The sequence below is a fragment of the Spea bombifrons genome, chromosome 9, assembly GCF_027358695.1.
Source record: "Spea bombifrons isolate aSpeBom1 chromosome 9, aSpeBom1.2.pri, whole genome shotgun sequence".
NCBI lineage: Eukaryota > Metazoa > Chordata > Amphibia > Anura > Pelobatidae > Spea > Spea bombifrons.
The window spans coordinates 33247617-33374701 of NC_071095.1; the positions used below are offsets into that span (position 1 = coordinate 33247617).

Here is a 127085-nt window from a genome sequence, read left to right on the forward strand (position 1 = left end):
GAAGGTGGAAAAAAGGGGTCGCTGGAAGAAAGGGGGCATATGAGAGTAGAGAAGTAGAGTTCTTAAGCAAGAGCGAGGGCAGAGTTGTAGGTGCGAAGCATGAATTTTTTCGCCGGATTTCTGAAGTAGCGTTCAGCCGTGCAGCAGCGCTGAAGAAAGCGTATGATTTTGGTATGCCATGGTTGGCGTTTCAGTTGTCGGGAGAATTGTGAACAATAGTCTAGGCATAAACTGACCAGAGATCTGTAAAGTGGCATAACCAACACTAATAAATCTAGTTACACAAACCGGCACTTTTCTTGCCTTTTCTGAGGCTTTTTTGCACTGCTTGTATACTTTAAGTCACCAGAAATAATTACTCTTATGTCCCTCTCTTCTGTTGTCACTGAGAGAAAATAGTGTTCCCAATGCTATATTCTGCATTGAGACTTTTACATGCCAAGTGCATTATTTTACATTTATCAGCATTAAACTACAGCTGCCATACACTCGACCATTCTTCTAATTTACATTTGCAATTTAGCTACTTCCATCAGGAATGTCTACCCTATTGCAGACGTATGTATCATCTGCAAAAGACCTTCCTTACCATTGAGACTTTTTGTAATTTCGCTATTAAAAATAAGTATGGGTCCCAATACTGATCCCCAAGATAACCCACTAATAACCAGACTTTCATCTGAATGTATACCATTAACTACAACCTTCTAATTGCTGTCCTCAACCATTGCCTAATCCATTCACCTTTTTAACATCCAAACACTGCAATTAATTTATGTCTAATATGAGGGACCATGTCAAAAGCTTTATATCCATTGCAAAAAATGTTAAGCCATTGCGACGGATAATGGATTTAATGCTATCCAGGTGGGGATGATATATGTGATGGAACCCTCCATCACTGGAGCCACTGGAGAGGCCTGACATCAATCCTCCTCCCTATTGACTATGGGCCCTGACTTTGTAAAGACTTCTGATGCCCCTCCATCTAAATTTACTTATTCCATACCCCCAATAAGTACACACACATGACTTTGGTGAAAATTATGCTTTTATTCAGCTTTGGATAAATTCAGTCATGGTTATCAAATTAAAATTCCCAACTCAGATGACCACATTGTTAAATTCCAGTGCAATTGATACAACTATCAGAAACTTGATAAAGAGTGACAGACTGTCAATAACCATAGCACCGTTTAAAAAACACATACCAGACAGTACCAGCTGGTATGGACATAACCCGGCTAGCCCACTGAAGAGACTACCGGTATCCAAAAGCACAACACCCAAACATCCGTATCTAAATCACCAGAGCATAATTCCAGGAAGTGTTTTTCTGTACTTCCTACTTTATTCACACCATGAATGCAACCATACCTCTGACGGGTTGCATTATTACTGTCCCCCCAACATTTCCAGCTCCCTCTCAATGACCGATTAAACTGCAAACATCCAGACATCCAACTCTACTTCAGACAAATGGTCCCTCCTAAATAATCCTGAGGAGTCACCCTCCGGATCCCTATGTCTAACAATCAACCTCCCTTGAAAAGCTTCAAAACATGAAATGTATGCTCACCAGGATACAGGAACAGGAACGGAGTCATGTGATGCGATGTACATTCACAGACTCCACTGGGTTCCTGTGTCGCCTCGATGGATCAAGAGACGCTGCTGAGTAACACAGGTAAGCAGCCGGTCCCCTTTCCGGTAAAAAATGTAAAAAAAAAAAAATCTACCACCACTGTATAAGACGCACCCAGTTTTAAGACCCCACATTTTTCTAAAAAAGGTGCGTCTTATTCATGGGGAAATACGGTAATTATTGATTTGGTACATGCACACATGACATGAATCAGCTGGGCTGATACATGTTTGTCAGCTGCTCATAGCTTCAAATTAACTTGAAATGTTATATGTTTTTACTTTGCTGTATAAATGGTTTCCTTATATAAGATTGTTTTATGGAATTTGTAAGTGACTAAATATAATAATTAATGTGATATCATATTTAAAAAATGTTTTGCAATATTAGTTTTCTAGCTTTTTCCCAGATACAAGCATATTTTTAACAGTCTGCTGGTCAGAGTTCAGTGTTTTCCCTTAAATTCTCATGGGCTTATTTTCAGTTCTCATGTTGTATCTGTTCATGGCATATAATGGGATATGGAAGGAATGCAGAAATGAACTGTGATATGTAAGTATTTCATGTGACTATTCCTAAATGTTTAACCAAATAGAAGAAATTGATACAACTAAATTAAAAGGCCTTTCAACATTATGTCATATTGACAGTTGGAATCTCACATTAAAACATTCAGTCAATTTAGGATAGTGTGCTTCTTACGCCCAAGTGTTAAACATAAAAGAAAATGGCACCTTACAAATTCCAAATGTACAACTCCATATGAATCTATATATAAAAAAAATATTTCAGTTTGTTGAGCAGTCCACTACTCAACAGTTTTGCATGGAAATGAGACCCTTGGGGTAGAATGGTTAATAAATAATAAATATGTATTTGTTTAAAATATATATATAAAAAAATGTCTCCAATATGAGTGCTTTCATAGAACTGCAGACTTGCATAAAAAATATATATGTTGCATACCTGCTCGAGAAAGGGGGAGACCCCCCTTCTCCTCTCAGCCCCCGCTACAGCAACCGCCATGGAGAAGGCCGTGGAGGGAGACCTTCCTTCACCTAGAAACCACTCCAGCAGCAGCAAGTACGGAGAAAAGGAGACCCTCATCCACTTCATGACTGCCACAGCAGCCCCCACGGAGAAGGGGGAAAACCTCCCTTCACCTCTCAGCTGCCTCCAGCAGGACAGCCACGCAGGAGAGGTTTTGCGAGAAATTCAGATACAGGATACACAACATCATAATCTGAAAGAGTCCAGAAACTACTTACAGATACCCTCAATCTTCCTACACATTATACAGGAGACAGCATGTATGAATGAGCATGCGTGATTGAGGGAATGAATCTGTGAATGAATGAGTATATGAATCAGCGTGTGTGTGTGTGACAGCATGGATGCGTACGTGGGGTCGCATGGCAAGGGTGGCTGTAAGTGACGTAAGGGTGGCTGTAAGTAACAATATTAATTAATATGATTGTTAACAGCAATCACACTCCTATCATGCTTATGGTTGTCTACCAGTACATGCTGGAATCTGGGTATGCCTGAGATTGCTGTTATATATATATAAACATTGTTATTTAATTTTTTTGTACAATTTTGGTGTGTTACTTACTTTTATTAGTACAGTGTGGTTATTTGTTTTATTTTTAAATGTGTGGGGGGTCATTTTTGGTTTCGGCTAAGTGAACCCTGAATTTTCGGTTTCGGTCCAGAACTTTCATTTCCGTGCATCCCTAGAATAAATAGAACTATTTCATTTTTACTTATCCAGAATCCTGAATCTGTAGTCACTTCAGAGGATAAAACTTGGAATTGTTTCTGATGAAGGATGATGCTCTGGTAAGGTCATACCTAGATGACCAGATGAGAAAGGTACAAGCTGTTGTCCTGCCATATAATTTGCCTTTACCGGACCACTGGAAGCAACAAACATACAGAGAAAATGTGTCATGTTTCTCTGGGACATTGTTATTTTGTTGACTTTCAAGGTGTACGAATCTGGCCAAAACCTGAAATAAAGGCTGATCAATGTCCTCATCCAGGCACTACACAGGACAATGTATCCTATCTTTTTAACACCACAATAAGTGATATGAATAATCTTTACTTATTTGACAATTTTGTAAGCTTTATCTACATTCCCATAATATTACATTACATAAATTAAGGTGGGTAAAGGGGATGGAAAACTCTTCCACTTAAAATTAAGGGGGTAGTAGAAGCATTATTAAACAATCATATACAGACACCAGACAAGCCAGAAGGCTTCTTTTTCCCTCAGAAATCTCATGGTGCTGTCACAACCACAAGGGATTCTGAGTAGGCGCATGCAAATAAGGTCAACAATAATAACTTTATCCACTTTATGCATGGATCCCTTGAAAGTAATTGCCCACTGTACAAGACAGCCTTTAGACAAAACTCGTGAAGAGGTGCAGTAGCCAGATCATAGAGGCATATAGTATTTTTAACCCCTTCAATCCCCTATAGACGTACCGGGACGTCCAAAAAACGCCTATTAAGAAACCCCTATGGACATCCCGGTACGTCCAGCCCTTCGTGCAGCGTCCCTGACACATCCCTGCACTGTCAGCCTGGACTCCCCACTGACAGCAGAAGCCGGCATTGCCGGCTTTCTGCTGTGCGATCTCCTGTAACAGCTTCCGGCATGAAAGCCGGTAAGCTGTTACACTGTAAACTGCCCAATCGCGCGATCGGGCATTCCCTTCCGGGTTGCGTCACTGCTGACGTAACCCGGAAGGTCATCGGAGGACAGGATATCCTGCCCTCCGATGAGGCACAGAGACGCTGCGATCTCTATGCAGGTCTGTGAGGACCTGCATAGAGATCACAGTGTGATCGGTGCAGGGGGATCACGGGGAGGGGAGTGAGAAACCATGTCTCTCACTCCCCCTCCCGTCCTGAAAGAGAAAAGCTGGGGGAAAAAATTAATTCATTTAAAAAATAATATTAAATAAATCATTAAAATAATAATATAAATAATACTAAAAAAAATTATAATGTGAGCTGTGATGTCATTGTGACATCACTGGCATGTTCAGGAGGTCCCTAGGAGGACCTCTAACCATTTCTGTGTAAAAATAATATATATAAAATACAAAAAAAATTAAAATAAAAAAATATATATAAAAAAAGATAATAAAAAAAATATTAAAAAACCTTACTTCTCATTGCCCTAGCATAACATCTAGCCAGTATAACTCTCCTGCCCCCGCTCACAACCCCCAAACCCGTTAAGCCATAGGCATAAAAATTATACAAAATTGTACACCTTATAGTATGCTCCCTGGTGCTGAGAAAGTCTGGAAAATCTATATAAATTAGGTATTTCTGAAATCAGGACACCTGAATTGATAAACTTGGAGGGGATTTTCCATCACTTTACCTAATTTTGTGAGGATTCAGATGGAAAATGTAAAAAAAAATTAGTTTATTTTTCTAATCTTCGCTAGTTTTTACTAAATTTCTCATTCTAAATTCTCAGCTAATCATCCAACTATGGTATCAAACGAAAGCTCTATCTCTCCTTGAAAAAACAATATATAGTTTACATGGGTACACTATTCACAGGAAGAATAATAGCTAAACCAGCACACCCCTCCGGGCTTTGAGGTACCAAAAACCCCTGGGATTGAAGGGGTTAATGGGCTCTACTGTGTCAAACTATTTGTTTACCTTCAGATAAGAGGTTCACAATGGAATCAAGGAAATCTTGATCTTTTTGTTGCATTATACGAACTACTGGTATATTGAAATATATCTAAAATGGTCTTAATTTACTTGTGTAAAATATATATATAAATATAGACAACGATTTGTGGTTGCTATGCTTTTGTAAGATGAGAAATATGCATGTGCAATAATTTCCATTCAGAAATGTCTGTGTACCCACAGTGTGCTTTAGTTCACATAGGATTTTCTTTTTTCTATACATGGCAGACATAAAAAATAGTTTTAGACTAAGAGGTTTTGAGTTTTGAATTTCCCCTTTAGCATTTATAATCTTAACAAAATAAATGTGAAGGCTGAGGTGAAAAAACATACAATGTGTTTGCAGTACCCTCTACAGCCTTTATTGTGAAATTATCAGTTTAACTAATTTTAGCTGTTTTGATGGCAATCCACATTGAGCTTTTGAAATTATATTTTAAAAAATTGTGCTATTATAAATTAGTGTACCTTTTCAGTACTACCATTAGCATCAACAGTAGTATTTCATGAATATGTTCTGCTGTTGTGTACTTTTGGTACCGCAACAACTCTTGAGGTTATCGCATGAGTAATACACATATACACTTATTTTAAAACTTAAACCTTCTTTATTAATCAGAGAAACGTGAAAAAACCTAAAAACCTCACGTGCTGTGTGTTAAAGTGAATGAATAATAAAGGTGAAGACTAATATTATTTCCCAAATAGGACCGCAGCTACCCACAAAAAGACACTCTTCCTCAAAGTGTAGAAATACAAGCAAACAAAAAAGAAGTATGGGGCGCAGATACGTATAAGGGAAAAAACAACTGAAGTAAAATATAATAATATCTTTAATAATCAATATGTGCATATAAAACAAACTAAAAAAGTGCAATATTTGGGCAAAGAGTCAATTTGACCAACAAAATGCACTTACATTTAGTCCATGCACCCAAAGTGCATAATGCGTATGTATGGAAAAAAAACAAACCACCGATTGTGGAATATAAACAAAGTTCAGATAAGTCCTTCCAGATCCTTCCAAACGCGTTTTGCCGACTTGGCTTCTTCAGTAGAAGTATAAGTCAGACTTACCGGACTGAGTATACTTCTACTGAAGAAGTCGGCGAAACGCGTTTGGAAGGATCTGGAAGGACTTATCTGAACTTTGTTTATATTCCACAATCGGTGGGGTTTTTTTTTTCCATACATACGCATTATGCACTTTGGGTGCATGGACTAAATGTAAGTGCATTTTGTTGGTTCAATTGACTCTTTACCCAAATATTGCACTTTTTTAGTTTGTTTTATATGCACATATTGATTATTAAAGATATTATTATATTTTACTTCAGTGGTTTTTTCCCTTATACGTATCTGCGCCCCATACTTCTATTCTTTATTAATCAGTCAGCTATGGATGAATATGTCCATGGTGCAGACCGTTTATGTATCCATTTGCAGTTACTATTTCCTTAACATTCCATGGCTAATTATAATAAAACTTTAAAAACATGATTTGCTTTGCTTTAAGTTGCAATACAAAACACACACCCCTCCATGGAACCCAAATTCATTAGCATTAACCATTACAACCATAAGACCAAATGGCTGGTATTTGCATATAAACCATATAATCCCTGCTGGTGCACCAGAGCACGACAGCCAAATACATTAGAATCACCAAGGTTAAAATCGCTGCATAACAATTAGCACCAGTGGCGTCGCTACAGGGGGGCAAGGGGGGCATTTGGAATAAAGTCGCAATGCGTCTACCTCTACCTCCGTCGCGGTGCCGGCATTTCAACCTGAGCGGCGAAAAAAGACGTCATATTTCGGCACTCAGCGGTGAAGCAGCGGCCACCTCAGCAGAGAACGAAGACAGAAGCCTCGTGCTCCCGTCGCTGGAACTAAAGGTGAGACAACTACAAAGGGGGAGGGTAGATAGTGTGTAGGGAGAGGGGTTAGAAAGTGATAAGGGAGGGAGATGGGGTTACAAAGTGATAAGGCAGGGGCGTCCAACATGCGGCCCGCGGGCCAAATGCGGCCCGCGAGACCTCGAGCTGCGGCCCGCGTAAGATCAGCAGCCAGGGCAACCGATCTTACGCAGGCCGCACCTCGAGCATGTACTGGCTGACTTGGCATGATAGGAGTGTGATTGCTAACAGCAATCAAAGTCCCATCATGCCTAGGTTCCAGCACTTACACATCCAACCAGTAAATGCTGGAACCTAGGCATGATGGGACTTTGATTGCTGTTAGCAATCACACTCCTATCATGCCAAGTCAGCCAGTGCATGCTGAAACCTAGCTAGCTGCCCCCCTTGTGTATTGATGCTGCCAGCAGTATGGGGTCTACACATCACTTACAGCCACCCTGTACCAGCATGTAGTGGCTGACTTGGCATGATAGGAGTATGATTGCTAACAGCAACCACAGCAAGCACAGTCCCATCATGCCTAGGTACCAGCATTTACTGGTTGCCTGAGTATGATAGGAGTGTGATTGCTGTGTGGGCAGTGTGGACGGCAGGGCTGGCTTTGGGGTGTGCAACCTGTGATCTATGCGTGTAATTTAGGGGGTTTTAAATATACCTTTTAATGACGTGTTTTTATGTGAATTCCAATTGATCTATACCTGCAAAGCTGGGTTTGTGTGTTATTCTGTAGATCCATATCTGCTATGCTATGTTTCCATACATTATTTATGTATACCTGCAAATACAGGGTTAATATGTCTTATTCAGTTGATTAATACCTGCAATACTGTTTCCATGTATTTATTTGATCTATACCTGCGATGCTACGTTTCCTATACTATTGTATACCTGCAAATACAGGATTTGTATGTCTGATTCTGTTTATTTGAGATCACAAGTGAATTTCAGTTGATCTATACATGCAAAGCTTGGTTTGTGTGTTAATGTGTTGATCTATACCTGCTATCGGCAACTGGGGCTAATGTTAATATATATGGGCAGCAGGGGCATCAATACACAAGGGGCAAAAACACTAAGGGGGGTATAAACGACAATGCAGTGTGAAAAATCCATTCTGATGTAGACGTCTGTGACGTAGATTGTGTCGTGCTGTTTGTGTGTTTTGGTAATCAGTGTAGCAGAGCCTGTCCTTGGGTGTGTGTGTATAAGTGTTGGTGTGGCAGAGCCTGTCCTGGTGTGTGTTTGGGTGTTGGTGTGGCAGAGCCTGTCCTGGTGTGTGTTCGGTTGTCAGTGTGGTAGAGCCTGTCCTAGGGTGTGTGTTTGGGTGTCTGTGTGGCAGAGCCTGTTCTGGTGTGTGTGTGTTTGGTTGTCGGTGTGGCAGAGCCTGTCCTGGTGTGTGTGTTTGGTTGTCAGTGTGTCAGAGCCTGTCCTAGGGTGTGTGTTTGGGTGTCAGTGTGTCAGAGCCTGTCCTGGTGTCTGTGTGTGTTTGATTGTCGGTGTGGCAGAGCCTGTCCTGGTGTGTGTGTCTGGGTGTTGGTGTGACAGAGCCTGTCCTGGTGTGTGTGTCTGGGTGTCGGTGTGACAGAGCCTGTCCTGGTGTGTGTGTGTGTGTCTGTGTGACAGAGCCTGTCCTGGTGTGTGTGTCTGGGTGTCGGTGTGACAGAGCCTGTCCTGGTGTGTGTGTGTGTGGCAGAGCCTGTCCTGGTGTGAGTGTGTGTGTTTGGCTGTCGGTGTGGCAGAGCCTGTCCTAGTGTGTGTGTCTGGGTGTCGGTGTGACAGAGCCTGTGTTGGTGTGTGTGTTTGGTCATCTGTTTCCTGGTACTTAACTTACAGTAGGAATTATTTAATTTATATTTATCCAGAGATAAAATGCCCTCTTGAAGTTGTAGTGACTTCAGGGGACAAAACATTCAAGGCCATTTAGTGGAAAAGTTATTTATTGTGTTATAATATTTATTTCAAGGATTAGTCGCACTCAATTGTGGCTTCATATTATATTTTGTATAGCATATGTGCAACTGCAGAAAAAAAATTGTATTCACCAACATCCCCCGGTTCCAACAAGGCCTCACATGCATGGTTCATGCATTTTTTGAGGAAGCCATGAGACCATAACTGGAACATGCGCAAATTTTCAGAAATTGGTTTACTGGGCCCATATCCCATTTGGGAACAGTAAACAAGTCAAGGTGTTCAACTAGGGTAGTTTTGACAGTTTTCAGCCAGCCATTTCTTCACCGATGTCTGATTGGGGAAAAGTTAGTATATTAAGAAGAAAGATTAAGAAAAAATGAAATTATTTTTTGTAACTGGCAACTGTATGAAATGCAGTTGCCAATGCACAGACCGGGCTTATCAGGGCAACCAGAACAGTAAAATACTGTGTCCTTCCTTTGGCATTACACACCCTGCACCGTTTCTGTGTTTTAGATTTTTTGGAGGTTGGAGGAAATTTGAAAGGAAAATGTTCTTCCTGAATTATCAGAGACACTGAAGGGCCTTGTTCAGCTGGAGCCAAGATTTCTCAGAGTAACATAAACTGAAAAGATAAAAAAAATGTGTTTTTTTGGGCAGGGTGTATTTTTAAAAAAATTAAGAAGGCATTGTGAGTTGCAATCTGCATTATTATACCCCCTATTTGCCACTTTGCCTCCTTGATATGCCTTGTACCCCCCTATCTCCCACTCTGCCCCCCAGATATGCCTTATACCCCCCCCATTTACCGATGCATCCCTAGACTTGTCCCCTGTGCTCCAGACTTCCTGGCATCAAGTGGGGGCAACCGGTGGACGTCTGCACGATGCGCATAGACAACCTCCGCTGCTGCTGCCCGGTACTTCTGCTGGGGCTTCTATGGTGGAAGGTCATGTCACGACGGCATTTGCTCTGAAAAACCTTGTCTTATAATCAAGTAAATATGGTATTCATGAAAGCCACAACTGTGTTTACACTAAAATCAAAACTTTTAATAACATGTTCGCAAATAACAATAAACTGGGAACATTCGACTCAGGATTTTTTTAATCACAAATTAAAGGTTTTTACCCATATTAAAATGCAGTACTCAATCAATATAAAATTCTTCCTATGTAAGCAGGATCTGTGACGGTATGTGCTCTCAATCCCTATCATGCTTTTGTAACAGAGAGCTCAGAATATCAAATAACACTAGGGAGCATGTGGTTTACTAAAAATGTAAAAGCTGGAGTAAAAACACATTTTGCTGTGTGTACAGGGATATGCTTACTTTCATATTGGGTAACAGAAAATAAAAAACATGACCTGTTTTTTAAACAGTCAAAGATTTCAACTATGATTTATAACTGGTGTTTTATGAATACTATTCACCTAATCAGTAATTTACCAGCAAGATACATAATAATTAAAATCTTAAACATAGCACTTATTTTTAGTTCCAGTCATTTAACAATGTCTACAATATACAGAAAAGAAATATCAGAAAACAGACATATTAACTGTTAAACTTAGAACTGGTAATCAAACCTACATTATCTCTAAGTAATGGTTTAGTGAAATCTAGGAACAACATGAACATTGTGAGTAACAGAAAAAGTGATCTCTTGAAACTGCAGGAAATATCTGCTACTTCTCAAGGCTGAGCTTTACCCTCCGGATCTTTGTCATAGATATAGCTTCCAACACATCCTGTGTTAACACCTGCAATATATAAATACATACAGAAATTACTATAATTTTATGAAATGTGTTTAAAAGTACTCAAAGGAAAATATTTCTTATCAACAGTGAATATGAAAAGACATCTTCCATGATGGACATAAGCTGTGTTGTCCGTAGCAACTATTATTGGGACAACAAATAAATATACCATGTACAGCATCTGAATCAGCCAATGTGAATGTGATAATGGGGCACAGAAAAGCCTTGCTAAATATGTAAATCACAGGTTTTATTTTTTATCTCACCCTTTCCCTTTATTGTAACGTTTCTGCAACTTACACAAGGCTTAAATGTAATATAAAAGAAGAAAAACATCACTGTGTCGAAAAAAGTGCTCAAAAAACCCAAGAAACATTGTCAGATGCTCCCTAAAACTGGGACTGAGGGTTTTGAAAACACACCAGTATTAAACAGTACAAGGGGGTAATTTGCACTTAGCTTGGACATACAGGCGAATTTTGAGCTGGGTTGAATCTTACTGACATCTCCTTAGTAAGTGAGGAGTTACAAGCAAAGAAGGAGGGTAAAGTATAAATCCTTGTAATTCCATATATCTATATATATCTATATATATATATATATATATATATAATCTGTCGCCAGGACCCCGAATGCTGAACAGTATGCTGTCTCCCGGGTGCTCGGGTTCGACATATTGCAGACCAGGTAGACAGATTGTTGGGAGGGGCTGGAGATGATCCAGCGGTCGTAGTACATTTCTAGTAGAAATGACAAAGTTAAAGGCTGGTGGTGGTAGTGGTGGGGGGGCTTTTTAGGGCACTAGGTCAGAAACTTAGGAAAGGACCTCCAAGGTAATATTCTCTGGAATATTACCTGTACCACATGCTACATCAGTGAGACAGTGGGAGCTTAGGGAGATCAATGCGTGGCTAAGAGTGTGGTGTAAGAAAGAGGGATTTGGGTTTTGGAGCACTGCGCAGACTTTGCAGTGCAGGAATGGACTGTACCTCAATGAAGAGAGGGCTGCAGTTCTTAGGGGAGAGGATGGCAGAGGAACCAAGGATCTTTTAAACTAGGTTATGGGGGAGGATAAAGATAGAATTGAAGGGCTAGCTAGAGTAGACTGGGAAGGTGTTCTAACTATGGGAAAAGGGGGTGAGAGCAGTGGTGGGGTTAGCATAGACAATATGGAGCTACATAGTACAAAACCTGCAGTCATTAAGTATTTGTCAACTGATGAACCAAAAATGGGTAGTAATCTTAAACGTCATAGAGGTTTCTTTCCTGTTAGTCCTGAGCCAATGGGGAGTAACAGACCATACATAAAATCCCCTCCCAAAATGCAGGTACCCAAAATCTGTGTCCGAACCCCACAGTCTTTAGAGTCTCTGGTAATTAGGAAAATGTGGCAGGGGGGAAAAGTAGTCCCAACGAACCCCTTGTACCCATCTCCCCAAAAACCGAACCCATTCCGAGGCCAGGGTCCTTTAATCTGTAGGGAGGAGGCTAGCCCCAAGGCCCCTCCAGGAGCCCAGGGCACAGAGGCTTACAGCACTACTCTCTTTCAAACACAAATAATAAACCTACATAATCAATATAGGGTGAGCAGTTTAATATAAGGTGATCCCAACACCAACAAAAAATTGAATCAACTGACTCTGACATGAGAGTATACAAATACACAGACTGATGCCAGCGCTATTCATATACACACTGACTGACACTACAGTATGCACTCTTATATATACATACATTATATGGACAAAAGTATAGAGACACCTGGACATTACACCAACAGGTACTTTGATGACATTGCATTCTGGGGCACTGGGGGCACAGTCATGCTTGAATAGAAAAGGGCCTTCCCCAAACTGTTATTATTTTGGATAATGACATTTTGTCTTGGTATGCTGAAGCATTAAGATTTTCCTTCACTAGGCTTAGCTTAAACTCTGTTTTCAATAATTAAGAGGATACGGAGTGAAAGCACAACCAACAGCAATTTGATCAAGCAAAACTTTAATATAGAACTCTCACTACAGCAGGTGGAAAATAGCTGTGTATGCAAACTTATATGTATGTATATATGTGTGCGTAAAACGAGTAAATCAATCAATATCACAGCAATCAATGCTATAGTGTCAAATGTCAACACAGTAATACATCACCAAGCCAAGTAGTTATCACTCCTCAAGCTTATTAACTCACAACTCAGCAGAGACTGGGAAACCCCTCAGAACAGTCTTTTCGAAGAGCCACTTGTCTTGGAAGCAAGGATCCCTGGATCGGTCCTGGGCTGCCTGTGCACGTTCTTGCAAACACCGCAGGTGATGTTCCAAAGTTTGTGATTGCGGCCTTGGGTTTTTATAGCCGTTGTAGGGACTTTCCAGAATCTTCCAGGGACAAGTGTCTTTACGTCATGTTATCTCTAGGTGGCATCGTTTGCGCCATTTCTTTGCAGCTGAAGAAGTACCTAAACTAAATGTGTCCTGCATTTTGGCGCCCAGCCTGGGCAAGCATTACTTATTCTACAGTGAGTTTTATTAGATTTCTTTTCATTGTTCATTGATTATTATTTCTTTGATTATTATTGTATGTCTTTTTGTATATTTTTAGTTTGAAATGTATTTTTAATATCTTTCTTGCTTAATGTTTGTTTACTTTTCTTTTAATAAATTATATATTTTTATATTAACACTTTGCCGGAGCGCTGTCTTCGAGTTATACTTTTTGTAACCATAGGTCTTCCCTTGTCAAGAGGGATTCCACATCTCTCCAAGGATTAGCTGCTCTGTTCACAAACACTTAAACATTGAATATTATTTATTCCTTTCACTCTTTTTCTACCGACAATGATAAGATCGAATTATCACTTGATTTTTCTATAAATAGGGTAGTCTCCCTTCTTCTTTTCACTTAATACACATTATATTCACTTAATACACATTTATTATATTTAATATATATATATATTGTGGTAAAGTGTATGGGAGAGTGGTTGATGGGATATATATCTCACCTGGTTACCTCAGCCAGGCATGGTAGCAAACCCAGGTGCTCTCAGGTGAGGCTTCCTAAGCTCGTTACTGGGGAGGAAGCCTTAAAAGAGAGGGCTGTTAGGTTTGCAGAGAGAGGGAGAAACTGAATGAAGGAGCAGCTACAGCCAGCGCTGCAGCCCACCAGGTATGAAGCTTTACCCCATGCAAAACCTGTTACTTTGCGCCAGACCTTAGGCTGCTAGAGAGGTATCCTGCTGTTTAGTTAGAGCCGGACAGGCTTATAGTTTGTTTTGTTTACAAGGTGCTCTGTGACTACAACGTCTAAATAAACACGCTTTTACGTTGGAAACCTGTGTGAAACTGTCATTGCCGCCCCATGCGTAAGCTGTCCCCTACAATTGGTGGAGAATGCGGGCACAGTTGTGCTAGGAGCAACGGCAGGACAAAACACAGCATCTGAATTTTGTGGACATTTAAAGGGCCGGAAGCATATGTCCTGAGTGAAGGCTGCAGCACTGTAAGGCCCATCCGGCACAATGGAGAAAGTGATAAAGCAGCTGATACAGGCTAACCTGAGACATGAGCAGGCCTTGGAACAGCAACGGAAGTTTCATGCAGAGGCTTTTCACGCCCAGCAACATGCGCAACAGCAGACTATGGCCCAACAACAGGAAACGAATCGCCTGTTAATGGAGCAGATTGCTGCGCTCAGAGAGACTGTTGTGGCTCAACCCCAACAAGTGGAGGCAAGCCCCCTTGAGACTGTTAACGTGAGGAGGGCCGTTCAGCGGGGCTTACAAAAGATGACACCTGCCGACGACGTTGAGGCCTACCTCACCGTATTTGAGAGAGTGGCGGAGAGAGAGAGACTGCCAGTTGCAGAGTGGGCAGAAGTGATTGCACCCTTCCTGACTGGTGAACCGCAAAAGGCCTACTATGACCTCGGGGAGCAGGATGTCCGGGACTTTACAAAACTAAAAATGGAGATCCTTGCTCGCCTGGGTGTTACGCCCGCTGTTCGGGCCAAGAGAGTCCACTGTTGGAAATACACCATGGACAAGCCTACCAGGTCCCAGATGTATGATCTGATTCATCTTGTACGCAAGTGGCTGGAACCAGAATCCACTACACCAGCCCAGATTGTGGAAAAGGTGGTAGTGGACCACTACCTCCGCGCCCTCCCGGCGGAGCTACAACGGTGGGTTGGGCATGGAGACCCCAGAACTGCTGAGCAGCTGGTCAACATGGTGGAAAGGTTCATAGCAACCGAGGACTTCCTCCGTGAGGTCCCTGCGGCACCAACACCTTCCAAGACTGTCAGACCCGCGACATCTTTGGGTAAGAGAGTTCCAGCTGGAGGTGTATGGAAAAATGTGAGAGAGAGCAGGGCTCTAGAGTTTGGGCAAGGGCAAAAGACTGATCCTGAACCCCTGGGACCCCACAATCCTAGAAAGGGCTCTCTACTAAGGAGGCCAGGGACCCCCCAGTGCTGGAGGTGCCATGAGTGGGGACACATAGCCGCCTATTGCCCTCTTAACTCAGAGCCCATGGTGTGTGACGCTAGTCGGCGTCAGTCCCTATTTGCAGAACCTGTTTGTGCAGCCATTCCAGAGTCAGAGACTGAGCCACATTTTTGTATGGTGACAATAAATGACTGCTCCGTGAAGGCACTTTTGGACTCGGGTAGCCTGGTGACTTTGGTTCGGGCCGGCCTTGTGGCTATGGACTACGTGCCGAACAAGCACATAAGAGTGCTATGCATCCACGGGGATATTGTCGCTTACCCTGTGGCCCCCATTAAGTTGGTGACCCCATCTGGAACTGTGACCTACGAAGTCGGAGTGGTAAAAAGACTTATGCATCCGGTTATATTAGGCCGCGATTTCCCATTGTTCTGGGAGTTGTGGAAAAGGGGGAACGTTTCTGCAGCGGGGGAACAAACTCCGGCAGAGTCTGTACCCTTCCCTGTAAATAATGGGTCATGTGAGACGGCCATTGGAAACAATGATACCAGTAAGGGGCATGATGAAAAGGATGTAGGCCCACCTGAAATGTATAGTGAAGATTCTTTCCCCTTGCAGGTGTTAGCTGGGGAGGAAGAAGAAGAAACTTCCCTACCCGGCCAACAGGTCTTAGATTTAGAAATGTCTCGGGGTAACTTCGGGACCGAGCAAGTGAGAGACCCCACTCTGGGAACTGCACGGGCAAATGTCACCGTAGTAAATGGGGTACCACAGGAACCCGAAGCTGACCAGAAATTTCCACATTTTGCCATGAATGGGGATCTAGTGTACCGGGTCACCAAAGTTAACACGGAAATTGTGGAACAGCTTCTGGTGCCGAAACCATACCGACACCTGGTGCTGGACATAGCTCATAACCATGTGTTTGGGGGGCACTTGGGGACTAATAAAACGCAAGAGAGGGTCCTCCAAAGGTTTTATTGGCCTGGGGTGTATGAAGAAGTAAAAAGGTATTGTGAGTCATGCCCCACATGCCAGAAAAGTGCCCCAACACCACACTTCCGTAGCCCCTTGGTGCCACTTCCCATCATCGAAGTACCATTTGAGAGAGTTGCCATGGATTTGGTAGGGCCCATTGTCAAATCTGCTAGGGGACACCAATACATTTTGGTTGTATTGGATTATGCTACCCGGTACCCAGAGGCGGTACCCTTAAGAAACATGGCCTCCAAAAATATTGCTAGGGAGTTGTTTTACATGTTCTCTCGCACGGGGATCCCTAAAGAAATTCTTACTGACCAGGGTACGCCCTTTATGTCACGGGTCATGAAAGACCTGTGTAAGTTGTTTAAAATCACTCACCTCCGTACCTCAGTGTACCACCCTCAAACAGACGGGTTAGTTGAGAGGTTTAACAAAACCCTCAAGCATATGCTAAAAAAGGTGGTAGAAAGGGATGGCCGGGATTGGGACTGTCTATTACCCTACCTCATGTTCTCTATCCGGGAGGTGCCCCAAGCGTCTACAGGGTTTTCCCCCTTTGAGTTAGTCTATGGCCGACATCCAAGGGGTTTGTTAGATATTGCCAAAGAAACTTGGGAGACCGAGGCCACCCCATATAAAAGTGTTATTGAACATGTGGCTCAGATGCAGGACCGAATAGCGACAGTGATGCCTATAGTTAAAACGCATCTGCAAAGAGCACAGGAGGCCCAGAGCAGAATTTATAACAGATCTGCCAGGTTGAGGGCCTTTAATCCTGGGGACAGGGTCCTGGTTTTAGTGCCCACCGTTGAAAGTAAGTTTTTAGCCAAGTGGCAGGGTCCCTATGAGGTTGTAGAGAAGATGAGTGAGGTGAACTACAAGGTCCATCAACCAGGCAGGAGAAAACCCTTCCAGGTTTACCACGTAAACCTGATCAAGCCGTGGAAAGATCGGGAGTCTTTGGGGGCAACCCAGGCAGGGGTCAAAGAAGTGGGGCAACCCGTTCCCCCAGTAACAATAGGAGAGGCACTGTCAGTGCCCCAGAAGCAGGAGGTGAGGGAGTTCCTGCAGGAAAACAGACGCAAGTTTTCGGACCTACCTGGGCGTACCCACCTCATAAAACACCATATTAAAACTGAGCCTCACAGTAAAGTGAACCTGAAGCCATACAGGATACCAGAAGCACGTAGGGAGGCGGTATCCTCTGAGGTCAGGCGCATGCTTGAATTAGGTGTGATTGAGGAATCCACTAGTGAATGGTCAAGCCCCATTGTGCTAATCCCAAAGCCCAATGGGACGTGGAGGTTCTGTAATGACTTCAGGAGATTAAATGAGGTCTCAAAGTTTGATGCGTACCCCATGCCCCGAGTGGATGAACTGGTTGAGAGGCTTGGGAAGGCAAGGTACATCACAACACTTGACCTTACAAAGGGCTATTGGCAGATACCGTTGACTGAGGAGGCTAAAGAGAAGACTGCCTTTTCCACTCCAGAGGGCCTGTTCCAGTATGTTGTAATGCCATTTGGGTTACATGGGGCCCCTGCTACCTTCCAGAGGCTGATGGATCTGATTTTGAGACCGCATCGTGATTATGCCGCTGCTTACCTGGACGATGTGGTAATTTTTTCGTCTGACTGGAAAAGTCACCTCTGTAAGGTACAGGGCGTGTTAGACTCCATTAGTGATGCAGGCCTAACCATAAACCCTGAAAAATGTGCAGTGGGTCTGGAGGAAGCAAGATACCTGGGTTATATCATTGGTAGGGGGCTGGTTAAACCCCAGATCAATAAGATTGAGGTGATACAGAACTGGCCTAGGCCAGTAACAAAGAAACAAGTGAGGGCTTTCCTTGGCATAACCGGGTACTACTGTCGGTTCGTGCCCAACTTTGCCTCAATGGCAACACCATTGACAGACTTAACGAAGGGTGATAAGTCAGTGATGGTAAAGTGGAACCCCGAGGCAGAGAAGGCTTTTCAGAGTCTGAAGTCTGCCCTATGTGACCAGCCAGTGCTCGTTTCCCCAGATTTTAGGAAACCATTTCTGGTTCAGACAGACGCGTCTGCTACAGGTTTGGGAGCAGTTTTGTCGCAAGTGGTTAATGGGGAAGAACACCCAGTGCTGTACCTGAGTAGGAAACTGACCCCAGCAGAGGCAAATTATGCCATAGTGGAAAGGGAGTGTCTCGCCATCAAGTGGGCGTTGGAGTCCCTGAGATATTACCTGCTGGGCCGGGAATTCGTGTTGGTGACTGACCATGCTCCTTTGGCATGGATGAAACAGAATAAGGAGAGAAATGCAAGAGTGACCAGATGGTTTCTCTCCTTGCAAAATTTTAGATTTACAGTGGAGCATAGACCAGGGAAGTTGCATGGGAATGCGGATGCGTTGTCCAGGGTGTACTGTATGGTTGCTGACGCTGTCCAGACCTCTGGTCTGGAGTCGACGGGGGGGATATGTGGTAAAGTGTATGGGAGAGTGGTTGATGGGATATATATCTCACCTGGTTACCTCAGCCAGGCATGGTAGCAAACCCAGGTGCTCTCAGGTGAGGCTTCCTAAGCTCGTTACTGGGGAGGAAGCCTTAAAAGAGAGGGCTGTTAGGTTTGCAGAGAGAGGGAGAAACTGAATGAAGGAGCAGCTACAGCCAGCGCTGCAGCCCACCAGGTATGAAGCTTTACCCCATGCAAAACCTGTTACTTTGCGCCAGACCTTAGGCTGCTAGAGAGGTATCCTGCTGTTTAGTTAGAGCCGGACAGGCTTATAGTTTGTTTTGTTTACAAGGTGCTCTGTGACTACAACGTCTAAATAAACACGCTTTTACGTTGGAAACCTGTGTGAAACTGTCATTGCCGCCCCATGCGTAAGCTGTCCCCTACAATATATATATATATATATATATATATATATATATATATATATATATATATATATATATATATACTAGTAATAACACCGCTGTATCTTCCTTTTCTTCCATAAAGACATGGTTGGATGAGTTTGATGTGGAAGAACTTGACTGGCCTGGACAGAGCCCTGACCTTAACCCCATGTAACACTTTTGGAATTAACTGGAATGGAGATTGTGGATCGTCTTCTCTTCCAGCATCAGTGCCTGACCTCATGAATGTTCCACTGGATGAATGGGCAACAATTTCTTTTTGTATAAAGCCTTTCCAGAAGACTTGATGGTGTTATAGCTGCAAAGGGGGGACTAACTTAATATAAATGTCTAAGTTTCTAGAATGCAGTGTCGTAAAATTACCTGTTGATGTAATGGTTAGGTGTCCCAACACCTTTGTCCATATAGTGTACATACGCTACTCCTCTCCCCCTCACCTCGTAGAGACCTGCCGTGTGTCTACTACTATTGTGAATTCAGCAGCCTGTGCTGTGAGGCACGGTGAAGTGAGTGCTGTGAGGCCCCCAGCAGGGTCATGTAATGCATGTTATGTGACCCTGCTAGGCGCCTCACAGCACCCTCTTCACTGCCCCCCCCCTGCAGGAAAGCCTAGGGTGCCAGATTAACAATGGTAGCCCTGGTCAGTTTTTATCACATCATAATCATAACATAATAACACTCATCTGTTCCATCTGTGTCCTCCATTTTAGCTTTATTTTTGTTAAATAAATCATGACATGGCGTAATATGTTATGTGTTGTTCATCTAAAAATTTTTTTACATAATTTATAGATATTTTCTAATATTTTTTTAATATTTAAATGCTGATACTAAAACTTTTGTTAAGTTACCCTACCTATGCAAGTGCTTCTATTATCAATGTAAACTTAATTTCTAGACACAAATGATGCCTATTCATACAGATAAATGTGATTTACTTTATATGTTTGAGTCTATGCAAGTGCATATACATATGTTTACAAATTTGGAGATCATACTTAATAACTAACCTTTAGGTCCAAAAAGGATTCCATAACAGGGCTTATGGCAGTAAGGCTGTCCATCGTGCTGCAAAAACAAACAGAAGTTTAAGGAGTCAGTACTTACATATGAAAATAAATGTCTATTTTACATGGCTCGATTGTGTAATGCATATTTCTTATTCAATGTATTATAAACATTTGTATTGTATATATTTGCTAATGTGCTGCTATCTTGGGGTATTTAAGGGCATTTTGTCCTCGCCAACATGATAGCACAAATGCCACCTTATGCATCAGTGGACAAGATTAAGTAATAGATTGCAGCATTGTGTTGAGAGACCTTATGCCCTACTGGGCTCACTGTGCAAGTCACAGAATTGAGTGTGTGTATGTGTGATATGATAGCTCAGTGGTCCCTTTGAATTCTCATGTGATCCCTCTTACAAATCCACACAGGTTTGCGGCAGACCCCCATTTACACTTGCCTCTTACCCTGTCCACTAGCTACTTAGCTTGTACTTTTGTATGACCTATGCCAGCATGATATATTGACCTGACTCTGACTCAGTGAGGGTTCTGGAATGGTATAATGATACTCCCCTTGTGCGCATGCACAGAAAGCACTCCCATTAATTTCCTGCAACAGTACTACATAGGAGGTGTCGAAGTTTACTGTCCCTAACAATCAATTCAAATCACTTTCCTAAGGTAGAAGAAGTTGTAGACCTGCATGTTCAGTTGCTTTCCTCCTTTGTAGTCAAAATATCATTGTCACTGACTAGCTGTTTGAACCAGCCAATCAATGGTAGGAAAGTGCACCCATTGAAATCAATAGGATTGTTTAATGCGTTTGCTTACAGTGGTTTGACTAGACCCCCTGCTGCAGTGTTTGTCGAGCTAGCACTAGAGGTGACTGTGTTCATGGAGATCTATTCCGACAAAGCATCATAAGAGATAAGTGTTATATAATGGGGATGACATCACCAAGTAGTCCCCTTTATATACCTGGTTTAATCCGTTGAAGGCTGTATTACATCTTTTTATGCTTAAGGATGGCAAGCATTTTTGACAATACCTTTGATCTCCTTGCTTGAAGCAGTCTGGATGCGGTCGAGTTTATGATCACTGACATACCCCTAGAGCAGAGTGTAACACCTCTAACCTAGATGAATGATATTCCCAGCTTTGCATCCTCACACCACATGTCTATATCACACTTATACATATATACACTCACTGGTCTGAGCATCTCAAAAACTGCTGATTTCACACACAACCATCTTTAGAGTTTACAGAGAATGGTTCGAAAAAGAGAAAATATCCAGTGAGGGGCAGTTGTGTGGATGAAAGGTCAGAGGACAATGGGCAGACTGGTTCGAGATGACAGAAAGGCAACAGTAACTCACTCGTTACAACCAGAATACCATGCACAATCTGCGACATTCAGATGGCAGGGTCAGACTTTGGCTTAAACAACATGAAAGCATGGATCCATCCTGCCTTGTATCAAGCGTTCAGGCTGGTGATGGTGTTGTAATGGCGTGGGGGCCTTTTCTTGGCACACTTTGGGCCTCTTAGTACCAACTGAGCATCATTTAAACACGACAGCCTACCCGAGTATTGTTGCTGACCATGTCCATCCCATCCATGTAGTAGGTACATTTTGCTAGTACCGGGTTTGACCCCCTTTTGCCTTCAGAACTGGCTTCATTCTTTGTGGCATACTTTCTACAAGGTGCTGGAAATATTCCTCAAAGATTTTGGTCCATATGGACATGATGGCTTCAGGCATTTGCCGCAGATTTGTCGGCTGCACATCCATGATGCAAATCTCTCGTTTCACCACATCCAAAAGGTGCTCTATTGGATTGAGATCTGGTGACTGTGGAGGCCACTGGAGTACAGTGAACTCATTGTCATGTTCAAGAAACCAGTTTGAGATGATGTGAACTTTGTTGCATGATGCATTATCCTGCTGGAAGTAGTCACCAGAACATGGGATCTATGCTTTCATGTTGTTTACGCCAAATTCTGATCCTGCCATCTGAATGTTGCAGCTGGAATAGAGACTCATCAGACCAGGAAACGTTCTTCCAGTCTTCCATTGTCCAATTTTGGTGAGCCTGTGCAAATTGTAGCCTCGGTTTCCTGTTCTTAGCTGACAGGAGTGGCACCCAGTGTGGACTTCTGCTCCTGTAGTCCATCTGCTTCAAGGTTCGACGTGTTGTGCGTTCTGAAATGGTATTCTGCATACCTTGGTTGTAACGAGTGTTTATTTTAGTTACTGTTGTCGAACCAGTCTGCCAGTCTCCTCTGATAGCTGATATCAACAAGGCATTTCCATCCACACAACTGATACTCACTGGATAGTTTCTCTTTTTCGGACCATTCTCTGTAAACCCTAGAGATGGTTGTGCGTGAAAATCCCAGTAGATCAGCAGCTTCTGAAACACCAAAAACGTTCAAGGTCACTTAAATCCCCTTTCTTCCCCATTCTGATGCTGGGTTTGAACTTCAGCAAGTTGTCCTGACTGCCTCTACATGCCTAAATGCATTAAGTTGCTGCCATATGATTGACTGTTTAGCTATTTGTGTTAACAAGCAATTGAACAGGTGCACCTAATAAAGAGGCCAGTGAGTATATATATATATATATATATATATATAGTTATGTAAAATATGAAAAAAAATATGAAAAATATATAAAATAAAAAACAAGACAGGTGTCACGCACAGCAAGGTTTCGAGATTCTGATGCTAGATAGGACCACTGGGAGCGGGCCGAAACAAAGTCAAGGATCATCATAAGTCCATGGATAGGCAGCAGCAGTGCAGCATCCCAAAAACAACCTGGTGCTGTAAATGATAGGTGCACTACCTTCCATATGCAGGGTTGCTGTTTCAAACCTTCATGGCTCCTGATGGTATTGTTATGGGTTCAAAGGCAGGGAGGATAATGTCTCCACTGCTTCAGCAATACTCCTCCAGCTTCCAGTAAATCAGCCCAACGAACAGCATGCAGATCTGAACAGTCTATTTAGTAAGCTCCCAATGCAGTGGACAAAACCAGTCGCATTTTTTTTAAAAGCAGACAAACATTTATTACAGGGAAAGACAGAAAAGCATCAGATAACTGGGTAATACAATTAACGTCTAACAATACAAGAAGCTAGTTCTCCATCAGGTACTCTAATTATGGAGTTATGGGATACAATGGGGAAAGGGAGTGCACGTGACACACAGGGGACATAATACAATTACCTTTGGTGAAGATACCTGTACACAAGACATATAATTGGATTAACGATAGGGAGTTTCCCCATTGTCTGGAAAACAGGGTGCCCCCCAGCCTACACACAGTGATACTCCCACAACCAGCATGTCCCTGGATGCCTCTCAGTGTCATCGGCGGTCAGTCAACGTATAGGGGACTGTGACATGTTTGCAGTCCACCAGAGAGTTCCAAGGGGAAATCCACCATCTCCCACTTAGGCGCTGGAAGTGTCTGCAGCCGGATAGAGGGACAATAGTGCGCTCCGGAGACAGCATAATCCACAACAGGAAGGATAAAACTGGGATGCAGGCCTGTCCTGTTTTTTTTTAAGAAAGATATACATAACATTTATCAACCTAGTAAAAATGTTTTGATCTCTTGCAGGGGGTCACTGTAGTATGAGCCTAACTAAATTGATCCAGATAATGGCACGAGTGCAAACTGAAACCAAAACAAATTTAACCCCTTAACGACAATCCCCGTACATGTACGGGGTTGCCGTGCAACGGGTTAACGACAATGCCCGTACATGTACGGGCTGCCGTTAAATAGCTGCATCGCCGCGATCGCGGCGTTTTCGCCGCGATCTGCGGCTTTGCAGCATCCACGGAAGCCTCACAAGTGAGGCTGACCGTGGATCCGGGGAGGGCAGCCCTCGGCAGCCCTCCCCGGAAGAAAAATGGCCGCCGCCGCACCGATCATCAAAGATCGCGGCGGCGCCCGGCTAAAACAGCTTAGGAAGCGATCTGAATCGCTTCCTAAGCATAAATGGTGTTACTGACATGCCTCGATATCGAGGCATGTCAGCAACACTACCCCCCTACCCCGAGGAGCAACCACAAGTGCCATCCTGTAAATGACGTTGCCGTCATTCACAGGATGGCATCAACAATAAATATGAGTTCATAGAGGGTCTATCCAGACCCTCTTGTGAACTCTCGAGCTCCTCCTGCAGGTTGAATGCAGGTACTGCATCCAACCATGCAAGGTCAATGGAGCCCAGCTCACTAATGAGTGATTAGTAAAAAAAATTAAAAAAAAATTAAAAAAAAAAATTAAAAAAATGTTTAAAAAAAATAAAAATAATATGGTAACATAAAAATTCCCACTGTCACCAAAAAAAAAAAAAAAAAATTAATAAGCAAGTCCTAAAATTCTTTATCTTTACAAAAATTACAGCATGGAAAGAGTTAAAATATTGGCATTACAAATGCCCATAGGGTGTCTCGTATTAAAAAATGCATGAGTGGATGGGATAAATTGAATTGGCCGGGTTCAAAGGTGTCCCAAATATGGGACATGGGGCAGATGTCTAAATGGCCAAAAAATACACACCTCACAAAGGCGGCCTTTTACCTCCCAAATAACCCAACAAACCCATGCATGTGGGGTATCACTGCGCTCAGGAGATGTTACTGAACACATATTGGGGTGTTGTTTGACACGGACATATACCAGGAGCGATAAATTTATACCTGAAGTACAACGTGTGTGAAAAAAATACAAAAAAATGTACTACCATAAAGTTTCACAAAGGCTGGTGGTAAAATGAGTGCATGGAAAGTGTTAAATTACCAGCATGTGAAATACCTTGGGGTGTCTAGTTTTTAAAAATATATGACTTGATGGGGTAAATTGCATTGGCCGGCTTCAAAGATACCCGAAATGGCACATGGGGGGAAGAATTACCAGATTTGGAAAAAAAGGTTTTGAAATAGCAAAACGCTACCTGTACTTATTGCCCCATAACGTGCAGAAAAAAGCAAAAAAACATAAAAACATTGGGTATTTCTAAACTCAGGACAAATAGTAGAATCTATTTAGCAGGTTTTTTCATTCGTTTTTGCAGATGAGTAAAAGTTTTTTGTTTAAAAAGTGAGAAAAAGTAATTTTTTAACAAAAAATCCCCATATTTTATCATTTTTTTTATAGTAAATTAGATGATATGATAAAATTAATGGTATCTAAAGAAAGCCCTGTTTGTCCTGAAAAAAACAATATATAATATGTGTGGGAGCACGAAATGAGAAAGAAGAAAATCACAGCTAAACAGCAACACCGAAAAATGTTAAAATAGCCATTGTCCCACAATATACTACGAGTAAAAACCCCTATTGTCCTTAAGGGGTTAAAGAACTGGACAATTTTGCCCAGTAGGTGGAAAAAATCCCTCATGGCTCCACACTATTTGAAATACAATGTGCAGCAGTATTTGATATTATGATGACAGTAGATGACATTCCTCTTAGAGAAAGCTAAGAGTCATTAGTGGGTGATTAAGGGATATATATATATACCCTGGCTCATACACCAAAGCAATTCTATCCCCCCCCCCGGTTAGCAGAAATATACTGTATGTCAGGTGTTACATCCCCCTGCCATTTATACTTTTTAGTTAAAACGATTGATGTATATGACAAAACCAATTACAACATACACCATACCGCACTGAACCCAAGCCCTCCACTCTGTCTCCCACTCCCAATGGAAATCATGGCAGACCAACTATGGAGCATATTGTGTCACTCCGTCCGTAGTCACGTCATCATTCACTGCGCCTCAACCACAAGGAACTCTGCCCTTAAGCAGCTGTGCACTAAACCAAGATGTGGCCCGAAAAGTTTTTAGGATTTGGTTTTTGAGTGTATTATCCAATGTACTAATAAAGCATTCTTATTTTTGAAAAAAACGTTTAGTATCTCGTTCTTTATGTATAGAGGCGGTCCATTCTAAGCAGATATACCATATTGGCTCGGATATAGGCCCCCCCCGTATATAGGCCGCACCCTAAAAGTTTGGTGCTTTTTTAAAGAAAAAGTTGTTTTCTTTAAAAAAGCACCAAAAAACATGCTGCCACTCTGTCCCCCCCCGAGATATGCTGCCACTGTCCTCCCTCCCCGAGATATGCTACCACTGTCCTCCCCCCCCCCCGAGATATGCTGCCACTGTCCTCCCTCCCCGAGATATGCTACCTACTGTCCTCCCTCCCTGAGATATGCTACCACTGTCCTCCCTCCCCGAGATATGCTACCACTGTCCTCCCTCCCCGAGATATGCTAGCACTGTCCTCCCTCCCCGAGATATGCTACCACTGTCCTCCTCTGCCCCCCCCGACTTACCGGAGCAGACTCCCGGGTGTCTTGCGGGGCCGGCGGGGGACATCTACGCAATACGCGTATACAACTTCCGGTGCCGGCACCGGAAGTTGTATTGCGTGGATGTCCCCCGCCGGCCCCGCAAGACACCCAGGAGTCTGCTCCGGTAAGGCCGGGAGGGGGCAGAGGTAAAACGCATCGTGCTGACGGTCCGCACGATGCGCTTAGACAACCTCCCGAGCCGGCACCCCCCCGTGGGAAGTGCTGGCAGGGGAGGCTGTCTGAGCGTATCGGGGAGTAGGATGTAGGTCCCCTGCACCGCTGCGGGGGATCTGTATCCTTACCCCGCTGCCTGCCCGGCACCCGGGACTGCATGTCCCGGGCGTCGGGTGCTAGACCCCGAATATAGGCCGCCCCCCGACTTTAAAGACTTAAAGTGGGGGAAAAAAGTGTGGCCTATATTCGAGCCAATACGGTAATAGTTTGTTGTGGAACATAGCCATGGATGGTGCGTCTGGATATATCCAGTGATGCAGGAGACTTCTTAGCTACTGCTAGGATTATGCGTAGTAAGGCCACATAACGTATTCCCTCAGTGAGCATAAAGCCATAAACGGCAGCCTCCGGTGTGATATGGAAGTTGTAGATGTGCAGCTGTCTCAAAAAAGACTGAAGAGATGCCCAAAACAGTTGTATTGTAGGGCAGGTCCAAAGGTTATGGAACAAATCCGCATCCACAAATTTACACTTTGGGCAAGAATCATTAGGGATTATTCCCATTAACAACTGTCTATGTTGGGAAAGATAGACTTGGTGTGCAATCATAAATTGCATGTCAACATAGGAGCTAGCAGGCAGCACTCTACATGTGGCTAACATGTTTTTAACCAGGTCCTCACCATTAATGTTCGGGAAGTGCGTAAGCCACGCCAACACACCCCTTGGCATATGAGCGTGAGAAAAAGTTGTTTGCATTAATTAATGAACTAGTTTTGTTGATGTATGATTCCCAGAAGTCAGCCCAACCCGCCTGTCCAGGGGTTATCCCAGTCATTTGGTCAAAAGGTGTTGATCTGCATTCTAACAAAGCTTCTCACCCACAGATAAGCAAACCAGGTTATTATTCCCCTCTTAGCCCACGTGAGATAGGGGTCCAATGCGATCCCCTCCTGGAATATTGGGTTGTTGCAGAATGGTTGGAAAAGAGAAACCCGCCATTGCAAACCCAGCCTTATTCTAACCAATTTCCAAGCCCTTTTAGTGGAATAGAGAAGAGGATTGTCCCTAATGGTGAAAGGCGTAAGAGGGCCAGTAGCGCTATAGAGGGGCTAAGGTGTTGTTCAAGGGTAGTGTCCGTATAGTTATTCGAGTATGAGATCCAGTCCGCCGCATACCGGTATAGGGCCGCTACATTATAATTCCTAACTACGGGTAGATTGAAGACCAACCTCTGTTTGCCCTTTCTGAGATTAATGGCAATTTAAGATCTCTTATTGTTCCAAATAAACTTTCAAAACGCATTGGACAACCGACTTTCCGTTTTCTTAAGAAAAAGTGGAAGAGATTATATGAGGTACAACAACCTTGGAAATGTAACCATTTTAATGTCAGGAACCAGGTCCATACAGACGACTGTAAAGACCCAGAGTGCCCAAAGATTGTGTTCAGGAGTTACGGTGCAGGAGCGGAGTTGGACAGGACCTGGTGCAGGGCGACAGTACTCTCCCGGTGGGCATCTAGGGTTGTGCAGCCACATACCAGCGCCCTGTCATAGCAGCGGATGATGGCAGAACAGAACTTGGAGATATCCTGCAGGCACCCTGGAGCAGGCATGAGACATAGCACTAGAATCATGTGTAGGATGCTGCAGGCTGGAAGTAGGGAAGCTAAGCAGAGTATATAGCAGAAACATAACAAGAAAGAGACAGGGAGACCAAGCAAAAACCATAACCAGACAAGATATACATAATACAGGGCACGACAGGGAACAAGACAAGGAATACTCAAGATCCGACATGAACAGGACAGGAGACAAGATATACATGATACAGGGCACGACAGGGAACAATACAAGGAATACTCAAGATCCAACATGAACAGGGCAGGACACCCCTCTACGGGGTTACAAGACAAGACACCCCTCTCCCGGGGTTACAAGACAAGACACCCCTCTGCCGGGGGTTCAAGACAGGACACCCCGCTGCCGGGGGTTCAAGACAGGACACCCCGCTACTGGGGGTTCAAGACAGGACACCCCTCTATCCGGAGTTCAAGACAGGACACCCCTCTACCGGGGTTACAAGACAGGAAACCCCTCTACCGGGGTTACAAGACAGGACAACAAGACACAGAGCTGACAAGACTGACCAGGCAACACATAAATACATAGAAACCACAGGACCAAACAGGACTAGCCTAGGACTACAAGATAACAATTGGAGATTCCGTCACATCTTATGGCCATAGTATGCTTAGCCCACCACTACGACAAAGTACTCCAATGACGGTGGGTCCTAACGCTAAATCCTGCTTACAGAGGTACGAAATAAACTGAACATTGAATCTATACACATATCAGAGAGACATACCTGTAGACTGCAGACTGAGACAAACAGAACACAAGCGTGGGGCACACCTTATAAAGGAAACAAAGCTGTAGCAAAGAGCAAGACTGGAATCAAGGAATCAGAGGTTCAGGACAAAACATACAAAAAGAAATGCAGCTCCGCAGCCTGGGTAGAGAGTGACATTTAATTAGAGTTATTCAGCCTGAAAATGAAAGTGGAAGTTTCATTCAACTTTGTAGCTCTTTCATGAGTTTACTAATCAAAGGTTTATAGTTCAGGGAATAGAGATCAGTTGGATGTTTTCGGATTCTAACCCCCAGGCTTTGGATGGACTCCTGAGCGGGTGTAAACACAACTCTTGAGACTTCGATTAATTTAAAAAAAAGCCCTGAAATTTGCCCATATTTTTCTATCAAACTAAGAATTTGTGGAACAATAAGTGGATACGAATAATAAAACATCATCTGTGAAAGCCTACCCTTTTACTGGTTTGGGGCCTATTTGAATTCCAAGAATATCTAGTGTTAAATTAAATAACAACGGTGAAAGCGGACATCCCTGTCTCACTCCACGCGCCATTGTAATTGGAGGAGAATCCAAACCATTGGTAGCGATAACTGTAGTGGGATTATCATAGAGTTGCCGGATTAGTGATAGGAAGGTGCTGATGTTTAATCACCGTGAACATATGGGACCAAGATACTAGGTCAAAAGCCTTTTTTTATTATTATTATTTTTTAATAAGACAATACAAAAGTAAGAGCTTCTTATAGTATGAAACAATGTACCTCTATACCCTGCTTGGCCACATGACACTAAACATAAACATAATATGTAAAGAAATAAAGAAAAAAGTATTAAGATGATAATATATAATGGTGATGGCCATCTTGACTCTTGACAGGCAGTTTGAAATTCAAGTAACGATTTCATAAAAGACAAGACAATGTGCATTACCATCTTCTAGTATCATAATGTACAAGATTAATACAAGATAGACAAACAACAATAAGGTATATGGTTATTAAAAGAATATAATTTATAATTGATTGTATCCGATGTGGGTAGATCCCTGTGCCTAGTAGTTAACATGTTTCTTTAAACAGTAATTTATATTTTATAGGGTAAGTCTTCCCCAAAGTTTCCAATATTTGTGAATAAATCATTTTGCTCTGTAGTAGCCATTTTCCATATTACTCTGATTTTATATCTGATTTTTAACATGTTCCCAACAAACTATCTTGACACTGTATATTCCTCGTGACTTGGTTACATGCCCTTATCCACTTATCTTCTGCAATTAGTAAATTGTCCAAATTTAGTTCCTCCTCCCATTTTTTCCATGCGGGTGGTGACTTAAAGCTTTCTAGTTCTAGAATCAAGTCACTACAATATCTTAGAATTCTCTTTCTAGGCTGATTATCAAATATTTTTATACATTTGTTCTCCTTCTCTTCTTTATTCCCCAAAAATAGGGATTTTGGTGCAATACATTCCTGCTGTAGAGTATGTAGCCAATTGCAAAGTCTGCTCAGTGCTCCAAAAACCCAAGACCCTCTTTCTTACACCACCTTCTCAGGCAAAGCATGTAAAGTATCTTATATGCAGTGATGTCAGCCAGTGTAATAAAGCACAAAAATAACACCGCATCTCTGCTCCCGTCGTACGTAATAAAAGGTTGTCAGCTGAAGTTCATGGGCAGAGTGGGGAAGTACTTTTTTATTATAATATCTAGGGCAGGCCTAAGGTGTTCAGGGACCATGTATGGGGCACCCACATGATGGCCCCCCCATCATCACCCCCCCCAAAGTCTCTGACTCCTCTTCACTGTGTCACCCCTGTCTTTTTTCATTCATCATGTAGTTCAGGTATAGATCAAATAAAAAACACAAGGATACATTGCAGGTATAGAGCACCTGAATAAAACACAAACTGGAAAAGCACATGTAAACTCAGTTATTGTCACGTCTGCAATACAGCAGAGGATCCTCGCTGCAGAAATTGGGAAGGCGCCTCCTGGCGGAGATGGAGGGCCCAGCAACGAAACACCAAAGTGAATCACGGACACAGGAGCGTAGCGCAGTACAAAATCCAGGAACGAAAATAATAAATAAAAAATAATAAATTCAGGGGTCAGGCAAAAGAGTAGTCGGGGTCACGAGCTGAGGTCAGGGCAGGCAGCAAACAGCAAGGTCAAAAACTAGCCGGAGTCAGAACCAATAAATAACAAAGGAATATGGAACGCTAGTGAAGGCTATTAGGCACTATCACAGGCAAAGGTGAAGTGCCTACTGAGGGTTTAAATATCCCTCTCACTTACAGGATCCTCCTACCCACCTAATTAGGGGGAGGAGGAAAAAAGATAAATGTCGCTTTAAGAAGCGACATGAATATTTATGAGTTAGCCGTTCGCGCATGCGTGAACGGCACTCCTGACGTCGAGGCGCGCGCCCCGTCAGGATCCAGTGATCTCTGCGGGGACGCGCGTCTAACCGCCGGACGGACCTGGCGGCGGCTCCCGCCAACGGAACGAGCAGGGGGCTGGACGCGCGGGCTGCGTCTCAGCTCCCCTACCAGGGAGGAGGTAACAGTTATAGATCAAATAAATAATGAATGGAAACCCTAAATTACAGGCATAGATCACAGGTTGCACACCTTGTGGGGAATCCGCCGATCTGTAGTCCCAGTCGGGGCTACATACCAATGATCCGGGTATGATCCCTCTATAACGCTGCTTACCAAAACGCGGCGAAAATATCTGATTAAAGGAGGATTATAACCATTGTGCCTTAATTAAAAGGCATAAAAGATATATAATCAAAAGAAAAATAAGAAGACCTGGTGAAAAGAAGGGAAGAAAGGAAGAAGAGGACAAGGGAAAGGGGAAGGAAAGAAAAGAGAAAAAAAAAACACCTGGAGTGATTAGTGCCAGAATACTGGAGGGGAAGGAAGAAGAAGGAGGAAAGAAAAAGACTTGGTCAGTAAGAATTGGATAAAGAATAACAAAAAACCACAGACTACACCAAGTAAGATACATCTGATATAGTCCCGTCAGGCTCTAAGGTACTCATCTAACTTGAAATGTGATGAAAATGTTTGAAGTGGACTTAAACATTTTAAATGCTCATGATACATATTAAATGTTTAAATGTTTAAACAATACCGTTTATATTAACTGCTATATATGTCCATTTGGAATTCATAACCAAAAAAACACAGAATTATTCCCTATAACTATTTAAGAGGGGAAAGAGGCATTATCAACTTATAAGATGCCTCCAAAGACTAATCAGAATAGCCAACACAGAAAAGACAAGGAGAAAGAGAAAAAAGAGACTAAAACTGACAAAAGGACTTCTGAGTCTGCTCTGGCCTTCTTCTCACCCCTCCAAACCAAATCTAGTACACCAAAGAAATAATCTGATATTTCACTCCCAATGGACGATTCCTCTGAAAGTTTCACAGACTCTCTAACTGTCTCCCAAACTTATCTAAAAAAATGTTTAGATGCTCAACTAGATATTATAAAAACAGAGATTAATAAAAACTCTGGCGAAACAAACTCAAAAATAGAAGACTTAACCAACACAGTAAAAGATATGGAACAAATACTAGCAGGTTTGGCTGAAATGAAACATTCTCTAGGAACATTAGAGGATAAAATAAAGGAATTGGAAATTTAATTTGGAGATTTGGAAGATCGATCAAGGAGGAATAATTTAAGGTTCAGAAACATTCCAGAATCGGTAATGCAAGATGGGCTAAAAGAGTTTATTCATTTATTTAATCAATGATGTTCAGAACTACAATTCCCAAATGGAAAGATTTCATTGTTTAAAGAAGCCTAAACATATCTCTGAGGCGGTGCCAAGAGATGTTAACTACCAGTCTTTCCTATTTAAAGAACGCATTCGCCAAGTCAAAAGAGACCGAACCAAAGAAGATGACTCCTATATTATAGCTATTATATACTATATATACTATTAAATACTATAGATATTCTGATTTTCTCAGCTCTATCCTTCAATACCTGATACTGGCGAAAATCCTTTTCAGAAGTATTAAAAATATTACGAGAACACAACATTCAATACACATGGGGTTTTCCCAATAAACTAAAAATTAATTCGGACAGTCATTTCGAGAATTTTGGTCAACCTGCGGATGTTACAAGATGGCTTCGCTCCAACAAGATAATATGATTTTTTTTCTTTTTTTGAAACTAAGGACAGATACAAAATAATATAGAATATAGAAGGGCTTAGAGAATGGCTGCACCATGCTTTATGGATTTCAATAACGATAAATTGCATGGAATCAACACAAATATGCAATGCTGTTCTGTTTAGGCCATCATTGTTATTTTATTTTGGGGGGGGCACATTCACTATAGACACATTGGTGATATAAATTAGCAATATGTAATTGTTATAATGATTGCACATAATGTATACAGAACACTTGATCAGGCTACTAACAGCCATGCCCAGACATGCCTGTTATACTTAACACATATTTTTTGAACTGTTAAGGTTCAAAATGTTTGAATTTTGGAAGATGGGAGCATGACTCTAAAACAAATAATTCCAATATGTAACCTAGCCGAGGGCAACTATCTTCATATGTGGTGGTTCTGCAACAAAATCAAAAAATATGGGATACTGCTTTTACTTTGATAAAACGGTTTACAAAAATAGGATGGCACCCTCTTGATCCAATGATCCAATACAAAAAAACTTTTATGATACACTGCTTATTAGCCACGAAAAATTTAATTGCCAGACAATGGAAACAAGACTCAGCTATTTCTCAACAAAAACTAGAATTAGAACTAAGATACCAGATAGATATGGAAAAATAAGTAAGTTGGATTAATGGTTCATCTGCAAAAACTAGAGAGGTCTGGGAGAAGATGTTGAAAGAGTTTACAGTATATAGCAATAACCCTGATCATTTAATTTAGAACTCAAAAGTAACAGATATCTTATGATCCTGCTCTCATTTCCCTTACTGCGCCCCCCCCCCCAAAAGAATCTGTTTTAGTGTTATGTTATTAATGTTATGTATTGTATTTTTATACTGGAACATTTTATTATTTAAAGAATTATTTAAGAAGATTAAAAAAAAAGAAGTGTCTCATTGCAAAAGACAAGACCTTTAAGCTTATTTCTAGAAGAACAGGACTGACAGCAGTGAGTCGGACGGCAGCAGGCCAATATAGCCCTGCCAAACTTATAGTTGGGGCCCCAAGCTCCTGCCACACACAATAAAATACTTACACTCACATACTTATACGCACAGAGTAACATATTGTAACGTTTCACCCTTGGCTGTCTGGACTTGTTTAAACTTTGTGCTGCTCATTTACATTACCAACCACTAGTGGCCACCCTTGTCACTCTGAACCACTGTATCATGTCCAGCTGCACTCAGACCTGATTGCCATGTCCAGATGCACCTCGTTTCCTGGTTATTATAGCCTTTATAAACCTGCCCAGCTCTTCAGTCTGGGCCTTGACATTAATGTTAGAGGCCTGCCTGGTTTCATTCCTGATCTGTTCCTGTTTTGATTCCTGATCTGTTCCTGTTTTGATTCCTGATCTGTTTCTGTATTGTTCCTGAGTTGCGGCCAGTGCCCCACTAGTGGACTCCCAAGTCGAGTGCCCTGCATCCGGACTCCCAAGTCGAGTGCCCTGCATCCGGACTCCCAAGTCGAGTGCCCTGTGTCCGGACTCCCAAGTCGAGTGCCCTGCGTCCGGACTCCCAAGTCGAGTGCCCTGCGTCCGGACTCCCAAGTCGAGTGCCCAGCGTCCGGACTCCCAAGTCGAGTGCCCTGCGTCCGGACTCCCAAGTCGAGTGCCCCGCGTCCGGACTCCCAAGTCGTGTTCCCTGCGTCCGGACTCCCAAGTCGAGTGCCCTGCGTCCGGACTCCCAAGTCGAGTGCCCTGCGTCCGGACTCCCAAGTCGAGTGCCCTGCAAGTGGGCAACCTTCCGTGTGCGCCCCATCAAGAGGGCTTCCTGCCGTGTGCGCCCCATCCAGAGGATACTTATACACAAAGTAACATACTAACACACAACGATATATTTACACAGACATACAGAACATACCTACACACAGTATTATATTTCTACACTCACGGTAACATACCTACACAGATTTACTAAAGTACACACACGTACAGTAACATACTTATGCACAACTTACCTTTGTTGGTCCAGCCTGGTGGGTAATTTCCATCCGGCTTAACCCAATCTTAACAATCTTAAACCAGCCTTTAAACCAGAAAAAAAAAAGAATACTCACTTCAGCATGACCTCCAGGTGTAAGGGTCTTTGAACAACGTTCACAGCGCAGGCAAGGTCGATGCCAGTCCTTGCCAAGGGAGGTCACCTTCTCAGCTATTTTAAAAAACAAAACAGATACATACCATTGTTCCACTTTGTTTAATTTGTTATTTGTTTAACAACATATTTGAAACCTATTTTACAGTACAAATATGCCAGAATGCCAAATATAAAGTTGATCACTGCTATTAGGCAATTTTCCACTACAGTGTAAACATGCTCACCAAAATATACTTTCTTCCCACAACGAGGGCATAAGTTGGGTTCTCCAGTAAAGGTTGTAATGCTGGTAGCTGAAAAATGATAACAAAAGATAAAATCGTGAATGAAAATAGTAATTTAATAGTATGAACGCACAGGCAGGTATCCTGCATTTATTAGGGAATTATACAATATGTAAATGTTTCTAAACATTTTTGTTTAATAAGAATTTACCAACCTTAAAGTAGAATCATAGTAAGGTGAGGATTGTTTAATGCAAAGGATTACAAAATGCTCTTGAGAGCTTAATCATTGGACATGTTAAACTTTGACAACTACATAGCTTTAAAAATAACTGGACAAACATAATTAGCAAAACTAAGCATATTTAATTACACTTTTCCTCTTTATAATTATATTTTCTATTACTTTCTTGCACTGTTCTCAACATAACAACAAATCCCTTTTGGGTCCTGTCATGCAGAGCCTGTGTTGGGCTAATTAGGGGTTTGTCAATGGAAGGGTTAACCTATCCAGGTGTATTTTACAGCCTACAGCTTGCCCTCACAGACTTCGGGTTCAGCCTCAGTGACCATTAGTGGTAACCCCTTAAATATGGAAGTTATGGTGATGCTGGATTTGGGTCATTTTTGAGGACACAATGGGATCTGCCAGTTTTTACAGATGTATGTTAAGAGTATACATGTGTGTTATACTAAGGGCTAGGCCTGGGACATTTCTCTGTAAGGCTTGGTTTCCATTTGTTTTTTTTTTGCTAAAAACGCCTATAAAAACGCCAATAGCGCCACCTGGCGTTTTTTTTGTGAAAAACGGCTGCAGCCAGATGTTAGCTGTAATTCAATAGGAAATCGCAAAATGCCATTTCCACTTGGCGTTTTTCTGTTTGGCGTTTTTTCAGTCCTCTTTGGCGTTTTTCTGCTTTTTTGGGCTCTGTGGCAGTTTTTCAAAACTGCAGCATGTTGACACTCTGGCGTTTTTTGCAAGAAATCTTGGCTTTTTTTCTCCAATAGAAGTCTATGGGAGAGAAAAAACGCCATGAAAAAGCCACGTGGGTTTATTGCCTTGGCGTTTTTTATGGCGTTTTTTCCACAGTTACAATGCAGAGGATGGACCCAGTATCTGTGTGTCCTACGAGAAATAGGCTGAAAACAAACAGTTTCACACAAAACAAAGTCCTGGACTGGTTCATATTGAATTTTACACCATTTGGAACAAACATGCCATTACAAACAAACATATGCAACCGGATCCTGCGTGCCAAAAGCAACAGCAAACAATTTGCACCATCATTTGGGGCCAATCTTCCCAGAGGAGCAGACATTCGAAATAAAGCATGCCTTACAAACCACAGAAAAGAGACAAAAGGGTCTACCAAGTAAATGACATCAGGAGAGGGCAGATACTTGCCATTTATCCTAATCCCTTTTAGCTGGGTGAAACTTCTAACTTGTAAAGGCTGGAAAAACTGCCTAAGGTCAAAAAAAGCAATTTCCACAGAAAGGCTAAAACGCCAGAAAAAACTGCAGAAAAAACGCCAAAACGCAGGTAAATGCAGCGGCAGTTTTCTTGGCAGTTTTCCTGGCGTTTTTCATCAAGAAAAAAACGCCGGACAAAAACCCAAGTGGAAACCTAGCCTAACGCTGGAGGGGTGGAACATCTCACCAGGGGATAAAATCAGAGAGCTTCTCCTGGAACTTTCTATGGATTTGTAATATCACTGAAAACCCTCAAACTCATCTTTGAGTTTCCCGCAGTTTTCCTATAAGGATTTTGTATAGTTAGGTTTATCGTTTTATTTTTACAAACTGTGTCAGCATACTCTGTGTCTAAATTGTTATCACCTTGGTTCATATTATTTTTGTACATAAGCACTGTGACATTCGTCAGATTAAACTACATATTAATCCAATTTCCGTCTCTGTGCTCTAACCAAACTCTACCTTTCAGAGAAAGCCAGAATAAACCACAGTACTGAATTCTTTTACTTAAATTGGGTTTTATAGATTCAATGTGGTACTGGGCGTTACCAAAGCGTCCATAAACTGTAGTCATCCTAAAACATAACATGGTAGTGGCAGCGTATTACCAGTCTGGTATTTGTGGTGTGTTTAAGGATTAAGTGAGTGACCAAAGGGCTGGTATTGTTAACCCTTGCACACCCACACCCTATGTGTCCGGTTATCCGATAGCTAACCATGACAAACTGGTGGCTTTTTTTGTTGGAATTCAACACTAAAAAAATTGTATAGTTTAGGTGATTTCCAGACTGAACTCAGTGCTTCCTATAGACACAGCATACAAAACAGTTTTTGCCCCCTCCCCACTTCTCGTTTTTCTGTATCTATCTGTAGCAAAATGGAGAATTATCAACAAATGAAGATTGCAGAACCAAGGGAGCTCTGCAATGCCAGAAACTTAATCCCTCAAGGAAGATCTCATTAGAAGGTGATGTAGAAGGTTTTTTACATGCACACTGGGGGCCTAGACCTAGGGAATCAATGTTAAAGGGAGGAAGTAACTTAACCCCTGATGTGCCAGAGACACATCCCCTGCATGCAAATCATCTGGGACTAAAAAGTAATGTACTAGGAGGGGGGATTCTCTCTCTACATATTCTGGGTTAGTTGCCCCACTGGATAGAGAGGTGATCAGGTCAGGTAGCCATCCCTGTGTTAGCTGTGGTAACCTGACAGCAGGCAGCTAGGAAAACAGCTGTGGGAGATACTGCCGTAGAGGTGAAAGGGGGGACAACAGAGTTCCTCTCTGAGTAGGGGGCTGGAAATAAGGAGTCTTTCTTAGCTGCTTTGAAAGGTGACCCCTCCCTTGAACAAATGAGGCACCGTTTACTGGAACAACAGTATACTTTATATAGAGCCTGTAAAAAGGGACAGGCAAAAAACTAGCAGGTGGTTAGTAGTGCCCCAGCCATTTTGGAAAGAGTTACTAAGGCTGGCACATGAGAACCCACTGGCTGGTCACTTGGGCGTGAACTAAGTCTCAGTTGACTGCTAGCCTTTACTGGCCAGGTATGGGTACTGCCGTTGCAGCCTACTGCCGTTCCTGTGATGTCTGTCAAAGGAAATCAGGAGATGCTACCAAGAACCCATTAATGCCTCTACCTATCGTATCTGAACCATTTCAGAGAATAGATGTAGATTTGGTGGGACTGTATAAAGCAGGGCAGGTAAACATTCTGACAGTAGGGGACTATCCTCTATAAAGCCAGATAAGGTTGCTGATGCCTTGCTAACTATATGAGTGTGTTTCCAAAGGAAATGCTCACAGATCAGGGTACTCGGTTTATGTCTGACCTAAGCCAAAGCCTCTGTGAAAAAACACTTGGTAGCCAGCCCCTATCATACACAAACCAATGGTCTCTGCGAAAGGTTTAATGGCACATTGAAGCAAATGCTTAAAACTTTCATGGTGTCTCAGGGCAAAGACTGGGAGAAGTACATACACCATTTAGTATTCACATATAAAGAAGTTCCTTAGGAATCAACAGGTTTTTCTCCCTTTGAACTTCTTTATGGATGCCCATTACGTGGACCCCTAGATCTAATTAGGGAGGAATGGGAGGTCCTACGACTACAATCCCCAGGAGAATCTGTTGTGGAATGTGTACTTAAGTTTAGAGACAGGATGCAGTCACTCATCGGGTTGGTACACAATAACCTCAAAACAGCCCAGCAGAAGCAGAAACTGTGGTATGCCCGAACTGCTAGGGAATGTGTCTATGAGGTAGGGCAAAAGGTTATGCAAATACTAAACCCTAGCCTTTGATCAAAAGGGTGAGAAACAACACAGGTATCATGTAAACATGCTGAAGACCTATCATGACCCAGAGGCACTAGTGTTAACTGTCTGTAGTATGCCAAAGGAAGCGCTAGAGCCTGATCATCTGCTAGACCAAGTTAAGGAGGCTAATAACATGGGATCTTTGCAGGATTTCCAAGTAGGAGAGCAGCTCTCAGCTGAGCAGAGAGTAATGCTGCAGCAGGTGCCCAAGTGTTAACTAGAGTGCAAGGGAGAATTAACCTAGCTGTTCACCATGTGGACAGAGGAGCTAGGCCACCTGTGAGACAAGTAGTATACCGAGTGTCTCTGGAGGTGAAGGCTCATATTCAAAGAGAGATTGGGCTTCAATGCTCTGTTTGGACTACAGGAAGCCAAATGCAGTTGCCTATCCGATTGCTAGATCAGCTAGCCTGTGCCCAATATCTTACTATCATGGGCCTGAGCAGAGGTTACTGACAGGTCCCGATGACCCCAGAGGCTCAGGAGTGGTCAGCATTCATCACTCCCTTTGGGCTATACGAATTCTGTGTAATGCCTTTTCTGATTAAAATGCTTCTTCCAAAGGCTAGTAAATCAGCTGCTGGCAGGGCATAGAGACTATGCTGTAGCACATATTGATGGTATTACACTGTTCAACAAGACAGGCGGAAGACCTGGTCCACCTGGACCGGGATTTAAGCTGCATTGCAAAAGCTGATCTCTCCATCAAACCAGAGAAGAGCCAACTCGGCATGCAGGAAGTTCATTACATGGCGCATAGGGTAGGTGCAGGAACACTGCACCTAGAGACCAGCAAGGTAGAAACTATACTTGCCTGGCCTACCCCGACAGCGAAAACCAAGTGATGTCATTTCTAGGGACTGCAGGGTTTTACAGAAAATTTGTCCCAAATTATAGCATTTTTAGCAAAGCACCTTACCGATGGCTGGGTTGGCCTGTGGGAGTTTTGTCTGCTTTCTATTTAAAGGACAACTGTAGGGGGGGGGATGTTTCTTTTAGTCTTTAATAATATCAGAGCTGCTGCAGTCTTTTAATGAAAGGATATAAGAAATGCTCTTTTTTTCCAGCTCCAACACTCTCCATACAGCCTACTGTGCGCATCCATATTGAATAATATTTCAGTCAGATCCATCTGAAGATGCGCATCCCCATCTGTATGCGACATATTTAAAAAAATGCAGTCTTTGGGTTTGGATGCCAGAAGAGTTGAATGGATATGGCAATTAGGGCTGCAACAACTAATCGATAAAATCGATAATAATCGATAATGAAAATCGTTGCCAACGAATTTCATTATCGATTAGTTGAATTGATTTTTATCGAATATAAAATGAGGGTTTTTTCCAGAGCAAATGCACTGAAAAATACCCCTCGTTTTATAATCCGTTTCAGTGTGACTCACAGCAGCAGTTACTACTAACAGTTCCTCCCTGCAGTCACTGCCGATTGACCCGCCCATTTCCTTCTCCTAGTCCCTCCCTGCAGTCAGGGGCAGATTGGCCCCGCCCCTTTCCTTATATTGTCCACATGGCTGTGACACTCATCTAACCGAGTATAAAATTAATATTTGGGCTGCTGAAAGTTAGGGGATGTGGGGGTTAATTTAGGGGCAGTTATGGTTAATAGGGTGTTTAGGGTTAATTTAGAGGAAGTTATGGTTAATGGAGTGTTTAGGGTTAATTAACTAATTAATTAATTAGGGGCAGCTATGGTTAATGGGGTGTTTAGGGTTAATTTAGGGGCAGTTATGGTTAATGGGGTGTTTAGGGTTAATTTAGGGGTAGCTATGGTTAATGGGGTGTTTAGGCTTAATTTAGGGGCAGTTGTGGTTAATGGGGTGTTTAGGGTTTATTTAGGGGCAGTTGTGGTTAATGGGGTGTTTAGGGTAAATTTAGGGGCAGTTGTGGCTGATGGGGTGTTTAGGGTTAATTTAGGGGCAGTTGTGGTTGGTGGGGTGTTTAGGGTTAATTTAGTGGCAGTTGTGGTTGATGAGGTGTTTAGGGTTAATTTAGGGGCAGTTGTGGTTGATGGGGTGTTTAGGGTTAATTTAGGGGCAGTTGTGGTTAATGGGGTCTTTATGGTTAATTTAATGCTGAGGACTGACGGTTAATTTAATAAATTTAATAAAGTTAACTTAAGGTGCAGTTAGAGGTAAAGGTGGGCAACTTAGAGGAATCTAAATCCGGGGGGGGGGGGCAGTGAAGATTAATCCTGTATTTATTTAATAAAGTATTGTGTCAGTGTGCTGTGAACGAGTCTGTGAATCCATGAGGGCACTATGGCATATCTGGGGAGGATGGAGTGGCGTATCAGAGGGTATAAGGCATATCTGGGGAGGATGGAGTGACATATCTGGGTCTATAAGGCATACTGGGGTTTAAGGCATATCAGAGGGCACAGTGGCATATCAGAGGGCACAGTGGCATATCAGGGGGTATAAGGCATATGTGGGAGGGTGGAGTGGCATATCTGGGAGGCAGTGTGGCAAGCCTGGTCTCAAATCTGCATAACTGGGGGGGCAGGTTGGGAAATAAGAACAAGAAATGCATTTTATAAAAAAAAATATTCTGCTGTTTGTTTTTAACATTCTGCTGTTTGTTTATTACATTATTTTAAATAAATGAAAAATTTACATTCATTTTTTATCTGATTAATCGAAAAAGTTAATCGGCCAACTAATCGATTATGAAAAAAATCGTTACTTGCAGCCGTAATGGCAATGATTGAGTGATAGGAGGCAGAAGGTTGTAGTTAATGGTGTATATTTAGAAGAAGAACTTGTTAGTGGGGTACCTGAACATTTTTAAAAACTTTCATTAGTACTATTACAGAAGGACTTAATGGTACGTTATGTCTTTTTGCAGATGAAACAAAGGTGTGCACCAGGGTAGACATTCCAGGTGGAAAAACTCAAATGGCAAATTATTTAACCCCTTAACGACCAGTGACATGCCAGGCATGTCACGGAAAAACAGTCACTTTATGACCAATTATGTGCCTGGCACGTCATGGTATTAAACAAGCTTAGAAAGCGATCTATGAGATATAAATTTAGTGCTGTATCTTGTCAAAAATCCTGACATAGAAAGGGGTGTCTACTTTAAAAAAAAATGAATGATGGTTTAAATTGCAGTAGCTGGGTTCAAAGATGTCCCAAATAGCACATGGGGTAGAATAATCAGATTTAGAAAAAAAAATGGTTTTGAAATAGCAAAACGCTACTTGTAGTTATTGTCTTATAAAAGTGCCTTTTCCCATCATATGCTATTTATTTTTTTAATAGGAAGTTAGATGATATGATAAAAAATGGTATCTGAAGAAAGCTCTTCTTGTCCTGAAAAAAACAATATATAACTTGTGTGGGTACACTAAATAGGAGAGGAGAAAATTACAGCTAAACACGAGCAACGCAAAAGCTAAAACAGCCTTGGCCACAAAGGGTACAAAAAATTAAAAACAGCCTGGTCCTTAAAGAGTTATGTAAGTTAGAAAGACTGGTCGAGAGTGTGGCAGCTGTAGTTTAATATTGATAACGGAGAACACGTTCCGTCTCTCACATGCCCTCTAGTGGTGCGCGCACATACAAATCCTCTTCTTAAAGGCACAGTCGGCACCATTCCCAGGTGTATGGAATCAGATCCCTCCTTCCTATAAATCTGTGCCCTTTAGTTCATTCAGTGCTCAGATATACTGTGCGCCCTACGTATATACGTCAGTGCTCCTTTATCGTTGTTTCATTGGATATTGACCCTTCGCTTGCCTTATCGTGTCTGAACTTTCGCTGTCTGAACTGACCTCTGCTTATCCTGACTTCGTCTACGTCTCATCCCTATCGGTACCTCGCTTTTGATTCACCCACGTCTCCAGCCTTGCATATTGGGCTCCGACTACTAAACCCGACAGTATAACACAAAAGAATCCTACAACACCTCTCATACACAATGTCATTACATAAATTTCTTGGTGTATAAAAGGATCACATCTTGAGTATAGGGAAACTCATGATAAATTGTATGCCAAAAGAAAAAGAGTTCTAAACAAGCCCTTCTATTATAAAATATATATTACTTTATTGTACAAAAAAAATATAAAAACACATACAGCATTTCAAAAGTTGGACAGAAAAGGTCTCTTGAAACCAGATCCGAGCATGTGGAGGAATTATAATTGCATATATATAAAGTGACTTATGTGCATATGGACAATGATATAAATAAATAAGAATAAGGTGCTATCATATCAATTACTCATTATGGAGTACACCTATATCCATGATAACATATTGTACCTTTGCAAAATCACAAACATACACGGATAATCCAATAATCATTATCGATCAGAACTATGTCCATAAAGTGCTCTAGTGCTTACCCATAAGATAAATATTACCTCCACTTCCCCTACGCCGTTTTGGTTCTCCTTTTTCAAGGGGTCGCTGTTATTACCCTATCCCGTAGATATATATATACCTCTCCCACCGGAAGTTACGTGTTGAAAACAAATTGGCGCCAGCGCCACGTTTCCGCCCAGTCATTCACTGCCCCGTATCCGATGCTTTTTCCGTAGTGCGTAGACATTCATAGAGCATCCGCACATAGGTCAAAACACCGGGCAAAGACAGGACCTCCGAGTGGATATCGCCGCGCCGGCTCACTAAGATTCAACATGGAACTAATCTTTCGTCTGTTTCTCCTAAATCCTAATCAACGAACCATTATGCCAAAATAAATAAATAGAAAAATAGACATTTAAAATGTGTATAGTGCTGAGCTAGAGACTTAATTAAAGTGCATAATATGTAAACTTAAATTATCCATGTAACAATTCTTCCATTAGTTATTGTGTAAATACATATTTATGTATAAATGACTGTGCAAAACAATATCAGTGTCAATGACCAATTGTTCATATATATAAATAAAAACTTTGTGTAGAAAATTGATAAATACGTGAAAAACAAAAACAAAAAAAGGGAAACTGATAAAATGATCAAGCAATTCCTGATCAAATATGGTAGTGACTGTGCTACACAATATCAATGACCAATTGTTCATAATTAAATACATGCTATATGATAAAAATAATACATAAATAAAAAATATAAATACAATAATCAAAGAATTCATGAAATAAAATATTATAGGTGATAAAGTGCCAATTGTCTCATCTTATCATATTCACTCAACAACTTGTGATTAATATGTGGAGAAAAAAAAAGGTCAAGACCTTTTCTGTCCAACTTTTGAAATGCTGTATGTGTATTTTTTTGTACAATAAAGTAATATATATTTTATAATAGAAGGGCTTGTTTAGAACTCTTTTTCTTTTGGTAAACCCGACAGTAGTGGATAAATAGACAGTCTCCCATCATAACTGATGGAGGCTAATACAGTGAGGAAATTTAAACAGGCATGGTATGGGCATAAAGCTTTCGTTACTATAGGACCTGACCAAAGAATGATAGAGGTTTAAACACCTTACAACAAGAAAAATGGACAGACTAGACTGGCCAAATAGTTCTCATCTGCCGTCAAATTCTATGTTTCTATGTATATTGAAAACCTACCTTTAGTGAGGCTCTTAGTTGGGCCGCTAGTCATCTTCTCTTCTGGTTTTGGAGCTGCTTTTGTCAGAGAAGTAGGCTTCTCTTCACTAGGTTTCCTCTCATAGATGTAAGATCCAGCTCCCCCTATGTTAACTCCTGGAAAAATAAATGTCAGTATCATATCCTATTACCGAATACTAATGTTTGCATAAGTAATAGTGAATACTTGTGTTAAGACATTTAAAAGGAAAATATAATGGAAAAAGTCCTTATCTTTTGCATTCAATATAGGTCTGTATATAGTAATTTAGTTTTAAAGGGATACTAGAGTGTCCCATCAATAAAGAATGCATATTAAAGTACAATAGGCAGGTCCCAGTTGCAAATTTCTTAGACAGAAGTCCAAGTTGCAAATTTCTTATTGCCAACTCACATTTCTTTTTTATAAAATAACATTCAATTTAACTATAAAAAAGTCAATGCGGGTTGAATGAAAATGCATGGCTTCATTAATCTATATTTGCAAATTGGCACTAAAATATTGAAGTTGGAGACAAGTAAGTTGGCAATGCTAGTACAAGGGACTATTCAACTGTGCCCGCCACAACCACCTACCATTGGAATCCTGTACCATTTGGAGTGGGTTGGATTTTAATTTTTTTTAAACATCATGCTTTTTAACATTATCTTTGGAATGGCACCTTTCTCGGAGCCTAAGATAAAGAACTGATGTCTTCAATCATCATCACAGCACCAACTAAAAAGGGGAAAACACGGGTTGCATCCTTTTAGCGCCAAGGGGGTGGACAGTGAAAATCACCCGCCTACCTTGGGGACTTAGAAGTGAGAAGTATATAGGGATTTCACTTTTGTATTTTTGTAACTTAACCCCCTCCATTCCATAGGACAGGGGATGAAGAAGGGGGAGCAGTGGGTGGGCTCTATAACCTTAAAGGTTAACCCTATCTCAATGAGTAAGAGATGCGGGCATAATTGGGTTCTACAGTTCTTTTTTGGTGTTGTTGTTTAATCCCCCATTCCATGGCCAGTGGGGTGAGGCACTTTTTTAGGCTCAAATATCTCTCTCATTTTATTAGAGGGTATTTTATTAGCTTACTACCTACAATAAAATGAGGATGGATAGATCTTACTCTCATTCTTCTATAAAAGGAGTGAAGAAAGACAGTGGAGATAAATGTCACCACATTGTTTGGTTAATAGGTTGTCTGGAAAACTGGTTAATATTTTTTTTCATTTTTTTATTATTAGCTTTCAAACTTTTGATTTTTAAATTATATTTCTTGGGGTTGGGGTATTTAAGGATTTTGTCCATTGTAGGCATGTCCTCTCCTTTAAGTAGCAAAATGTAATGTTAGCATGTAACTGCCGTTTACCATTAACTGGATTAACAACTCAACATTTTAATGGTTTAAATTAACTGTGACATAAAACAAATAGTTGCTGTGTTAGGATTTATACCAGTAGTTTTATTATTTTCAAACAAATTCATTTCAGGCATTTATAGATCATGTTTACGAACATGTTGTTCTCAAACACTTTTTAAGAAATACAGTTTGCCATGAAATCTCATTAGGAGCGTTTTCAACAAGATATAGAAAACTGGTGTGTATCCCACAGAAGAACATTATGTGTTTTATATTATCTGTTTGCCCTGTGGGAAAGGAGTTTTGCAATAGCCTATTGAAAAGGCCTGTTTAAATTTGCATTTATTGCATGGGTCTACTTTTATCTGTATATTTAAAAATGAAAGCACAAAACCCACTCATACCTTTTGGTCCATACAGGGTGGCATAGCATGGTTTGTGGCAGTATGGCTTACCATCGTGCTGAAAACAGTGAAATACAAGGAAAAAATTAATTCAAATCATATTTTTTAAATGAGCTAAGTGCAAACTTGTGTTAAGAAACAGAGTTGCTAGGATCAGAGGAGATATTGAGTACTGATATTAAGTGCAACCTCAGAAATCCCTGCATACATTATACTGCAGATATTTGAAATAAACAGTGATTTGTAACAGATATTAAAACACAACACCACAATGAAAGTATGTACCGTATTTGCTCGATTATAAGACGACCCCCCAAAATCTGAATATTAATTTAGGAAAAAAGAAAAAGCCTGAATATAAGACAACCCTATTGGAAAAAAGTTTTACTAGTAAATGTTAATTCATGTAAACTATCTTTTGTTTTTATTTCCTTTTATTTTCCAACCTGTCCCCCAGTTATGCACATCTGCTCCCAGGCTTGCCACTCCTATATGACACTGTGGCCCATGATATGCCTTTTAACCCTCTAAATGCCACCGTGCCCCATGATATGCCTTTTAACCCTCTATATGCCACTGTGCCCCATGATATGCCTTTTGGGGACTCTTTTTTGCTGTTGCTGGTACAAAATGAGTATTAACACTTAGAACGCCACGGTCGCAGCATTGAAAAGGTTAACTCTGCACTGCCGCTCTCATGGAATGATTAAGCAGCAGGGAATGTTGTGGCAGGATCAAGCAACGAACAGCCCCCTTTCCTGAAGCTGCCTGTGGCAGCTGGGAATGCCAGTTTACCGGCATTTATGTGTTGAGCCTTGTAGAACCGCTCCTATATGAGCGATCAAAAGCTTGGGGTGGCTGTGCCCCAGCCATTACCACAATTGTGGTGACATAGAAGCAATTTTTTGCATGACGTACCAGGTATGACACCAGACGTGAAGGGGTTAAGAGCCAAACCTTTATTTAGCTTAAATTGCTATTGTTTCTTTCACCTCTTGCAGACATATGATCTTGCCCTTGAAATAGGTCTTCTTTTGTGTCAGCTCAGTATCTCTATTCTGTTCTTCTTTCCTCCTGTTTGCCCTCTTGAGCCTTCTTTCTTTTCTGTCTTGTTTGCTTCCTTCCACTTCCTGGGGTTGTCATGTTCACTGCCTCTCACGGAGAAATATATTGCAAATCCACCAAAATCTTCCCCAAGATCGGGGAAAACTAAAGAAAGGCTTACGTCTGCTTCTAAGGTAGCTAACCAACAGCCCCGTTTCCAAAACAAGCACCACACACAGACATATCAGTGGAGGAAAGGCCACTCACATCTCTATCGGGACATGACATTATGAAACTTATATCTCCGCTATTGGATGTCAAGCTGGAGAAACTGACCATATCCATTGATAAAAATTAGGATTTGGAAAATCATGAGTCGCCGAAACAGCTTGCAGTTAATTGGCCTCCGAGAATCTGTAAAGGCTTCTCTGTTTGAATTAATTTCTGAGTGGCTCCTGGGGGTGCTCGACATTTCAGTCCCAAACAATAGATTAGTCATAGAAAAAGTTCACAGTGTGTGCTGCAATACCCTATCTCAGCAAAAGCGTCCCAGAGCTGTGATCTTCAGGATTCTTAACCCCTTAACGTCCATTGCCGGGTCAGGCACATCATGCAAAATGGTTACTTAACGACCTATGACGTGCCTGACACGTCATGAGTCTTAAACAAGCTTAGAAAGTGATGAACGATCACTTTCTTCGCTTAAACGGTGTTGCTGTAATGCCTCGATGTTGAGGCATTCAGCAACACCGAGATCGGCATCATGGGCCATGTCTGGCCTCTCCCCGTGGATGTCAACATCCACCATACACTGTAAGGCGGCGGACGCCTGTTTTAAAAGTTTAGGAGACGATCAACGATCACCTCCTAAACTTCAATGGTGTTGCTGAAATGCCTCAATCGCGAGGCATTCAGCGACACCAAACACTTACCCCAGTTACACCTACACTGCGTGTGACTTTGCCAGCGGCAAGATGGCGGCTGCCCTGTAAAAAAAAAAAAAAAGTTGAAAAGGTTTGATAGATGGTCTCCAGACCCTCTAGAGAACTCTGGCTCCACTTGCAGGTTGAATACAGGTACTGCATACAAGTCAATGGAGCCCAGCTTTCTAATCACTATGTGATTAGTAAAATATTTAAAAAAAAAAATGAAAAAAATTTAAAAAAAAGGGAAAAAAAGCTTAAAAAAAAATAATGGTAACATTTAAAAATTATTATGCATCAGAGGAACCATCCAGTTCCAGCAAAATGTAAAAAAAGTCCAAAAAGAATAAAATAAATAAAATAAAAAAATAAAGTTTATTATTATGAGCAAGTACTAAAATTAGCGCTGTATCTTCCCAAAAATCCTGACATGGAAAAATTTAAATAAAAGCATTTCAAATACCCAAGGGGTGTCTAATTTAAAAAAAATGAATGGTTTATGGGGTAAACTGGAGTGGCCAGGCTCAAAGATAGGGCATAGGCACAGATTGACGCACTTCCAAAATGTGCTATTTTAACCTCAAACACCAGACAAACCCATGCATGTGGGGTATGACCGTACTCAAGAGATGTTGCTGAACACATATTGGAGTGTTGTTTGAAAGTGACATATACCAGGACCTTTATATTTATAACTAAATTACAATTTGTGTGAAAAAATTTTTTAAAAAAAATTACTATTACAAAGTTTGACAAAGTGTGGTTGTATAATTAGTGCATGGAAAGGGTTAAAATACCAGCATCTGAAATACCCTGGGGTGGCAGAATGACCAGATTTGGAAAAAAAGGTTTGGAAATCATAAAACGCTACTTGTACTTATTGCCCAGTAACTTACAAAAAACAGCAAAAAAACATAAAAGCATTGGGTATTTCTAAACTCAGGACAAATAGTAGAATCTATTTATGGTATCTGAAGAAAGCCTTCTTGTCCTGAAAAAAACAATATATAACACGTGTGGGTACACTAAATGGGTGAGGAGAAAATTACAGCTGAACACAAGCACCGCAAAAGTGTTGAAACAGTCTCGGTCCCACAGGATACAGCAATAATAAATGAGCCCGGTCCTTAAGGGGTTAAGGCACCAAAGTCTTTTTGCTTTCATTGAACCCATGTGTTATGAAAATGATTTTCCCATTTTGTGATTTACATCATAGACAGCAGAATTGATTTAATATAAAGGCTGAACTATTGAGCTACTGGTGAGGAACATTTTATTTTTCACATGAGTGTGTGTAGGTATAGGATGTGTTAGTGATTCTGGTTTGCATGGTTACAACCGAAATATTGTATAGCTTTCAACCAGAAAAACTGTTACTAGCTTACAATTGATACGGTTACTATTTACATAGCAACCTATCAATACCAGGGCCGGCCTTAGGGGTGTGCGACCGCACAGGGTGCCATGGTAGCAGGGGCGCCTGCCCGGGACTTAACTTAAAACATCAGCGTTTTTTGAACGCCGTAGTTTGAAGGGGCAGGGGGGGTAGTTTGAAGGGGCGGGGGGGGTAGTTTGAAGGGGCAGGGGGGGGTAGTTTGAAGAGGCAGGGGGGGTAGTGAGGGGGGGCGCCAGAGGAGTAGTCCGCACAGGGCGCCACAACGCCTAAGGCCGGCTCTGATCAATACTATAGTAAAAAAAACTTAAAAAGAACCATACACCATGTGCTAGGGAACTTCAATCCAGGGCTTGATGGTGCCTGGATCCAGAGGGCTTCACATAGACCTGTTTGTAAGCGCCCTGGGTTATAGACCAGAATCCTTCCCACGTTTCATCAAGTAGTCGTTATGACCAACGGAGTTCCACTTGATATTGTTTTGCTGGGTTTCTTCATCATCTCTGTAAGCTGACCATCTACCGAAGCTAAGTATTATTGTTATTTCACTGCAATCTGTTAAGACTGGTGTGTGGTTTTAATTTTGCTCATCATTAAAGTATAATTACCATTCAAGTATCTGTCACATTTGATTGACTGGAATACCTCATATTATATACCATTTGTATATCAAGATACAGAGTGTATATAGATTAAATACATTTTATTGTTGTTATTAAGGTTCCCTGATTACCTTAATTAAATATTTTAAAGTTAGAATCAGGCCACAACCACAACAATTGGCGTAGTCGACAGGATTCACAACATCATGCATTTGCAATCCTTTAAAAAGTGTGTGTACATGTCACTTAAAGCCATCTTAAGACAAATGGAGGGGTCTATATATTCTTTCTTAAGCAATAAAATATTCCTGGTCTTCCAAGTTGCTTCTTTTATACAATTTATCATAATCCATAAAACACGTTATTGGTCAGCTGTGGAACAAGTAAAAAGGCAGTATAGAGCTGTATATTTAAAAACGGAAGGCCGCAAATCCATTTTAAAAGTGGCCCTGTCTTTTTCTATATGTCCTGTGCATAGAAGCAGTTTCAAAATATATGCAACACTGTCTCATCTTGTGTACACTGATCTCTGGGGCACTTAGCCATGGTACCAAGACCTCTCCTGTCCTGAAATTGCCTAGTAGGCAAACATTCTTGCACTACCTGCCATGCAAGATCTCTCTTGGAGTTGGCTAGAAAGTGGCGACATACATTCTGCCACTCTTCTGGACTCTATGAGAGTATTGTGCCACTTGTTTAGTTTGTTCCTTCGATAATATAGCAGCAGTCAACTTCCTTAGATTTGATAAAATATCTGGACTAAAGTCTTGGAGGTGATAAAATTGTATTGTTTTTTCCTAAAATGACATTCTGCTTTGGCAGATTTTGAAAAGCACAGGAGAGGGACAAATTCCGGGGGCGGCCTGACCAAGATGGCTGCTTGCTATTGCGGCTCTCCCGCTACCTTTTGCGGCCCCCCCATCTAGGATCCCCGGGGTCCTGCGCGGTGTGGCGCGAAAACTGCGGCCGTCATCGCATGGTTCTCGGCAGGTCCCCGACTTCCTCTGCCTCCCACTTACCTCCTCTGGGTGTCGGACGGCCATACGGTGGTTCCGGAGGGCTGCCTACCTGGTCCGGGGAGTGCTCGACGGGGGGGGGGCTGTTCCTGCTCCCTGCCTTGCTCCCGACGGTGTGGGTGAGTGGCAGGCTCTGTGGACTGCAACGGCTTGTGAAGCTTCTGCTGTCCTGTCGGCTTTTGGCAGCTATTGTCAGCCACTATTGAAGTTATTTCTTTTTATTTTATTTAGCTTTTATTTTATATATTTTTTACTTTTTTTGACTGTGCTTTATTTAGTCTACCATATACTCACCAGAGGACACTGCCATCTTGTGGACGCTTTCCAGTTTTGTCCTCAGCTTACCTGCTCTTATACAATTTTGTGTACTGGCTGTGTCTGCCTTATACTCACCAGCATATACTGCCATCTTGTGGACGCTTTCCAGTTTTACCTTCAGCCTATTTGATCTACTACACTTTTGTGTGCTGGAAGTATCTGCCATATGCTCATCAGCGATTACTACAGTCTGGTGGATGTTTTTTCCAGTTGCTCCAGCATGGTTGTTTCTTTCGTGGTTTGCCGTCAGGCTTCCTCCTGTCAAGTCATCAAGCTCTTCAGCGTCATGCCTGGTTAGGCTGAGACTACCTTGACTCGTCACCCGCTGATTTCCTGCTGCCCCCTTTACGCCAAGTTGTCTCGCATCTACGTCTTTATTGCGGAATGGATAAATTTATCGCCGTGCCTCAAAGGAAAACTGCTGGTAAGGCCACTCAAAAACCGTCCAAGGACTCTCATGGTTCGAGATCAAAATCAAGGGAGAGCCCGTCTGAGGCTTCTCCACCTTCTTCGCCCCCCGAGATGCGGCAGAAACTGCTGCGGAGGTGGCGAAGGCGTTGTGGCCTCTGCTGGACTCTAGATTCCAGGAACTCTCTTCCAAGATAGACTCTACTTTGGCCCAAATCTCAGCCAATTCAGCTAAAATTGTTACACTGGAGCAATGTATTAGTGATACCGATGATGCCTTTCTCCAAATGCAGGAAACTACAACGCAAAATTCGCTGACCATTCAAACTCTGCTCGACAAGATTGAGGATCTGGAAAATCGCAGTCGTAGGAACAACTTGCGCCTCATTAATATTCCAGAATCTATTAAACCTCATCAACTTCTCAGCACTCTTCAGGACTAGCTGACTACTTCTTTGAATCTCCCGTACTCTGCGGAAAAACCTCTGATAATTGAGAGAGCACACAGGATGGGTTCGGAGAGGAAGGAAGCTCATGCTAAACCTCGGCCGGTGATTATACGTCTTTTGAATTTTCTTGACAAAGAAAGCATTCTGTCGGAATACAGAAAACTTCCTAAATTGCTGCTTGACTCTCACAAAATTCTCATCTTTCAAGACTTCTCAGCACAAGTTGCGGCCAAGCGTAGGGAGTTTACTCCGCTATGTAGACAACTTTATGAGGCTAAGGTGAAGTTTAGCCTGTTATATCCTGCGAAACTGCGTATTGTCTATGAAGGCCATACCCACGTCTTTACTACGCCAGCGGATGCTAAGGACTCTCTGACTCCATATCTGAGGATTTCTAGTGCCTCATGAATATTGGTTTGTGGACTTGGGGGCGCTTGTCTGATGGCATTATCCACACTGCTATTTACTTGATGTGGGGGGGGTGGCGGGGAGATGGTTGGCGTTTACTGTTTTTCTTTTTCTTCCTCCAGGCGCTGGGACATGGGGGCCCCCCGATACTTGTTTCATTTTTTCACTTACTACCCTTTTGCTCTATGGGATGGCTGATGTCCCATGCAACCCTGATACAGGACATAACACCGTCCTACTTCCTCGTGCCTTAAGATTCTGCTCGTGGAATGTTAATGGTCTCAACACTCCAGTGAAGCCTAAATTAGTCGCTAGTCATCTTAAGAGACTTAAATCGCAAGTTGTCTTTTTACAGGAAACACACTGGAAAAATACTGACACCTCTACTCTTAGGGATACTTGGATAGGGGAGTGTATTTCTGCCTCATATAAATCTAACTCCAGAGGGGTTGCTATTCTTTTACACAAATCCCTGAATTACGTTAAACATTCTACTGTCTTGGATCCAGAGGGCAGATATATATTGTTAGATATCACAATAGACCACAAACGGCTTCTTGTGGTTAATGTCTATGCTCCTAATGTTCCTAATGTCCATTTCTTAGGTAAATAGTTTGAATTGCTAACTGATATTGTTTCTGCTGATGTTCTTATGGGTGGGGATTTCAATGCGGTGTTAGATGGTATCCCAGGATAGACTGGGACCGAGTTGGCCTGCTCAGACTGACACCCCTGAAGGTATCAAACTTTTTACGCACAGATTGAACCTTGTAGACCCCTGGAGGGCTGCTCACCCTACTACCCGAGATTACACACATGTCTCGAGGGCCCACTGTTCCTTATCCAGGATTGACTTTTTTTTAGTTACACTCTCCCTTATTCCTCAAATTCAACATAGTTCCATTAAGGATATCATAATCTCATGCCCCTGTAACTCTGCTCCTTGATTTGCAAGTTATGAGTTTCCGTACCCATTCTTGGAGGTTCCCTCAACACCTTATGAGCAATGGCTTTAACCCCTTAAGGACCGGGCTCATTTTTCGTTTTGTACCCTGTGTAACCGAGGCTGTTTTGACACTTTTGTGGTGCTTGTGTTCAGCTGTAATTTTCTCCTCACCCATTTAGTGTACCCACATAAGTTATATATTGTTTTTTTCAGGACAAGATGGGCTTTCTTCAGATACCATTATTTTGATCGTATCATCTTATTTACTATAAAAAAAATAAAAAAAAATGGTGAAAAATTGAAAAAAAACACATTTTATGACTTTTATTTGAAAAATCTTTTACTCACCTAAAAAAGCAAGTAAAAAAACTAGCTAAATAGATTCTACTACTTGTCCTGAGTTTAGAGATACCCAATGTTTTTATGTTTTTTTGCTGTTTTTTGTAAGTTATAGGGCAATAAGTACAAGCAGCGTTTTATGATTTCCAAATCTTTTTTAACAAATCAGGTCAGTCTGCCTCCATCTCCTCTTTGGAACATCTTTGAAGCCGGTTAACTCAATTTAACCCATTCAAACCATATATTTTTGAAAACTAGACACCCCAGGGTATTCCAAATGCTGTTATTTTAACCCTTTCCATGCACCAATTATAGAACTACACTTTGTCAAACTTTGCAATAGTTTTTTTTATTTTTTTTTCACACAAATTGTATTTTAGTTATAGATATACAGGTCCTGGTATATGCCACTGTCAAACAACACCCCAATGTGTGTTCAGGAACATCTCCTGAGTGCAGTGATATCCGACATGCATGGGTTTGTCGGGTTGTTTCAGATTTAAAATGCCACATTTGGGAAGTGCGCTTTTTTCTCCATTTTGGTCAGTCTGTACCTATGCCCTATCTTTGAGCTGGGCCACTCCAATTTACCCCATCAGCCATTTTTTATATATATTAGACACCCCTTGGGTATTTGAAGTGCTTTTATTTTAACTCTTTGTTGAGATTTTTGAGAAATTTTAGCACTTGCTCAAAATAATAAACTTTATTTTTTAATTTTATTTTATTTTTTTAATACTAGCGAACTTTTTCGTCTTTATTATTTTATTTCCCGGGCCGCCGCCATCTTGCTTGATGGCGAAGATCACCGGCAGCGGCGGCTGTGACGGCTCTCCGGAGCGGTCACAGCCCACCTAGAGGTAAGTGTTTGGTGTCGCTGGATGCCTCCTGATCGAGGCATTCCAGCGACACCATTTAAGTTTAGGAGGCGATCGTTGGTCGCCTCCTAAACGCTTTTAAAACGGGCGTCCGCCGCCATACAATGTATGGCGGCTGTTGACGCCCCGGGGAGGGGCCAGACATGGCCCCCGATGCCGATCTCGGCCTTGCTGAATGCCTCGACATCGAGGCATTGCAGCAAGGCCGTTTAAGCGAAGAAAGTGATCCTTGATCACTTTCTAAGCTTATTTAATTTTTTGACGGTTCAGGACCGTCAAAGGTCATTTAGTGACCTTCTTGTTATGACGGTCCTGAACTGGCAAAGGTCGCGAAGGGGTTAAGTCGTTCTTGGAGGCTACTTGGGGTAACTATGTTGATGATAATATAACACATGTTGATACTCCTGTATTGTTTTGGGAAACGCCTAAAATGGTTATTCGAGGCCATATCATTTCCTATACTCCTAAACGTGCCGAGGACTGGCACTAGCGGTTTAAACACCATGAGTGCGGATACCAGTTCTGCTTATTTAGATTACACGACTGACCCTTCGCCATTGTCTAAACTTAAGTATGAACAAACCAAGCAGGTCCTCGACACTTTCTTACAGGCCAAAGCTCACTCCCAATTGGAATACACACGGGCCAAGTTTTTTTAATGGGGTAACAAAGCTAGCAAACTCTTGGCGACTATTCCACACCCACGGAGACCGAGACTTAATATTACACACATTGAAACGGCCCCTGGTAGATTGGAAACATCCCCTCTGCTTATTAATCAGGCGTTCCAGAGTCACTTTACCACACTTTACACCGCTGCCCCTGATGATTTTGAGTCTGGTTTGGCGTTAATTCAGAAGGCGGCTCCCCCAAAATTGAGTCAGTCACAACATAATATCCTAGATGCTGATATCTCGACGTCTGAGGTTAAATCAGTTATATCTACTTTACATAATAAAAAGGCTCCTGGTCCTGATGGCTATTCAGCTGAATTTTACAAAATCCTGCAACCACATATCACAGATACTCTCACGTGGCTCTACAATAGCATCTTGAGAGATGGCCCTGACATTAAAGGGCTGTCGGGTGCCAGAACGATATTGATTAACAAGCCGAATAAAGATCCAACACAAATAGATTCCTATAGACCCATAACTTTATTAAATCAAGACATGAAGATTTTGTCAAAAATTTTTGCTATGTGTCTGCAACACATACACCCTGACGTATTATGCACCCAACAACTGGGATTCTTAAGAGGGCGGCATTCCGTGAAGGGGATCAGGTCTGCGATTGCAGCGACTTTGGCTGCTCGGTCACATCCATCCCATACTTGTGATACGCTACTAAGCCTAGATGCGGAGAAAGCTTTTGACCAGGTGTCTTGGGTGCATTTGTTTAGGATCATTAAATTTCAGCATTTTGGACGTACTTTTCTGACTTTGATTCGCCAGCTTTATAATGCTCCAGCCACTGTTGTTTCCTCTAATGGGCTTGATTCTCCACCAATTACTCTGCACCGCGGGGTGAGACAGGGTTGCCCTCTTTCGCCGCTACTTTTTAACATAGCGCTGGACCCGATATTGCGGGTGCTTCTTGACTCTAGTGATCTCCCGGGCATACCGATAGGCTAAGTATATGCACTTGCGGATGATGTCCTTTTATATGTAACCTATCCGCAAATCACTCTTCCTCGCATCTTTGGCCTTCTTGACGAGTGCGGACAGGTCACGGGGTTCTGTATCAAAAAACATAAATCAAGGGCTTTATGCCTCACTGGACATAGGCTACCACCGCATATGTCTGATCTAGGTATACAGTGGGATTCGAGGTCCCTTTCGTATTTGGGTGTTAGGATCCCTAAAGATCCCAATGACCTTTACGTCTTCAATTATAGCCTGCTTTTTGCTAAACTCATTGGTGAACTGCATGGTTGGCAGCATTTGCCTTTATCGTTCTCGGGTAGGGTAGCTCTTATTAAAATGGCTTCACTCCCTAAACTTTTGTATCTTATCCAATCACTTCCATTGTTTATCAAAAAACAAGATGAGCACGTGTTGACTAGGGCTTTCAGGAAATTTATATGGAAGGATAAAAGACCCCGTCTGTCAATACTCACTCTCCAACAGAATAAAAACAGCTTCGTCCTGAGATTACCCAGGGTGCGGGATTATAATCTGGCTGCTTTGTACCGTTACACAGCGGACTGGGTTTCGCACTCAGAAACGTACGCTGACGCCTACCTCGAACAACAGCTCTCTCCCCAAGTTGCTTTACAGGCACTTCTCCACAATCCTTTTACTCAACTCTCGCCGCAGGTCAGGTCTAACCCACTCCTTTTTTCAACTATAAGGGCGTGGAAATTAGTTAGGATTCGTATGGGTTTGCAATGGAGATTTTCTTTTTTTCAACCACTTTGTAATAATCCTGCCTTTCAGGAGGGTGTTGCGCTTAGTGTCTTTCAAAGGTGGGCAGACAGGGGTATCTATAACCTGGTTTCTTTTGTCGATTTTCATACCTCTAAACTTTTCTCTTTGGTGTCTGCTAGGGAACGACTTCGACGTATAAACATTTCATGGTTTGCGCATCTCCAGTTGCAGAGTTTTGCTAGATCTCAAACTGCTTCTTTCGCTCAGGCGGACTGGAATAATCCGTTGGACCTCCAGCTTAGACTACTGTCGTTCGGTCACATGTCTACATGTTTCGTTTACCAGATGCGGTGTTTTCGCATAATTACATGCCCAGAGGTGTGACTGCGTGGTTGACGCATTTCCCTACACTGCAATGTAAGGACCAGTACTCTTTTGCTTTGTAAACTACTCCCCACTAGCTCATATCAAGAGATGCAGCTGAAAATAGTTAATCAAGCCTACTTGTCCTCTCACAGACAATTTTTGATAGGCATTACTTCCACTGATTCGTGCCCCAAATGTGGTATGATTGCCGCCGACTGATTTCATAACGTCTGGGTTTGCCCACCTATACGTGAGGTTTGGAAACGTTTTCAAGCTTTCCTAGTGAGCCTAAATATCCGGGACTTCCAGGTAAGCCCGGATGCTGCCCTTTTTGGCCATCTAGATGATCGAGGACTGCGTAATAAGGCCTTGATTTGTACAGTTCTGGCTGTGGCCAGGAAAACCATTTTGCAGCAGTGGATCCATGCTGAACCTCCTTCATTGTCTTTATTTCATAATAAATTGTTCCACCTGCTCAGAATGGATTGGTTAGATGCGACAATACACAAAGAAAGAGACACCCATAGATTTTTTTAAAAATTGGATGGTTTTATTGGTACTCTGGAGAACTCTGTTAAATGCCAAATCAAAGCGACTTTCTGTGACACTTCCTGGTATGGTGCACAGCTGTTACGGGGTAATGATCCTTGTTCGTATACCTGACCTTTGCCGGTTTGCTGTCAGGGTTTTTTGTTGTTTTTCACTCCGGTTATTTGTCTTGCTGGGCTGACCAGGCAGGTGGGAGGGGGGTGATACTTTTGTGACTTCACCCATTGTATTTACTGATCTCTACCTGATTTGTTGCAATGTTGTCCTTTGGTATTCTCTGAGGGACTTACTTGTGGGGTCACGTTTTTATTGCTTTTGTTGTAAACGAAACACGGAAAACTCAATAAAAAGATTTAAAAAAAAGTCGTGTAGTCGTGTAGTGTAAAAAGGAAGCAAAGGTACATTCTTTATAAAAGTTTTTAAAACACATAGTAAAAAACTTTATATATTAAATATGCTCCACGTCAGGCACTCCCTTACCACCATTCACATTTTGTTTGCACACTTTCTCTCCTTTTAGTTTCCCACTTCTGGAGTTCTGGAAAAACATAAAACAAACTAGGGCTGAAACAACTAATCGATAAAATCGATAATAATCGATTATGAAAATCGTTGGCAACGAATTTCATCATCGATTAATCGAATCGATTTTTATCGATTATAAAAAGAGGTTTTTTTCAGAGCAAATGCTCTAAAAAACTCCTCTCTTTATAATAATCCGACCTCAAACAGAGATCGGATTATAACACCGGAATCCAGATCCCCCGCAACGCTGCAGGAGACCTGGATTCCCCTCACTGTCGGCCGGTCTCTCACTTCCGTCTCTCTCTCCCCCCTCCCATACACCCCTCTGACTCCTCCCCCTCCCATACGTCACTCTGCCTCTCTACCCGGCACCGTTACTGACAAGGACTTTCACTGCAGCTTCATAGAAGCCACAGTGTAAGTGAAGGTGAGTAACGGAGTCTGTCTGTGCGATGCAGACACTCACATGCTGACAGAGAATCATCCTCTCTGACAGCCGGTGAGGGTCTGCATCGTACAGACAGCCTCCGTTACTGCACTTCACTTACACTGTGGCTTCTATGAAGCTGCAGTGAAAGTCCTTGTCTAGTGAAGATCCGTTGCTGACAGGAGGCAGAGTTGAGTATGGGAGGGGGGAGGAGGCAGAGTGGAGTATGGGAGGGGGAGGAGGCAGAGTGGAGTATAGGAGGGGGAGGAGCCAGAGTGGAGTATGGGAGGGGGAGGGGCCAGAGTTGTATGGGAGAGGGGAGGAGCCAGAGTGGTTTATGGGAGGGGGAGGAGGCAGAGTGGAGTATGGGATGAGGCAGAGTGAAGTATGGGAGGGGGGAGGAGGCAAAGTGGTGTATGGGAGGGGGAGGAGGCAAAGTGGTGTATGGGAGGGGGAGGAGGCAAAGTGATGTATGGGAGGGGGAGGAGCCAAAGTGACGTATGGGAGGGGGAGGAGGCAGAGTGGTGTATGGGAGGGGGAGGAGGCAGAGTGGAGTATGGGAGGGGGAGGAGGCAGAGTGGAGTATGGGAGGGGGAGGAGCCAGAGTGGTGTATGGGAGGGGGAGGAGCCAGAGTGGTGTATGGGAGGGGGAGGAGGCAGAGTGGTGTATGGGGGGGGCCAGAGTGGTGTATGGGGGGAGGAGCCAGAGTGGTGTATGGGAGGGGGAGGAGCCAGAGTGGTGTATGGGTGAGTTATAGTGGTGTATGGGGGGTATTATGAATTTCAGGGCATATCAGGGGGTATAAGGCATATCGATATTAGGCATATCAGGGGGTCATAAAACATCTGGGGGTAAAAGGTATATCAGGGGGCTCAGTTGCATATCACTGGCATATAAGGAGTATAAGGCATATCAGGGGCACAGTGGCATATCAGGGGGCACAGTGGAATCTGGCATATAAGAGGTATAAGGCATATATGGGGGCAGAGTGGCAAGCTGGGGGTCTGATGTGCATAACCGGGGGCAGTTTGGTAAATAAAAAAAATTTAAACAAGGCTTTTTTTCTCATAGTTTTTATTAAATATGAAAAATAGTTAACATATGAATTAATATTTACTAATAACTTTGTATTAAAACCTAGTTTGAGAAACACCGTGTTTGGGTTCTTGTAGCTTTTATTATTATGTCAGTAAAATAAGAAGGTGAATAGAGAGAGGCCATTGCAATAAAGAGATGAAAGTGTAAATTGTACGTTTTTTATTACATTATTTTAAATTTAAAAAAATTGCATTTTTTTATCCGATTAATCGATTAATCGAAAAAATAATCGGCCAACTAATCGATTATTAAAATAATCGTTAGTTGCAGCCCTAAAACAAACACACATAAGTTTATTTGCGTACAAGTCAGAAGGAAGGAATACCACTCCTAAATACATCATAATTGGTTAGAGTATTGCCTTGATGATTAAAATCCTCCCTTCCATTGTCAGCTTTCAGGTTTGCCATAATTCTATTTTGCTGTTTAATTTTCCAAAAAAAAAAAAAAAAAAAATCCCATGATCTCTCGCCATTATTTGCATAATCAAAAACCGGTCCCAGAATTGTATGTCACCTTGGGTCTAGATAGCAGGTGTCTGACTACCATCCCAATAGTCCCATTTGTGAAGATTTCTAATAGCTCTTTTCAAGGAGTCTGGGGTTGTGCAATATACGTCATCCACGTAACCCAGGGCCTTCACCTGTACCCCTGCCTATCATTTTGTAGAAGGGCTAAAAGGGGTTCAATGGCACAGACAAAAGAAGGGAGGGAGGGAGGCTTAAAAAGACATTGATTAAAATTTCGCCAAAAAGCCAACTTATATAAAACATTATAAGGCTGAATAAAATCATCTGGGAATGCCATTTTCTTTAAAACTATAGATATTCAGGGGATACACCATCAAAAGCTTTTTTAAATCAAGACATAAAATGGCCAGTTTCTGTTTACGGCCGCTCTGATGCCAGATTAGATCACGTATCACATTGAGGTGTTCCCAGATAGCACGTCCTGGGATAACACAGATCTGATCTGGTAATGATGTCTCTTCTCCAGGAAGAGGGTAACTCTTGTGTATTAAAAGTTTCTGTACAAATATTAAAAAGATCATCCTTTAAAAGTTCCCCAAAACATGGATAAAATGAAATAGGGATTCCATTTGCTTCTGGGGACTTACCAGCAGAAAAGCTTTTAATTGCATAATGCAATTCAGTTTACAACAGTTTACTGCTTAAACCCACTTGATCATCAGATCCTAAAATATTAGTTAAGGCCCCCATGGTATTTTTTAAAAATTAAAAATCTATACATTTCTCATTAAAAAGGTTTTGGTAAAGCTCTTGTGACACTTTTAAAAGGCAATGGAGGAATGGCCTTCCATTTCTAAAAGACTAAAAGTCCCTCTTTTGAGATATTTGTTTAAAAAAGAAGTGAGTGCACTTCTTCTCTTGCTTTAAGTGCTTTACCCGGGCATTAAAATTATTTTGTTTGCCTGTAAAATCTAAAACATTTTTAATCTCCTTCTTTAAATTAAAAATCAGTTTGTCAGTATTGCTTACACCAGCCTGTTTCAACTTAAAAAGTTTGCAAACACACATTAAGATCTTTAAAAACTCATTTGCTCTCTTTTTTTCTTCCTCTTCTGTCTCCCACAGGAATGTGACTCTCATGGCTGGTAGAAAGACCACTGGGGATGGATACATTGGAGCCGAAACAGCCTGTTCCTTTGTCTGATTGCTTGGCATTACTGATCCCACTGCAACCAGCACAGGAGGATCATCCAGTGGCGTCATCACCATCACAGGCTTCTTCGGGTCAGCTATACAGCAGGGCTTATTTGGACCTGGATCTAATTTCCCAGGCCGTTCAGCAGCCATATCTGCCCAGGACCGCCGAGGCATGCTGGGACAGTCCTTATATACATGGTCTGGCTTGCCACATCCATTGCACAACTTGGACTTATCACAGCTAGCGGTGAGGTGGCCCCGTTCTCCACAGTTCATGCATAGGGGCCTAGGGTCGGCTGTGAATGTGCCCATAGCCCCACACATCCTGCAGGAATGACATCACTGTATCCTCTGTTGCTACCGATGGAGAAACTCTGGGGGGATCCACTATTCCACCGACCCTTTCCTTGTGCTCTTTTTACTGCACAAGGAACCTTCTCTTACCACTCCAAATTGCTACAATAGCAATACAGCCAGGCTATGATAGCTTATATATACACTGCTCAAAATAATAAGGGTAGCACAAAGATTACACATCCTAGATCTGAATGAATGAACTAATCGTATGACATACTTCCGTCTTTACATAGTTGAATGTGCTGACAACAAAATCACACAAAAATTCTCAATGGAAATCAAATTTATCAACCCATGGAGGTCTGGATATGAAGTCACACTCAAAATCAAAATGGAAAACCATACTACAGGCTGATCCAACGTTAATGTAATGTCCTTAAAACAAGTCACAATGAGGCTCAGTAGTGTGTGTGTGGCCTCCACGTGCCCATATGACCTCCCTACAACGCCTGGGCATGCTCCTGATGAGGTTGCGGATGGTCTCCTGAGGGATGTCCTCCCAGACCTGGACTAAAGCATCCACCAACTCCTGGACAGTCTGTGGTACAACGTCTGATGTCCCAGATGTGCTCAATCGGATTCAGGTCTGGGGAACGGGCGGGCCAGTCCATAGCATCAATGCCTACCTCTTGCAGGAACTGCTGACACACCCCAGCCACATGAGGTCTAGCATTAGGAGGAACCCAGGGCCAACCGCACCAGCATATGGTCTCACAAGGGGTCTGAGGATCTCATCTCGGTACCTAATGGCAGTCAGGCTACCTCTGGCAAGCACATGGAGGGCGGCGCGGCCCCCCAAAGTAATGCCACCCCACATCATTACTGACCCACCGCCAAACCGGTCATGCTGGAGGATGTTGCAGGCAGCAGTAAGTTCTCCACAGCGTCTCCAGACTGTCATGTCTGTCACATGTGCTCAGTGTGAACCTTCTTTCACCTGTGAAGAGCACAGGGCGCCAGTGGCGAATATGCCAATCATGGTGTTCTCTGGCAAATGCCAAACGTCCTGCACGGTGTTGGGCTGTAAGCACAACCCCCACCTGTGGACGTCGGGCCCTCATACCACCCTCATGGAGTCTGTTTCTGACCGTTTGAGTGGACACATGCACATTTGTGGCCTGCTGGAGGTCATTTTGCAGGGCTCTGGCAGTGCTCCTCCTGCTCGTCCTTGCACAAAGACGGAGGTAGCGGTCCTGCTGCTGGGTTGTTGCCCTCCTACAGCCTCCTCCATGTCACCTGATGTACTGGCCTGTCTCCTGGTAGCGCCTCCATGCTCTGGACACTACGCTGACAGACACAGCAAATCTTCTTGCCACAGCTCGCATTGATGTGCCATCCTGGATGAGCTGCACTACCTGAGCCGCTTGTGTGGGTTGTAGACGCCGTCTCACGCTACCACTAGAGTGAAAGCACCGCCAGCATTCAAAAGTGACCAAAACATCAGCCAGGAAGCACAGGAACTGAGACGTGGTCTGTGGTCACCACCTGCAGAACCACTCCTTTATTGGGGGTGTCTTGCTAATTGCCTATAATTTCCACCTGTTGTCTGTTCCATTTGCACAACAGCATGTGAAATTGATTGTCCATCAGTGTTGCTTCCTGAGTGGACAGTGTGATTTCACAGATGTGTGATTGACTTCGAGTTACATTGTGTTGTTTAAGTGTTCCCTTTATTATTTTGAACAGTGTATATCAGACATATATATATAGCCAGACATCTATATCAGACATCGGTTAGCACAGCGGAAGTTGTCTGCGCGCATTGCGCAACGTTCGACGGCTACCTGGATCTTCCTCTCTGGCAGCCTGTGGGCGTCTGTGCAATGCGCGCAGACATCCTCCGCTACTGCCGGCACTTCCGCTGGGGCTTCTATGATGGAGCACCGGCGTCACATGACCTTCCAGTGTTCAGTCATAGAAGCTCCAGCGAAAGTGCCAGCCACCAGCAGAGGTTGTCTACGCACATCGCGCAGACTTTCACCAGCTGCCCCTACTAGACACCACGGAGTCTGGAGCACGGGAGGTAAGTCTGGGGGGACATATTTGGGGGTATAAGGCATATCGGGGGGCAGAGTGGCATATAGGGGGTTATAAGGCATGTCAGGGGGGCAGAGGGGCATATCTGGGTCTATAAGGCATATCTGGGGGCAGAGTGGCATATTGGGGGTTATAAGGCATATCAGGGGGGCACTGTGGCATATAAGGGGTATAAGGCATATTCGGGGGCAGAGTGGCATATCTGGGGTATAAGGCATATCAGAGGTCACTGGCATATGGGGGATATAAGGCATATCTGGGGGGACAGAGTGGCATATCAGAGGGCACAGTGGCATTTAGGGCATATAAGGAATATCTGGGGGTACAAGGCATACAGGGCGTTTAAGGCATATCTGGGAGGCAGTGTGGCAAACCTGGGCTCAAATGCGCATAACTGCAGATTGGGCAGATTGGGAAATAAAAACAAGAAATGCATTTTTCTCAAAAAGTTTTTCATTCTGCTGTTTGTTTTTAACATCCTGTTTGTTTATTAAATTAATTTAAATGAAAAATTTACATTAGTTGGCCGATTATTTTTCGATTAATCGGATAAAAAAATAAATGTAAATTTTTCATTTATTTAAAATAATTTAATAAACAAAAGAATGTTAAAAACAAACAGCAGAGTAAAAAAACTTTGATAAAAATTAATTTCTTGCTTTTATTCCCCAACCTGCCCCCCTGTTATGCACATTTTATCTCATGCTTGCCACACTGTGTCCCACATATGCCACATACCCCCAGATATGCCACTCTGCCCTCCCCACATATGCCTTATAACCCAGTATGCCTTATACCCCCTGATATGCCACTCTGCCCCCCCAACATATGCCTTATATACCCTATATGCCTTATGCCTCCTGATATGCCTTATACCCCAGTATGCCTTATACCTCCCAGATATGCCACAGTGCCCTCATAGACTCACAGACTTGTTTGTAGCAAACTGGCACAATATTTTTTTTAAATAAATACAGGATTTCTCTTTACTGCCCTCAGGACTTAGATTCCCCTGAGTTTGCCTCCCTTTGCCTCTAACTGCACTTTACGTTAACTTTATTAAATTAACCCTCAAGACCCCATCAACCATAACTGCCCCTAAATTAACCCTAAAGACCCCATCAATCATAACTGCCCCTAAGTTAACCCTAAACACCCCATTAACCATAACTGCCCCTAAATCAACCCCCACTTCCCCTAACTTTCAGCAGCCCAAATATTAATTTTATACTCAGTTAGAGCTGCTATAAGGAAATGGGCGGGGCCAATCGGCAGAGTGACTGCAGGGAGGGACTGTACGTAGTAACTGCTGTCACACTGAATGAAACGGATTATAAAACGAGGGGTATTTTTCAGAGCTCTGAAAAACCCTCATTTTATAATCGATAAAAATCAATTCAACTAATTGATAATGAAATTTGTTGGCAACAATTTTCATTATCGATTAGTTGTTGCAGCCCTAAACACAACATCTACCCAGTATAACCCTCCTGCCCCCGTTTGCAACTCCCAAACCTGTTGAACCATAAGCATAAAAATTATACGAATAATGTAAACCTCATAGTATGTTCCCTGTAAGTGCTGGAAAGTATGGAAAATCTGTATAAATTAGGTATTTCTGAAATCAGGACACATAAATTGATAAACTTGGAGGGGATTTTCCATCACTTTACCTAATTTTGTGAGGATTCAGAGGGAAAATGCATAAAAATTTTCGCTAGTTTTTACTAAATGTCTCATTCTAAATGTTCAGCTAATCATCTAACTATGGTATCAAAAGAAAGCTCTATCTCTCCTTGAAAAAACAATATATAGTTTAGGGCTGAAACAACTAATCGATAAAATCGATAATAATCGATAATTATCGATTAATCGGATCGATTTTTATCGATTATAAAAAGAGGTTTTTTTCAGAGCAAATGCTCCCCCCTCCCATCTGCCTCCTCCCCCCTCCCATACATCACTCTGCCTCTCTACCCGGCACCGTTACTGACAGGCACTTTCCCTGCAGCTTCATAGAAGCCTCAGTGTAAGTGAAGGTGAGTAACGGAGGCTGTCTGTGCGATGCAGACCCCCACCGGCTGACAGAGAATCATCCTCTCTGACAGCCGGTGAGGGTCTGCATCGCACAGACAGCCTCCGTTACTGCCTTTCACTTACACTGTGGCTTCTTTGAAGCTGCAGTGAAAGTGCCTTCAGTAACGGAGCCGGGTAGAGAGGCAGAGCGGTGTATGGGAGGGGGGAGGAGTCAGAGGGGTGTATGGGAGCCACCCTCCAATACACCACTCTGGCTCCTCCCCCTCTGATAAGCCACTCTGCCTCTCTACCCGGCTCCCTGGTGTCTTGTCAGAAACGGAGGTTCACAGGAGGCAGAGTGGGGTATGGGAGGGGGGAGGAGGCAAAGTGATGTATGGGAGGGGGAGGAGCCAAAGTGATGTATGGGAGGGGGAGGAGGCAGAGTGGAGTATGGGAGGAGCCAGAGTGGAGTATGGGAGGGGGAGGAGCCAGAGTGGTGTATGGGAGGAGGCAGAGTGGAGTATGGGAGGGGGAGGAGCCAAAGTGATGTATGGGAGGGGAGGAGGCAGAGTGGTATATGGGAGGGGGAGGAGGCAAAGTGATGTATGGGCGGGGGAGGAGGCAGAGTGGTGTATGGGAGGGGGGAGGAGGCAGAGTGAAGTATGAGAGGGGGAGGAGCCAGAGTGGTGTATGGGAGGGGGAGGAGCCAGAGTGGTGTATGGGAGGGGAGGAGCCAGAGTGGTGTATGGGAGGGGGAGGAGCCAGAGTGGTGTATGGGTGAGTTATAGTGGTGTATGGGGGGTATTATGAATTTTTAGGGCATATAGGGGGTATAAGGCATATGGATATTAGGCATATCAGGGGGGCATAAACATATCTGGGGGTAAAAGGTATATCAGGGGGTTCAGTGGCATATAGGGGGTATAAGACACATCGATATTAGGCATATCAGGGGGGCATAAAACAAATCTGGTGGTAAAAGGTATATCAGGGGGCTCAGTTGCATATCACTGGCATATAAGGAGTATAAGGCATATCAGGGGCACAGTGGCATATCAGGGGGCACAGTGGAATCTGGCATATAAGAGGTATAAGGCATATATGGGGCAGAGTGGCAAGCTGGGGGTCAGATGTGCATAACTGGGGACAGTTTGGTAAATAAAAAAATTTAAACAAGGCTTTTTTCTCAGTTTTTATTAAATATGAAAAATAGTTAACATATGAATTAATATTTACTAATAACTTTGTATTAAAACCTAGTTTGAGAAACACCGTGTTTGGGTTCTTGTAGCTTTTATTATTATGTCAGTAAAATAAGAAGGTGAATAGAGAGAGGCCATTGCAATAAAGAGATGAAAGTGTAAATTGTACGTTTTTTATTGCAATTGTCCTTCAATTTAAAATAATGTATTTTTTTATCCGATTAATCAACAAAATAATCGGCCAACTAATCGATTATTAAAATAATCGTTAGTTGCAGCCCTAATATAGTTTACATGGGTACACTATTCAAAGGAAAAGAGAATAATCAATGAACCGACATAGCGCAAAAATTGTTAAATTACTCCGGGACTCGAGGTACCAAAAACCCCTGGGATTGATGGGGTTAAGGGATAATATTAAGGAATTCATTGGAAAGAACAGTGTTATTAGTAAAAAATCTGCATGGTTTTATGAAACATAGGTCATGTCAAACCAATTTGATTGCATTCTACAAAGAACTAAGTAGAAGTGTAGATCAGGGTGTTGCAGTGGATGTAATCTACTTGGATTTTGCCAAGGCGTTTGACACGATTCCACACAATAGGTTAGTATTCAAACTGAGAGAAATTGGTCTAGATGCAAATTCTTGTTCTTGGGCTGAACACTGGCTTAGTGACAGAGTACAGAGAGTTGTTGTAAATGGTAAATCTTCAAGCTGGACAAAAGTGGTAAGTGATGTTCTTCAGGGTTCCGTTCTGGGACCAATTTTATTCAACATATTTATAAATGACCTTGCAATGGGTGTTGAAAGTCATGTTTCCATGTTTACAGATGGCACTAAACTCTATAAAGTAATACAATGTGAGCAGGATATTACTTTGCTGCATGATGATTTAGATACACTGGAGGTCTGGGCACACAAATGGCAGATGAAATTTAATGTAGATAAACCCAAAGTTATGCACTTGGGGGTAAGGAATGCACAAACAATTTACACCCTAAATGGTAGTGAATTAAGGATAACAACAAATGAGAAGGATTTGGGCATTGGTACAGACAACAAACTAGGAAACATTGTGCAATGTCAGCAGTTGCTAATGGCAGTAAGGTATTGTCATGTATAAAAAGGGGCATCAAATCACGGGATAAAAATATAATGTTGCCCCTTTATAAATCAATGGTAAGACCACACCTTGAATATGCTTTACAATTTTGGGCACCTAGTCTAAAGAAGGATATTATAGCACTGGAAAAGGTGCAGACGTAGGCTACAAAATTAATAAAAGGAATTGAACACTTTAGTTATGAAGAAAGGTTAATTAATTTAAATTGGTTTAGTTTAGAAAAAGGGGGCTAATACAAACCATTGTGTGGCAACAGTACTCAAACAGTACTATGCATAGGACAGGTGGTCACGCATTTAGACTGGAAGAAAGGAGATTTAGTCTGAGGCAAAGGAAAGTGTTTTCTACAGTAAGGACAATAAGGATTTGGAATTCTCTGCCTGCAGAGGTCGTTTCATCAGTGTCTGTACAGACATTTAAACAACAATTGGATGAATACTTGCAAAAACATAATATTCAGGGATGTAATTTTTAAATTATGGAGAAACAGCTTCTTGATCCAAGAAGAGATATGACTCTCCCTATATGCCACTCTGCCTCATTATATGCCTTTTAACCCCCTAAATGCCAGAGTTGCATATAGGGGTATAACGCAATTCTGGAGGCAGAGTGGCACATAGGGGGTCAAAAGGCATATCATGGGGCACAGTGGCATATAGGGGGTATAAGGCATTTCTGGGGCAAGCCAGGGGGCAGATGTGCATTACTGGGGGGGCAGGTTAAAAAAAAAAAAGGAAATAAAAACAAAATATTTTTCTCAATCATAGCTTTTATTAAAAAAAAAAAATTCACATAGTTTACATGAATTAACATTTACTGGTAAAACTTTTTTCCTATAGGGTCGTCTTATATTCAGACTTTTTCTGTTTTACATAAATGAATATTTAGATTTTGGGGGGTCGTCTTATAATCGAGCAAATACGGTACTTTACAGTGTTTAGTGTCACCTGCAAACACGGAAACATGACTTTCAACGCCTATTGCAAGGTCACTTATAAATATGTTAAATAAAATTGATCCCAGAACAGAAACCTGAAGAACACCACTTACCATTTTTGTCCAGCTTGAAGACTTACCATTTATGACAACTCTCTGTACTCTATCACTAAGCCAGTGTTCAACCCAAGAACAAGAATTTACATCTAGACCAATTTCTTTCAGTTTGAATACTAACCTATTGTGTGGAACCGTGTCAAATGCCTTGGCAAAATCCAAGTAGATTTCTACTTCTTCGTAGAATGCAATCAAATTAGTTTGACATGACCTATGTTTCATAAAACAAGCTGATTTTTGCTAACACTTCAGACTCCCTGGTGTCTAGTGGGGGCAGCTGGTGAACGTCTGCGCGTTCACCGGCTGCCAGAGAGTCCCCTGCAGAGCTGCAGAAAGTCGTGTCACTGCAGCGCTCATCATAGAAGCCCTAGCGGACCCTGAGGTATGATTATAAGACGATCTTGATTATAAAACAATCTTGAATATAAGACGAGGGGTATTTTTCGGAGCAATTTATATTCAAGCAAATATGGTAGATGCACCGAATGTTTTTGGTTTTCTGTCAAATTCTATGTTTCTAAATTGTACTCTGCCCATTTCTTTTTCTGATTACAAATCTGAAAATTTGTAAACCACTGTTTTCTTGTTTTACAAATTAATCACAAATATATGATTTACTGTATGCCCTGTAAGAAATATCTCTTCAAAACTGCTGACACAATTTAAAAAAATCCTTTGGGTGTGGGGCAATTCTTTTCAATGTCCACCCCAAATCAGTCCAAGTATAAACAGACATGTGTGGTTGCATCATAACTGGGATACTGAAAAGGTACCTGAACACAGGGTGGTATTATTAAAATGTGTTTACTGTCTTTCATCCTCATGAGCAGTGAAACAGATAACTCAGTTTTATCATAATAGTAGATAGTTACTGTGACGGAACCCTCCATCACTGGGACCACTGGAGAGGCCTGACTGCCAACCTCCTCCCTATTGACTATGGGCCCTGGGTTTGTAAAGACTTCTGTAGCTATCCCAGCAGTATATCATCCCATCACTGGCTGAGGGGATTATCTCCAGCAGACAGCCAGGATCTGCAAGCAGGGAGTAACCACCATTGTTTTAATTTAATATCAGACCCCTTCACCCCATGGCGCATTATTATGTTGTCCCCTTCCCCCCCCAGTTCCACTACTACAGACATTTACCCTGGCCATCCCTGGAACTGGTTTTGGCCAGAAATAGATAGTGGAGGTTGGGACCCTATTGTGTTGTAAATCCCGTTACTGACCCTGTTGTCTCTGGGAGGCAGATTAAGGGGGAGCAGTTTGTATCCCAATATCTTGTTTTATGTTAATGTGTGTTTTCCAGCCCTGTGTGTGAGAAATAAATCAGTCTTCCTTTGGTTTTACCTTACACTGAGTCTCGGCTAGTGACTGGGGAACAGGGGGAAAGTGTGTTGTCCCAGGCTAAGGGAGCATAAATCAGCGGAGGTAGTCAGTCGGACTAGCCAGCTCCGTGACAATTACTGTGTACATTGAAAGACTTTTATGGCCCCAGTGATCTGTGTTAGCACAAAGGAGCACCTGTGATGTCACAGGTGACCAGTAGGGTTCCTATGATTGCTGTTTGCAGCCCTATGGCAGCTTTCCCCTCACATAGCCCTAATTCTCTGTTGTCCCTTACTCACAGCATGTGCACTATGATTGGACCTTACTTTTAAGCCCCACCAAGCATGACTGACAGCTCCCAGTGTGACAGGGCTATTACATATATGAGATGCATCTTATTTCAAACTTACCTCAGCATGTCCTCCAGGATTAAGAGTTTTATTACAGCGTTCACACTTCAGACAAAATTTATGCCAATCCTTTCCTAATGAGGTCACTTTCTCAGCTGTAGATGGGGGAAAAAAAGTTTAATGCATCAGACTGCTGCCTTCCTAATGACATATTAATTATCTGCACAGAAGTTACTAACACAAATGACATCCTGACTGATGAAAATATAGAGACATTACACTATATGATCAAAGGTATGTGGCACGTGACCGTGACACCTATGGCATTATCATGGAACACCCCTTCTTTGCTGCTCTAACAGCCTCCACCCATCTGGGAAGGTTTTGTATAATGCATTTAATTAGTCAAGTGATCTTTAAAGACTGCTAGAGGCTCCCTTACTACTTATTTCAGATTCAAGAGCAGTGTGAAAAATTCTCTAAACTCCAAATAGCCTTTCCTGCAAATCATTTTTTCAACTTAAAAATACTGTAGATACGGTAAATGAGACTAGAGCAAATACAGGAAAACTAATGATTCTGTCCCTAAATAATTTTGTACTTTATGCATATATGGTATTACCATAATTTATAGAGATGGCCGAACTGTTTCTGAACTAATGCCCTATTGAAATGCATTTGAAATTATTTTTCAATGTGGAGCTGTTTTCAAATATTCAAAAGAAATGGGGAAGTAGTGATCATAATATGGTGCAGTTTGAAATTAATAGTAAAAGACAAACCGCTGTAACTGTTACTAAGACACTTAACTTTAACAAGGCAAATTTTAATAAGTTAAGGACATGCTTGCAGAAAATTAAGTGGGATGACCTCTTTGTCCGAAAAGATACAGAAGACAAGTGGAGTATATTTAAACTCACACTTAAATAGATTTCTAAACATGTACCATTAGTTAGTAAATCCACAAGAAAGAAACTAAAACCAATGTGGATAAATAAAAGTATGAGTCAGGTAATGCGAAAAAAGAAGTTGGCATTTAAACTGTAAGTCAGAGGGCTCAGTGGCATCATATGTCAAGTACAAAGAGGCCAACAGAGCTTGCCAAAGGGCTATTAGACTGACTTCATTTAACTCCTTAATGACTTACCCGTAGTATACTTTAGGCTCTTAACATTTTTCAGTGTTGCTGTTATTTTCTATTCTCATTTTGTGCACCCACACACGTTATATATTGTTTTTTTTGCAGGAAAAGCAGGGCTTTCTTTAGGTACCTTTATTTTTATCATATCTAATTTAGGGGGGTTTTTCTCACTTTTATTTGAAAAATATTTTTCTCATCTGCAAAAACTAGTGAAAGAATCTGCTAAATAGATTCTACTATTTGGCCTGGGTTTAGAAAAACCCAATGTTTTTGTGGGTTTTTTTTTATTTTTTTCTGCAAGTTATTAGGCAATAATTACAAGTAGCGTTTTGCTATTTCAAAACCATTTTGTTCCAAATCTGGTTATACTGCCTCATATGGTATTTGGGACTTTGAAGCCAGCCAATGCAATTTACCCCATCATACCATATATTTTTGAAAACTAGACTAACTAGACTAATGCTGGTATTTTAACCCTTTCCATGAACTAATTCTATCATCAGCCTCTGTCAAACTTTCTGGTAGTAATTTCTTTTTGTATTTTTTTTCCATGCACATTGTACTTCAGGTGTGAATTTACCGCCCCTGGTATATGTCACTGTCAGACACCCCAATATGTGTTCATCTCCTGAGCACAGTGATACCCCACATTCATGTGTTTGTTGGGTTGTTCAGCGACTAAAAGGCCACATTTGGGAGGTGTGCCCACATTTCCTATTTGGGATATCTTGGAACCCGGACTGTCACGGAAGCCTCTGTGCCATGGGCTCCTGGAGGGGACTGAGTGCCAGTCAGGAAGAACCTGTCCTACCTCCCCAGCGGCAGATCCCAATTGAGGGATCTGAGGATATTGTCCTCCCTCCCCAGCGGCTGACAGGTGGCCTGGAAGACGGCGCAGCCGGCCCATCTCCCCAGCGGCAACAGCACCAGGGAGAGGGTGCAGGTGGCATCACTCCTCAGCGGCTGGGTCAGTGCATATGAGATGGCGAAGCCGGCAAGTCTCCCCAGTGGCAGCTCACAAGTCCGGGAGCGGAAGAACCTGTCCTTCCTCCCCAGTGGCAACAGGAGCACCAGGGAGGGGACACAGGCACGTCACTCCTCAGCAGCTGAGCAAGTGCCTGAGAACATGTGCAACCAGCTCATCCCTCCGGCAGGATCACCAGGGAGGGGATGCAGGTGGCATTACTCCCCAGGGGCTGAGTACACTCCAGGGAGAAGGGGCAGTCGGCACTTCTCTCCAGCGGCTGGTATGTTCATCGGGAGAGGCAGAGTTTGGCCGGGTGAGCACTGCACTTGTAGGGGCAATTGGGCTAGGGGACCAGTTGGGACGGGATGGACTGACTAACTTTAGAGTCAACCCGTCTGGGGTCTCCTCCTGTGCAAAGGGGAGAAATGTCACGGAAGCCTCTGTGCCATGGGCTCCTGGAGAGGACTGAGTGTCAGCCTCCTTACTACAGACTATGGGCCCTGGTAAGGAGTGCCACATTATCCAAATCATAAGAGTCGCTAAAGACTGTGGAGCTCGGAAACAGATTTGGGGTTCCTGCATTTTGGGACTGTGACGGTTCCTAGAGTCACTCTACCCCTAAGTTAATGTTATGCTTTTGTGTGTTATTAATAAAAATGTATTTTATTATTTCCTAATTTCCTAACCATTTACACACAGCACACTAAAGTCTGGGAGATAATCTAATCAAGACAATGTGTACTCCTTATTTTAGTGGCATCTGTATCCTTTTGTATTGTTAATCCCTATACTGCCCCTGTTGTCTCTGAAAGGCAAATTAAAGGGGCGGTTTGTATCCCAGTATCTTCTTTTATGTTAATGTGTGTTTTGCTGGATATATCCAGCCGTCTGTGTCTAAAATAAATCAGTTCTCCTCTTGCTGTACCTAAAGACTAGTCTTGCCTGGTTATTTGGGTACTGGATAGCAATATCCTTTTTTGCTTGGGGATATTGCGGGGAATTATTGTCCTGATGGGAGAAGTCACTTTTGGCGGAGAGGGACAACCTGAGGTCCCTGGTCGGTCAGTCACACGGACCATATATCATCAAACCATATATTTTTTGGTTTGATGATATATTTTAACTGCTGGTATTTTAACTTCGTACAGTTTGCCGTAGTATTCACGTTTTGTTTTTTTTTTCCACACAACTTAACTTCAGGTATGAATTTACCGCTCTTGATATATGTCCCTGTCAAACAGCTCAATATGTGTTCAGAAACAGCAATAACCCCATGCATGGGTTTGTTGGGTTATATGGGAGGTAAAAGGCCACCTTTGTGAGGTGTGCATTTTTTGGCACTGGGACATCTGGTCAGTCTGTGCCCATGTCCCATATTTGGGATACCTTTGAAGCCGGCCAATTCGATTTGCCCTATAAAATATTTGTTTTTTAAAGACTAGGCACCCCATTGGCATTTAAAATGCCAATATTTTAACTCTTTACACGTGACAAGTTTTGTTTATATATATATATATATATATATATATATATATATATATATATATATATATCATATAAAATACACATAAAATCGTATTTGCTTGATTATAAGACAAGGTTTTTTTTTCAGAGCAAATGCAACCAATCTTGTGAGTGGCGTCATTGCCATTCCCTGATGGATTTGTGGTTGCTCTTCGGAGCAATCACAAGGCGATTGGGGTAGAGGGTTGTGTTACTGAAACCCCTTGATATGTTTAGGAGGCGTGCATACCCCCAGTCTTATCTAACTCCAATGCTAGCACAGGATCCATTGTGTAAATAGGCTGGTTGGGGAGATTAAAGAACTCCCTTGTTATTGGCCCATGGTGTGACAGGACACAGTGGGGCTTGATCAACCGAGAGGGCTTGACACATTTCACACCAAGTGTTTTATCAAAAGCTCTTTTGATAAAGCACTTAAGGTGTTAAATGCATATATTATACGTTATTACGTATTATACCTTTATTTGATTACTTCTGTCTTCATGGAGTGCCGGTGTTGCTTTTTCTAATTGTAGTTCTAATTATAGTATGTCTGGCAGAGCCTCATGGGAACTGAAGTTAACTGCAGATGCAGGTGTTAATTATGGATTACAACTCCCATGATGCCTATTCATGGTGGACATCTGGCTGGCTGAGCATAATGGGAATTGTGGTTCTCATGACTGTCAGACAAAAATGAAGCGTGTTTTCAGTGGCTATGTAAGCGCGACATTGTAAAGTGCAATTACTTGTTGGGAGGTATGTGTTAGCTTGTGTGTGCTTGTTACTTTATAATGTTTTTAAAGTATGTGTTATTGAACCCCGTATCAGCATGTAGCGTTACAACGTGTGTATGTTAACATGAATGTGTGTGTCAGTGTATGGTGTTAGAGGGTCAGGCGTAAGACTAGGAGAGGGGAAGAGAGGAAGGAAGTTTTTGTATGTGTAAGTTTATGGTGAATAATTGTGTGCATTTCAAGAAATTCTTAAATAATGGCTTTACGCAGAAACCATGAATTACATAAAAGGAAACTGTTCTAGAATGACAATAATTAACTACACTATTTATAGGTTATCTTACATTTTTTCCAGATTAACACATTGGGTGTAACCTTGGTCAGGAATATTAAGCTCTTTTGTTCATTGTCTGATGAATTTCCATAAAAGTGAGGAACAAATGAGAATATTTCCTGTAAACTCTATAAATAATCCAGCGGTTCAAGCTAATACAAAATGTATCCTGTCTTATTAGGGTGAGCTGTAGTTTGGGGTAGCCGTATTAGTCCAGTGTATAAAAATGCAAAAAAACAGAATGTTGCAGAATCTTGTAATACCTGTTTTATTGGACTAACAGTATTTAAAATAATAGACGAGCTTTCGGGAGTCCTCCCTTTATCAAGTCAAAAGCATTTCTGACCAAGCAAGTGAAAAACACAGTTTAAAACTGACCAGTACATGTTCTGATACAGGGTTAAAAAAACACGGTGGAGAATTTACAGACAAAAAACTAAGAGGGTCGTAAATAGTAAATAGTGGCATATTTTGGTAAATGAGAAAAATAAATTAGAAATAAAAAAAAAAAAAACAAGAAAATGACAAACATCATAAAAGCCAAAGATCAGGGGCATCATTTATATGGTACAAAGATACTAACAAAGCCTGCAGAAATTGTTTCTTCTATGCTATCTGGAATGTAAAATTTTATTAGTAAAGAAAGAGAGAGAGAGCATATATTTGAAATATTTGTTTCTTCTTTCACTAAGGAAGAAGCAAGGGCGGAGCCCCTGCTGGCTGATTTTACAGACCCGTTGGAACAAAAGTGGGATTGGTTGACACAGGAACAAGTGCTTAAGCAATTTAACACTGTTGAGGTAGACAAGTTTTACAGGTATACACAGAAGAGTATTTAAGTAGCTAAGCTTTATTTTGTCTTGCCATCTGAATCACCATCTGAACAACCAACAACCTTTACAGATCATCCAGACCCCATCCAAGCAGTCCTCTCCTATTGTTTCACTTCCACCATGAACCACTGACTAGATTGTAATCTCGCAAGAGCACAGCCCTCTTCTCCTTTTTTGTACCATTTTGTTATTGTGTGTGAATTATTTCACTGATTATAACAGCCCTATCTGCTGGAGCTATATAAATGTAATGTAAGTGTAATGTAATGTAGTTCACAAGAGGGTTAGTGGCTGCTCTCTCACGGATGTGAATATATGAAAGAAAGAGAAACACAATAGTGCAATATGTCTCAAAGCTTATTTTTTGTAAAATGAAGGCCGCAAGGGGCTACTCACATTTGGTGGGGGCTTCTTCAGTTAGCCCCAAAGTATGCGCTTGGGCGATATAATCCTCGCCTTAAAGATTTCTTTGGCAGCACTATGTAATATGAGTTTCTTCAATTAGCCCCAAGATGTGCATTTAGGTGGTATAATCCTTGCCTCGGAATTTCTTTAGCCTCAGCCTTTGGAGCAGTCTGGAGTATCCACAGTTCCTTTTTGGTGAGCAATGATAGAATTGCTCACTCCTCAGCGCATAGGTGGTAAAATCCCCACCAAGGATATAGTGGTGGCTGACAAGGTATTCTGTCTTATAAATTAAAAAAGGTCCAGGAGCAAGATAAAATAGGTTAATATAAAATACCGTATTTGCTCGATTATAAGACGAGGTTTTTTCAGCTCTGAAAAATTCTCCTCGTCTTCTAATCGGGGTCGTCTTCTAATCAGACCTCAAATAGAGGTCTGATTAGGAGACTAAGATCCAGACCCCCCGCACCGCTGCAGGGGACCTGGATCCTCCTGTCTCACCCCCCCCATCATACACACACTTACCGGTGCTTCCTGCTGTGTTGCCGGGGCAGCGGGTTGACGTCTACGCGACCCGCGTAGACAACGTCCGCTGCAGCCGGAAGGAGGTGTGGCTAGCAGCGGGGGTTGTCTGCGTCCGTCGCGTAGACCTTCCCCGACTGTCAGAGATCAGAGCTCCCCGCACCGGTGCGGGGAACTCTGATCTCTGACAGCCGGGGAAAGTATACGCGACGGACGCATACAAACCCCCGCTGCCAACTCCACCTCCTTCCGGCTGCAGCGGAAGGCGACGTCAACCCGCTGCCCCGGCTGGAAGCACCGGTAAGAGAGGGGTGAGAGGGGAGAGAGGGGTGAGAGAGAGAGAGAGAGTGTGTGTGTTAGTTAAATGGGGGTATAGGGTGTGTGTGTTAAATGGGGGCATAGGGCATTTCTGGAGTGGCGTTAAGGGGGCATTTAATAGAGCACTCTGCCTCCTGAAATGCCTTATACCTCCCTATATGGCACTCTGCCCCATAATATGCCTTTTAACCCCCTAAATGCCAGAGTGGCATATAGGGGTATAAGGCATTTCTGGAGGCAGAGTGCTCTATACAATGCCTTTTAACTCCCTTAATGCCACTCTGCCTCCTGAAATGCCTTATACCTCCCTATATGCCACTCTGCTCCATAATATGCATTTTAACCCCCTAAATGCCAGAATGAGATATAGGGGTATAAGGCATTTCTGGAGGCAGAGTGGCACATAGGGGGTCAAGAGGCATACCATGGGGCACAGGGGCATATAGAGGGTTAAAAGGCATATCATGGGCCACAGTGCCATATTGGAGTGGCAAGCCTGGGGGCAGATGTGCGTAAATGGGGGACAGGTTGGAAAATACAAGAAATAAAAACCAAAAAAATATTTTTCTCAATCATAGCTTTTATTAAAAAAAATAGTTTACATGAATTAACATTTACTGGTAAAACTTTTTTCCTTTAGGGTCGTCTTATATTCAGGCTTTTTCTTTTTTTCCTAAGTTAATATTCAGATTTTGGGGGGTCGTCTTATAATCAGGGTCGTCTTATAATCGAGCAAATACGGTAATACACAAATGTGTTTCGCCTAGCACAGGCTTCCTCAGAGTGTATAGAAAGGCTCCTGATACATTGAATGTTTTTATACAGTTTGAAATGTCTAAAATGGTGCCAAATGACATCATCAACAAGGGGTGTGGCTTATACATCACCAAAAAAAAATATATTTTTTTTTTAAATTAAAACAAGCATAATTGGAACATTACAAAAAGAGGTGCATGTCAAAATCTATATTTAACCCTTCAGGGGTTAGGGTTTTTAAACAATATATCCAACACAATTCAGTCTTTCCTAAAATCTTCACAATATCCCCTCCTCTCCAGGGTATGGATATTTTTTTATAGTAGAAAATTTTAGTAACTTTGGATCTTTATTGTGATTTAAGAAGTGTTTAGAGACGCTATGGGTGACGATTCCATTTCTAATATTGCGACAATGTTCTGATATTCTAACTCTTAAACATCTTGTCGTCATACCTACATACTGTAAGCCACAAGGGCATTCTAGTAGATAGATTACATTTTTAGAATTACAGGTAATGCATTCTTGTAGTTTATATTCTTTATTTGTGATATTTGATTTAAACATTATTTGTTTTCTTTGCGTGTCAGTAGTTAATCTACACGCTAAACACGAATTGCATTTATAAAAACCTTTGTCATTATTAAAAAACATCCCTTTCGTATCCCTATGTTTGCGTGTAAAATTCTTTGTTAATAACATTTTTAAATTAGGTGCGCCTCTAAAAACTATTTTTGGGTTATCTGGGAGTATTTTTCTTAAGATATCATCTTCTTTTAGAATATTCCAATTTTTTGTAATAATTCTTTTAAAAATTTTATTCTTATTATTAAAATCGGTTACTATGGGTAGGATAAAGTTAGTATTTTTTTATCTGGCTTTTCTTTATACTGTATTAAATCTTTTCTTTCTAAGTTTTCTATGCTAGCTATTGTGTGTTGAATTTTCTGTGCATTGTAATTTTTTCTAAAAATTAGGTTTTTTTTAAATTCTGCTTGTGCTTTTAAAACAGGGGTCTCTGTCCAATTCCTTATAATTCGTAGCATTTGGCTCTTGGGTATTTACCACCTATGCGCTGAGGAGTGAGCAATTCTATCATTGCTCACCAAAAAGGAACTGTGGACACTCCAGACGGCTCCAAAGGCTGAGGCTAAAGAAATTCCGAGGCAAGGATTATACCACCTAAATGCACATCTTGGGGCTAACTGAAGAAACCCATATTACATAGTGCTGCCAAAGAAATCTTTAAGGCGAGGATTATATCGCCCAAGCGCATACTTTGGGGCTAACTGAAGAAGCCCCCACCAAATGTGAGTAGCCACTTGCGGCCTTCATTTTACAAAAATAAGCTTTGAGACGTATTGCACTATTGTGTTTCTCTTTCTTTCATATATTCACATCCGTGACAGCGCAGCCACTAACCCTCTTGTGAACCACTCTACCTGTCCAAGCCAAGAAGAGGAAACCTTGGCAAGTGTTTCTGCTGCTACATCTAGAATAACTTTGTTTTAAAAAGGACTTTTTTTTTTTGTTGTTTTTTAAAAAATTTGCTTTTAGCGCTTTTATCCTACCCCTTTTAAGTGTTATGTAATGCCTAGTACACATAAGGTGTATGTATTTTAAAATGACTATAAAAAGCTATAGAATGGTAAATTTACTATTAATCGAGATTACAAAGTGTCTGGATTCTTACCCTTCCCCGACTCCACTCCACACTCATGTGGAGACCAAAGAACTCTCTCCCCCTGTCCCTGAAGCTGCCTCTGGCAGCTGGGCTGCAATTGCTGGTCTATATACCAGCCATTGCAGGGGGAGTCTCTGATGACTGCTGTAGGCTTCCATGCCTACAGGAGTCATCACAGGGCTTGTGGGGGCTCGTTTTTGCTGTTGCTGGTCTGCCTGGAACCAGCAGCAGGGGCCCTTACAAAACGGGAATTAACCCCTAAATGCCGCGGCATTGAAAGGGTTATCGCTGTACTGTCGCTCTCATGGAGCAATCAGGCAGCATGGGGATGTTGTGTCAGGTCCCCACACAAATCAACACTAAACCCCCTTTCCTGAAGCTGCCTGTGGCAGCTGAAAACGCAATTGCAGGTTTTCCTGCAATCGCGGTTTCAGCCTACAGAATCACTCCGTGGGAGTGATCTCAGGCTCGGGGGCGGGCTCTGAGTGGCTGTGCTGCCTGCCCAGACTCCTGGGCAGACAGCAGCAGCAGCACCCCCGCGTTCACAGGCCTTACTAACTTGTAATGTTACTCAAACAGACTCTATGTTCTCCTCACCAACTTGTGTTTGGTTAGATTTTATGTTATCTTATGTTATCTTTGACATATAGGGCCATCCCCTTGATATGTTGCAACAATGCATGGTCGTCTACCTAGATGACATCCTTACTCATTCTACCTCATTGGAGACTCACTATGCAGTTACATAGTTACATAGTTCATAAGGTTGAAAAAAGTCCATCAAGTTCAACCCTTCTACCTAACCTTCCTATTCTTGATCCAAAAGAAGGCAAAAAAAACTATTTAAGCTACTAAGAATTCTGCCGTCAGGGGAAAAAAATTCCTTCTTGACTCCAGGAGACAATTGGATTTCTCCTTGGATCAAGAAGCTCTAAAATATTAATGTTACTCTATTTATAGCCCTGTATGTCATGCCTTTCTAACACCACCTCCCTTGGCAGTAAATGTTATACCTTTTTATTGTACTTACTGTAAAGAATCCCTTCCTTTGTCGTCTATGAAATCAGAGGGTGACCTCTTGTTCTTTGTACATTTCTGTTAATGAACAGGTCACTGAAGAGCTCATTATAGAGACCCTGCATATATTTATATAATGTTATCATATCCCCTCGGAGACGTCGGTTTTCTAGAGTATATAATTTTAACTTTTTTAGTCTCTCTTCATAACTGGTATCTCCCAATTATTGATTTTGTAGTCCTTCTTTGCACTTTTTCTAATTCTATAATGTCCTTTTTAAGGACCGGTGCCCAGAATTGTACCGCATATTCAAGGTGAGGTCTTACCAGTGACCTGTAAAGAGGCAAGATAATATCCCGTGAATCAATACCCATTTTTTATGCATGCCAAAACCTTATTGGCCCTTGCAGCTGCTTGCTGGCATTGCACACTGTTGTCAAGTCTGTTGTCTACCATTATTAGTCCTTCTCAGTAGTATTTTTCCCCAAGGATATTCCATTTAAAGAATAGGTTGCCTTTTTATTATTTTTACCATAATGCATAACTTTCTATTTCTCTATATTGAATCTCATTTGCCACTTGCAAGCCCAGTCCCCAACTCTGTCTAAATCTTCCTGTAAAGAAGTAACATCCAGATTAGTCTGATTTACCCTGCCTGTGACATGGCTCTCAATGCAGCTTGGGAGATCATTTATAAATAAATTAAAAAGAAGAGGACCGAGGACAGACCCGAGGCACTTCACTTAATGCCTGCGTACATCCATTCACAACGACTCTCTGCATTCTATCTTTTAGCCAATTTTCAATCCAAATACAGACATCCTAAGCCATCCTAAGCCAATTTCTGTTAATTTGCAGAGTAGCCTTTTATGTGGAACTGTATCAAATGCCTTAGCAACGTCCAGATAAATCACATCTACAGCCACAGCCAGGTCTATATTTTTACTAACTTCTTCATAGAATGCTTATAGGTTGGTTTGACAAGACCGGTCTTTCACAAATCCATGTTGACTTCTACTAATTGGATTCTGGATCAAGATATGATCTTGAATGTATACCTTTAGCAACCCTTCAAATAATTTCCCCACTACCGATGTTAAGCTTACTGGCCTGTAACTGCCCGGTTCAGATTTTGATCCCTTTTTAAATATGGACACAACATCTTCTTTGCGCCAATCTAAAGGAACTATGCCTGGGCTGAAAGAATAACTAAAGATTAGTAATAATGGTTGGGCCAGAATTAGGCTTAGCTCCTTCAGTACCCTTGGGTGTATACTATCCGGTCCAGGGGCCTTGCCTACCTTAAAGTTGTCGCAAGTGTACTCCGGAGACTGAGAGAAAATGGTCTATTTTGTAAACGCGAAAAGTGTGAGTTTCATCAGTTCCAAGTGACATTTCTAGAGTATATGATTTCTAACAAACGTTTTGGTATGGACCCGCAAAAGCTTTCTGCGGTCCTACAATGGCCTGGTTGGGTTTCACAAACTACTATAGCAAATGTATTAAGAATTTCTCTTTTATAGTCAAGGCAGCGTTCGTTAAGGCTCCTGTTTTGGTTCACCCTAACCTCGCTCTACATTTTGTGTTGGATGTCAACGCGCTTGAGACAGGTGTAGGCTGCCTCCTGTGTCGACGTCCTACTCCGTAGACTCCTTTACACCCGTGTGGATTGGTGATGGCGAGCTACTGGCTATAATTTTAGCACTTTGAGAATTTAGACACTTACTCAAGGGCACTAGTGTTGCCGTTCTAATTATCACTGACCACAAGAACTTAACCTAACTCTCTGAAGGCCGACAGGCCAGGTGGGCCCTCTTCCTATCTCGTTTCAATTATATAGTCTTGTATCTTCCCGGTACTAAGAATATTAAGGCTGATACCCTGTCTCACCAATTCTCCATACCGTCTAAAGAGGAGTGCGTTCTTGACCATATCCTGGCCGCTATATGTACTAACATTACTTCTCCTCTGGGTGAAGAGATCTTGGCTGTGAAACATACTGTTCGTCCAGAGAAACCTAATGGTAAATGTTTTGTACCAAAGAACTTCTGGGTCAAATTACCACAAAGCTATCATAATACAAAAGCTGTAGATCACCAGGCCGGGCCCCAGAAACAATTTGTCACTGCTTTTGTTGCTGCATGTCATGTATGTGCATAGTGCAAAACTCCCAGGCACCTTCCATTGGGGCTCCTTCAACCTACAGCCACAGGTAAACACCCCTGGACACATCTATCTATGGAATTTATTGTAGACCTTTCTGCCTCCATCCTTATGGTTTGCCGTTTTTTTTTCCAAAATGTCCCATTACATAACTCTCAAGAAATTCCCATTGCCTCAAAAGCTGGCCTTGATAAATAACATGAATATATATTCCTAATTAATATGTGATTAGTTAAGTTTGTGTGTATGTAGGTGTGATATCTTACAACTGTCTTTCCTCTTATTCCTGTTCTGCCCAAGGCCCCATTCTGTGACTTAGATTACCCCTCTAAGTGGCTTATAGCTATCATACAAACTTAATCAAGCACATTAATTAGAAATACATATTCCTGTTATTTTCCCCAACATGTGGTAAACCCAAGGATATAGTCTTGGATTCATCTCCAGAATTTGACTATCCTTCTGTTTGGCCTACCATCAGCAGTCCAACGGTGCTGTGGAACGGACTAACCAAGCCTTGGAGCAATACCTTCGCTGCTATGTCTTGGATCATCACAATAACTGGTCTGATCTGTTGCCCTGGGCGGAGTTCACCCGTAACAGTGCTATTAACTCGTCCTCTCAATTGTTTCCTTTCTTGGCCAGCTAGAGCTTTCAGTCATCACTGTTGCCCGATTTGATCATGCCTCAGAACACTCCGGCTTTGGAAGATCATCTTAGGGAACTCTGTTCCACATGGGTACAGATGGATACGTAGATCCATGCAGTTCCAAAAACTCCACGCTGATCCCAGATGCCTACCTGAGCCTTCCTACCAGGTTGAGTAGACAGTGTCTGGTTGTCTTCTTCTAACCTGAACCTTCGCATGCCTACCCAGAAACTGTCTCCCCGCCACATTTGGTCTTATCATTTACTGGTTGCATACGCTCTAGACCTTCCTCCGGCTATGCGTATCTCCTTGCTTGGTTTCTGACCTCCTTGTGCTATCTTGCTGCTGTTATGTCATACCCTGACTTGGTTTACTGATTCTCCTGAATCCTGATCCTGGCTTCCATTCCTGACACACTGCTGCCTTCTCTGTTCCTAGCTCCAGTTCATCTGACTACGCTCTCTGGCTTCCGGTATACCGACTCCAGCGTGTCTGACCACCCTCTCTGGCTTCTGGCTTTATTTTTTGGACTATTATTATTATTTCATGTTTTATATAGCACCATCATATTCTGTAGCTCTGTACAATGGGTACATAACAGGACATAACAAGTAGTATATAACATAACAATTTGATTTACAGAAACAGCAGGTGGGGAGGGCCCTGCTCAAACGAACTGACAATCTAGAGGGAGTTAGTTTATTACACAATAGGTAAAATTGCCATTGTTAGGGATGGACCAGATGCACTAGTATAAATATTACAGGAAAGGGACTAGGAAAGGTGAGCTAAATGAATATGGGATAATGGTGTTAAGGTTTAAGTTCATAGGCATCCTTAGAGAAATGGGTCTTGAGGGATTTTCTGAAGGAACAAAGCCAGGGGGAAAGACGAATAGGCCACAGGAGGGCATTCTAGAAGATAGGGGCAGCACTTGAGAAATCTTGTAAGCGTGCATGAGAGAAATCAGAGGAGAGGACAAAATGAAATCATTGGATGAATGTAGATCGGACAGAAGTGTAGTTAGAGATAAGTGATGAGATGACAGTAAGGGAAGTGCTCTGAAGGGCTTTGAAAGTAAGAGTCAGGATTTTGAAATGAATCCTGAAGTAAACAGGCAGCCAGTGAAGAGACTGACAGAAGGGAGACATGTTAGTAAAGCGATAGGAGAAGATTATTTCAGCAGCATTCATGGTGGGTTTCAGAGGGTCAAGACGGGTAAAAAGGTGACCAGCTAAGACAAAGTTACAATAACCTAGGCAGAAGATAATGAATTAATGGACAAGAGCCTTAGTGGCACCTTGTGTTAGGAAGGGACAAATGCGGGCAATGTTTGTAAGATGAAGAGTGCAGTTTTTAGAGACAGACTGAATGTGAGGCCGAGGCAGCTAGCATAAGGGGATGGGGAGATTATTGCACCACTAGCATTAAGATAAACTGATGAGGGAATGTTAGCATTGCATGGAAGGAAGATAAGAAGTTATCTTTTGGAGAGATTGAGTTTTAGGAAAGTTTTACCTGCAGACATCCAGGTAGAGACAGATGCAAGGCAGTTAGTTACACGATCTAAGACCAAGATCGGGAGACGACAGGTAGATACAGTATGTCACAAAAGTGAGTACACCCCTCACATTTTTGTAAATATTTTATTATATCTTTTCATGTGAAAACACTGAAGAAATTACACTCTGCTATAATGTAAAGTAGTGAGTGTAACAGCCTGTATAACAGTATAAATTTGCTGTTCCCTCAAAATAACTCAACACAGCCATTAATGTTTAAACCTTGGCAACAAAATTGCGTACAACCCTAAGTGGAAATGTCCAAATTGGGCCCAAAGTGTCAATATTTTGTGTGGCCACCATTGTTTTCCAGCACTGTCTTAACCCTCTTGGGCATGGAGTTCACCAGAGCTTCACAGGTTGCCACTGGAGTCCTCTTCCACTCCTCCATGATGACATCACGGAGCTGGTGGATGTTAGAGACCTTGGGCTCCCCCACCTTCCATTTGAGGATGCCCCACAGATGCTCAATAGGGTTTAGGTCTGGAGACATGCTTGGCCAGTCCATGAGCTTTACCCTCAGCTTCTTTAGCAAAGCTGTGGTCGTCTTGGAGGTGTGTTTGGGGTCTTTATCATGTTGGAATACTGCCCTGCGGCCCAGTCTCCGAAGGGAGGGGATCATGCTCTGCTTCAGTATGTCACAGTACATGTTGGCATGGTTCCCTCAATGAACTGTAGCTTCCCCAGTGCCGGCAGCACTCATGCAGGCCCAGACCATGACACTCCCACCACCATGCTTGACTGTAGGCAAGACACACTTGTCTTTGTACTCCTTACCTGGTTGCCACCACACATGCTTGACACCATCTGAACAAAATAAGTTTATCTTGGTCTCATCGGACCACAGGACATGGTTCCAGTAATACATGTCCTTAGTCTGCTTGTCTTCAGCAAACTGTTTGCTGGCTTTCTTGTGCATCATCTTTAGAAGAGGTTTCCTTCTGGGACGACAGCCATGCAGACCAATTTGATATATGGTCTGAGCACTGACAGGCTGACCCCTCACCCCTTCAACCTCTGCAGCAATGCTGACAGCACCCATACATCTATTTCCCAAAGACAACCTCTGGATATGATGCTGAGCACGTGCACTCAACTTCTTTGGTCGACCAGGGCAAGGCCGGTTCTGAGTGGAACCTGTCCTGTGAAACCGCTGTATGGTCTTGCCCGCCATGCTGCAGCTCAGTTTTAGGGTCTTGGCAGTCTGCTTATAGCCTAGGCAATCTTTATGTAGAGCAACATGAGGTGCCATGTTGTACTTCCAGTGACCAGTACGAGAGAGTGTGAGGGCTATAACACCAAAGTTAACACACCTGCTCCCCATTCACACCTGAGACCTTGTAACACTAACAAGTCACATGACACCGGGGAGGGAAAATGGCTAATTGGGCCCAATTTGGACATTTCCACCTAGGGGTGTGCTCATTTTTGTTGCCAAGGTTTCGACCTAATATCTGTGTGTTGAGTTAATTTGAGGGGACAGCAGATTTACACTGTTATACAGGCTGTACACTCACTACTTTACATTGTAGCAGATTTTAATTTCTTCAGTGATGTCACATGAAAAGATATAATAAAATATTTACAAACATGTGAGGGGTGTACTCACTTTTGTGAAATAGTATATGTGTGTCATCAGCATACAGGTGGTATTGAAGGCCAAAGGATAAGATTAATTTGCCAAGTGAGGTAGAGTAAACAGAGAACAGAAGTGGTCCTAGAACTGAGCCTTGGGGTACGGCGACTGAGAGGGGGAGGGGAGACAGAAGCTGACGGTGTGATCTGAGAGCTAGACTGTGAACCAAGAGTGAGCAGTGTCACGGAGACCAAAATCATGAAGAGTTTGGAGAAGACGAGAGTGGTCCACAGTGTTGAAAGCATAGAGTAGTGGACTTGGATTTAGCAGTGAGTATTTAATTTAACTTTAGTAACGGAAACTTTGATAATTGACTATAAACAATTCTTTCAAAAAGCTTGGATGTGACAGGAAGAATAAAGATGGAACAGTAACTGGACAGATCAGTCGGGTCCAGGGAGAGATTTTTCAAGATTGGAGTTATGGTAGCATGCTTGAAGAAGGATGGGACACATCCAGTAAATAGACTGAAGATGTGAGCTAGAGTAGGGACAAGAGTAGATAAAAGGGACTTTATACAATGGGAAGGGATGGGGTAAAGGAGACATGTGGTTGGACAAGAGGAAAGAAGAACAGCAACAACCTCCTCTCCTGTGACAGATGAGAATCGGTTTAATGTAGAGAAGGAAGAGTTGAGCGCATAGGGAGGCACATAGTCAGATGTATAGTCAGATGTAGGTTTCCTTAGCAAGGTTAAGAGCAGAGTAGTAGGAACATAGCATGTATTTATAGTGCAGAAAGTCAGACATGGAATGAGACTTCCAACAATTACATTAAGCAGTGCGGGAACAACGTCAAAGGTGTGGGGTTACAGTTGTGTGCCAGGCTTGGAAACATACATGTTGTGAAGAGTGCGTTTTAGCTAGGGCTACATCCTCAAGAGCAGATGTGAGGGTGGCGTTATAGAGAGAGGTGGAGGAGGCATAACATGTTTGAGACAGGAGAGAGGAGGAGAGGGATTACATCGCTTGAGAATTTCTGAAGGATAATAGAGCTAAGGTCTCTGGTTAGCTGAGGCTGGGGGCAAGGGAATGAGCAGGTGGCAAAGTTAGAAAGCTTGATAAGAAATGGTCATCAGAGAGGGTGCAGGGTGTGACCATTATCATATGTATATGTATGAGATCAAAACAGGAGGTAATGGAAAGAAAGTTTGAAGCCATGGGACTCAAAGGGGTGTCAACTGGGATATTGAAGTCTTCATGGATGATAGAAGGAACATCAGAGGAGAGGAAGAGGGGAAGCTATGGGGAGAAGTGTTCATGAAAGATGTTAGCAGGGCGAGGGGGACAGTATATAACAGCAATGCGTTAGGAATAGGGCTGCAACTAACGATTATTTTAATAATCGATTAGTTGGCCGATTATTTTTTCGATTAATCGATTAATCGGATAAAAAAATACATTATTTTAAATTGAAGAAAAATTGCAATAAAAAACGTACAATTTACACTTTCATCCCTTTATTGCAATGGCCTCTCTCTATTCACCTTCTTATTTTACTGACATAATAATAAAAGCTACAAGAACCCAAACACAGTGCTTCTCAAACTAGGTTTTAATACAAAGTTATTAGTAAATATTAATTCATATGTTAACTATTTTTCATATTTAATAAAAACTGAGAAAAAAGCCTTGTTTAAATTATTTTATTTACCAAACTGCCCCCAGTTATGCACATCTGACCCCCAGCTTGCCACTCTGCCCCATATATGCCTTATACCTCTTATATGCCAGATTCCACTGTGCCCCCTGATATGCCACTGTGCCCCTGATATGCCTTATACTCCTTATATGCCAGTGATATGCAACTGAGCCCCCTGATATACCTTTTACCCCCAGATTTGTTTTATGCCCCCCTGATATGCCTAATATCGATGTCTTATACCCCCTATATGCCACTGAGCCCCCTGATATACCTTTTACCCCCAGATATGTTTATGCCCCCCTGATATGCCTAATATCCATATGCCTTATACCCCCTATATGCCCTAAAAATTCATAATACCCCCCATACACCACTATAACTCACCCATACACCACTCTGGCTCCTCCCCCTCACATACACCACTCTGGCTCCTCCCCCGCCCATACACCACTCTGGCTCCTCCCCCGCCCATACATCACTTTGGCTCCTCCCCTCCCATACATCACTTTGCCTCCTCCCCCTCCCATATACCACTCTGCCTCCTCCCCCTCCCATATACCACTCTGCCTCCTCCCCTCCCATACATCACTCTGGCTCCTCCCATACTCCACTCTGCCTCCTCCCATACATCGCGTTGGCTCCTCCCCCTCCCATACATCACTTTGCCTCCTCCCCCCTCCCATACTCCACTCTGCCTCCTGTGAACCTCCGTTTCTGACAAGACACCAGGGAGCCGGGTAGAGAGGCAGAGTGGCGTATGAGAGGGGGAGGAGCCAGAGTGGTTTATTGGAGGGTGGCTCCCATACACCCCTCTGACTCCTCCCCCCTCCCATACACCGCTCTGCCTCTCTACCCGGCTCCGTTACTGAAGGCACTTTCATTGCAGCTTCATAGAAGCCACAGTGTAAGTGAAGGGCAGTAACGGAGTCTGTCTGTGCGATGCAGAGAGGATGATTCTCTGTCAGCCGGTGGGGGTCTGCATCGCACAGACAGACTCCGTTACTCACCTTCACTTACACTGAGGCTTCTATGAAGCTGCAGGGAAAGTGCCTGTCAGTAACGGTGCCGGGTAGAGAGGCAGAGTGACGTATGGGAGGGGGGAGGAGGCAGATGGGAGGGGGAGAGAGACGGAAGTGAGAGACTGGCCGACAGTGAGGGGAATCCAGGTCTCCTGCAGCGTTGCGGGGGATCTGGATTCCGGTGTTATAATCCGATCTCTGTTTGAGGTCGGATTATATAAAGAGAGGAGTTTTTCAGAGCATTTGCTCTGAAAAAAACCTCTTTTTATAATCGATAAAAATCGATCCGATTAATCGATGATGAAATTCGTTGACAACGATTTTCATAATCGATTATTATCGATTTTATCGATTAGTTGTTTCAGCCCTAGTTAGGAAATGGGATTCCAGGCAGACCACCAGCAGCAGAGCCCCGTACAAAACGGGAATTAACCCCTAAAAGGCCGCGATCGTGGCATTGAAGGGGTTAACGCTGCACTTTCGCTCTCATGGAGCGATCAGGCAGCAGGGGGATGTTGTGTCAGGTCCCCACACTTGTGTGGGGACCCAATCAACACTCAACCCCCTTCCCTGAAGCTGCCTGTGGGCCGTGGGAGTGATCTCAGGCTCGGGGGTGGGCTCTGAGTGGCTGTGCTGTCTGCCCAGACTCCTCCTGATTACGGAAATACCCCACATGCCTAGTTTTTTTGTGGTTTTCTGGACATTACAACTTATGCCCTGTAATGTCCAGGAGAGGCGGCTGAACACTTTAGGCTGGATTTCTCTGCCGTAACACATACCCTGTACCAAAAATCCTCAGCAACACAGAAGTGTTGGTGAAAAAAGTGCAGGAAATTAGAGCAACGGCTGACTTTGGCAGTGATTGGCGGCCAAATGGTTGCATGGAAATTTATAATTAGGGGGTGCTAAACAGGCCCAAATGGAACATAGGTCTACTAAAGCAAAATGTGAAAATTTCACGTTTGGAATCCATAAGGTACATGGTCCCGTTTGTGCCCTGTAATGTCCAGAAAACCACAAAAACTAGGCATGTGGGGTATTTCCGTAATCAGGAGAGGCAGCTGAACAATTTAGGATAGATTTCTCTGCCGTAACACCGTAACACATACCCTGTACAAAAAATCCTAAGAATACTACAAAATACTAAGACGCGTTGGTGAAAAAAGTGCAGGAACTAATTTCTGTGACCACCTTTGACAGTGATTGGTGGCCAAATACCTGCATATAGAATGCCCAAATACCCCAGATAGGAAGGATAGTCTGGATTGTCTGTTTTACAGAAATATATACCTTTGTGGGTGTTTTTGTTTTATTTGTTTAAAATTAGAGTTGCAGTCCCATCATACCTAATGTAAAAATTTAACGGCTTTGTATTAAGTAATGTACACCTTATAGTATGTTGCCTACAAGTACTGGGAAAGTATGGAAAATCTATATAAATTAGGTATTTCTGAAATCAGGACACCTGAATTGATAAATCTGGATGGAATTTTCTGTCATTTTACCTAATTTTGTGAGGATTCAGAGGGAAAATTTTAAAAAAAAATAGGTGTTTTTTTTATAATTTTTGCTAGTTTTTACTAAATTTCTAATTCAGCTAATCATCCAACTATGGTATCAAAAGAAAGCTCTATCTCTCCAATATATAGTTTACATGGGTACACTATTCACAGGAAAAGAGAATAATCTCTGAACCGACATAGCGCAAAAATGGCAAAATTGCTCCGGGCTTTGAGGTACCAAAAACCCCTGGGATTGAAGAGGTTAATATACACCGCTGTATACAGTAATGTATGTTATTAGTAACAGATATCAGGTTTTATCATGCTTTGTTCCAAAACAAATCATTTATCTGCATACCTGTATGCTGCCATTGTTATTAGTCATGTGATTTTCTTGTCATTTTAGGTTGAAAATAATGGCACCTAAAATGTATGGTTTCATGCAGGGCCGGCCCGACAATGGAGCCGAGTGGGGCAACTGCTCCAGACGGCACTTTTGAAGGGGCGGCACTTTGCCACCCCGATACCTTTTTTTTTTAACGCGAAAGAGAGAGAAAGGGTCAGTACCTGCTCGGCGCCCCTCTCTCTCCTCTGCAGCGAGTCTCCCTGTTCGGTCTCGGTGCCGGCTTGTAATGCTGAGTGCCGGAAGATTACCTCATTTCCGGCACTCAGCATTACAAGCCGGCACCGAGACCGAACAGGGAGACTCGCCGCAGGACTGCTGAAAGGTAAGTACAAGGGGGGGGCGGCAGGGGGGGGAGAGAAAGGGTAGATGGGGGGTCATTTTAAAATTCACCCCAGGCGGCATTTTGCCTTGGGCCGGCCCTGGGTTCAAACATGTCCCAACTAAGACATGGGCACAGACTAATTAGATGAATGGGGGGGGAGTGCCCACCTCCCAAACGTGGCCTTTTAGCCCCCAAACAACCTGACAAGCCTATGCATGGGTGGTATAACTGTAATCAGTAGATGTTGCTGATAACATATTGGGGTGTTTGTCAGTGACACATAACAAGAGCTGTGTATTCATACCTAAAGTCAAATGTGGGGGGGGGCACACAAAATATTACTACTACAAACTTTGGCAAAGGCTGGTGGTAGAATTAGAGTATGGAAAGAGTTAAACATTAATAGCTTTTGAAATACCTGGGGTGTCTAGTTTTCAAAAATATATGGTTTGATGGGGTAAATTAAATTGGCCACCTTCAAAAATGTCCCATTTATGAAATGGAGACAGGATTACCAGATTTGAAAAAATGTTACTTTGGGGTAGTTGGGTAGTTCTAAGCTCATGACAAATATTAGAATCCATTTTCACTATATTTTATTATTTCTTTATAGGAAATTAAATGTTATGACAGCCTGGACTCCCCCTGTCAGCAGAAGCCAGCATCACTTTCTGCAGCCCGATCTTATGTAACAGCAGCCAGCGCAAACAACGGAAAACTGTTAAATTTTTAAATGCCCGGGCATTCTCTCCCGAGTCGCGTCACTGCTGACGTCACCCGGAAGGTCATCAGTGGACAGGCTATCCCCTGCAGGGTCTGTCTAGACCCTGCTGGGATATCCGATCGCTCTGATGAGGCACAGATCACAGACACTGTGATCTCTATGCAAGTCTGTGGGGACACATTGCAGGGGGATCGCAGGGAGGAGAGTGAGAAACCAAGTTTCTCACTCTTCTCACATGCTGAAAGACAAATCAGCTAAAAAAATGAAAAAAGTGTTACTGATTTTTTTTTAAACAATAAAAAAATCACTAAAATAATACAATAAATAATAAAAAACAATAAAGTAAGCTAAGTGATGTCTTTGTGACATCACTGGCATTAATAACATGTTCATGCGGTCCCTAAGAGGACCTCTAACCATACTGCACTGATAACAGTGCAATATTTTTTTTAAAAAATTATAAAAAAATTATAATAAAAAAGAAAAAACCCTTACATCCCATTGCCCTAACACAACATCTAAAAGGTATAACCCTACTGACCCCGTTCACAACCCCCAAACCCGTTAAAGTATAAAAAATACTACCCCATAGGGTACTATATGTAAGGGATGGATATGGCCCTCTAGAAAGAAAGAAAAAACTAAGGATGTAGGGTATTTCTATAATCAGGAGATGCAGCTAAACAATTTTGTCTGGGTTTCTCTGCTGTAACACATACCCTGTACAAAAAAATCTAAGCAACACAGAAGTGTTGGCTGAAAAAAAGGGCAGGAAATAATTTCTGCACCCACCTTTGACTGTGATTTGTGGCCAATAAGCTGCATGAAGAGTACCCAAGCACCCCTGATACGATAGTCTGGGTTGTCTGCTTTACAGACATATATACTTTTGTGGGGATTTTTGGCTTATTTGTTTAAAATTAGAGTTGCAATCCCATCATACCTAATGTAAAAATTCTACAAAGAATGTACACCTTACAGTATGTTCCCTATTAAGTGGAAAGTATGGAAATTCTATATAATTGAGGTATTTCTGAAATCAGGACACCTGAATTGATAAACTTGGGGGTGGATTTTCCATTACTTTACCTAATTTTGTGAGGATTCAGAGGAGAAAATATATTAAAAAAAAATTCTAATTTTCGCTAGTTTTTACTACATTTCTCATCCTAAATTTTCAGCTAATTATCTAACTATGATATCAAAAGAAAGCCCTCTCTCTCTCTCCTTGAAAAAGCAATATATACTTTACATGGATAGACTATTCGCAGGAAAGGAGAATAATCGCTGAACCAAGATACCGCAAAAATGGCAAAATTGCTCCGGGCTTTGAGGTACCAAAAACCCCTGGGAGTGAAGGGGTTAAACTCCTATTTTCCACATGCCCCCAGCACAAAACAAAAGTGCCAAGCAAACATTCAACCCATATACAGAGAACAATATTGCTGTTCATAAAATGTAAAGCAGATTTCTTTCACCGTTCTGAACCTAAATTGTATCTCATGGTGAATTACAAAAATCAGAGGCATTCTTGATATAGACCAGCAGCCACAAAATCAGCTGACCCCAAAGTATAGTCAGACGTATAATTATATAGATACATGCTAGACACACAGTATTAAAGGATAGCAGCTGTTAAAAATAAAAAAAAGCCAAATTCATGCATTCCATGCTGTGTTATTTGCACTTGTCACCGTCCACCTTAAGCTACAATTAATATATCGTCTTAACAGTGTTGTTTAATAATACAAAATTAGGGTTGTCATGATGCTTTAGGATTAAAAGTATAATATGGCGGCAATATAATTTTCACATCATTCGGTATTTGCTATCTCCTGGAATTACAGGGGCCACAACCCAAGGCGGCCGCCAACCTCGTGCAAATCACAAATACGCCAGAATGCAAGAGAAGCATCTCTCATCATATACAACACAGACCCAGAAGGGATAGAAATCTTTTTTTTGGGATAGAACTATAACAGGCGACAGAAGAGAATGTAGCTTACCAAAGTACACAGTTTTATCACACTTGGGACACTTGGATGCCATATTTGTAAAAACGTCCTTTGTGCGCCTCTTGGTATTACGACAGCTCTTGCTACTGTTCGCACCACCGCTGTGTAACCGTCTCCTGTGTTTCAGTGACAAGATGGTCCACTCACTCCCGTACCATCCAACCTACATTACACAACACATTTTCCTATTGGATATTACGCAGCAAAACAGGCAGAAGGAGCAGTGAACAGCCCCACCTCCAGTGAATCGTCGTCTGTTAGAATAGCGCTGTTTCACTGGTTATGACAAAATGCTAGTGTTTTGTTAAGCTGTCTTATATTGCGCCATAGCATGCTATTGTAGGTAGCATTAGACAACGCAAAACAACGTATTTATTTTGTAATATATAGCCATAAGTTATATATTACACATGTGGGTGGAAATAAAATATTTTGTGCATCCGTTGCCATGTTGAACTATTCCAAGAGTTTAGACTTTTTTTTTTTTAAAAAAAAAAAGCACATACAGTAAACTATCGGTAAAATGGTGTATTCTGGCCTAGGCCCACTGTGTCGAGACCTAGTGCAGCATGTTTGGGGGTGGGGGACAGCTGTGCCCAATGCACATGTTTTGAAGAAGATTTTTGATTTCCCCACCTGCCCCATTTAATCTATGGAGTACTTTTTGCCGTCTCTAGTGGTATCTGCAGCTTTTAGCTACTCAAAGACATTCCCTCAAACAGGGCAGATGTTTTGCATTATCACTCCAATTAAAGCAATTGTGCAGCATCTCCATGATCATCAGTTTAACAATGATTGCGTCCCAGCTGCTTTAGGAGCAAAATGTGAAGTCTTCTGTCCCCATGTGAGTGCAGGGACCAACCCTGACCAATCCCTATTGCACAATAATAACATGAAAACAATCATGCAGCAATAACCCCCTCAATGCCATGTTCACGTCAAAGCTTTTTTATGCAGGTTCTATGATTCTATCCTGGGTGTTTTAGGTCCCCACAAGCAGTGACAAACAATAATCATATGGCTCATCAACACTGATATATTGGCATGCCCCCCAACTGTCCCAATTTAGGCGGGACAGTCTCGAATTCGGGTCTCTGTCCCGCCTATCCCTTCCTCTGTCCCGCTTTGCAGGGGGCAGAGGAAGTGTGAGGCAAGATCCGTACTCACCTCAGGTGCAGCTGCCCGATCAGCAGCTGCAGACTGGTTGGGAGATCGCAATGTCCCTCTAGTCGGCTCAACATTAGGGAGCGTGTGGTCTGCCACTTCATATATATTGGCATGCCCCCCAACTGTCCCGATTTAGGCGGGACAGTCCCGAATTCGGGTCTCTGTCACGCTGTCCAGCCTATCCCTTCCTCTGTCCCGCTTTGCAGGGGCAGAGGAAGTGTGAGGCAAGATCCGTACTCACCTCAGGTGCAGGCGCGGGGGGGTGTAGGATGGGCGCACAGCCGCCCAATCAGCAGCTGCAGACTAGCTGGGAGGTCGCAATGTCCCTCTAGTCGGCTCAACATTAGTGAGCGTGAGGTCTGCCAGTTCAGACCTCACTTTACTGCTCCCTAATTACTACCCGATGTCATCCCTGCGCTCTGCAGCAATAGTCGGCGAATAGTGATGAGGGAGTTGTAAAGCGAGGTCTGAAGTGACAGACCTCACGCTCCCACTACAGGATGGAGGCTGAAGGATGGTGGAAGAGGTAAGAAATGGGTAGAAAGGGGTGTAAGGGCAGTGCATGTGTGTATATGTTTGTAAGCTTGTGTGTGTGTATGGCCGATGTGTGTAAGAGCAGTATAGGTATTTGTTATAGGTATCTGCTGTGTAAGGGCAGTGTATGTGTATATGTGTGTGTGTAAGGGCAGTGTACATGTATATGTGTGTAATGTAAGAATGTAAGTTCCTGTGGGAACAGGGCCCTCCATTCCTCTTGTATGTCAATTGCTTGTCATTTTGTACTTGTCGTTATCTGTTAAATTTTTACCTTGTACAGCGCTGCGGAATCTGTCGGCGCTTTATAAATAATGTATAATACTGTATTTGCTCGATTATAAGACAAGGTTTTTTTCAGTGCAAATGCTCTGAAAAATACCCCTCGTCTTATAATCGGGGTCGTCTTATAATCAGACCTCAAATAGGTCTAACTATGAGACGACTAAGATCCAGATCCCCCGCAGCTGCAGGGGACCTGGATCCTCCTGTCTCACCACCCGCCGCGCCCCGCCCCACTTACCGGTGCTTTTCTGGCAGAGTGTTCTATGAAATGCCTTTTAACCCCCTTAATGCCACTCTGCCTCCAGAAATGCCTTTTTAACTCTCTATACGCCACTCTGCCTCCTGAAATGCCTTAAACCTCCCTATATGCCACTCTGCCCCATCATATGCCTTTTAACCCCCTTAATGCATATAGGGGTATAAGGCATTTCTGGAGGCAGAGTGGCACATAGGGGGTCAAAAGGCATATCATGGGGCACAGTGGCATATAGGGGGTATAAGGCATTTCTGGGGCAGATGTGCATAACTGGGGGGGCAGGTTGGAAAATAGAAGGAAATAAAACCAAAATATTTTTCTCAATCATAGCTTTTATTAAAAAAAAATTGTTTACATGAATTAACATTTACTGGTAAAACTTTTTTCCTATAGGGTCGTCTTATATTCAGGCTTTTTCTTTTTTTCCTAAATTAATATTCAGATTTGAGGGGTCGTCTTATAATAGAGCAAATACGGTAATAATAATGTGTGTGTAAGGGCAGTGCACGTATATATGTGTGTGTGTAAGGGCAGTGCACATGTATATGTGGGTGTCTAAAGGCAGTGTATGTGTATATGTGTGTGTGTAAGGGCAGTGTATATGTGTGTGTGTGTAAAGGCAGGATGTGGTGTGTGTGTGTGTGTATACGTGTGTTTATGGGCAAGTGTGTGTAAGGGCAGTGTACATGTATGCGTGTGTGTGTGTAAGGGCAGTGTATGTGTGTAAGGGAAATGTGTGTGTATGTGTGTGTGTGTAAGGGCAGTATATGTGTATACGTGTGTTTATGGGCAGGTGTGTGTAAGGGCAGTGTAGATGTATGCGTGTGTGTGTAAGGGTAGTGTGTGTGTGTAAGGGAAATGTGTGTGTGTGTACACGTGTGTTTATGGACAGGTGTGTGTAAAGGCTAAAGGCAGTGTATGTGTATATGTGTGTGTAAGGGCAGTATATGTGTATATGTGTGTGTGTAAGGGCAGTGTATGTGTGTGTAAGAGCAGTATATGTGTATACGTGTGTTTATGGGCAGGTGTGTGTAAGGGCAGTGTACATGTATGCGTGTGTGTGTGTGTAAGGGCAGTGTATGTGTGTGTGTAAGGGAAATGTGTGTGTGTGTATACGTGTGTAACGGGTTTGCCAAGAGAGCTGTAGTAACTCCCAGAGATCATCCACATGTATCCTCCTGTTGTCCCCGGAATCACTTCCAGCACCAGTCAGCATGCGCACCTTGGAACCCTGCTATGTGTACCCAATAAGTAGACACAACTACCTTGAACTGAGTACAGCAGGAATGAACAGTTTATTGTAGTAAAACATAGACTCATTTAGCCACAGAACTTCATTAACATAAATTAACAGATACATGTATTCAACCCAACCTTTAATCCCCAATCAGCAATCCTATTGATGGGATTAATTAAACAATGGAGTTCCTGCCTGTTTGGCAGCCAGGCTGGAGCCATCTCTGAGTACCTTGGGCCCCTGTATGACAGGTCATTCTGTCACATATCTCCCCTTTTAAAAAAGAAGACTGAACTGGGGCCAGACCCCAATGGGGTCTGCATCCAGTTCAGTCGGACAGCACAGCTCCGTCGCTCCTGGAGTTGTGGATGCAGGGGGCTGGCAAAAGGCACCTGTCCCACTAACCAGTCCTGGGGTGCACTTAGAGACTGGGGAGTTCGGGTCCCAGACGAGGACAACAGTCCCACTCGCCAGGGTAGGGAGACAGGGTCCATAATCTGCGGGTAGCAGGCTTGCTTTCAGTCCTCTCCAGGGGCCCCAGTGATGGACAGTTCCATCACACACTCTATCACATATGTCCTTTTTCTGGGGGAGACTGATGTCTGATAAGACCCCACACTGTTTGACTCTGAAGTCAGTCTGTATATCTGGACCACCACTGCCAGCCACAAATTGGTACTCCCCAAAACAATGTAACAAAAGAGCAGTACTCACCCGCCTGCCCTCTGCCTCTCCCGAAAAATATAACTGCCGCTGGAGAGAATTGACAATTGTACCTTCTCTCTGGAGTCTTCTCAGCCGCTGGGGAGATGACAGGGTAGCGGGGGCCCCTTCAATCAAGGGTTGGGGATCCGAGCCACCTGTCCAGCAATTCTGGGGACCACAGGTGGCAACCACAGTCTCATCCACCTGTATGGGATACGTGTCCCCCAGTGCTGGTTTTGTACCATCCTCTAGTGGAGGGACGTCTGATGAGGGAGGGCAGAGGCCAGCTGCACTCTGACCAGGAGAAAGCTCTTCTATAGGGTTTGTGGGCACCTCCGGTGCTGGTAGAGAGGGGCCGTCCTGCCTCTCTCCTGTTGCCAGTATTTCGGCTGCGGTGGTCTGAGTGGGCATTGCGGGAGAGTCATGGTCAGACTCCGGAACAAGGGGGAGGGGTGGCCAGAGACCAGCATCACTCTGCCCTGTTGCCAGCGCTTCTGCTGGGGAGTGTGGATCTGGGCCAACTGCCCAACATTCTGGGGACCCAGGTGTGGAGACCGCAGTCCCATCAACCACCACAGTCTCTGGGGCTGCCTGACTGGACCCTACAAGGTTGCTGTGGTCAGGCTCGGGAAACAGGGAAAGGAGCAGGCAGAGGCCAGCGGTACTCTTCCCCGATGGCAGCTCTTCTGCTGGGTGGGTGCTTGTGGAGACCGCAGTGCCATCTACTACACCCAGAAAACGTTCTTCCTTTCTCTGGGAAGGGAAGTCAATTGCAAGCCCTCCTGGACCAACATCCTCAGATGCAAAATCAATTAAATCCACAATCTCTGGATCCGGTTGTGGTGTAAAGTCACATAGTTCCGCTATCGGATCTGGGTTAGCTGTCCACTATCCCTGTGACTCAGGGGCAGAGACCGCAGTCCCATCCACCCCTCCTGGGTCAACATCCTCAGGTGACCACTCAGTAAAATCAATGAAATCCATGGTCACTGGGGCATACTGTTGCACATGGTCAAATAACTCTTGATATGCCTGTTCCAGTTCCCATTCTTGTGTGACCAAATAATCCAGGTCAGCCCACAGCTCAGGCACGTATGGGATATTCTCCGCCCTTCGCTCCTGGACGTCTTCCTCCCGACACTCCGATGCACTACCGAAGTCGGGATCCTTTTCTATAATTTCCAATAATAATCCCGGGCCACCGAAGCCATAGCCCTCTGTGGGACCCCAGGCACAGCTGTGCTGCGTACCACCGCAGAGCCCGATATCCATCGTCCAACCTCAGCTCTGTCTGGACCAGCACCTTCCGCTGGAGCCAAAACCTTTTCTCAAAGGTTGGGAGGCTTTTCCCCTTGTACTTAATTTCCAATTGGAGAACCTCCCTCCAGAGCTTCAGACGGGTACAATTACTCTTAATCAGCTCTGCGTAGCTGACTTCCATTCTCTTTCCTGGAGATAGATCCCGGTGGAAAGGAAGTGTCCCTCAGACTAGGAGGCAATCCCGCCGCTTGCCACCAATGTAACGGGTTCACCAAGAGAGCTGTAGTAACTCCCAGAGATCACCCACATGTATCCTCCTGTTGTCCCCGGAATCACTTCCAGCACCAGTCAGCATGCGCACCTTGGAACCCTGCTATGTGTACCCAATAAGTAGACACACAACTACCTTGAACTGAGTACAGCAGGAATGAACAGTTTATTGTAGTAAAACATAGACTCATATAGCCACAGAACTTCATTAACATAAATTAACAGATACATGTATTCAACCCAACCTTTAATCCCCAATCAGCAATCCTATTGATGGGATTAATTAAACAATGGAGTTCCTGCCTGTTTGGCAGCCAGGCTGGAGCCATCTCTGAGTACCTTGGGCCCTTGTATGACAGGTCATTCTGTCACAACGTGTGTTTATGGGCAGGTGTGTGTAAAGGCAGTGTGTATGTGTGTGTGTAAAGGCAGTGTGTAAGGGTCATGGGAGGGAGGCTAACATTAGCCTTTTTTAATTTAAAAAAAATCTCTGCTGCTGTTGTTGACGACTCTTCCAATGATGAGAATCATGGGGATTTTAGTTCACAGCTGGCATCTGCCGCTTCACTGTAACTGCACCTAACACTTGTCCATTGCATGTTTAATAAAATTAAAAGGGTGACCACATCGGCCATGTTTTCCAGGACACATAACTTTTACATATTGGTGACCAGCCCAGATAAAATGCTGCCCTGCAGTATGGGGGATGTAAAGACCCAAAACCTCAGGACAGTATTTTATCTGGGCTGGTCAGCAATATGTAGAAGGATTTTTCAAATAATGAGTAAATAACTTTTTTTTTTAACACTTAAAGTTTATTGGGTTTACAATAGACCAAACAGAGAAAAGATAGGCAATGGGTACATAGATTGCAGATATAACAATAAAAATGAAAACCAAAGCAAATGAAATAGGATCCAATAATGCACTCAGTACACATTGCATAATGACACATGTAACTAAAAATAAAAAACAAAGTAAAATATAGACACAGAAACACGGAAAAACATCAGACAAGTCAGGGGGAAGACAAGGACACACATGTGACGGGACCGACCTGTACCCCGACTGGGTACTCCCGCCAAACGTTGCTTCCTCCTGACGGGACACCAACAAGTAACCCCTTCAGCGTCGGGCAGAACCAGCGTTGTAGATAGAAGTGGGGACGCTGCTGCATCGTAGCTGCATTGGCACTGTGGCTATCCGAAGCTTAGCTACACAGCGAGGCTACAGCCCACCCCAAACATCAGGCAACACTCATGTTGAGGTGAAAACAGGACTCATTTATTAAAGCCAAATACAGAGTTATATATACACAAGTAGAAAAGGGGCAAGACAAATATCACATGATCTAATTACCATGTCAGGAAGAAAGTAATTAGATCAAATCCTGCAACACAATATCCGGGGGAAGGACAGAATGACACGAGACATAAATAATTACATTAATTGGGGACGTAGACGTGGAATGACGATAGACATATAATTGGCTTGAGACAGACAATGGCCAGGGCACAGGGATAACAGGAGCTCACAGGATTAACAGCTACCTGTTATGTAATTGATAATTAGGTGTGCAGCAGTGAGACCTAGTCATACCTACGGGGGGTCTTAAGACAAACTCAGGGCTAACTCACACAATAACAGGGGAAACACTTCACACCTATACAATTAACAATGCTAAGACAATCAGCCTTCTTCCTACCACAGGATGTCCAGCTGACGTTACAGTTTTGAGACTAAAACATGGGGAACATCAGCAGAAACTGAACCCCTGTATCTACACACAGAAGTCTCTACAAGGCCTGGGCCCATAGTCGATAGGGAGGAGGCCGGCTCTCAGGCCTCTCCAGGGACCCCAGTGATGGAGGGTTCTGTCACAACATACAAGGAAAGAACATGACAGGGGAGAGACAATGGAAGGGGACGAGGGCAAAAAGGAGAGAACGAGGCCCAAACCAACAACCAACACAGCGGGCCTATGAAGCTGCAGTAGCCTTGATGAACCACGGTGTGCGTAGTGATCCTAACATAAAGCCCAAAGGGGTATGACCAAATTGATTCTGATAAAACTAGATCCAGCAATCCCAAGTCTCCTCAAAAATATGCGGTGTGTTGGCGGCAAAATGGGCTGCCCTCTCATATTGGCAGGTCGTAGCAAGGTAGTAGAGGACATCATTGATGGAGGGGGGAGATAAAGACTTCCACTTCTTGGCGATACTGATCTTCGCAGCAATAAGAACGTGAACCAGCTGTTTACGATGAGGACCAGAGAGGTCGTCCGGGAACATGTCGAGAAGCACTAGGTCAATAGTCCTTGGAAGCTGAATAGAGAGAAGGTGTGCACTAAGATCAAAAAGGTCGCTCCAATAGTTGTGCAGTGCAGGACACTCCCACCAGATATACGTCATCAAGCCTCGGGCACCGCATTGACGCCAACACAGCGGGGACACCGTCGGGAATATGGACGCCAGCGTAGTCGGGACATAATACCAGCGAAACAGAATTTTTCTATTAGTTTCAAAGTGAGTCACATTCCTCGATACCCCTCGAATCGTGGATAGAGCCTGAAACCAGTCAGAAACATCAAAAGCGCGGCCTAATTCCCGCTCCCATGCGACCATGTAAGAGAGCTTGGTATCTGTGGTAGGATTCAACAGAGCTAGGTAGCACAGAGAGATGGCTTTGGGAACCAGCGGAGCCCGGAGGCACAGCTGGACAATAGGGGTAGCTGGTTCGGATGATACAGATTTCTGCAGAACAGAGCAGAGCTGGAGGTACTTGAAGAAATCCTGCCACGGGAGACCAAACTCAGCACATAGATCTTGGAATGAGCGGACGTACGATTGAGTAAAAAGCTGTGAGATCGACCGGACCCCACTTCGGATCCAGGTATCCAAGGACGTGTGCGGGAGGAGAGACTTCACAACAGAGAGAGGAGCAGCCCGTGAGATCAAGGGTGGAAAGCGTAGGATAAGTCTATATTTGTCCCAGACAGCGAGGGACTGCTTCGTAGTGGGTAAGGCGTCAGGCATTGGTGGCCGAAGTGCCTTAGGGAGCCATAAAAAATCACCAATCCGGTAGGGTCGCGTAAATAGGGCTTCCTGATCGACCCACGTCACTTGTGAGGCGCCGCCTCTATCTCCTCTATTGACTGAGGAGCAATGAGAAAGTCCCACTGTGTCCGTGGCAGAGCAGGGATAGGAAACGAACGTAGAAAGGCAGAAATGGAGGCTTGCCACGGCTGGGCAGTGTGCGATTGGGAGTGTAAGTTATGGAGAGAGTCATAATAGTCCGCAAAGCTGCCCCCTATTTCTTTGGGGTTATATAGCCGTCTCCCATCCGGGGCTTGAAGGCAGTGCGCCATAAGCTGAGCGCTGGGTGAGCTTCCTGGCAAGTAAAGAGTCCGCTTTGTTATCCTTAGCGTAATACGTTTGCTGAAGCCTGCGGAGCATGTGTTCTGTACGCTGTAGTTGAAGTTGGAGTATTTCTGACCTAACAGCGGTAAGTTGGCGGTAAGTATCTGCAGACCACGAGGCCTTATTAGCCAGTTCCAAAGCCGTGAGACGTTGAATCAGATCGGAATAGGACCGCGTAGAAGCCTGTTTCCGGCGAGATGCCAGTTTAATAAAACAGCCACGAACAACAGCCTTGTGGGCTAGCCACAGGGTTGAAGGGGTGACGTCCGGGGTATAGTTGAGCCGAAAATATTCCAAAAGGGAGTCGGACACCTCCGTGAAAACATCTGTATGCTGCAACAAGCTCTCATTCAACCTCCATCTAGAAGAAGCGGTGCGCTGAGGATAGAGATCAAACGTTGTCCAGATTGGGGCATGGTTGGATCATGTTATAGACCCAATGTCCGCCTTTGTGATCGTTTGCAAGGTAAGTTTATCCAAAAGGATCAGGTCAATCCTGGAGTAACTAGCATGTACCGCCGAATAGAACGAGTAATCTCTGTCGAGCGGATGAGTGATCCTCCAAGTATCACACAGCATATAGTGGTGCAATAAGTCCTGAAAGCGAGTACCTTGAATGGTCAGAGACTTCAAATATTTAGAGAACATTCTGGACGTCTCGGTGAAATAGAATGGCCACTCCGAGTTTCTTACTAGTGGAAGAAGCGTGGAAGTCCAGTGGGTAGTATTTAGAGGTCAGACGAGGTTGTTTCATTTTGAGGAGATGGGTCTATTGGACGATAACAACAGAGCCATTGCGAGATCTCGCTTCTTGAAGAAGCATATGACGTTTATGGATAGTATTAAGGCCCTTGGTGTTGATTGAGAGCAGCATAATAGTGAACATAATCAGCAGCGGGAGGGAGGGCAAGGGAGACAGAGGAAAACAAACACAGAAACACACAGAAGGAAAAACACACAAGACCAGAGACAAGAAAGAGAAAAGAAGAGAAAAACTATACAATCGAGTTTTAGGCCAGAATCGTGACAATCAAAACTAAGCCACAATATATTCCTACTTGAAACCAGCGCGAAGGGGTTTGTAGGAAAATAAGTAAAGAGGGCGAAGAAAGACCAGCCAATGGGAACCATATGTAGATATAAAAAAAAGGGGGGGTATGAATAGGTGTGTGTGTGTATGTAAATTTGGCGACGAGAACCCATCCAGGAAATAACCTCCACATGCAGATATGCAGGAAAGAGCTACTATAGTGGAGATGGGCATAGACATATAAACGGACGCCCAAGACTAAACTACAGACCATATGTGTAGGACTGCATGTATGATTGAACAACAGAGGCCCAGAAGTGAGTGACAATCAGCGACCGGAACCCACCAGGAAGGTAGGCGCAATATGCACGGAGATATTAGTGGGGGGCCAACAGGATGAGGGCAGACTGATATGGAAAAGTGTGCGTGTGCCATGAAACAGTAAGGTGCATGTAGAAGAAAATATGTGTAGCTAAGCGACAGAAACCCAGGAGGAGGTATATATGGGCAGCAGAACCTACCCAGGAGATAAACTCCACAGGGAGAAAGGTAGTAGGAGGGATCCAGTGTGGTGGAGGAGTAGTTGTGTAGATATGTGCGGTCTAAATGAGAAAGTAAGTCAAATGTGTATAAATGTGCGAGGCTGAGCAACAAGCCCCAAAATGTGAGCAAGTGGGCGACAAGAACCAAATAAGAAATCCCTCAGGTCAGGAAGTAGTGGGAAAACCAATAAATAAATAAAAAAATAATAAAAAAAGGGAGGGGGGATTGGACGAAGTGCATGTAGATATGTATGTACAAGGGTGGCAGGGGCCCAGCTAAGTAACAAAATCCCCAAGTATGAAAATAATAGTAGAGAGCGGGCACGGTGAAGGGGGGCAGGAATATGTGTGTGTGCATGCTGTCACGGTCAGGACTACTTGCCAAGCCGTGACTGTGTGGAGGGCATGGGCATGAAGGGGTTAATAGCACCAGGCCTCTGAATTTACTAACTTGACCCCTTAACAAGGCATAAGTTACACCAAATTAACCCCCAAATCCTGCCTGTATCCCCCCAGGTAGTCTGCCACCACTCACGATTTTGATACCGGATTCGTGAGAAATCCGAATTAGAACCTTTATCTCTATATATATATATATATCAACCCACCCCGGGCAACCAACATATATATATATATATCCTGTAAAACGTAATAACAATATGGTAACGTGTTATCCTCTCTTAGGGTTTGTGGATATCGATACTAGAGCCCAAAGACAGACTTGGATTTTGAATATTTTAATAACAAAAAGACAAAGATTACACAGTGCCAGAATTACAAAAAAACAAGACATACAAAAGACAATAAAACAGCAAACAGTTCTTAAAAACAATGGGACTTAAACACAGGACCCTCACTCACGAGTTTCTCCAATAAGTAGGCCTGTTAGGCCATGAATCACCACAGGGTCCTTTGGGAAGATGACACCTCTAGCCAGAACAGATACAGAGGGCATTCACAAAGAAACACATTAAATCAACCTCAGATTAACTCATTGAGTGCTTAAACAAAGAAACTAACCACCTCTGCTCGGTTACCCTTCCATGCATCCACTACATTATACGAGTTAATCATGACACCTCCCCCTTTAAGATGGTGGACAGAGGAGGTCAGCACACGCTGATCTACTATGTCTGCCTAAATTCTAGTCTCCCCCTGACAAGACAAACAGTCAGCGTTCCCATAGAAGCTGACTTGTCACACCAGCCAGTAGAACAATACGGCTCCACGGAAACTTGGAATATATATGTCTCTTAAGTTACTTACAATCAATGCACAGGGTTTAAATTCTCCGTATAAAAGGTCTCTATTATATAATACACTGATGAAAGAAAGGGTGGACATCGCATTTGTCCAAGAGACTCACTGGTTAAGCGCTAAGGGTGAATTGTTATGGAAATACCGCAAGTATGGCGATGTCTATACATCCTCTCTTCCAGATAACAAAAAAAGGGGTGTGGCGATATTAATTGCATCTAAGAATAAATTTGAGTATGTTTTTCATGATATCGATCAGGAAGGCAGGAGGCTTATCCTTATCTGTAACCAACGAAATTTAGATGGGGCGCAGGTACATATAAAAGGGAAAAAATAATAATACAATATAGTGTAGATGATTTGTTCAATGTGAAACTTAAGTGATATAATGCACTCACAAATCAAAGAAGTGAATCCAACCCATCAATAGGACTGTATATAATCTTTAATGTTCTTCTTGAGAAAATCTAAAAAACAAACTTCAATGGTGCAGTATTCCAAAGTCAAATGTAGAAAAATGGAAAAAATGCACTCACAATTGTATATGCACTACAGGTGCATATATAGGCGTAGAAAGTCCACCAGAATGTGGGGTATATCGAACTCCAATTGAAAATCGACGCGTTTCACCCGTAGGCTTCTTCAGGAAAATCAATTGAAGAATATGTCCGTAAAAATTCAATATAAAATCAGCAGTCCGTAAGTGTTTTCGTCTTCTTCATCTGTTCTTTTATATCCACTTCCGCATATCGCCGTTTGTTGACCTTTCCCCTTTGATGTCATCACGTTTTTTCAATGTTGTCATCACGTTTGTCTGTCTTCTCATTCATTAATAAAGTTTATGCAAAGCAAAAACGGAAGACCCTTTCGCCTGTATCCGGGAAGATCTTTAAACTCCATTTATAGGTCGCGAGTGGACTTGGTCTCAAAAGAATAATGGATATGTTAAAAACGGACTGAAAAAATATAAAAGGAAGAAACGAAGGCCGAAATAGAAGACAAGCCGGAGAGAGAACGAAGAGAGAACGGAAAGAGAACAAGCGTGCCCGCCCTATATGTTAATTATGTATGTATTGTATCGTACGATTAAAGTGTATGCAAATCAAGACTGAAAATAATGTGACTGGTAATATCTTTTACCGAGAGAAATATATTATTTTAATTAAACCAAAAGCGATATATTATTTCTGCTTCGTATTAAATAAAAATATATGTATTTATTCCGTAAGGGATTCTCATATGTGTGTGTTGTATTATATTCCTTTGTGTAACGTGCATGTTTTTAAATAAATATATTTTAGCTGTGTCCACAATAAATTAATTAACCAGTGATGTATCTATCATTATCTTAGGTGCATGTGTGGTGAGTGGACGGATGAATCAATGTGTGTGCATTAATAAACTAGTGATGAGTGATACGTGTCTGTGTGTGCAGTGTATTCATGGATGAGTATATATCCATTATATCCTTAAATGAATACATTCGTCGTCCTAAAATAATTAAATAATAAGCAAGTGATTTTCATTTTTACGTGTCAGGTGAATGTGTGTATGTGGATGTGTGCAGTGTCTGAATGAATAAATATATATTCCTAGTGCCCCTTAATTGAATCAGTAATTTTCATTAACTGTGTGTATGTGTTCATTCAATATCTAAGGTAGCTTAAATAATTTAAAAAGTTTAAAACATCTGAAAAGAGTCCATCCACTCTTATATTGTACAGTTATATGATGAGATAAAAATGTTAACTGCCTGTTGGTATATGTAAGCAGAGTTGGTGTATATAAAGAACAGTACCAAAATAGCACTAAAAGATAATAATAATGACTCTAAAAAATGGTATTGGAGCTACTATTAAAGGAGGTAATGATATCTATTTTAATGTTAATGTATAAAACATTAATAGCACTACAAATAATACTAAAAATAATGACTCTAAAATGTAGTAGTATTAAGACTAACACTACAGGTGGTGATAATATCCATTTTAAAATTAATGTATAAAACATTATATAAATACAGAGAAATGGCTATAAATATCCTAAAATGACATAAATAAAATAAAATATGGTAAAATATTTAAAATTAAAATAAAAATTAAAAATTACATATGGATTCAGAATATCTATTGATTACCAAATAAATTAACACAAATTAGTAATTGAATATTCAATATGATTTTAAAAGCTACATTAATCCATAAATGCTAAAATATCTATTTCCATATTTAACCCCTCTTTTTTATGCGTTTGGAACTTATATATCCATTCGGTTTCTCGTTTCGCTAGTTGTTCCTTAATATTACCTCCCCGCCAGTGTGGAGTAACTATATCTATGCCCATGATCTTAAGGCTCTCGAAGGAAAATAATTTACAGTTGTTTGCATGTCTGGGCACACTGTGTTTAGGGTTTTTATTCCTAATCCCTCTGATGTGTTCCAGTGCCCTTGTTTTAAATTTTCTAGAAGTGCGTCCAATATACTGTATACCACATTTGCATTCTAATAAATAAATCACATTGGTGGTGTCGCAATTAATAAAGTGCTTAACTGTATATTCCTTCCCTGTATTTGTACATCTAAAAGATGTACTTTTTTTCTTTGATAAATGACATGTCTTACATAACTTGCATTTTCCACATTTATGGAAACCTGGAGTTTTAATAGTCAGCATATTTTTCTTCTTTCCTACTTCAGGTAATGCACTTGGTGCTAGTAAGGACTTTAAATTTTCTGTTTTCCTATATATGACGTTCGGATGTTCCGGTATAATTTCTTTCAACACACTGTCCTGCCTTAAAATAGGCCAGCATTTTTGAATTGCTTTTTTGATCTCAAACGCCTTATCATTGTATTTTGTGAAGAAAGCAAATTCAAAGTCCCTACTTGGTTGTTGTTCATTCTTCTTAAAAAATTCTTCTCTTTCTCTTTGTTTAATAGATGTAAAACTTTTTTCCAATAATTCTTGCGGGTAGTTTTTTTCTTTGAACTTTCTTATCAGTTTTTCACTTTGGGCTACAAATTCAACTTCTTCTGTGCAATTCCTTCGAATTCTCGCAATCTGTCCTTTAGGGATGTTCTGTAGCCAATGGGGGTGATGGCAACTTTTAAAATTTATATAACCATTTCTATCTGTTGGTTTAAAAAAAGTTTTTGTATAGACGTCTTCTCCACGTATATATAATGTAAGATCCAAAAAATTTATTTCATCTTTATTTATGCAGGAAGTAAATCTAAGGTTATATTCATTTTGATTGACATATGAAATGAAAGAATCCAGATGTTCCCTTGAACCGTTCCAGATTATTAAGACGTCATCAATGTAACGTCGCCAGAGGACCAGATTTGCATCATAGGGGTTGTTGGACCAAATATGCTCTTGTTCCCAGTCTGCCACATAGAGATTGGCATAACTGGGTGCAAATCTGGTCCCCATGGCAGTCCCGCATAATTGCAGAAAAAAATTAGATTGGAACCAAAAATAATTATGGGTAAGAATGAACTTGATACATTTTAAAATAAAGTGTTTTTGTAAGGGGTCCATGTCCATATCTTTACTTAGTACTTTTTCAATGGTTTGTAGTCCTTTATCATGAGGAATCACTGTATATAATGATGAAACATCAATCGTAACCCATGTATAATTTGGTCGCGACTTAATTTCATTTAGAGTCTCTATAATGTGTTTGGTATCTCTAATATATGAAGGTGAGAGGGTGACGTATTTTTGTAAGAAAAAATCTACATACTGCGATGTATTACTCGTTAAAGAGTTTATACCACTAATGATGGGTCTTCCTGGAGGTTGAGTTATGTTTTTATGGATCTTAGGTAAAAAGTAGAAGACAGCCACCTTAGGGAATTCTATGTTCAGAAAGCAAAATTCTTGATTTTTTAAAACTCCATTATTTTTTCCTTCTAGTAGTAGATCTTTAAATTCTGTTTGAAACATCTTTGTGGGGTCTGTTTTCAATTTTCTATATGTAGTTTCATCATTAAGGATTCGATTGGCCTCTTCTAAATAATAGGACCTGTCCATAATCACAATGGACCCACCTTTATCCGCGGTTTTTACTACTATTTCTTTATTATCTTTTAATGTTTTTATACTTTCCTGTTCTGATTTTGTAAGATTATGTTTACGTTTTTTACTTTGTTCAATTTTTGTAAATTCGTGAAGTAGCATGTCTGTGAACACTTGAATGTGTTCACTTTTCTCCTGATAAGGAAAAAAGTGAGATTTTGGTTTAAAATTCGTGTGCATAAATGTATCTGTGTTTTTAGGTTCATTATTTGAATGTGGTTCTTTCTTTTCAAAATATCTTTTAATAGTCAATTTTCGCAAGAATTTTTGTGCATCCATAAATAAATCAAACCCACTCGGACCTTTATTCGGGGCAAACTTTAAACCTTTAGAAAGTAGTTTGAGTTCCGTGGGATTTAAATTAACTTTTGAAACATTTATGATATCATCAATCGGGTCTATTTTAGGTTTAGTTCCCTGTCCTCTATGTCCTCTATGTCTTTGGACACTTTTTTCCTTTTGACTGGTGACTGGGAAAATAGTTGGAACCTGTTTTGTGTTTCCCTTATTGGGAAGTTCCATCTCGGTCCTCTTCCGGAATCCTCCTTTTGGGATCGCTCCTTGTCTAAAAAAGACTGTCTAGAGTCTTCCATTGTATTATGTTTGATAAAATTGTCTTGATCTCCATACGACAACGATGTTTTATTGATTTGGTCTCTATCTTTATTGTAATATTTCCTAGTTTGTTCCTTTCTATTCTCTCTTGGGATATATGTGTCTTTAGTATTGTAAGAGGAATTTGTTCTTAGTGTCCTATCCTTTTGATTATAATTCCTAAATTGTTCTTGAGATTTAGAATAATTATTCGATCTATATGTATTGTAATTTATTTTATTAAACTGTTTATTATTATAATTTTTAGTGGGCATCTTATATGTTCCTCTCTGGTAGTCTTCCTGGTCTCTCCTTAATTTCTTCCTTTTAATCTCTATAATTGATTCTTCTGTTTTTTGAATTTTGGTTCTAAGGATATCATGCTCCTTATCTGTAATATAAACGATGTTACCTATACGTTGGTTAGTTTATACTCTCCTTCTGAGGGCTCAACAAGATTTATAAATAAATCAATTGAAATAATTGAAACATTTTCGAAAGGGATATTAATTATAGCGGGAGACTTAAACTGTATATCTGATATAGAGAAAGATAGTAAATCTTTTAAAAAACGAAAAACAGACACTGTTCTGGAAGCTAAAGCAGAAGCCTTCTCTACTTCCCTATTTAATCATGATTTGTACGATGTTTGGAGAGTCCAACACCCAGATGAAAAGGACTATTCCTTTTTTTTTAAAGGTTCATAAATCCTACTCACGTATAGATTATTTTTTAACTCCAAGTTATAATCTAGAAAAATGTATTTCTTCATCGATAGGGAGTATCTCATGGTCAGACCATGCTCCAGTGTATGTTTCTATAAAAGATAATTCCCATTATAAAATAAGATCTCGATGGACTCTTAATGAAACTATTCTAAAAGGAGATAAAGATAAGGAGGAATTAATAGAACAAACAAGGTCCTTTTTACAACAAAATGAGAATAAGGAGACCTCAGATTTGAATCTCTGGTGTACACTTAAATGTGTTTTAAGGGGCTATTTGATTAACCCCTTCGTGACAAAGGCTGATTTTACTTTTTGTACCCTTCGTGACAATGGCCGTTTTAACATTTCTGCGCTGCTCGTGTTTAGCTGTAATTTTTGCCTGGCTGTTTGGGGGCAAAAGGGCCACATTTGGGGCATGCACATTTTTCAATGTTGAACTTTGGCATTTGGGGATCCACTGCCCATGCCCTATTTGGTACATCTTTGAGCCGGGCCATTTCAGTGTGCCCAACAAAACCATATATTTTTGAAAACTAGACACCCCAGGGTATTTTAAATGCTGGTATTTTAACTCTTTGCATGCACACATTTTACCACCAGCATTTTTTCAAAGTTTGCAGTAGTATTTTTGTGTGTGTATTTTTACATTTTACTGTTTTTTTACTATTTTTTTCTAATTATTATTAATTTTATTTTATTTTTTAATTTATTTTTACTAATCACGCTGTGATTAGAAAGCTGGGCTCCATTGACTTGCATGGTTGAATGCAGTGCCTGTATTAAACCTGCAAGTGGAGCCAGAGTTCTCTAGATGGTCTGGAGACCATCTAGCGAACTTTAAAACTTGTTTGTTTCTCTTGCAGGGCGGCGGCCATCTTGCTTGATGGCGAAGATCACCGGCAGCTGCGGCTGTGACCGCTCTCCGGAGCGGTCACAGCCCATCGAAAGGTAAGTGTTTGGTGTCGCTGGATGCCTCCTGATCGAGGCATTCCAGCGACACCATTTAAGTTTAGGAGGTGATCATTGATCGCCTCCTAAACGCTTTTAAAACGGGCGTCCGCCGCCCAGAGATGGCCCCTTCGTGCCGATCGCGGCGTTGCTGAATGCCTCGAGGTCGAGGCATTCAGCAACGCTTTTTGGGTGCAGAAAGCGAAAGTAGATCGCTTTCTGCACCCGTTTAAAGACGTGCCGGTCCTGGCACGTCAATTGTCGTAAAGCACATGCTTTTCCGTGTCGTGCCAGGACCGGCAATTGTCGTTAAGGGGTTAAAAAGGAGCCTGGCTGAAAAAAATGAGAGGGAAGGAGCTTGCAGACCTCTATATAGACTTGGCATTACTAGAGAGGGCAAATAAACAAAATCTTTCTCAAGATCTCTGTAAACGGATAGAGAGCATCCAAAATTTAATAGTTACTAACCTTAAATTTAAAACTGAAATATCATTGGAGAGACTGAAATCGAGATGGTACTGTATTAATAATAGGGTAGGTAAAGATCTAACCAAAAGATTAAAAGCCCAAGTTCAACAATTTAAAATTAAAAGAATTCTATATAATGGAGAAACATGCATATCACCAAAACAAATTAGCAACGCATTTAAGATTTATTATGAAGCTCTATATAACTTACCAGGATCTTCTATCCCTTTAGTTGATATTACTCAATTCTTGGAGAACCTTGGTCTTCCAAGATTGTCGGAAGAAAAGCTATTAGAGCTGAATAAACCCTTTTCTTTACAAGAAATTTCGAATTTAATTTCTACACTTAAACGAGGGAAATCTCCTGGACCAGATGGCTTTTCAGCATTATTTTTCCAAATCTTAGACTCGGTGGTATCTCCTATCTTATTAAGATCATTTAATTCTATTGCTTTAGGTAAGGAATTTCCAAGAGAAATGCTGGAAGTAACTATATCACCTATTCCAAAACCTGGAAAGGATCATACTCTAGTCTCTAATTATAGACCTATTTCTCTTATTAATATCAACATCAAGATATACGCTAAAATTTTGGCCGCTAGACTGGCTCAAGTAATTAAAGATCTTATTCATCCCGATCAGGCAGGATTTATCCCAGGTAGAGCAGGTGAAGAAAACACCCGCCGTATCTTTAACATCATCGAAAGTATTCATAGAAATAAAACTCCCTCGGTTATAATGGCCTTAGACGCCCAAAAGGCTTTTGATCGGGTAAATTGGAGATTTTTAATAGAAACTCTTCGAGCATTTGGTTTCAACGGATTCTCCCTTTGTTCAATAATGGCGCTTTACTCAAATCCGGTGGCTAAAATAAAAGGACCCATGTTAGATTCGGAATGGTTTTCTATTCGAAACGGAACTCGGCAAGGATGCCCATTGGCTCCTCTGCTTTATGCGCTAACAATTGAGCCTTTGGCGATCTTTATTAGAAATTCCATGAACATCCACTGTATAAAAATTGGTAAATATGATTATCGCATCACTCTTTATGCTGATGACGTTCTTCTAACAATGTCTTCTCCATCGTTATCGGTCCCTGCCTTGCTTGAAGGAGTTGTGAAATTCAGACAATATTCTAACTACAAACTCAATATATCTAAAACACAGATAATTCCATTTTATTTATCAGAAACTCAGATTAATTTAATTCAAACACAGACTCAGATTAAGGACTTTTCTATATATATAGATTATTTAGGAATTAAAATTGGAGTAGCTGTAGAAGAAACTTCGGTCGTAAATCATAAAAAACTCTTTTTAGAAGTAAAATCTATGTTGCTTAATTGGGGAAAACTCGAGTCCTCTTGGATGGGAAGAATTAATATTCTTTTTTTTTTTTCAAATAAAAGTTTATTGAGGACCAAGGAGATAAAAAATGTGAGCACATAAAGAGCGTACGCAATCAGCAGTTAAAATACAACAAATCAGGATCGAAGACAAGGAGCATAAGAATACAGATCCACAATGGTTCGTATAGAAGACATAGGCTGCCCAAGGCAGAGTTACAACGTTGTCGACATACCGAACAATACGGAGAAAACTCATAGTGGAGGGAAAATAATATAATCGCGGACGGAATTACAAAAGGTGGTCCAGTTTTTACATTTAAAGGCAATGCTGTGAACCGAACTATAATAAAAGAACAAAAAAAAAACAAAATAACAAAACGTATCGTACTCTGTAGTAATGCGTTCGGTGGTGTGGGAAAGAAAAAGTACTAAACATGGCATACCCAAAAGTAAGGCAAGTTGAAAGGCGGCTAGGAGAAATGTGTAGTGTAAACGGAGCTGTGAATCCAAGGAGACCACACACGGTCATAGATATGTGTTGTGTGATTTACCATATGGGACATCTTTTCCATGACCCTATGCTTCTCCAAGGTGGAAATGACTTCTAAAAGTGAAGGTGGGGACGATGCCTTCCACCTTTTAGCTATGCACAACTTAGCCACCAGGAAGACATGGACAACCAGTTTCCGAACGGGAGAGGGAGGGGGATCGTCAAACATATGAAGGAGGGCAAGCTCAGGACGGAAATCTAAATTAATGTGACATAATGACGGGAAAAGGGAAAATATTTGTTTCCACAGGGGCTGTAATATCGGGCAGCTCCACCACATATGGGTCATAGACCCCACTAAACCGCAACCCCTCCAGCAAAGGTGGGAATGGCCAGGGATGATATGAGACAGGCGAGCTGGGGTAAGATACCACCTGCAGCTTATTTTCTTTTGCAGCTCAAGGTGATTTGTGCAAAACGAAACTCCCCTCATCATGTCCTCCGCCTCAAGCCAAGACTCGTGTGACAACTGCAGGTGTAATTCCTTCTCCCACGCCACCATATGGGGAAGTTTATGGGCATAAAAACGTTGCAATATGAGAGAATACCAGGATGAAATAGCACCCTTACAGAAAGGAGCGGCCGCACACAGGGCCAGAATAGGACGAAGTGGTTGTGTATGGAGTTGAGAAGGTGACGGATCTGGAGGTATTTATAAAAATCGTGGTGGGGGAGGCCATGATGAGATGTAAGGTACGAGAAAGGATGTAGATCACGACCACCATAAAGGTCACCCAAGACCTGGAGAGTAGGCCGGAGCCAGTGGGCAAGACTAAGGCCAGGTATCAGTAATTCGAGAGAGCGGAGAGGCGTGAGAAAGGTAAGTTTGGTCAAGGAGGGCAGGTGTTTGGAGACGGCACTCCAAGTTTCAAAAACAAAGGAGGTCGTAGGTGGTAAAGCCGGCAGAGAGGGACGTGAAGGGCCCTGCACCCACGGGATCTGAGCTAAAGTGTAGGGAGATAAGATGGCATTCTCCTGGTGTACCCAAGTCGGGGAGTCAGTGCGAGCATAAAATGATAAAACGTGTGAGAGAGCACAGGCCGAGTAGTAAGAGGAGATTTGTGGAAGCCCCAAACCTCCACGCAGTCTGGGGACCGCACGAGTACGCGCAGCCACCCTGGAGGTGGTTTTTACTTTGGTGAAGTGTCCAAAAATTTTTTGAATCGTGGTCAATAAATTAGCCGGGGGGCGGACGGGGACAGTACGGAAAACAAAGAAGTTTGGGGAGGGCTGTCATCTTGAGGGCGTTCACACGACCCAACCAGGACAGTTCATACTTCTGCCACCTAAGAATGTCCGCCCTAACACTCTGCCAGGTAGCCAAAATATTGAGATGATTTATGTGATGGATACATTTGGGCAGTTTGATTCCCAGGTAAGAGATGTGAGAACGCTGCCATGTGAAATCATAGGAAGCAAGAAGGTGAGTGCGCTCGACCGGGTCCAGATGGAAACCCATAGCTTGTGTTTTGGGCATGTTTATTTTATGGTAGGAAACAGAAGAATATTGAGAAAAGTGGCGTTGTAGAGCAGGCAGAGATTGGGATGGGGAGGTAAGGGAGACCAAAATATCATCCGCGAAAAGACCCAGGACACATTGGGGGTGATTGGGAATGGGAAATCCCGTATATAATGGGTCGGAACGGATGGAGGCCGCCAAGGGCTCTAATGCCAAAATATAGAGTAGAGGGGATAAGGGGCATCCCTGACGTGTGCCGTTGGAGATACCAAACGGAGAAGACAGGAAACCCAGCATGGAAATGTGGGCAGAGGGGGAAGAATAAAGTGCCATGGCCGCTCGGATAAATTCGGGGGGAAAATTAAATTTAGACATGGTAAGTTCGAGGAACTTTCAATGGAGCCTGTCAAAGGCTTTTTCCGCATCATACGATAAGAACAAACCCGGGAGTTTTTTCCTGTTGGCTTCCCATAAAACATTAATAAACTTACGGGTGTTGTCTGGGGGTTGTCTGCCTGTAACAAAGCCAACTTGGTCAGGATGGAGGAGCGATGGAAGGAAGGAAGACAAACGATTAGCTAAGATTTTGGCATACATTTTAATATTGTTATTAAGGAGGGAAATAGGCCTGTAACTGGAGCAAGCATCCATAGGTTTACCTGGTTTTGGTAAGGTGACAATGTGAGCTGTTAAATTCTCGCGAGGAACAACGCCAGAAGCCATGTAGGAGCGAAATAAAGAAAGTAAGTGAGGGCCGAGTGTGGGTAAAAAGGTGCGGTAGTAAGCGGCCGTGTAACCATCTGGACCCGGTGCTGAGTTCTTTTTAAGTTGAGCCACCGCTCTCTCAACCTCGCCCAATTCTATGGGAGCCGCCAGAGAGACAGAGCCTTCCAATGGGAGAGAGGGCAAGGGGATAGGGGCTAGGTAGGAGGCTATGTCAGCGTGAGAAGGATGATGTAGAGAGGTGTCGGTCTGGAGATTGTATAATTTGGCATAATAGGATGCAAAAACTTCAGTCATTTGAGAGGGATTACTAACACGTAGACCAGAGGATGCTGTAATGTAATGCGGTCTAGAGATGGCCGTAGTATGACGGAGTTTACGTGCTAACAAAGTATCGGCCTTGTTACCCTTGGCATAGAATTTTTGCTTAAGGCGAAGAAGCATGTGAGCTGTAGTTTGTGCATTAAGGTCCGATAGCTGAAGTTTGATACGTGTAATGTCGCGTGTGAGGGAATCCGTTGTGTGTGTTTTATTGAGCATATTTAGGTCATATAACTTCCTCAGTAAGAGGAGTTTCGAGTCAGACCGTTGCTTCTTAACATAAGAAGCTAGGCTGATAAGTCTACCTCGCAGGGCCGCTTTGTGAGCGTTCCATAAGGTCTCGATAGGAGTGTCAGGGAGGGCATTGTCCTGAAAATATTGTGTCAAATGTGTATGGATTTGAGTCCTATGGCCTTCATTGTGTAGGAGGGAGTCGTTCAAGCGCCAGGAGCCACGTCCAATGAAAGGAGAGTCAGTTTTTAGAGTGAGCAAGACAGGGGCATGGTCGGACCAGGAAATAGTCCCTATGGTGCAGGAGGAAACAGATTGCAGTGTATGTTTATCCAAAAAAATATAATCAATACGGGAATAAATATTATGTGGGGCCGAAAAAAAAGTGTAATCCCTGTCCAAGGGGTGCAGGACCCTCCACGTATCAAAGAGGTGATGGGAATGGACCAAAAATGACATGTCTGACCCAAGGGTGAGTTTGTGTGTGTCGTGAGAAGTGTCGCGTCGTGTAGTGCAGTCTAGTGCCGGGGAGAGAGTAGTGTTGAGGTCGCCACAGAGGACCACCCGACCTTGTTTACAGGCGTCTAGCTTCCCCAAAAGCATACGAAAAAAGCTAAGTTGTGATGTGTTGGGAGTATAGAAGGACACAAGAGTGTATACAGTGTCATTAAGTCCACACACTAATATAAGGTATCTGCCCCGCGGATCCACATGTTTATGTATCAGAGAGAAAGCAAGACGGTTGGAAATTAAAATAGAGACTCCGGCTGTTTTGGACGTTGCCATTGAGTGAAATTGTGTGGTGAAGTGAGGGGAATATAGCAGAGGCCGTGGAGATTTTTTTAAGCGCGTTTCCTGGACACAGAGAATGCTGGCGTGGAGCGATTTGGCCTCATTCCACAGCAGGGCACGCTTTTGCGGCGTGTAAAGGCCCTTAGCATTTATAGAGAGAATCTTTATGTCAGCCATGGTGCTGAATAGGAGGAGAAAGCAATATCAGTAGCCGGAGTCTCAGGAAAAAGAAAAAAAAACAAATCACCATATAAGCGAATGAAAAAAAAAATAAATAATAATAGGATCCGAGGGGGAGACACCCCACCACCAAAAGAACGCCAGAGAGCAGTGCAGTACAGTACATAATGACGGACAAATCAGGAATAGTACTTGCAGAGTTAATATAAAGTAAATAAAACGGAATAAACCAGTAACAAAAATCGGCTCATGGCCAAGAGCAACGTATAGTAGAAAACCGTGCTAATGATATAAATAGCACTGAGGGGGCACTAAACAAGTTGGGAAAATAGGACCCACGGCGGCCAGCCAGCCCCGAGTAGCAGTGGGTACATCTATGTGTGTGGTGTAGTGAGCGAAAACGTGAAAAATAATAAAAACGAAACTCATGGTAAAATGCGTAAAAAATGATAAAAAGAAAAACATAAGAGCGAAGTGTAACACAGGTAGGGCCTATTAGGCTAAGAGGTCGAGAGGAAAAACACAAAAAAGTCAAACGACCAGAGGTTACCCATCGATGAACGCCAGCAGATCAAGCTTTAGTCGACCAGTCCCGTTTCAGCTTCTTCGGGTTGGAAGTGGTTTTCGATGGAGTGATAGCACGAGCTGGATCCGGTACGGAGGGCGACTCTATACCCCAAGATTTCACGCGGGCCAGACCATCCTCAGGTGACTCGAGGACAGTAGTAGAGCCGTTCCGGGATACTATCAGGCGGACCGGGTACCCCCACCTGTAGCGGATCTGGTGCGAACGAAGAATGCTCGTGACAGGGGCAAAGGCTCGGCGTAATTGAAGCGTGAGCTGGGACAGGTCCGTCAGGAGCTGAACATCGTGGAACCTGGAAGGTAAGGAAGGTTGATTGCGCGCCGCTTGCATGATCTTGGACTTGACATCGAAGAAATGAACTCTCGTCAGCACGTCATGTGGGGGGGATCCTGGAAGGTTCTTCGGGCGGGAAACACGATGAAGACGGTCTAGGCGAATGTCGGCAGGTAAGGTATCGCCAAGAAGAGCTGCAAAAAGGGCCGTAACATATTCATGGAGGTCGGCTTGATCCACAGATTCCGGGATGCCCCGGAGACGGATGTTATTGCGTCGCGATCTATCCTCTAGATCCATAATTTTGTAACGGAGAAGCGAGAGCTCACTCTGCGTGGACACCTGGCCGTCAGCCAGAGCATTATGGGCATCCGCAAATTCCTCTAAACGGCGCTCCAAGGCATCCGTCCGGTCTCCCAGGCCATCTAAGTCTCGCCGCAGGGAAGAGGCTATTTCATGGAAGTCCTGGCGTAGTTGATCTCTCATCTCACGAAGCAAGGCTTTCATCATGTGTGAGGTAAGTGGCTGTTGGAGATCGGTAAGCTCCTCTTGGGAGGGTAATGCAGGAGAAGGAGGCCTTGAGTGTGATGCCGAAGCGCGACTCATGGAGGCGTCTGAGTCCTCATCCTGGTCATGCGGTAGGCCCGAATCTCGCGCAGGAGTTTTCTTCCGTGATTTGGGTTCAAAGAAACTCGGCATTTTAGTCGATTTCCTCCCACGGTGAGTCGACATAGACGGACGAACGGAATAGAAATCAAAATAAAGTGGATGGAATGCGATAGAGCTGGCAGGTCGCAGAGCACCAGCAAAACACGTCCGATCAGGCCGCCATGCAAACCACGCCCCTCCAGAATTAATATTCTTAAGGCTTATATTATACCCAAAATTCTTTATCTATTCAGATTAATTCCTTTCCAAGTTCCCAACCAAACGATTATAGACTGAGATAATTTATTTTCTCGTTTTGTTTGGGCGGCAAAAATGGTTAGACTACCAACAGATTTGCTCAAGAGAGATATAGAAGCTGGAGGTCTTGGCTATCCAGACTTGAAAAGACTGTATGAAGCCTCCCAAATAAATTTTATGAAAGCTTGGAATCTTGTGAAACCTAAAGAGGAACCAGGATGGTATAATATAGAGAGATATATTTGTAAAAATTTCGATCCATTCTTATTTTTTTGGATGCCTCGCACACATTTTAGAAAGAAAAAAATCCCTAGTTTAATAATTAACAACATCTTATCTTCTTTTTATGAAACTCAAAAAAGATTTGAGGACAAGGTACTATTTACAAAAAACTGCCCTATAGAGGTCCTGTCCTCCTTTGTTCCGGATCTTACGTTCGATAGATGGAAATTGTTAGGTATAAAGGTGGTAGACGATCTCTATACGGGAACTCAAATCACCTCCTTTCCTTCTTTGATCGAGGTATTTGGAATTCCTCCAAATGACTTATTTAACCCCTTGATGACAATTGCCGGTCCGGGCACGTCACCGAAAATCAAGTCGATAACGACAATTGACGTGCCAGGACCGGCACGTCTTTAAATGGGTGCAGAAAGCGAACTATTTTCGCTTTCTGCACCGAAACGGCGTTGCTGTAATGCCTCGACCTCGAGGCATTCAGCAACGCCATGATCGGCACAAAGGGGCCATCTCTGGCCCCTCCCCGGGGCGTCAACATCCGCCATACTTTGTATGGCGGCGGACGCCCGTTTTAAAAGCGTTTAGGAGGCGATCAACGATCACCTCCTAAACTTAAATGGTGTCGCTGGAATGCCTCGATCAGGAGGCATCTAGCGACACCAAACACTTACCTTGGGATGGACTGTGACCGCTCCGGAGAGCAGTCACAGCCGCCGCTGCAGGTGATCTTCGCCATCAAGCAAGATGGCAGCCGCCCTGTAAAAAAAACAATAAAGACTAAAAAGCTCGCTAGACGGTCTCCAGACCCTCTAGAGAACTCTGGCTCCACTTGCAGGTTGAATACAGGTACTGCATTCAACCATGCAAGTCAATGGAGCTCAGCTTTCTAATCACAGTGTGATTAGTAAAAATAAATTAAAAATAAAATAAAATTAATAATTATTAGAAAAAAATAGTAAAAAAACAGTAAAATGTAAAAATAATTTCCCACTGATGTCACTATCAGGGGAACCTTCAAGTTGAAAAAAATGTAAAAAAAAAATGTAAAAAAAAGGCAAAATATATATATATATATATATATATATATATAAAATATATTTTTGTGAGCAAGTCCTAAAATTAGCATATTAGCTTAAAACAATTCTCGCATGGAAAGAGTTAAAATGCTGGCATATTAAATGCCGATGGGGTGTCTACTTTTAAAAAATGTATGATTTGATGGGGTAAATTGAATTGGCCGGGTTCAACAAGGTCCCAATTAACACGGGGGGAAGGATGGCCACACATCTAATTTCCAATTAGAAAAATGCACACGTACCAAATGTGGCCTTTTAGTTCCCCCAAAAAATGACAAACCCATGCATGTGGGGTATCACTGTACTCAGGAGATGAACACATATTGGGGTGTCGTGTGACAGTGGCATATACCAGGAGCTGTAAATTCATACATAAAGTAGGTGTGTGTGGGAAAAATACACACACAAAAATACTACTGCAAACTTTGAAACAATGCTGGTGGTAAAATGTGTGCATGCAAAGAGTTAAAATACCAGAATTTAAAATACCCTGTGGTGTTTAGTTTTCAAAAATATATGGTTTTGTTGGGCACACTGAAATGGCCCGGCTCAAAGATGTACCAAATAGGGCATGGGCAGTGGATCCCCAAATGCCAAAGTTCAACATTGAAAAATGTGCATGCCCCAAATGTGGCCCTTTTGCCCCCAAACAACCAGGCAAAATCATTCATGTGGGGTATCACTGCGCTCAGGAGATGTTGCTGAACACATATTGGGGTGTTTTGTGATAGTGACATATACGAGAACTTTTTAATTCATACCTGAAGTAAAATGTGTGTGACAAAACAAATGCAAAAAATGACTACCACAAAGTTTGACAAAGACTGGTGGTAGATATGGTGCATGGAAAGAGTTAAAATACTAGCATTTGAAATACCCTGGGGTGTCTAGTTTTCAAAAATATATGGGTTTATTGGGCACACTGAAATGGCCTGGCTCAAAGATGTACCAAATAGGGCATGGGCAGTGGATCCCCAAATGCCAAAGTTCAACATTGAAAAATGTGCATGCCCCAAATGTGGCCCTTTTGCCCCCAAACAGCCAGGCAAAATCATTCATGTGAGGTATCGCTGTACTCAGGAGATGTTGCTGAACACATATTGGGGTGTTTTATGATAGTGACATATACGAGAACCTTTTTATTCATACCTGAAGTAAAATGTGTGTGACAAAACAAATGCAAAAAATGACTACCACAAAGTTTGACAAAGACTGGTGGTAGATATGGTGCATGGAAAGAGTTAAAATACTAGCATTTGAAATACCCTGGGGTGTCTAGTTTTCAAAAATATATGGGTTTATTGGGCACACTGAAATGGCCCGGCTCAAAGATGTACCAAATAGGGCATGGGCAGTGGATCCCCAAATGCCAAAGTTCAACATTGAAAAATGTGCATGCCCCAAATGTGGCCCTTTTGCCCCCAAACAGCCAGGCAAAATCATTCATGTGAGGTATCGCTGTACTCAGGAGATGTTGCTGAACACATATTGGGGTGTTTTATGATAGTGACATATACCAGAACCTGTTTATTTATACCTGAAGTAAAATGTGTGTGAAAAAAACAAATGCAAAAAAATTACTACCATAAAGTTTGACAAAGGCTGATGGTAGAATAAGTGCTTGGAAAGGGTTAAAATACTAGCATTTGGAATACCCTGGGCTGTCTAGTTTTCAAAAATATATGACTTGATGGGGTAAATTGCATTGGCCGGCTTCAAATATACCCGAAATGGCACATGGGGGGAAGAATTACCAGATTTGGAAAAAATGGCTTTGAAATAGCAAAACGCTACCTGTACTTATTGCCCCATAATGTGTAGAAAAAAGCAAAAAAACATAAAAACATTGGGTATTTCTAAACTCAGGACAAATAGTAGAATCTATTTAGCAGGTTTTTTTATTACCTTTTATAGATGAGTAAAAGATTTTTCAACTAAAAGTTAGAAACAGTCATTTTTTTCTAAATGTTTCACCATATTTTATACTTTTTTTAATAGTAAATAATACGATACAATCAAAACAATGTCATCTAAAGAAAGCCCTTCTTGTCCTGAAAAAAAACAATATATAATGTGTGTGGGTTCAGTAAACGGGAAAGAAGAAAATTACAGCTAACCACGAGCAGCGCAGAAATGTTAAAACGGCCATTGTCACGAAGGGTACAAAAAGTAAAATCAGCCTTTGTCACGAAGGGGTTAAATATATTAGAATAAAACATCTCTTAATATCTAAGCCTCCCCCTGATGCTTCTCCTTGGCATAAATGTATAACTTCCTGTAATTCTGAAAGAACAATCTCTAGAATATCGAATTTTTTAAAGGATATTAAAACTCTTAAGAAAAGTAAAGCTCAGAAACAGCGGGAGAAAGACTTTAAGTTCTCGGTATCTTTACAAGCATGGAATATGGGCTGGAGAGTCACTAGAAAAGCAACTCATTGTTTAAATCTCCAAGAACATTTCTTTAAACTTATATATAGATGGTACATGGTCCCGGTCCGAATAGCAAAATTCCAACCAGTAAAGGGATCTCTCTGCTGGCGCTGCCAAATGGATACAGGTACACACAAACACATATGGTGGGACTGTGTATATCTATCTCAATTAAAAATACAACTAACTGATTTATTTTTAAAATTATTTGGGTTTAATATAACACTATCTCCGCAGAATTTTCTCTTTCACATTGATTTCCCTAGAATCCTTTGGATTAATGTTTTATTAGCCTTTAAAATCAGTTTGGCAAGGAATTGGAGGAGTCAAACTCTCCCAATGTGGGTAGAGATTGAAAATCAAATAAAACAACAATGTAGCGCTGAAAAATATTTTTTCAAAGAGGCTAATATAATAGAGAAGCATGAACTGATTTGGCATCGTTGGTCTCAAATAATTACCTAAAGGCCATAGAATTCCTATGCATTGATATAAACATATATGTATGTATTTTTCTTTAAATTCCGTGGAACCAAAATTTTTTTTTCTTTTTTTTTCTCCTCTCCTATATTTTAGATCCCCCTATCAGGAAGCAGAATGTATGTGAGGGAATATGTATGAGAAAATGTATGAAGAGTATTACAGGATTGAATTTTGATACCATCTTGATAATGTCATATATTGCATTCTTTGTATACTCTATAATACTTTATTTATGAATGAAGTTTGTTTTTGTCTGTTTTAATGTTCTTAATGAAATATTTAATAAAGAATGAATTTAAAAAAAAAAAAAGAACAATACTGCTGTAGCAACGGACTCCATCTGAGCAACTTGCTAAGCTTCCCATCTACTCTATCCGCCTGAAGAGAAGGGTTGTGATAGATTATAACAGTGAAGTCACAACCATACAAGCATGGCTGTAACTCCTGCAAAGCACACACCATAGCTAAGCACTCTTTGCCAACACTTGAATAAACCTCTTCCTTTGGAGATAAGTTACTCCGATGTTTCAAGGCCTCATCCATTTGTTTTTCTGCCCTGCTTAGGATAGCTAAACGCTGCCCATTCCCAAGCAAGACAGCAAACGGGTGTCCATTGTCCTGGGCATCCGGTGTGGATCCCAGGCTCTTGGCTTCACCTACACTCACAGGGCGAGGGGTTTCTTGCTGACTGGTCAATGTAGCTGTCTTTTCATCAA

The 127085-nt window shown here is 42.2% G+C and overlaps 1 protein-coding gene across 2 annotated transcripts; it reads right to left on the reverse strand.

Annotated features, from left to right (window-relative positions):
• Positions 1 to 10246: 10246 nt before the first annotated feature.
• On the reverse strand, positions 10247 to 96227 carry LOC128504703 (cysteine-rich protein 2-like). Of its 2 annotated transcripts, XR_008355480.1 has the most exons (9): positions 95977 to 96227; positions 72186 to 72280; positions 46929 to 46986; positions 45161 to 45295; positions 35799 to 35867; positions 35534 to 35628; positions 20321 to 20378; positions 10536 to 10980; positions 10247 to 10427 (listed from the first exon to the last, which is right to left on the reverse strand). XR_008355480.1 is itself a non-coding variant. In XM_053474878.1 (8 exons), exons 1-8 carry the CDS (start codon positions 96017 to 96019, stop codon positions 10913 to 10915), a joined length of 621 nt encoding a protein of 206 aa, XP_053330853.1. In that variant the 5' UTR covers positions 96020 to 96227; the 3' UTR covers positions 10247 to 10912. The 2 variants fall into 2 exon arrangements, 1 of the variants encoding a protein (XP_053330853.1); XM_053474878.1 differs by having other exon boundaries at positions 10247 to 10980.
• Positions 96228 to 127085: the final 30858 nt, after the last annotated feature.

What these genes read in the sequence shown, in the direction of transcription:
- LOC128504703 (XM_053474878.1), bottom strand. Translation starts at nt 96,019, where the DNA reads ATGGCATCCAAGTGTCCCAAGTGTGATAAAACTGTGTACTTTG. An exon ending in TGATAAAACTGTGTACTTTG is followed by an intron (nt 72,281 to 95,976) that starts GTAAGCTACATT and finishes CCCCATCTACAG; the next exon opens with CTGAGAAAGTGACCTCATTA. An exon ending in CACCCTGTATGGACCAAAAG is followed by an intron (nt 45,296 to 46,928) that starts GTATGAGTGGGT and finishes TTATTTTTCCAG; the next exon opens with GAGTTAACATAGGGGGAGCT.